Source organism: Taudactylus pleione, unplaced genomic scaffold (assembly GCF_031769625.1).
Source record: "Taudactylus pleione unplaced genomic scaffold, aTauple2 ptg000842l, whole genome shotgun sequence".
NCBI classification, from domain to species: Eukaryota; Metazoa; Chordata; class Amphibia; order Anura; family Myobatrachidae; genus Taudactylus; species Taudactylus pleione.
Genome location: NW_028285244.1, coordinates 3,434,950 through 3,579,128, shown reverse-complemented (window position 1 = coordinate 3,579,128; position 144,179 = coordinate 3,434,950). Strand labels below are relative to the sequence as shown.

General features: G+C 45.1%; 1 protein-coding gene across 3 annotated transcripts; it reads right to left on the bottom strand.

The window, feature by feature from the left end:
* Positions 1-71,591: 71,591 nt before the first annotated feature.
* Positions 71,592-143,550, bottom strand: LATS2 (large tumor suppressor kinase 2). Of its 3 annotated transcripts, none has more exons than XM_088458597.1 (8): positions 143,202-143,550; positions 130,138-130,615; positions 96,786-96,918; positions 93,110-94,632; positions 83,281-83,863; positions 80,464-80,646; positions 79,489-79,595; positions 71,592-78,970 (listed from the first exon to the last, which is right to left on the bottom strand). In XM_088458597.1, exons 2-8 carry the CDS (start codon positions 130,486-130,488, stop codon positions 78,476-78,478), a joined length of 3,375 nt encoding a protein of 1,124 aa, XP_088314723.1. In that variant the 5' UTR covers positions 130,489-130,615; positions 143,202-143,550; the 3' UTR covers positions 71,592-78,475. The 3 variants fall into 3 exon arrangements, with proteins under 3 accessions (XP_088314723.1, XP_088314724.1, XP_088314725.1); XM_088458598.1 differs by lacking the exon at positions 143,202-143,550 and adding an exon at positions 134,641-134,723; XM_088458599.1 differs by lacking the exon at positions 130,138-130,615.
* Positions 143,551-144,179: the final 629 nt, after the last annotated feature.

The following is a 144,179-nucleotide window of genomic DNA, read 5'->3' as shown; positions in this document are numbered from 1 at the left end:
TCGGAGTTGTGCGCAAACCATCGGGTTTGCATACAACTCAATCAGTTCCATTGTATGAAGCGTTGAGACTTTGCTACGAATTACAGCACTAATGAGAATTCTAATAGTGTGACCCGGAGCCCACCCACAAATATCCAAAGAATACTGGGCCTGATTCACTACCGATCGCAACTGCGATTACGCACGCAATCAGCCGACTGTTGCGTTCTGCAGTGCGCAAACTGGCCACTGTGATCGGGACTGTGATCGCAGTGACTACGCAGATCCATCGCAGACTGATTGACAGGAAGTGCCGTTTGTGGGTGGTGACGGGGGCGTGGTCGGTGAAATGCAGGCGTGCCAGTGCATTTGAACGCTGTTGCATGGGCGTGCATAAATTATTCACTGCGATGCCCTATGCAGCCTGAGGCCTCAGCGTGCAATGAAGTTAGCAATTCCTGAGTAAGGTCAGAGCTTGTGCTAGTGTGCGTGAGGCTGCGATGGTACTCAATTGTACGGATGGTTTTGCAGTCTTGCTAAGGATTACGGACGTGCGTAAGATAAAGTGGTCGTCTTTATGTTGTGCTGCAGCGGCATAGCGATTGCAGTGGATTAGTATACTATCGCAGTGAGACAGTGTGCGTAATCGCTTTTGCATTCGTAATCCGTAATTAATCAGCCCACTGTGCCTAGAGAAGCCTTTCCGAGCACAAGTTTGTTCAGCTTGCTGATAGGAAGAAAATGTAAAACCTTATCATTGTGTTTGTGCTGCATGTGATAAATTGATGAAGAACCAAAGTATTTTAATCCTGAAGTGGTGAATTTGCTTGTATCCTGTGACTACAACTTGCTTAAGCATTCTCTGCCTGTCAGGCCAAGTGGGCCTGATTCAGCATGGATCGCTATTCTGCTTATACGCACGCAACGCAGTTGCTAACATCAGCGGGGATATGTAAATGTTTGCAATCATATTGCGATCGCAGCCTAACATAAGGGCGCCCGCTTCCCCTGACATCCGCAAAATAGTAACATACATTGGACCCATACGCACAGCTTAAGGCAGGTCAGACCTCACTCAAGAATTGCTTACTTCAGCGCACGCTATGAGGCCTCAGGCTGTGTATGGTATTGCAGTGGATAATTTATGCAGCCCCTGCAACGCCGTCCCAACGCATTGGCACGCCTGCGTTCGCCCGACCACCCCTTGTCACCACCCACAAACGGCACTTCCTGTCAATCACTCTGCCATTGGTCTGCGTACACACTGCGATCTCATTCCCGATCGCAGTGGCTAGTTCTCGCACTGCGATGCATGTGCAAATCGCGAAAATCATCCGACTGCGTCAGTCTTAGCACTTGCGATCCTTTCTGAAATCGCCCAGTGTCTCTAAGCTGGAGCTCTCTGCCCACTACCAAGCACAGTATTGGTCCATAGTAAGTAGCCATTGTAGTATTAACTGACACCAACCAGTAGGTGTTGCAGCAGCATGGTCACACATAGTCAGAAAAAAGCAGTTCCAGGTGCCATTGTAGGAACAAGTTACCCGTCCCCTCGCGTCAGTAACAGGCCGTTACCGATGGTGAGAGGGAATCCCTAAAACCCAAGAGTGGCAAAGTTAGACCACTCAGGGTGCTCAAGGAAGTGTTATCTCCCCGCATTCTGTGCCGGCCAGTGGCGTAAGAACATCTGGTCACATGTATCCTTCTAAATGGCGCTCATTGCCTAACATTCATGCAGTCATAGACGGTCTGTCTTCAAAGGCAACAATTCCATTAGAAGGTCCACTAAAGGATACTGTGGATAGGAAAATGTAAAGTGGCTTGAAGAAATGTAATGTTTCTGCAGGGGCCTCATTTAAGGCCAGTAAGAATATTCAACATGAAATGGTATTTAATTTTAAAAACAAAACATTGAAGAGTATTGTGAGTTTTCTCATCCTGAAGTATAGGAGGAGATTCAGGGTTGTACGCAGATCGCATCGCTGCTGTGTCTATATACTGTACACACCCTGAAGTGCCAAAAGCCATGGGGCACCTACCATTGCCTTTACATCCTGCTAGCCATGACTTTTGGCACTTCAGTGTATGTATGTAGATATATACGTTATTATTATCCTTTATTTATATGGCGCCACAAAGGTTCCGCAGCGCCTTACACAGTACTTAAATGAGCACACAAGAAAAACTGTTAATAGTAGTCCAAAACAATGCAGGACAAGGACATGGTTTATAAACATATCTGCATAACACAAGCAGCAGGATATGAGCAACCAGGTGTTAGGTGCCGTTGTGGAGAGTTAGGAGTAAATTATACTATAAGTAGGGGGAGGAGAAGCACGTGAGGGACGAGGGCCCTGCTCGTGAGAGCTTACATTCTGCATACACTGAACTGGCAAAAGTAATGGGATAGTAGTATGTAAAGTTAATGGTAGGTAGCGTCACCGTACTGGGATGTCTTGGAAATGCCCAGACCTGCATCAGTTGTAATCTGACATCTCGTGAGTCATTGTGAACACCGGCTAGGCTGCTCATGGCAAGGCGACGTGAATTATCGGAATTCAAACGGGGCATGGGTGCCCCACATATGGGACATTCCGGTGTCGCGTGTGTACCAGGAATACCTCATAGAAGGCATTACATTACCACCCACCGTGGACAGCGCAGTGGCTGACCCCGAGTGCTTTTATCATGAGACCAGCAGCGTCTGGTCAGAATTGTTTGTGGTAACAGACAAGCGACACTGGCTCATATCACATCAGCATTTAATACCAGATGTACCAAACACATAACCAGCAGGTCCGTGCTGAGTTCTTTAGCTTCCATGGGATATGGGAGCAGAAGACCCACCAGATTGTGACTATTAACATTACGACATTGGACGCCGCACCTCACCTGGGCTTGTGACGTTGCTAATTGGACCCTGGAGTACTGGCAATATGTGACGTGGTGGAGAGGGCCATTCACCCCCAATATCCTGGGAGCTGTGGGAAGCTATCCAGACGGCAGGAGTCAACCTCTCTCTAGAGGTCTTCCGTCCACTTGTGGAATCGATGCCATGTCGAGTTTCTGCACTTCGCCGGGCTATACAAAAGATAACCAGAAAGGGTGCTAATAATGGTACAATGATCATCAATGTAATTGCCTTTTTTTTTTTTCAATATTAATTTTTATTGTTAAAGTTTTTCAAAGAAATTAGATACAAAATATAAAATAAATAAAAGCAACAATATAAAATAAGACAAAAACTTGAGTCAAATTAAGAAAAAGAGGTACAGGGGGTACATAAATTGTATACAAAGTAAACAAGACTATTTTAAACTTAATAAAATACACATAAATACATACATACGAATACAAAAACAAGAGGAGATTACATTGAGAGCGGTGGGGTCGTAAAATATAAAGAATCCAACAACAGCATCAAATGTTGGATAAAGAGGTCCCGCTTCGTGTGCTCGACAATTTTGTCACCCAGTACTCACTCCACCCAAACCATCATATATAGGGGTTAGAGGCCGAAGAAGAATACGAGGAACCCGCTACTTCAAATTCGTAATGGCTCTGAACTTTGGTTTCCACCACCTCTATACTAGGAACATAGGATGTTCGCCAGTGTTGGGCTATAAGGAGTTTAGTTGTTATGAGAACATGTCCCATAACATAACGGTCATGGTTGGAAAGATGTCCTCGATATACATGAAATATAGCTATTAAAGTGTGTGGCGTTATGTGGGTATTAAGAACTGTAGAGATCAATGAAAAAACAGGTCCAAAGCCCGAACAACGCTGGGCAGGACCAAAAGATATGGAGTAGGGAGCCAACATGACCACAATTACGCCAACATAAATTGGATGTGGAAGGCCATATTGTATGCAGCAAAGTTCGTGTTAAATATAGACGGTGGAGAAGTTTGTAAAAGTGTTCTGTATGGGAAATACACCTGGACAGATGAAAACATGTGTAATTGCCTTTTGAACAATATAAAATATACCTCCAATAATAGGTATACAATATATAATATGTTAAAACAAGTCCTTTTAATAAAAGAATTTATGAACTTGTCAGCGATAAACAAATGATGAGGTGTACTCAATTAAGTCCTTTCTTGAAGTAGGCCTGAAATCTTCACCATTGATTATTGGTTAGTGAAATAAAATTAACATAAACCTTCAGCGATATCTGACAAGTTAATAAAATCTTTTATTATAAGGACTTGTTTACCTGTTATTGGAGGCAGGTAGCACTCACCAGTCTTTATAAACCAGCAATTTTATTTACCACATTAGTGAGTCATATGTGCAAGACAAAGGGTCGATGTTTCTGCCCAGCATGGGCTTTTTTCAAGACCTTCTCGGTAGTCATTTGGGGATGCTGTTGAATGCCGACAGCTTGGATTCCGGTTGTCATAATGCTGACACCGGAATCCCGATACTTGTTAGAATACTGGCGCCGGAATCCTGAAGGTAAGTACTGGGGTTAGGCTGCAGGGAGGGTTAGGGGGTTCGGTTGCGCTTACATACCTGGGGGCTACGGCATTTTAACCGGGCCGGGATGCCGGCATCAGGATTCTGATCACTGAGATCACGAGCGTCGGCATCCTGTACCTAACCCGTCAGTTGGTATATCCATGATGGTTTAGGATTAAACCGAAACAGTAGAAACTTTTACAGTTCTGTGTGGTCATCGAAAGTACCTGAGTGCCACCTTCCTATGGAGTGCCTATGATGATTTTCTTAGATAGGCACCTTGGCTCATTGACTGAATTATTGCTATAGTGCTATATTTTGTATTGTATGTATTGTCGCAAGATCAGGTTAGGGGTGCTGTCTCCTGGGGTAAAAGGCAGCACTTCTCATGCACCAGCTAATCAATAGCACACTAGTCCAGTGCCTTGGTACAAGTATACGCAGCTAGGTATTTTTTTAAGCATAAAATTTAAATAAATCCTAGCCTGTCCAGCTCTAACAAAAGTCTCCCTCTCTAAGGGTGGGACGACCTAATATCCAACTCACAGCATTTAAATTGCGCACTTACATAAAGCCATAGCAGTGTCTCTCAACATGTCTGTCAGCCTGCTCCCCAGGTAGTGAGAGACTGCCCAGAGAAACTGACACACCTCTTTCTTTCAAAAAGTTAGTACCTAAATGTTTCTAATGCCCACTTAATGGCCAATGCTTCTTTTTCTACAGTGTACGTTCTTCTCTCATGTACGTTCAGTTTCCGACTTAAATAAGAGGCTGCTGTAGCTCTGACCTCTATCTTCAAAAAATAAACTGGTCTGGTATATAAATATAAATAAGCCTGAGCATTTATTCTAAACACAAAATTAAAACCGATAAAACATTTAAGGTGCATACACGGTCAGATTTGTCAGATGAACGATTTGAACTACGAACGATTTTTGACTGCATTAAAATGAATGGAATCGTCCAAATCTGACTGCAAACACATCAGATGTCAGATATCATTATCTGACAAGCGGGAGCGCTCATCGTTCATCTGACAAACATGTCAGATTTTCCTTCAGATATGAACGATTGAACGATTTTTAAAATCGTTATCGTTCAGATCTGAAGAAAAATCTGACCGTGTGTATGCACCATTAGGCACACTCCACAAAGGAAGATTTGGTAAATATTGTTGCAATAACTATGATGGAGTAAAGAGAAACAAAATTGCACAATAAACCACAGTTAATATCAAAAAATCATGTGTTATAAAACAATATTGCAATCTTCCATATCATCAAAACTGGGGACCTCATTCGAGACCCGCTCGCACGATGCGTATGCAAATTTGGGAAAGCAGGCGAACGCACGGCAAGGCATTAGCATGCCCACTATGTCTTGGCATGCGATCGCTTTGTGTATGCAGACACCCACCAGCCTGTCTTAAGATGCCCACTTGCGTATGGCATCTCCAGGAAGTGTATGCAACCATTGAGAACCATCAGATGCGATTGCAGCGCTACCCTAGCAAGCACAGCGAGCACTTCAGCGTAAAAAACAGCAAGGTGAAGTGTACTATGATGCTGTCTCTAAATTATGCACGCCTCTGAAATGGCGTTAAGACGCTCAGGCACACCTGCGTTCGCACCTCCACTCCCCCATTTTTAATGGTCAGCCCCTGTCACCACCCACAAACAGCTTCTCTTGTCACTCACTCTGCTGGGCAGTCTATGCGCAGCCAGCGAACCCTTCTCGATCTCTCGCACTGGGTCACGCACTGCGATGCGTACAATGCGAAAATCAGCTAGCTACGAGCGAACGCATCCTAGCGAGTGGGTCTGAATCAGGTCCTGGGTGCACATTGCTACCTTTCATGCCTGAAAAGCCATTTCTGCCTCAGGATAATGGTGTATCTTCCCCTCGACCAGGATGACATTCGACGGGGGCACCAGCCAGGGGAGGGGGCCCTGCCTGGAGGTGCCTCCCGTGGCCAGGGGGTAGTGAACCAGGCAACTCCCCGTCACTTGGAGCACAAGCTCAGGAGGTGTCTTTATTCCAGCAATAAAAACACAGAATTGCAGACCTTGGAGGGGCAGCGTTTCAGGAGGATCTGTTGTGCAAGCTGTTATGCATTCAGTAGAACTCCCCAGATGATAAATGTGCAGTGCCAGTAACATATAGGGCATCCAAGAAACAAAGGGTAATAAAATAAAACCACTTATTCCAAAATCCATATTAGATATTATTATTATCTTTTATTTATATGGCGCCACAAGGGTTCCGCAGCGCCTTACACAGTACAGAAACCGTACATAAACAGTTGAACAAAACAAGAAAACAGTGACTTACAGGATAAGTACATGGTATATAAACATTTGGAGTATAGAGTAGATAACGATATAAGTAAAGGAAGGAAAAACACATGAGGGAAGAGGGCCCTGCTCATGAGAGCTTACATTCTAAAGGGGAGGGGCAGACAGACAGACAGGGGTGGCACAGATGGGGTAGACAATGAGCATGGGACAGAGGGTTAAGATGACAGATGGGTGGATTCCTATTTTTACAGTATGTGAAGTAATTTATAATAATTTTATTTATATAGCGCTTTTCTCCAGCAGGACTTAAAGTCGCTTTACAGAAATCAGAAAACATGGTACATTGTTTAAGGATTAGGTATTGCAGAAAATAGACAACCACACGGAGATAATTAAAAACAACCAGAACCTAAAGAGCACAATAAACATAACTTCCACGGGTGATGAATAGGCCCCACAGTTAGTCACATTAATTCCTATTTAAATCTTTCCAGACTTTTGCTGGTATCACCTTTTTGGCTGGGTTGTACATTCTTCTGTTCCTGTGTTGGCAGTGGAAGCTCCTCAGGTGCTTTTGGGCTGGACTGTACATTCTTCTGTTCCTGTGTTGGCAGTGGAAGCTCCTCAGGTGCTTTCGGGCTGGGCTGTACATTCTTCTGTTTCTGTGTTGGCAGTGGAAGCTCCTCAGGTGCTTTCGGGCTGGACTGTACATTCTTCTGTTTCTGTGTTGGCAGTGGAAGCTCCTCAGGTGCTTTCGGGCTGGACTGTACATTCTTCTGTTTCTGTGTTGGCAGTGGAAGCTCCTCAGGTGCTTTCGGGCTGGGCTGTACATTCTTCTGTTCCTGTGTTGGCAGTGGAAGCTCCTCAGGTGCTTTCGGGCTGGGCTGTACATTCTTCTGTTCCTGTGTTGGCAGTGGAAGCTCCTCAGGTGCTTTCGGGCTGGGCTGTACATTCTTCTGTTCCTGTGTTGGCAGTGGAAGCTCCTCAGGTGCTTTCGGGCTGGACTGTACATTCTTCTGTTTCTGTGTTGGCAGTGGAAGCTCCTCAGGTGCTTTCGGGCTGGGCTGTACATTCTTCTGTTCCTGTGTTGGCAGTGGAAGCTCCTCAGGTGCTTTCGGGCTGGGCTGTACATTCTTCTGTTCCTGTGTTGGCAGTGGAAGTTCCTCAGGTGCTTTCGGGCTGGGCTGTATATTCTTCTGTTCCTGTGTTGGCAGTGGAAGCTCCTCAGGTGCTGTTATCCCTAGTGTCTTACTAGGGACCTGATTCAGAGCCGCTCGCAAAAAGCGAGCGCTCACTCTGAATCAGGGCGGCCGCTTTTTTTTTAAAACGGGTCTGAATCAGGCCCTAAATCTCTCGTCTCTCTGTAATACTTGTTGGATCAGTGCATTGCTGGCATAGTCTCCCTTGTTTTTCACCATATCAAGCAGTGCACGGCATTTGTCACTACACAGCTTGTTTCCTTCATCAATTGTTTCCAAATCCAGGCTATTGAGTATTCCTATGTCCAGTAAGTCATCCAACAGCCCTTTTAGGAGTGCAATGTTGCAGCAGCTGACAAATTCTGCTCGCACTGCACGAAGTTTATCAGCCATATCTGAGCTCGTACTACCATACAGGATGGTTACAGGTGTTACCATAGAGATGTTTAGTTACAGGTGAAAATGTTAATTGTACAGTGACAGTTCTGCCATTTTGCTTCATACCCTGGAGAGCTGCCTGAGGAGCTGGTAGTGTGTGCTCTGTGTAATGATGACAGAGGTGCTTCATGTTCCTTTGCCAAGTGCTAGTTCCCATTTAATGGAAAAATGTCCCATTCAAAAAAATGTCCAGTTATACAATAAGAAGTACCCCAAATACCTACAGTTACCTGCTTCTTGCCCACACTCACGCATACCCTGGCATAGTGATCCCTCCTCACCGTCCCATGTGTCCCCGGGAGCTGGAACCTCAGACAGCAGTCCCGGAGCTGAGTACACGAAACCTATGGCCAATCTGCCCTGGCTGGGATGAATTCTTGTTGTATACTATAGCCCATAATGAATACGCATACCTGCTTAGAGACACACATACGACTTTCGGACTATTCTTGTTTAGAATATGAAGGGGGGGGCAGTCTATTATTTAACCTGGGACACTCGGATCCCTAGATACACCCCTGCCTCAGGATTCCACTTGATCATATCTGTTTACCTTTGGTAAGGTAAGTCAAAGCATAGCAATGGTTGCAAAATTGGGTATATACCTGTTTTACCCTGTGATACCCAAGAAAGCTCTCACTGCTTATTTAGGAATTGTGGCCAATTTTGTAGTGCCTCAATTTTAATTTGGAGCTTTAGTTAACATCTGCTTATGGTGTATCTTCACCTCTTCCATCCTTAAGCAACACTTTTTTTAGTTGGCTGTCAGTCCTACCTCACTGATGGAGTCCAACACTGCTTGTACCCTGGGTAAGTGAGACTGTCAATCAGAACTATAGATGACTGCATCAATGTTACATATTGGAATAGAATCTCCACTGCAGAAAAAGCTGTCTTTTCTTTTGAATTGTTAGTTAATGGCACTTGCCAGTACCCTTTTGGTTACGTCTAAATAGATTAAGTACTGTGCTATTCCCAGCCTTTCAATGAGCTCATCCACTGAAGGCAGTGGGTAGGCATCAAACCTAGCCACACCATTCAATTTATGGAAATCATTGCAAAAGCGTACAGTCCCATTGGGTTTTGGAATTACATTGGGACTTGACTACTCATTATGTGACTCTTCAATTATTTCCAACTCCAATATTTTTTAATTTCTGTAGACACTGATTCCCATTGAGGTATGATATTGTATTGGGCTACGGAGCCTTTTTCTTTTAATCCTGCCAGTTGTGTATAATCTCCAACCACCCCCCCCCCACCCCAGCTCTCTGCAGCCTCACCACCAGTGTCTCTAGCCTCATTCCTATGTGTCTCTACAGCTCCAGTCCCCTTATGTCCCTCCAGCATTACCCTCCTGTGCCTCTTTAGATTCACCCCACCTCCTTGTGTCTCTCCAACTTCAGCCCCTTTCTGTCTCCAGCTCCACCCTTGTGTCTCTCCAGACCCCTCAGTGTGTCTCCAGCTCTCTTCTGTCTCTCCAGCTCCTCATTGTCACTCCAGCTCCAGGCCTTCTGTCTCTACAGCCTTCAGTGTCTCTCAAGCTCCATCCCCCTTCTGTTGCTCCTGTCCCCCAGTGTCTCCCCAGCTCCACCCTTTGTGTCTCCATGCCCTTAGTGTCTCTCCAGCTACAGCCCCCTTCTTTTTCACCAGCCCCCTACCATAGTCTTTCCAGCTCCCCATTGTCACTTTAGCCCCCTTCTGTCTCTCCAGCCTACCAGTGTCTCTACAGTTCCTGTCTCACCAGCCCCCCAGTGTCTCTCCAGCCCCTTCTGTCTTTGCAACTCCCTTTTGTCTCTTTAACTCCCCAGTGTCTTAGTCCTCTTGTGTTTCTCCAACACATTGGTTCTCCAGATCCTGACGCCTTGTCTCTCCAGCCCCTGGTGTATCTCCAGCCTCCTGTGTCTCCACCTTCCTAGTGTCTCTCAAGTCCAGCCCCCTTCTGTCTCCCATGTCTCCAGCTCCAAATCCCTTCTGTCTCTCCAGACTCCCACTGTCTTTCTAGCTTTTGCACCTTCATTTTCCTGCTCCCTAGTGTCTCTGCAACTCCTGCCCCCTTCTGTCTCTCAATCTCCCCAGGTTCATACCAGCCACTCAATGTTTGCGCAGTCAAGCGATTTTTTTTTTTATACTGCGCATGCGTATGAGTTGCACTGTGCATGTGTTAAGTTTAATTACTGACGGCGGTCACAGTGTGGACTTGGTCACAGTGTGACTGGCAGACAGGGAGCATATGTGGGAGGTAACGGGGGTGGCAACTCAAACGCAGGCATGTCCTGACTGTTTTAGGGGGTGTCTGTGACTGCTAATTCATATGCAGTGGTTTTGGCTCCGGTGGCTTACTCTCGACTGACATTCTGAGCGACCATAGGGTTTCTCAGAAAATCGATGAAGCGAACGATCGTACATCTGTGTACGCAAGCGGCCAGAATTGAGATACCGTTAGTGAGAGATTCAATACAAATCCAGGAGGCTGCTACATTCGCATATTTTTGCACAATCATTCATACGGGATCACAGATGCACATGCATTAATGTCCGGCTCAAAATCAGGCCCTTTGTATCTGGAACAAACTATGGGCCTGATTCAGACCCGGTCGCAAGCGCTGAGCACTCGCAGCTGGGTCGATGGTGGCCCAGAGCACATGCGCACGATGGAGCCAGCTCCGTCGTGCTCAAGCGCGAGACCTGGATAGCGAAGGGCAATCCGTCGCTCCGGGTCTCGCACCAATGGGGGTTGCTGTCGATGTTGAGTGACAGCACACCCCCTTTGGTGGGCGGGCCGGGGGGGCGGCAGCCCAGATGGAGGCGTTCCCATGAGAACGCCTACCGTCTGGGGGCGGCCCCACTGACATCACAAGTGATGTCAGTGGGAGAGCTTTCGGCTCTGTTTGAGCCGAAAGCTCTCTAGGGCTTGCGGCCACGAGACCCTACCACAAGTGTCTCGTCGCAAGCCCGATGGTCGCGATGGTCTTGACCATCACGACCGTCATCCTGCCGCTCGCATTAGCTGTGGGAACAAACCCGCAGCAATGCGAGCGGCCAGGAGGCCGCTCCATAAAAAAAAAAAAAGACGCCCTGATTCAGAACGAGCGCTCTGTCAGAGCGTCCGGCTCTGAATCAGGGCCTATGTTGCAATGCAAGGGGTGCCCCTTTATTTCTGTATGTTATGCCTATATGTCCTGTATTGATTGGAGGGTAGTACTAGCCACTAGATCCTCTTTGCCGTAAGGACCTTGTGAGCATCGCAACATCAACCCATCTCACAATGCTGCCGGTAGCAGATCAGCAGGTGCAGTATTGCCGGGCAGAAAGAAATTACCGCTGGCACCGATGTGTTACAGCCTTGAACTGGGTACATATTTAGGACACTGGGGCAATGGAAGAGGCACACCTTTGTGGCTGTCAGCTGGAGTAAGCTGCCTCCATTGTCTCCGCTAGTTCTGCCTTGCAATGATTTTTGTTTAGACCAACCTCCATTGAATCCGGTAGGTGGCAGGATTTAAAATGATCCAGAAACTTGCCACTCGAACATCATTTTGTATTGTCATATTCAACCAAGGAGACCGGTTACTACTCCATTCTATACTCAGTACAGTTCATTCTCCAGGCACCATAGAAAGGGGACTTCCTAATGGCAACAGATCTACAAGATGATTGGGTATGGGATGCCGGCGCTCAGGATTCAGACGCCATCCGGGCAGGGTTAGGATGCATTCGGTATGATTTACCGCTGTTCAAATCCCGGCAGCAGCAGCCCTACAGAGGAGGAAATCCCGATCGTCCTAAAGGTAAGTATAAACTAAGCTATTTCTACCCCTAACCATCCTTTAGGGTGCCTAACCTTAATCCCCCCTCTAAGTGCCTAAACCTAACCCCCCCTTCCCCGCCGCCTAAACCTAAGTCCCCCGGGGGGGTGCCTAACCGTAACCCCACCTTCCCCTAGCCTGACCCTAACCTCCTGGGGGGGTGCCTAACCCTAAGTCCCCCCCCAGGAGCCCTAACCCTCCCCTCCCCCGCGGCTGTCCGCGCCCAGCATCCTTTCGATCGCCTGTCATTTAACCCTAGCCGGGACTAAGTAGTCAGGAAGCCGGCGGTCGCTATTGCGTACGCCGGCTTCCTGAACGTATACTGGTTAGGATACCAACACCTGTTGGTAAGTATCCTAAACCTAACTCTCCCTCCCTGCTGCCTGAGCCAAACCTCTCCCCCCCCCCCCCCCCCTGTAGCCTATGCCTAACCTCCTCTAGTGCCTCACCCTAACCCTCCCCCTAGTGCATAACTCTAATCCTTCCCCTAACCGCAATACTTACCGTCAGGATGCCAGTGGTTGCTGGCCCTGGGATTCTGACTGGTGACGGTATTCTGAGCACTGGCAATCCTACCGCTGAAATTTACACTACATCCCCTGCCGATTCCCATGCCTCGTAGTCGGAAATGTTAAATAGATTCTACACGCAAAGTTATAAAGAGCACGGTACATACACCTTGGATGCAGGAACTATGCCATAAGCAATTGTCTATGAATTGTCTCCCCCCCCCCCCCCCTCCCGTTTGTGTCTTCCTCTGTACTAACTCTTTTACGTTAATATTATTTCTGTATTATTATTTCTAAAAAATTAATGTTATGATATTATATTCTGTATGTAACCATTGCATATACACCTTTGGCAAGATTTGTATGATGTATATCTCCATACATTTTGCAAAATTTTCTTGTGAAATCTAATTAAAAAAATGTAAAAAAAAAAACTACATCCCCTGCATGATGCGTATCCCCGCATTCCTGTTGTACCACAATATTATCGATTTCTCCGATGTTTTGTGTTGGTTCAATGCAAAAATAAAACATTTAGCCTGCTCTCTTCTGGGTGTTTCCCACCTTCCATGGCTCTCTGCTGGTCTTGAAAGTCCAGTTGGGGCTTCTCTTGGTGGGCCACTCTGCCCCAGCCACGAGCAGCCTCTGCTTCAGGACATGTTTCCTTTTGATTGCAGGCTTTTTTAAAAGTGATCATGTGGCCGGTAATGCTGTCCACCAAATTCTAATTCACCTCCTTATATAAAACTGTTCAGTACCTCTCCCCATTGCCAGATCCTTGTCAGGCAGCCAGTGGCGGATCCAGGGGGGGGGATCGTCCCAGTGCACATAGCCCCAATTCCCGAAAGCCCTGCCCACTTATTTACAATAATACACAGGCTCAGCGGGGCAGCGCGGCTGCTGCCTGTCATCAGCAATGAAGGCTCGCAGGCAGCACCAGCGCGATGTGCATGTGACAGACTCTCTGCAGCCAGAGACTCTGGCAGAGAGAGTCTGTCACATGCACATTGTACGGGGCCCGCTGAGCTACTGGCTAGTAGCAGTACAATAGAATAGATAAAATTAAGTCTCTTCCGCGACTGCCCCCCGTCCTCCCCCCCCCCCCCCCCGTCCTCCTTTGCGATTTCTGACATGCACAGTGAGGACGCTGAGGATCCATTGAGGCAGGCGCCATCTTGACCAGCGGAGCAGACTGGGCTATGATGGACTGGATATATGCGTGCTACCACATGCACCGCTAAACGGCTCCTGACTGACTGACTAGCCCACGTGGGAACTGTCAGAAGCCGAAGCCAATCAGCGGCCACTCTACAGTTAGCGGACACTGATTGACTGCCGATCCTGACAGTTCACACGTGGGCTGAGCAGCAGGGGTACGGGCGTTGGCCGCCTGCTGGCACTTGTAGTTCCACAAGTGCCAAAGGGCAGGTATGCTGGCACCTGTAGTTCCAATGGTCAAAAACAATAGTTTCTTACTATTTACACTATTATTACCCATGCAATTGCCGCTCCAGGGGTGCGGGGAAGAGCCCTCGGCTTCATAGAGCCTGGGCTGCTCGTGAGATGGGGACCCCTTTATTGGGGTGATAATGCTTTGGCCGGTGAGACCCGGTGATAGGGTCCCCTGGCTGTGTCATTACACCCTGGCCGGATTTGAGTCCGGTGCTGGTTTTAAAAATAGGGGGAGCCCTATGCAATTTTTTTTCCCCTATTCTTAAAACGAGGACAGGCTCAGCAGCCCAGTGCTGGCTCCTAAAATATGGGGGAACCATACACGTTTTTTCCCCCATATTTTTAGGAACCAGGACTGGGTGAGCAGCTCGGGCTGGTTATGTTTTTTTTTTGGGGGGGGGGGGGGCCCTACATCCTTTAAAAAAACAAACAAACGTACACTTTAGGTATTACACATGTAGAAACATACACAAATCACACTGATCTGTGTATACTTCTGCCAAACTCGCAGCTCAGGAGGTGGTCTATTTGAAACTTCTATTTAGCTGCGAGTTTGCTACAATTACACCTGTGATTGTAATCACGATTCTTGGTAAATTCCAGAGTTATATCTTTTTCAGTGAAAGTACTTGCGAGTTTGGCTGATGATGTATTTAATCGTATTTGCAATCTCACCCGAGTTTTTCACTGAAAAGTGAGAATTCTCTCCCAAACTCACCCGAGTTTGCGAGTTGTAAAAAATGCGTAAACTCACAATAAATATCATGAATCAGGCAAAGTCAGATGATAAATACAGCAGGAAGTCATCTAGCGCCTTTTCAACAGCTACAATTCTTGGGGCACATATAGTCACAGGACACTATGGGCCTGATTCAGACCCACTCGCGAGCGGCTGTCCGCTCGCAAGTGGGTCGATGTTATGGACTGAGCATGCGCACGACGGAGGGAGCTCCGTCGTGCGCATGCGCCAGACGCGACGAGCGAAGGAAAGTCCTTCGCTCGTTGTGTCTGATCAAAGGGGGCGTGCTGTCAATGTTGATTGACAGCACGCCCCCTTTGGTGGGCGTGCCGGGGGCGTGCCTCCCTGACGGGGGCGTTCCCACGGGAACGCCTCCCGTCAAAAGCCGGCCCACTGACATCACTAGTGATGTCAGTGGGAGTGATTTTGGCTCTGATAGAGCCAAAATCACTCCGGAGCTTGCGGTTGAAAACCTCAACCGCAGGCTCCGGCTCGCAATTTCGATGGTCGCGATGGTAACGACCATCGCGGCCATCACAATGCACGCTCGTATAACCTGTGGGTGGTGACCCACAGCTATACGAGCGTCCAGGAGGACGCTCCATGAAAATGGAGCCCGGCCCTCATTCAGAGCGTGCGCTCTGCTCAGAGCGTACGGCTCTGAATGAGGGCCTATATCAGAAGACAGACATGTCAAAATTCATATAGCTTATCACCTTCACTCTCAAATAATTTATCAGTCTCTTGGAAGCGTACTTATCCACTGTAGGCATTCTTTCTTGGGCAAGCTGGCATATATGAGATCTTCATAGGAAAGATTCCTGGACTGCACACCCTGAATATATATAATGGGAGGTGCTACCTGTTGAGACTTATGGCAGGCACAGAATCTGACAAATCACAGGTGCACAACTCCAAATCACTGATTATATATAAATACATTGTGCAATACAACATTGCAATAAATAGAGGTTTTTAGCATAATCATGGCCAAGGTTATGGGCCTACCCACCATATCCAGGTAACCTCTGTAGGGTAGGTCCCTAACATACTAGGGTTCAAATCCAGAGCGCAGGACACCCCAAAAACGGCGCAGCCGAGCCACCCCAGGGCATTGCTATAATGAGAAAAGTGAAGTGTGAAGTAAGAAAGGTAAGAGCAGCTATGGCTGCATAAAAAGGTGAAAATACAAATATAATAAAAACAAACAGTGAAGTGTTAAAATTGTGCAAAAAAGGAAGAATGTGTTATAATGCGATGCTCTGAAGCAGACCAACCAAAGCAATCCAGGGGACCCAGGCTCCAAAAATCAACCCAAAGTTGCACTACAGTATATAACTTGTAGGACTTACCTAAAATTGTGCCTATTACAAGTGTGCATATACAATTCCAGACTCCATGCTTTTAAACCAGTAAGGGAGGAGTGCTAGTCCAGTCTGAAGGCGTCTCCTTTATGAGATCTTCAACTGGACCCATTTAATCAATGAGATCGCAATCAAAGGACCTGATTCAGACCCACTCGCTAGATACGTTCGCTCACACCCAGCATATGCAAATTCAGCAAAGTCAGGCGATCGCACGGCAAGGCATTAGCACACCCACTATGTCTTGGCGTGTGATCACTCTGTGTATGCATACGCCCACCAGCCTGTTTTAAGACGCCCACTTGTGCACGTCATCTCCAGGAAGTGTATGCAACCATTGGTACATCGAGAACCATCGGATGTGATCGCAGCGCTTGTGGTTGACCCAGTGGCATAACTACGGTATTTGAATCCCAGGGCAAATTTAAAAATGGGCCCCCCCCCTTCATGTGCTGGTTGGTGCGTATGCATCTAAAAATGGGCACGGTCACTTAAAAATGGGGCGTGTCAACATGACATACACCCCTTTCTCATCACTCTGAACATTCCATTCCATATGCACCTTAATGCAGTGGCCCTTATACAGTGCCCCCAGTAGTGGTCCCCCTTATGCAGGCCGCCAGTAGTTCCCCTTATACAGTACCCCCAGTATGCAGTGTCCCCAGTAGTGGTCCCTCTTATGCAGGCCCCCAGTAGTGCCCCTTATACAGTACCCCCAGTATGTAGTGGTCCCTCTTATGCAGGCTCCCAGTAGTGCCCCTTATACAGTACCCCCAGTAGTGGTCCCCCTTATGCAGCCCCCCATTAGTTCCCCTTATACAGTGCCCCCAATAGTGGTCCCCCTTATGCAGGCCCCCAGTTGTGATCCCCCTTATGCAGTGCCCCATGTAGTGGTCCACCCTATGCAGTGCCCCCTGTAGTGGTCTCCCTTATGCAGGCCCCCAGTAGTGATCCCCTCTATCCAGTGCCCCCAGTAGTTAACCCCCTTATGCAGTGCCCCCAGTAGTGATCCCCCCTAACCAGTGTACTTAAAAACAGTGCCCCCAGTAGTGGTCCCCCCAGTGCAGTGTCCCTTGTGCCCCCAGTAGTAAGCCCCTTATATAGTGCCCCCAGTAGTAGACCCCTATGCAGTGCCCCAGTAGTGGTCATCCCTATGCAGTGCCCCCAGTAGTGGTCCCCCGATGCAGTTTCCTTAGTAGTAGTCCTCCCCAGTAGTGCTCCCAGTAAAGGTCCCCCCAGTAGTGCCCCGAGTAGAGGTACCCCCCTGTAGTGCCACCCCCAGCAGAGGTTAATCCCAGTGGGTCCCCAGTAGAGGTCCCCCCCAGTAGTAGTCCATCTCAACCCCCCTCCCAACAAATACACAAGTAAATTAAAATAAAAAATCCATGCTCCGGCCACTGCTTCCGCTACCATCCGCACGTCAGTCCTCCCGGGCTGCCGTGCTCTGCATTATGGGAGAGACATCATGACGTCTCTCCCATTATCCACTGCAGGAGCCGGAAGGCGGAGCTCATGAGTGAGCTCCTGCCCAGCTCTTGCAGTGGGCGCAGCAGCCAATGAGAGTCTGTCTGACTCTCATTGGCTGCTGATTAACACACACATTGCCCGCCTGCCACCCTCCGCCTGGTGCTATTGGGTAAGTGCTCAGGGGGAGGGAAGGGGCTCGGCTGTGCAGCACAGGACGGCGCAGGGAAGCCCAGTGCCGGACCTAAGTAAATGTGTAGTGCTGACCGCACTCACTGCGGTCGGCACTACACTGGCTAACCAGGACAGGTCGGTACCGTGGCCAGCGGCGCCCCCCCTGTGCCGCCGGTCCCACAAGGCACGAGCCCTGACGGCCCTGCCCTAGGTTGACCATAACCTGCTGTAAGCACTGCAAGCACTTTAGTGTAAAATCCAGCCAGGTGATGTGTACTATGACGCTGCCTCTTAATTATGCACACCTCTAAAAGGGCGTTGAGACACTCAGGCACGCCTGCGTTCACACTTCCACTCCCCCGTTTTTAATGGTCAGCCCCTATTACCACCCATAAACGGCCTCTCCTGTCACTCACTTTGCTGGGCAGTCTGTGCGCAGCAAGCGAATGCTTCCTGATCTCTCACAGTGCGCACAATGCAAACCATCGGCAGCTACGGGGGTGAACGCATCTTAGCAAGCAGGTATGAATCAGGTCCTAAGTTCTCTAAATCAAGTCGTCTAACTTACACAAAGGTCACAAAGAAATGTCTGGTATGGCGGCAAGATCGTATGTCAGCAAATAGTATTCTCAAAAATTAATCTAGCTCAGGGGTAGGTAATGCTTGGCACTAGTGCCAAGAGATGACAATGTTTAGAGTGGCAACCACATGGTCTGACACTCTCCTTCTAGGCACAGTACTCCCCTACTACTACACCTCTTTCCATAAAGTGTAATACCATTTTTGGTGTTCTAGACCCTCTTCAACACAAAGCACCCAAGTGTGGCTTGTATACTCAAAGAAGTCTGAGCCTCTGGTGAGTGAACCTTGCCACAGTACATCCTGCTCATAGTCAAATATTTCTGAAAAATTATGAAGCATATCTTCATCTCCAAACTACAAATTATCAACCTAACATGAGCAAACTAACTTCACAGCTGGAAGGACAAGGAACTCAAACTCAAAATTCAAATTTATGCTCCCGAATCCCCATGAATTGGGAGAATGTCCTGATTGCAGGACAGCCCTCAAAAAATTGACTAGCTCACCAAACACAGGATGGTTGAGAAGTGTGGTATTTCTGTGTCAGATGTAAGTCAGGTCAGGACTAACAATACTATTAGGCGAACCTCAGTAGTTACCCATGGGACCAATTGTTAGAGACTGCCTAAACCACTTGGTGAGGGTGCCATATCTACCTAATGTGGCACTAGAGCTACTTCTGCACAAATGCATAGCCTTAATACCTACAGTAGCAAATAGGTGCAGCTTCATAATATCAGTGAATGCAAAAGTCTCCTTCTAGGCACAGTACTCCCCTACTACTACACCTCTTTCCATAAAGTGTAATACCATTTTTGGTGTTCTAGACCCTCTTCAACACAAAGCACCCAAGTGTGGCTTGTATACTCAAAGAAGTCTGAGCCTCTGGTGAGTGAACCTTGCCACAGTACATCCTGCTCATAGTCAAATATTTCTGAAAAATTATGAAGCATATCTTCATCTCCAAACTACAAATTATCAACCTAACATGAGCAAACTAACTTCACAGCTGGAAGGACAAGGAACTCAAACTCAAAATTCAAATTTATGCTCCCGAATCCCCATGAATTGGGAGAATGTCCTGATTGCAGGACAGCCCTCAAAAAATTGACTAGCTCACCAAACACAGGATGGTTGAGAAGTGTGGTATTTCTGTGTCAGATGTAAGTCAGGTCAGGACTAACAATACTATTAGGCGAACCTCAGTAGTTACCCATGGGACCAATTGTTAGAGACTGCCTAAACCACTTGGTGAGGGTGCCATATCTACCTAATGTGGCACTAGAGCTACTTCTGCACAAATGCATAGCCTTAATACCTACAGTAGCAAATAGGTGCAGCTTCATAATATCAGTGAATGCAAAAGTCTCAACAACCTATTTGTACACAATATAATAGTGTCATAAGAGAGAATAGTCTCAGACTCGCTAATACTTGCGAGTCACATTTTCCAGATAAAATTTAACAAAGCAGCCTCACATCTGTTATCTATTGCTAGAAAAATCAAATGAGAATTTTCTTTTCCTGCACTAATCCAAATGAAAATTACAGATAAGAAATCCAAATAAATGGTGCGCAACTTGGTAAATAAAAATAGCCACAACACTAATGAATGTACTCAGGGGTCAGTACAGAAGCAGCCAATGAGAAACGGCTTCATGGTGCTGCTGATGTTATCATCATCATCATTATTACGCCAGGCGTTGGTCTCATTAAGTCGCCTCACCAGAAGGCGTGCTGCACCTAACTGTACAAAGCATACTGTACTAAATGTTTGCTTATCCACCTTTATTCTGAATCTCAGACAAAGGGTTGCAAGTCTAGGATATGCAGAAATGTAGTTACAGGCGCATTATATTACAGGTAAAGGGCAATATGCTATTGGGGAAATATTTATAGATAGAGCATACTTGTCCATTTTTACTGTATGGCCTCCAGGAGTTCCGAGGAGGTACAGGTGGGAGTAGGGGAGGTGTGGTGCACCAAATTGCATCATAACAGTCCAGTCCTCTCCGTATAATGTCATGATTCACAGCATTACGTTGTGGGGGGTGGGGCAGTGATGACGCAATTCATAGCAAATCCCATCCTCATACCTCGGGAGCATTGGCGCTCTTACCTTACTTCAGGAAGGGGGCTGTCTACCCTGCTCCTTTCTGGACTGCAGTGCCGTATCTCGCCACCTTCCAGGTCCACCAAACTTGGGCAATGAATCTGGCAGGAGCCGGGACCCGCACACAAACATGGGAAGACCATGCATGGGCACAAGCCTGGCTTCTAGAGACTACATCAGCTGCAGCCCCTAGGAGCCAAGTAAGGCTGATGGGAAGGCGGGAGAGTGATTTTCCACTGCTAATTGTGCCCCAGACTGGCAGTCCCAGGGGTAGAAAACTCCTCCCCTGGGGCTGCCTGTCCTGTGTGTGATTGGCAGATAGAGCTTCCAATGGGAAGTCACAGTGTAGCCAGTGCAGTCATGGACTGCAACTGGCTCACTGGAGGTGGCAGATTTTATTGGGGGGCTGTAATCTTGCAGCTCCCAGGTAAAATCTGCCACTGCCCGGGAGTGTTGCTCACTATTCCGAGATCCAAGATTGCTTCCTCAAATTCAGGTGTCTGACAGAAATCCTAGTGAGAATAGTCAACCATGAGTAGTAAGTGCCACTTTTACATGTAAGGCATCGTTACTCATTAACTTTCAGCCATTTTGTTTTTGCTTATAACTTCTGTCAATATAAATGTACCTTCATGTGTGTAATACACACACAACCAGGGCCGGTGCTAGACTTCTAGGAACCCTAGGCAAAACTTTTGTTCACATCACATTAACATAAAACCTTACCCTGTTCTGCATTCTATGTTCAAATAGTAATATATTAACATCACACCCTGTATTATGCTTCATTAATTCCTCAATCACAATAACCTTCACTTGTTCTAGAGATAAAAAAGTCTGTTTAACACATCATTCATAGCGATGTTCTTGACCTCTGCCTCACCACATAAACACATTGCTGTAGCATTATTACAGGAAAATATACCACAAATCTTTGATACTTTAACATAGGGGGAAATGTATCAAACCATCTAAAGAGTGGTTACTATGGGCAACTTCATTACTTGTCCACTTCTCCAATCTGTTTCAAGGTAGCATTTATCAAGCACTTTCTAAAATATGATTGGTTGCTATAAGTAACATCTCCACTTTTAAACTTCTCCAGTCTTTATACTGTTTAATACCTTTTCCCAGACAGACATACCAACCATAGAGGCAAAGCAGGCACTGGACTAGGGCACATAATTTCATTGGGGCAGTCAGAAATAGGGATGCGGTCAGGATGCCGGACGTCAGTATACTGACGCCCGTCAGCATGTCGACGCCGCCATCCCGAAGAGATCAAGATTCCAACATCGGTATCCCAACTGCTGGCATCCCGATAGTAAGTAACTATGTGGGTTAGAGTTAGGGTTAGGCCAGGAATGGGGGGTTAGGTTTAGGTGGGCTAGGGTTAGGTACCGACCGGGGAGGGTTAGGGTTAAGCTGCGGGGAGGGGGGTTAGGGTTAGGCACCACCAGGGGGGGAGGTTAGGGTTAGGCACCACCGGGGGAGGGTTAGGCTACTTACCGGGATTCTGAACATTTGGATGTCGCTGTCGATCTTATGACCGCCAGCATCCAGACCACCGGTAAATCGTATGTATTCCGGAAAATAACATCATGCTCTTTTTGGGGAGATTCAGTTAGAGGCGAGGTTCCGTCTGAACCTCTCGCTCTAATGTAACACTGGTTATCTCACAGGAATACCACATAAAGGTGCAAGCTAGGTTTTCCTCCCGTAATTACATATGATGGGCCTGATTCAGGGGAGCACGCAATCTGCAATCACAGGTGTACGCTCACAGAAGCTGTTGCGATTGGAAAGGACGGAATCAGAAATGGGGGGGGCAGAGCGATGGACGTTCCTGGGTGGTGGTCTAAATTGAATGCAAAAAAAGTCCATCTCATGGGCGTGTTATGGGAGTGCCACGAGCGTGTCAGTGAAAGTGGTTGCGTTCTCAGCCGCAGCCACAGCGGCCATGCTCAGACACATCAACTGCATCTGCCATAGGGCTGGTGTAAGTGTCAGTGGTGTGTATGATGGTGCACCGATGGTGGCGTGTAAAGAATCACCGGCGGTATTACAGCGTCCAGAGCCTCTGAAGGTGATTCCAGTCCTTGCACAGTCAGATGCAGGCTACTACACCAGGGAAAGGCTGGTACTAGCATTTGCATATTATCACAGCCGCTACTCCGGCACCAGACACAAGAGCAGACGGAGCAGCGTCCATCTCTGCGCCAGGCCCAATGTGCGCAGCCTCACAATGCCCTCACCTGAACCCCCCCTTTGTGTCTTGTACTTACTTTGTGTTAGTGGTCATTGCTTATTTGTCTGTGGAAATAACCTGCCACACTTTTATATAAACCAGCCAAGGTAATAGTAAAATAAAACAAAATAATAATAATAAAGGGAAGACAATCTCACCTTCATCATGCCCAGTATACAATGCTGCTGTAAGGTATGCGCTCTGGTCCCAGCCAGAGCCGTAAATAGACTTTTTGGTACCCTGTGCCAGAAAGAGCATTGGCCAGGGCCGGATTAAGGTCGGTGGGGGCCCCTGGGCAACAAACTTGTGGGGGCCCCTATATACCATCGTTTCTCGTCACCCTAGGATTTTTTTTCTTTCTATTCACCTTAATGCCCCTGTTGCAGTGCCCACTGTAGAAGTGCCCCTTATGCAATGTCCCCAGTAATGGTCAACCCTATGCAGTGCTCCTTATACAGTGCCCCCTGTAGTAGTCCTCCCTTTGCAGTGCCCCCTGTAGTAGTGCCCCTTATGCAGTGCCCCCAGTATTGGTCTGCCCTATGCAGTGCCCCTTATATAATGCCTACAGTAGTGGTCCCCATTATACAGTGCCCGCCATAGTTGTCCCCCCTATGCATTGCCCTCAGTAGTAGTTCCCCCCTATGCAGTGTCCTTTATATAGTGCCCCAGTAGTATTCCCCCAAAAGCATTGCCCCCAGTGGTAGTCCACCCCTATACAGTGCCCCCCGTAGTAGTCCCCCCATGCTCTGCCCCAGTAGTAGTCCCCCCTATACAGTGCCCGCAGTAGTTGCCCCCCCTATGCATTGCCCTCAGTAGTAGTCCACCCCTGTACAGTGCCCCAGTAGTAATCTCCCCTATGCAGTGTCCTTTATATAGTGCCCCAGTAGTATTTACCCAAAAGCATTGCCCCCAGTGGTAGTCCACCCCTATACAGTGCCTCCAGTGGTAGTCCACCCCTATACAGTGCCCCCAGTAGTAGTCCCCCCATGCTCTGCCCCCAGTAGTAGTCCCCCATATACAGTGCCCCTAGTAGTAGTCCCCCCTATACAGTGTCCCCAGTAGTAGTCCCCCCTATACATTGCCCCCAGTAGCACACACCCCTCCCCTATACAGTGCCCCCATGAAGTGGCCTCCCTATACTGGGACACCTGTAGCGCTCCCCCTATGCAGTGACAGTGCTGCCCCCCCCACACACACACACAAAAAAAAACTTACCTGAATCCCCGCTCCTGATGCGACTCCCGGCTCTTCTGTTGCACAGATGGGAGAGACGTCAGCGTCATGAGTGAGCTCCAGCCGACTCCCTCAGCTGACGAAGCAGCCAATGATGTGTGACTCTCATCGGCTACTGTAACAGACACACAGCTGCTGGCGGCGGCCGTGTGTATGTCACTGTGTAGTGTGGCCGTGCTTCCTGCGCGGTCTACACTACACTAGCGGAGGGGACACTAGCGGCGGGCGCAGACAGCGCTCTGCTGATAGTGGGGGCCCTTCCGTGTGTGGGTGCCCAGGGACGACCGCCCCTGTAGCCCCTTCCTTTAATCCGGACCTGGCATTGGGGCCCCCCCTATTTTTCAAATGGGGACAAGACGCACCCGAAAAAGGGGCATGGCCTCATGGGGAAGGGCCAGGGAAAAGATGGGGAGGCCAGGAGATGCTGGGGATAAAATAAGAGGAAGCTACAAGTGAGAATGATTATGAACTGAAAATTGACAGGCCCAAACAGCGCCCCCTGCCCTGCGGTGCCCTGTGCCATGGCACAGGTCGCACTACCCTAGTTACGGCCCTGGTCCCAGCACCCAGGCCACAGACAGTCACTCTGCAGCAGCCTCCTAATCTTCTCTTACTGATCAGGCTGTGGCTGCTGGGATCTAGTAACCAACCTGCTCGGTGACAGATTAACAGGTCCTATTTCCTATTTACAATGATAACAGTTGGCCCAGTCACAAGACAAGGAGAACTCTGAGTAACGCCAGAAGACAAAGAAAGACCTAAGCGAAGACCGCATGCACCAATTGTTACAGATATTTATCTTTTCATCTGTCTATGTCACTTTAATGTTATATAGGGGTGACAAGGAACTCCTCAGTCAGGTATGCTAGAAGAGACGGTTGCTGGTACATTATGCCTCTACAGAGAGCTTAGATACGTGAGAGTAGTTTTACAATAAATCAAGACCATGGCTGACAAGGGGCTTGAGGGCAATTTACCCCACCCCCACCCCTATTTTGTTTCAGCAGATGAGGCCTGGCACGGGGATAACTGCAATTAGTAAATTAGCTCTATAGCTACTGGAAATACAGCTTATGTGGCTATTTACTGGGTCTCACTGGCCTAGAAGTCACAGAGCAGATTTACCTGAAAAACCTCAAAAGTGGAATATTTATCTGTACAACAAAACAAGACTGTTAATGTAAATGGGAGGGATTCACACACATATATATATATATATATATATATATATATATATATATATATATATATTAGGGGTGAGCGGGTTCGGATTTCTGAAATCCGAGCCCCCCCGATCCGAGTCAGGCTCGACTTTTCCCGCCTGACTCGGATCTGAAATCCCGCCTTCCGGGTCTCGCGGGTTTTGGATCCTATATAAAGTACCCGCGTCGGCGCCATTTTCTCACTCGGCTGTGGACAGTGAAGAGGGAGGGTGGGAGTTAGGGCTGGCTGGGCTGTGTAGTGTAGTGTAGTGTTGTAGTGTAGTGTAGTGTTGTGCTGTGCTGCGCTGCGCTGCTGTTGTCCATAGGGGCTGTGTCCACTACTTCAAAGTCCATAGGGGCTGGCTGGACTGTGTTGTGCAGTCAGTTGTCCATAGGGGCTGTGTCCACTCCAAAGTCCTGTGCAGTGTCCCAGTCCTAAAGGGGTGCTGTAGTGTTGTCCAGGGGGTGCTCTGTCCATCAGGTGTGCTCCCCCCAAGTGTTAAAAAAATTTTTTTTTCTGTGTTTGTGAATTGTGTGCACTGTGGCTGCACGTGCATCAACAAAGGAGCAGCGCCAAGCGTGCGCTTGTGTCCCATAAGTAAAAGGCCGGCTGGCTTGTCCGTTAAAGGGTGCTGTAACCCCCAAAGGGCACTCCAAACAAGATCAAAAAATATATTTTTTTGTGTTTGTGAATTGTGTGCGCAGTAGCCGCACATGCATCAACAAAGTAGTGCCAAGCGTGCGCCTGTGTCCCATAAGTAAAAGGCCGGCTGGCTAGTCCGTTAAAGGGTGCTATAACCCCCAAAGGGCACTCCAAACAAAATAAAAAAAAATATTTTTTGGTGTTTGTGAATTGTGTGCGCAGTAGCCGCACATGCATCAACAAAGTAGTGCCAAGCGTGCGCCTGTGTCCCATAAGTAAAAGGCCGGCTGGCTTGTCCATTAAAGGGTGCTGTAACCCCCAAAGGGCACTCCAAACAAAATAAAAAAATATATTTTTTTGTGTTTGTGAATTGTGTGCGCAGTAACCGCATGTGCATCAACAAAGTAGTGCCAAGCGTGCGCCTGTGTCATAAGTAAAGGGCCGGCTGGCTTGTCCGTTAAAGGGTGCTGTAACCCCCAAAGTACACTCCAAACAAAATAAAAAATATTTTCTGAGTTTGTGTGCGCCTTAGCCGCACGTATATATCAATATAACATAAATGGAGGACCAAACTTTCTCCGATAAAAATAAAATAGGGAAAGATCAAGAACCACTTCCTCCTAGTGCTGTTGCTGCTGCTGGGAGTTGTTCATCATCCCAGAGAGGAAGTAGGAACACCACTACTTTTACTAAACAATTGACCCTCCAACAGTCCCTAGCGAGGAGGATGAAGTACGACAGCAGTCATCCTGAAGCAAAACGTATAACTGAGGCCTTGACTGCTATGTTGGTGTTAGACGTGCGTCCGGTATCCGCCATTAGTGCAGTGGGATTTAGACAATTGATGGAGGTAGTGTGTCCCCGGTTCCAAATCCCGTCTAGATTCCACCTGCATCCTCAAAGCAGCAGCGACAAGCGTGCATCTGTCTGTTAAAGGGTGGTGTAACCCTCAAAGTGCCCTCCACAAACAGTAAAAAAATTCTTCTTTTTTTTTCTCTTTGTGAAATGTGTGGGCTGTAGCCGCACCTGCATCCTTAAAGCAGCAGCGACAAGCGTGCGTCTGTCTGTTAAAGGGTGGTGTTACCCCCAAAGTGCACTCCAACAAAATAAAATAATCTTCTTTTTTTCTGTGTTTGTGTGTGAAATGTATGCGCAGTAGCCGCACCTGCATCCTCAAAGCAGCAGCGACAAGCGTGCGTCTGTCTGTTAAAGGGTGGTGTAACCCTCAAAGTGCGCTCCACAAAAAATAAAAAATTCTTCTTTTTTTTCTGTCTTTGTGAATTGTGTGGGCTGTAGCCGCACCTGCATCCTCAAAGCAGCAGCGACAAGCATGCGTCTGTCTGTTAAAGGATTACATCGGTGACAGCATCCAAGTAGGCATGTCAGACAGTCCGTACCTGTACTGGCAGGAAAAAGAGGCAATTTGGAGGTCCCTGTACAAACTGGCTCTATTTTACCTGAGTTGCCCCCCCCTCCAGTGTGTACTCCGAAAGAGTGTTTAGTGCAGCCGGGAACCTTGTCAGCGAAAAGGCGTAGGAGGTTGCTTCCACAAAATGTGGAGATGATGTTCATAAAATGAATTATCAACTCTTCCAGGGAGAACAGCCTCCAGAACTTACAGAGGGACCTGTGGTTGTGGATTCCAGTGGGGAAGAATTAATACTCTGTGAGGATGAGGATACACACAACACTGAAGAGGGTGAGGAATCGGTGGATGAGGAGGATGAGGACGACATCTTGCCTCCATAGAGCCAGTTTGTGCAGGGACAGATTAATTGCCAGCTTGTTTTGTGGGGGCCCAAACGAACCAATCATTTCAGCCACAGTCGTGTGGCAGACCCTGGCGCTGAAATGTTTGGTTTGTTAAAGTGTGCATGTCCTGTTTATACAACATAAGGGTGGGTAGGAGGGCCCAAGGACAATTCCATCTTGCACCTCTTTTTTTTCTTTGAATTATGTACTGTTTGGGGCCTAGTTTTTCAAACTGCCGAATCTGCAAACCTCACCAATAAAAAAAATCTGCCTAACAATGATACCCCCATGCTGCTGTGTGCTGGACTATTTTTAATGCTGTAGCTCCTATTAAATCATCACAATCTTAAATTGGCTTTCTTTTAACACTATTGGGGCACTGTATAAGGGGCACTGCATAAGGGGGAACCACTACTGGGGGCACTGCATAAAGGGGACCACTAGTGGGGGCACTGTATAAGGGGGACCACTACTGGGGGCACTGTATATGGGGCACTGCATAAGGGGGACCACTACTGGGGGCACTGTATAAGGGGCACTGCATAAAGGGGACCACTACTGGGGGCACTGCATAAAGGGGACCACTACTGGGGGCACTGTATAAGGGGCACTGCATAAAGGGGACCACTACTGGTGGCACTGTATATGGGACACAACTGGGTCACTGCATAGGGGTGACCACTAATGAGAGCACTGCATAAGGGGCACTACTGATGGCTCTGTATAATGGGCACTGCATAGGGGGACCACTACTGGGGGCACTGTATAAGAGGTACCGTATATGGGGCACTGCATAAGAGGCACTGTATAAGCGGCACTACTGGGGTCTTTAATAAATCATACTGGCTGTACTTATTTGCCTGCTGCATTCATGTTTTTTTAGTAATAGTATGCGTGCGTGTGCGCCCCGTCATAGGCTGAGAATATATATATATATATACACACATACATACATACATACATACATACATACATATATATATATATATAAAGAGATGTTCGGTTTTACTCGTATATATATATTTGTGGCTAAATGTTTTTTCATTGGTTCGGTAACCAAGGATTTGGAAGCTCCCCTTTCAAAATCCTGCTCTTGACACTGCAGATTGGATTTGATGTCACTAACCTAAACCGAGACCACCACCAAATTTGGTTCTCAGCCACACCCCTTCCTCCTTCCCAAAAAAATGTGACCAGCTACAGTCCAATGTGGGGTGTTACTCCCCAGTCCCTGGCAGCAAATCACAATCTCTCTGCTATATTGTGTGTCTGTGTAGATCTTTAATAAGTTTTCCAATAATATAGTAGGTGTTTGACGGCTGCAATAGAAATGAATGAATGTTATGTGATACAAGCCTGTTATATCTACCTGCACCAATTAATTTTGCCACCATTGTGTATCTTTAATCCCTCCGTGCATTTGGATTCCATTACAGCAGCTCAGCATCTGAACTGTTACTATTCGATTATTCTCTGCAGGAGTAATTCAACCAAATATTGTTTTTTGCCTGAAACATCACCCGATGGTACTACAGATCTCTCAGAACAGCCACCAGAGGGGGGCAGTATGTGGTGCTGCAAGAGGGACATTATATGCTGTGAGGGAGACATATGGGGCCAAATGTAATAGGGTATCTGTTTTGGTAAATTGCGAGTTTGGTGCTAAACTCGCAATTTTTCACAACTCTCCAATGTAATAAGGTGTCTGTTCACTAAAACTCGCATTTTTCAGAGTTACTAAAACTCTCCATTCTCATCCAGATGTTTTCACATTGAAAACAATCAACTCGCCCAATGTAATAGAGTGTCTGTTTCAGACTAGCAAAAAAAAGATTACCAAAAGTCCCCAAATAATAGACCTGCTTCAGGATAGCGAGTACATCCTGAGCAGGTCAGATTAACACAGAAACATGCACATATCCATGAGATATGTACATGTTTCTGTGTGTACTTATGTTAAATGTTTTTAAATAAAAAAATGACGTGCACCCCCTCCCCAAAAGCATAACCAGCCCCGGGCTTTATAAAGCCTGTTCTGGTTCAAAAAATACAGGGGCCAAAATGCGTAGGGGGCCCCTGTATATTAAGAACCAGCACATGGCTCTGTTGAGCTGGTCCTGGTTCTGGAAAATCGGGACAAAACGAGTAGGGGTCCCCTGAAAATTCCATAACCAGCACCGAACTCTGTCTAGCGGGGGGATAATGCCACAGCCAGGGAAACCTTTCACCGATTTCCCCGGCCAAAGTATTATCCCTGACCACTAGTCAGTCCAGGATCGGGATCCCTGGGGAGTTGAGGACCCCCCCAATAAAGGGGTCCCCCTCTCCAGGGCACCCCAGGCCTAGACTGATAGCCCGGGGCTATCCCCGGCACCCAAGGGCGGTGGGTGCCGGGTTGATAGTGTTAGTGTAAAGTGTAAAATTAAAGTTTCCATATTGTCTTTAGTTGTAGAACCACAAGTACCAGCAAGCCTACCCTGCATGCTGGTATTTGGAGAACCACAAATATCAGCATGCGGGGCATTACGGGCCCGGTGGCACTTGTAGTTCCACAACTAAAGACAATATGGAAACTTTAATTTTACACTTTACACTAACACTATCAACCCGGCACCCACCGCCCTAGGGTGCCGGGGATAGCCCCGGGCTATCAGTCTAGGCCTGGGGTGCCCTGGAGAGGGGGACCCCTTTATTGGGGGGGGTCCTCCCCAGGGATCCCCGGCCTGGACTGACTAGCGGTCAGGGATAATGCTTTGGCCGGGGAAACCGGTGAAAGGTTTTCCCTGGCTGTGGCATTATCCCCCCGCTAGACAGAGTTCGGTGCTGGTTCTGGAATTTTCAGGGGACCCCTACTCGTTTTGTCCCCTGATTTTCCAGAACCAGGACCAGCTCAACAAAGCCCGTTTTTTTTTTTTTTTAACACACACAGAAGCCATCACGGATCTCACTGATCTGTGATGGCTTCTCTAAAACTCGCGCCTTTTAATGCTACTCGCATTAAAAGGTGTCAGTTTACATAGTCCTAAACTCGCCTAAACCTGCAAATGCAGTAGCCTCGAGCTGAAAAGTTCGCAGGCCATTGAATTTGCGAGTTTCAGTACAAACTCGCACTTTTTAAAAGTGCGAGAAAGTGCGAGTTTGTACTGTTACTAAAACTGACACCCTATTACATTTGGCCCATTGTGCTGTAAGGGGGTCGGTATGTGCTGTAAGTGGGGGCAATATGTGGTGCTGCAAGGGGGACATTATGTGCTATAAGGGGGGCAGTATGTGTTGCTGCGAGGAGACATTATGTGCTGTAAGGGGGGCAGTATGTGGTGCTGCGAGGGGGACATTATGTGCTGTAAGGGGGGCAGTATGTGGTGCTGCGAGGGGGACATTATGTGCTGTACGGGGGGCAGTATGTGGTGCTGCGAGGAGACATTATGTGCTGTAAGGGGGGCAGTATGTGGTGCTGCGAGGAGACATTATGTGCTGTAAGGGGGGCAGTATGTGGTGCTGCGAGGAGACATTATACGCTGTAAGGGGGGTAGTATGTGGTGCTGCGAGAGGGACATTATGTGCTGTAAGGGGGGCAGTATGTGTTGCTGCGAGAGGGACATTATATGCTGTAAGGGGGGTAGTATGTGGTGCTGCGAGAGGGACATTATGTGCTGTGAGGGAGGTAGTATGTGGTGCTGTGAGGAGATATTGGACCTCATTCAGAGCCGCTCGCAAAAAGCGAGCGCTCGCTCTGAATGAGGGCGGCCGCTTTTCTTTTGAAAGGCGGCCTCCTGGCCACTCGCTAAGCTGTGGGTTACCACCCACAGCCTTAGCGAGTGACTAGGTGATGGTCACGATGCTCGAGACCATCGGGGCTTGCGACAAGACCCTTGCGGTAGGGTCTTGTCTACCGCAAGCCCCAGGTAGCTTCCTGCTCTAACAGAGCAGGAGGCTTCCTATTGATATCACTGGTGATGTCAGTAGGGCCGCCTACAATGGCAGGCGTTCCATAAGGAACGCCTCCATTTATCTGGCCACCCCCCCACCCCGCCTACAAAACGGGGCGAGCTGTCGATCAACATCGACAGCTGCCCCTTTTGTAGCAAGCCCCGGAGCAAGTGCATTTGTCACTCGCTCCGGGGCTTGCGCACGCATAGCGCTTGTGAGTGGGTCTGAATGAGGTCCATTATTTGCTGTAAGGGGGGCAGTTTGTGGTGCTGCAAGAGGGACATGTGCTGTGAGGGAGGTAGTATGGTGCTGCGAGGGAACATTATGTGCTGTAAGGGGGGCAGTAAGTGGTGCTGCGAGTGGGACATGTGCTGTAAGGCAGGGTTGCCTACCTTTAATATTCTCTTCCCGGGGGAAGCCCGGGTAAGAGAAGCAGCAGGGGGCCGACGGGGGTGGGGCTTGACGAATCGCGTCATTAAGCCCCGCCCCCTCGCTGTAAAATTACCGCGATTGGGCACAATTTACATAGGGGGCAGGGCCAAATGCTGTGATTCATGCAGAATCACAGCTTAAGCCCCGCCCCCTTCACGGGGATCCGCGATTGCCGGAAGTGGGCAGAATGCGGGAGAAATGCCTACCCTTCCGGGGGTGCGGGGGGTTACCCGAAAAATCGGGGGCCTCCCGCGAAAACCGGAAGGGTAGGCATGTATGCTGTAAGGTAAGGGGGGCAGTAAGTGGTGCTGCGAGTGGGACATGTGCTGTAAGGTAAGGGGGGCAGTATGTGGTGCTGCGAGGGGCAGGGGCGCCGAGCAGCACCACAGCAGTCTCCTATGCCTGTGCGGGGGAAGCGATCACACTGATCGCGCCCCCTCTGGCTTTGCGCCAGTCTGAGGGGGCTCAGAGCGCCCCCCTCCCCAGCGCGCTGCAAACTTTTTTTTTTATTTCTTTCTCGGCAAGGGGGCGTGGCCACGCCTCCCGCGATTAGGCCACGCCCCCCGCTCTTGGCGGGCCTGGCGAGGGGGACATTATGTGCTGTAAGGGGGGCAGTATGTGTTGCTGCGAGGTGGACATTATGTGCTGTAAGGGGGGGTAGTATGTATTGCTGCGAGGTGGACATTATGTGCTGTAAGGAGGGCAATATGTGCTATAAGGGGCGCAGTATGTGGTGCTGAGAGGTGGACATTATGGGGGAGATGTATTAACGGCAAAATGCGGTAAAACCCCGAAAATGCAGTTTTCGAGGGTTTTACCGAATTCCCCGTATGTATTAAGCAGCAGAATGCGCTGCATTCTGCTGCTTCGCGTCGCTAGGTAACGCCACCTTCAGGTGGCGTTACCCAATAGAAGCCTATGGGCTTCTTAGCGCGACGCTCGGGGCTGAGAGGGATCCGATCGGATCCCTCCCATGAGCCCCCGCGGCCTGCGGCCTTCTGCGCATGCGCAGAAGGACTTCTGGGTGTTCAACCCGGAAGTCCCTCTGCCCAGCAGCATCGCAAAGGACAGCTCTCATCGAGAGAGCTGTCCTTTGCGAAATCCTTGGTACATACCGTGGTAATGAACCGCGGTATGTACGCGAAGTCGGGGGGGATGTACCGCAACGGCGATGTCGCCGTCAATACATCTCCCCCTATGTGCTGTAAGGGGGGCAGTATGTGGTGCTGGGAGGGAACATTATGTGCTGTAAGGGGGCAGTATGTGTTGCTGCAAAAGAGACATTATGTGCTGTAAGGGGGCAGTATGTGGTGGTGCGAGGGGGACACTATGTGCTGTAAGGGGGCAGTATGTGGTGCTGCAAGGGTGACATGTGCTGTAAGGGGGCAATATGTGTTGCTACAAGAGGGACATTATGTGCTGTAAGGGGGCAATATGTGGTGGTGCGAGGGGGACACTATGTGCTGTAAGGGGTCAGTATGTGGTGCTGCAAGGGTGACATGTGCTGTAAGGGGGCAGTATGTGTTGCTACAAGAGGGACATTATGTGCTGTAAGGGGGCAATATGTGGTGGTGCGAGGGGGACACTATGTGCTGTAAGAGGGCAGTATGTGGTGCTGCAAGGGTGACATGTGCTGTAAGGGGGCAATATGTGTTGCTACAAGAGGGACATTATGTGCTGTAAGCGGGCAATATGTGGTGGTGCGAGGGGGACTCTATGTGCTGTAAGGGGGCAGTATGTGTTGCTGCAAAAGAGACATTATGTGCTGTAAGGGGGCAGTATGTGGTGGTGCGAGGGGGACACTATGTGCTGTAAGGGGGCAGTATGTGGTGCTGCAAGGGTGACATGTGCTGTAAGGGGGCAATATGTGTTGCTACAAGAGGGACATTATGTGCTGTAAGGGGGCAATATGTGGTGGTGCGAGGGGGACACTATGTGCTGTAAGGGGGCAGTATGTGGTGCTGCAAGGGTGACATGTGCTGTAAGGGGGCAGTATGTGTTGCTACAAGAGGGACATTATGTGCTGTAAGGGGGCAATATGTGGTGGTGCGAGGGGGACACTATGTGCTGTAAGGGGGCAGTATGTGGTGCTGCAAGGGTGACATGTGCTGTAAGGGGGCAATATGTGTTGCTACAAGAGGGACATTATGTGCTGTAAGCGGGCAATATGTGGTGGTGCGAGGGGGACTCTATGTGCTGTAAGGGGGCAGTATGTGGTGCTGCAAGGGTGACATGTGCTGTAAGGGGGCAGTATGTGTTGCTACAAGAGGGACATTATGTGCTGTAAGGGGGCAATATGTGGTGGTGCGAGGGGGACACTATGTGCTGTAAGGGGGCAGTATGTGGTGCTGCAAGGGTGACGTGCTGTAAGGGGGCAATATGTGGTGGTGCGAGGGGGACATTATGTGCTGTAAGGGGACAGTATGTGGTGCTGGGAGGGAACATTATGTGCTGTAAGGGGGCAGTATGTGTTGCTGCAAAAGAGACATTATGTGCTGTAAGGGGGGCAGTATGTGGTGCAGCGAGAGGGACATTATGTGCTGTGAGGGAGGTAGTATGTGGTGCTGTGAGGAGATATTGGACCTCATTCAGAGCCGCTCGCAAAAAGCGAGCACTTGCTCTGAATGAGGGCGGCCGCTTTTCTTTTGAAAGGCGGCCTCCTGGCTGCTCGCTAAGCTGTGGGTTACCACCCACAGCTTTAGCGAGTGACTAGGTGATGGTTGCGATGGTCGAGACTATCGCGACCATTGGGGCTTGCGACAAGACCCTTGCGGTAGGGTCTCGTCTAACGCAAGCCCCAGGTAGCTTCCTGCTCTAACAGAGCAGGAAGCTCCCTACTGACATCACTGGTGATGCCAGTAGGGCCGCCTACAAACGGCCATTTGTCCGGCCACCCCCCCACCCCAGCTACAAAACGTGGTGAGCTGTCGATCAACATTGGCAGCCGCCCCTTTTGTAGCGAGCCCCGGAGCGAGTGCATTTGCGCAGGCCCACACCATCGACCCGCTTGCGAGCGCATAGCGCTTGCGAGCGGGTCTGAATGAGGTCCATTATGTGCTGTAAGGGGGGCAGTATGTGGTGCTGCAAGAGGGACATTATGTGCTGTAAGGGGAGCAGTATGTGGTGCTGTAAGGAAGGCAGTATGTGGTGCTGCGAGGGGGACATTATGTGCTGTAAGGGGGCAGTATGTGGTGCTGGGAGGGAACATTATGTGCTGTAAGGGGGCAGTATGTGTTGCTGCAAAAGAGACATTATGTGCTGTAAGGGGGGCAGTATGTGTTGCTACAAGAGGGACATTATGTGCTGTAAGGGGGCAATATGTGGTGGTGCGAGGGGGACACTATGTGCTATAAGGGGGCAGTATGTGGTGCTGCAAGGGTGACGTGCTGTAAGGGGGCAATATGTGGTGGTGCGAGGGGGACATTATGTGCTGTAAGGGGGCAGTATGTGGTGCTGGGAGGGAACATTATGTGCTGTAAGGGGGCAGTATGTGTTGCTGCAAAAGAGACATTATGTGCTGTAAGGGGGCAGTATGTGTTGCTGCAAAAGAGACATTATGTGCTGTAAGGGGGGCAGTATGTGTTGCTACAAGAGGGACATTATGTGCTGTAAGGGGGCAATATGTGGTGGTGCAAGGGGGACACTATGTGCTGTGTAAGGAGGGCAGTATGTGGTGCTGTGAGAGGGACATTATGTGCAGTAAGAGGGGCAGTATGTGGTTCTGTAAGGAGGGCAGTATGTGGTGCTGCGAGGTGGACATTTGCTGTAAAGGGGCCAGTATGTACTTTAAGGGGGGCAGTGTGTGGTGCTGTGAGGGGGACATGTGCTGTAAGGGGGGCAGTGTGTTGCTGCGAGGGGGACATTATGTGCTGTAAAGGGGGCAGTATGTGGTGTTGCGAGGGGGACATTATGTGCTGTACGGGGGGCAGTATGTGGTGCTGAGAGGTGGACATTATGTAGTGTAAGGGGGGCAGTATGTGGTGCTGCGAGGGGGCAATTATGTGCTATAAAAGGGGCAGTATGTGGTGCTGTGAGGTGGACATTATGTAGTGTAAGGGGGGCAGTATGTGGTGCTGCGAGGGGGCAATTATGTGCTATAAAAGGGGCAGTATGTGGTGCTGTGAGGTGGACATTATGTGCTGTAAGGGGGGCAGTGTGTGGTGCTGCGAGGGGGACATGTGCTGTAAGGGGGGCAGTGTGTTGCTGCGAGGGGGACATGTGCTGGAAAGGGGGCAGTATGTGGTGCTGCGAGGGGGACATTATTTGCTATAAGGGGGGCAGTATGTGGTGCTGAGAGGTGGACATTATGTAGTGTAAGGGGGCAGTATGTGGTGCTGCTGCGAGGGGGACATGTGCTGTAAGGCGGCAGTATGTGATGCTGTGAGGGGGACATTATGTGCTGTAAGTGGGTCAGTATGTAGTGCTGCGAGGGGGACATTATGTGCTGTAAAGGGGCAGTATTTGGTTTTGCAAGGGGGACATTGGGGTAGATGTACTAACGGCGCAAATGCGGTAAAACCCCCGAAAATTCAGTTTTTTGGGGTTTTACCGCATTCTTCGTATGTACTAAGCACTGCTTCGCGTCGCTAGGTAACGCCACCCTCAGGTGGTGTTACCCAATAGAAGCCTATGGGCTTCTTAACACGATGCACCTGGCTGGGAGGGATCCGATCGGATCCCTCCCATGAGCCCCCGCGGCCCGCTTCTTCTGCGCATGCTCAGAAGGACTTCTGGGTGTTCAACCCGGAAGTCCCTCTGCCCAGCAGCATCGTAAAAGACAGCTCTTATCGAGAGAGCTGTCCTATGTGAAATCCTTTGTACATACCGTGGTAATGAAGTCAGGGGGATGTACCTCATTGCGTTAGCGATGCTTAGTACATCTCCCCTATTATGTGCTGTAAGGGGGGCAGTATGTGATTCTGCGAGGGGGACATTATGTGCTGTAAGGGGGCAGTATTTGGTTTTGCGAGAGGGACATTATCTGCTGTAAATGGGGCAGTATGTGGTGCTGCGAGGGGGACATTATGTGCTGTAAGTGGGTCAGTATGTGGTGCTGCAAGGGGGACATTATGTGCTGTAAGGGTTCAGTATTTGATTTTGCGAGAGGGACATTGGGGGAGATGTACTAATGGCTAAAATGTGGTAAAACCCCTGAAAATTCAGTTTTTGTTGGTTTTACAGCATTCCTCGTATGTACTAAGCACTGCTTCACGTCGCTAGGTAACGCCACCTTCAGGTGGCATTACCCAATAGAAGCCTATGGGCTTCTTAACGCGATGCTCCTGGCTTGGAGGGATCCGATCGGATCCCTCCCATGAGCCCCCGCGGCCTTCTGCGGACTTCTGGGTGTTCAACCCGGAAGCCCCTCTGCCCGGCAGCATCGTAAAAGACAGCTCTTATCGAGAGAGCTGTCCTATGTGAAATCCTTTGTACATACCGAGGTACTGAAGTCAGGGGGATGTACCGCATTGTGATAGCAATGCTTAGTACATCTCCCCCATTATGTGCTGTAAGGGGGGGCAGTATGTGATGCTGTGACGGGGACATTATGTGGTGTAAGTTGCCAGTCTGGCAGTATTTGGTTTTGCGAGAGGTACATTATGTGCTGTAAGGGAGCAGTATGTGGTGCTGCAAGGGGGACATTATCTGCTGTAAGTGGGGCAATATGTGCTATAAGGGGGGTAGTATGTGATTCTGCAAGGGGGACATTATGTGCTATAAGGGGGGTAGTATGTGGTTCTGCGAGGGGGACATTATGTGCTGTAAGGGGACAATATGTGGTGGTGCGAGGGGGACATTATGTGCTGTAAGGGGGGCAGTATGTGTTGCTGCGAGCGGGACATTATGTGCTGTGAGGGAGGTAGTATGTGGTGCTGCGAGGGGGACATTATGTGCTGTAAGGGGCAATATGTGGTGCTGCGAGGGGAACATGTGCTGTAAGGGAGGGCATTATGTGGTGCTGCAAGGGTGACGTGCTGTAAGGAGGGCAGTATGTGGTGCTGCTGTGAGGGGGACATTATGTGCTGTAAGTGGGTCAGTATGTGGTGCTGCGAGGGGGACATTATGTGCTGTAAGGGGGCAGTATTTGATTTTGCGAGAGGGACATTGGGGGAGATGTACTAACGGCGAAAATGCGGTAAAACCCCTGAAAATTCTGTTTTTGGGGGTTTTACCGCATTCTTCGTATGTACTAAGCACTGCTTCACGTTGCTAGGTAACGCCACCTTCAGGTGGCGTTACCCAATAGAAGCCTATGGGCTTCTTAACACGATGCTCCTGGCTGGGAGGGATCCGATCGGACTGCGCTTCTGCTCCACGGGAGGTTTCTGTCCTCCCTGAGCTCGCCTTAGGACACCTGCGTTACGGTTTGACAGGTGTACCGCCCCAGTCAAACTCCCCACCTGCCACTGTCCCGATCGGACTGCGGACTTCTGGGTGTTCAACCCGGAAGCCTCTCTGCCCGGCAGCATCGTAAAAGACAGCTCTTATCGAGAGAGCTGTCCTATGTGAAATCCTTTGTACATACTACGGTAATGAAGTCAGGGGGATGTACCGCATCGTGATAGCGATGCTTAGTACATCTCCCTCATTATGTGCTGTAAGGGGGGCAGTATGTGATGCTGTGACGGGGACATTATGTGGTGTAAGTGGCCAGTATGGCAGTATTTGGTTTTGCGAGAGGTACATTATGCGCTGTAAGGGAGAAGTATGTGATGCTGCAAGGGGGACATTATCTGCTGTAAGTGGGGCAATATGTGCTATAAGGGGGGTAGTATGTGGTTCTGCGAGAGGGACATTCTGTGCTGTAAGGGGGGCAGTATGTGGTTCTGCGAGGGGGACATTATGTACTGTAAGGGGGGCAGTATGTGATGCTGCGAGGGGGACATTGTGTGTTGGAAGTGGGGCAGTATGTGGTGCTGTGAGGGGGATATTATGTGCTGGAAGCAGGGCAATATGTGGTGCTGTGAGGGGGCATTATGTGCTGTAAGGGGGCAATATGTGCTGCAGCGATGGGGACATTATGTGCTGTAAGGGGGGAAATATGTGTTGCTGCGAGGGGGACATTATGTGCTGTAAGGGGGGCAGTATGTTTTGCTGCGAGGGGGACATTATGTGCTGTAAGGGGGGTAGTATGTAGTGCTGCAAGGGGGATATTATGTGCTGTAAGGGGGGCAATATGTGGTTCTGCGAGAGGGCATTATGTGCTGTAAGGGGGGCAGTATGCGATGCTGCAAGAAGGCATTATGTGCTGTAAGGGGGGTAGTATGTGGTGCTGTGAGAGAGACATTGGGCCTCATTCAGAGGCGGTCGGAGGATGCAAGCGGTCGCTCAGAAACTGGGCGGCCGCTTGCATCCTGAACGGCTGCCTCTGTTTCGGTCGTTAGGCTGTTGGTTTACACCCACAGCTCTAACGACCGCTCCGGTGATGGTCATGATGGTCAGAGACCATCGGGGCTTACAACGAGACCCTAGAGTAGGGTCTCACTTGTCGTAAGCCCCGGAGAGCTTCTGGCTCTGACAGAGCCGGAAGCTCTCCACTGACATCACAAGTGATGTCAGTGGGGCCTCCCCCAAATGGTAGGCGTTCCCATGGGAACGCCTCCGTTTGGGCTGCCACCCCCCGGCCCGCCTTCCAAACTGGGGGGAGCTGTCAATCAACATCAACAGCTCGCCCCCATTGGAAAGAGACCCGCTACGACCGGCGCTGTCGGTCTTAGCGGGTCTCACGCATGCGCATGAGGGAGCCGGCTCCCTCGTGCGCATGCGCACTGGCCAAACATCGAGGCGGCCGTGCGGTCATAGACCGTACGGCTGCCTCTGAATGAAGGCCATTATGTGCTGTAAGGGGGGCAGTATGCGATGCTGCAAGAAGGCATTATGTGCTGTAAGGGGGGTAGTATGTGGTGCTGTGAGAGAGACATTGGGCCTCATTCAGAGGCGGTCGGAGGATGCAAGCGGTCGCTCAGAAACTGGGCGGCCGCTTGCATCCTGAACGGCCGCCTCTGTTTCGGTTGTTAGGCTGTTGGTTTACACCCACAGCTCTAACGACCGCTCCGGTGATGGTCATGATGGTCAGAGACCATCGGGGCTTACAACGAGACCCTAGAGTAGGGTCTCACTTGTCGTAAGCCCTGGAGAGCTTCTGGCTCTGACAGAGCCGGAAGCTCTCCACTGACATCACAAGTGATGTCAGTGGGGCCTCCCCCAAACGGTAGGCGTTCCCATGGGAACGCCTCCGTTTGGGCTGCCACCCCCCGGCCCGCCTTCCAAACGGGGCGAGCTGTCAATCAACATCAACAGCTCCTCCCGTTTGGAAAGAGACCCGCTACGACCGGCGCTGTCGGTCTTAGCGGGTCTCACGCATGCGCATGAGGGAGCCGGCTCCCTCGTGCGCATGCGCACTGGCCAAACATTGAGGCGGCCGTGCGGTCGTAGACCGTACGGCCGCCTCTGAATGAAGGCTATTATGTGCTGTAAGGGGGGCAGTATGTGTTGCTGCGAGAGGGTATTATGTGCTGTAAGGGGGCAGTATGCGATGCTGCGAGAGGGCATTATGTGCTGTAAGGGGGGCAGTATGCGATGCTGCAAGAGGGACATTATGTGCTGTAAGGGGGGCAGTATGCGATGCTGCGAGGGGTACATGTGCTGCTAAGGGGACATTATGCCAGAGTCTACAGTGCTTACGCAGGTCTCCGGGATCATGTTGCCCGTTCTATGTTCCTGGAGACATCTGTACTGCACATGCGCAGTAATCAAATGATTTTACAGTAGCTACAAATAGAGCACCAATCCCGCACCAGCCATCTATTATGTCATTTATAGTTTACAGTTTTGTTTGTCCTCTCTCCAATTAGCTCTAGAAGCTGATGAAGGCATTGAGCCTTAAGAAATAATTATTTGCAACATAAATAACAGAATAAACTATAATAAGTAATGAACCACCGTGTTACTAAATACTGATCATATTGAAAGAATTACAAATTGACAACGGTTTAGTTTTACATATTTTATTGTACACATTAGTTGCACAATATTTTTATATTTCCCACCAACTTAACAAATTTAAAACAGTGAGATATTTTAATGCATACCTATTAAAAATATTACATTTTAAATTGCCAACGTGGGTCCCAGTGCACCGATTAAAACTACTTACTTTTCTTCTTTGTATATGTAATCAAATGATTTTAGTCTGCAGAACCAGCCGACACGGGACTCCGGAGAGGTAAGTATAATAATTATATGGGTGCAGGGTGTGCAGTATGGGTCCGCACACCCTACATCCATTATAGATAAACCAATAAATATAACCAATCTCATCATCATACAGTAGAAGTTCTAACAGACTTGTGCCTTGTGTCACTCTAGCCTCATGCTACCTTTGTCACTTAAGCCTTGTACTCCGTGTCACTCCAGCATCCTGCTCCCTGTATCTTCTCCAGCCCTGTGTCATTCCAGCCTCCTTCCCACTGTGTACTCCAGCTTTGATTGTCCTGAGTTACCTCCAGCATCCTGCCTCATCTCTCCAGCCTCCTGCTTCATGTCCCCTCCCGTATCCTGCCCCATGTGTCTTTCTATACATATTCCCTCTCTGTCTTTCCAGCCTCCTATTCCCTGTGTCACTCCAGCTCTGTGCTTCCTGTGTCATTCTAGCCTCTTGCTCCATGTCACTTCCAGCCACCTGTGTCTGTACAACCACATGCCCATGTCACTCAAGCCTTGTGCCCCCTGTATTTTTAGTTTCATTCCCCTGTGACCCCTTCAGCCTCCTGTGTCTTTCTGGCCTCTTTCCCAGTGTCATGCCAGCCTTGTGCACCGTGTCACTCAAGCCATCATGCCCCGTGTCACCTCCTGCCCTCTGTCCTTTCAGCCTCTTGCTCTGTGTTCCCTCCAGCCCCGTGTCTCTCCAGCCTCATTCCCTGCATCAATTCAGCCTTGTGTTCCCTGTCACTTCAGTGTCATGCTCTCTGAGTCACTCAAGCCTTGTGCCCTGTGTCACTCCAGCCTCGTGCCCCGTGTCACTCCAGCCTCGGGCCCCATGTCCACTTTGTTTCCTCCAGCATTGTGTCTTTCCAGCCTCCTTCCCCATGTGTCTCTCCAGCTTCCTTACACCTTGTCACTCCAGTGTTCTGCCTCATGTCTTTCCAGCCCCCCTTGTCATCTCAAAAGTCAGCCCTCTCCATGGCCTCCTCCAATTTACATTCTTTTTTGACTATATGACTGCTCCTCTTCGCGTTCCACTTTCTTTTAGGTATCCTCCTGCTCCTGCCAAGAGATTACACACTGCATATTCCTTTTCAGCTTTTCTTCACGGACACACGACCGGCACAGCCACAAACAGAGAGTGCATGTGATGTGCCATCATCAACGGCAAATCCCGCACTGCAGCCGCAGCTCAGTCTGGGGGAAGGAGCACTTCAATCAGGGCACAGAACCCTCCCACATTCTCGCTCAGCAGCAGCCCCTCTCCTATTGCCAGTGTGCTACAGACATAGGCTTCTCCCAGCTGAACATAGAACATGTGGGGCACTTGGGGGCAGAGCAATGGGCCTGTTAAAAAATAACTGAGTTGGGCGGACTGTGGTGCACTTTATCTCTGCCCCTGGTTTCTATTGGTTGCGAGCACGGCCGTGTGCCGGACCAGCGGAAACTGTCCCGTGGTCCCGTTAGCCCAATCCACCCCTGACTACAGCCAATCAGTTGCAAAGTACTGAACATGTCTGGAATCTTAGTGTTCTGAATTGTGGATTGACATTTAAACATCAGGTGACAGCAATGATGAAGTCCTCATTCTTCATCTGAGGAACATAGCTAGAATTAATCTGTTCATCCCTCAGAAGATCTGCCTGCTTGTATAGATGCATTTGTATCATCACAATTGCACTACTTGCTTAGCTCTCTTTTCTGCAATCTATTACCATTAAAGTTTGGAATAAATTTTTGCATTATGTGTTTTTTAATCTGCAAGCATAAAGTACTATTAGGTGAAAAGTGCTTTTTACATAATATTATTATTATTATAACACACCATAAATGGTGTGGCCATGCTCCACTTCTGCAACACAGCAGCGTGACGCACAGCTTCTGCAGGGGACCCCGGTATTCACAACATACACAAGGATTTAGCAAAAACTGTCTTTTCCGCAAATATATATTCTACTGTGTTCTTATTGTGCAAAACTATGGAATATATTGGCACATACTAATATATTGGATAACAACTACAAACTGAGATAAAAGTGATAATAACATTCTAGTACATAAGAACAAGAGAAAATACTTGCAATCTACCACTAGATGGCATTACAGAGCAACATTTGGAAACATGACAATGCAGGTAAAACCTTACTGATTTGTCAATTATATTGATATCGGTGTAAGGGGCGCACCTCATAATCATGCTGATATGAATAGAATAATATCTGTAGAAAATAAAATTAGATGAGACATACTGGAATAACCCCCCTGAAGTGGAGCATACTTCCCAACTCTCCCTCATTGTCAGGGAGAGTCCCTGAAATAGTAGCAATCTCCCTGTCTCCCTGAAGAGTCTAGCAATCTCCCTGATTGCACTTACCCAAATATAAATGCTGTTATATTAAAACAAACAAATAAAAGAAACACAGACATATGTAAATTCAAATGGGATCATTAGTGTAATTTCCCTGCATTGGATATAAGGCACAATGATCCCTATGGCTACATGCATTGTCTGAAAAGTATCAGTGTGTTTTCATCAACAAGTAGAACTTACTAACAGCTTTGGGGCTCATTAACATTTGGATGAAAGTCAATTATATGACACGCCCCTCAGATGTAGCAGGACAAGCCCACTTTAACTCAAACTCATAGGTGGTGCTTTCAAGATCTCCCTGATAAGCTTTTTCAAAAAGTATGAAGCGGAGCCTGAATAGCATACTGTGGCCCTAATTCAGAGCTGGACGCTCTGACAGAGCGCTCGCTCTGAATCAGGGCCGTCCTTCCTGATTTTAGAGCGGCCTCCTGGCCGCTCGCATAGCTGTGGGTGACCACCCACAGCTATAGCGAGCGGCCAAAAAGATGGTCGCGATGGTCAAGACCATCGGCCTTGTGGTAGGGTCTCGTCTGCCGCAAGCCCTGGAGTGCTTTCGGCTCTATCAGAGCCAAAAGCACTCCCACTGACATAACCTGTGAAGTCAGTGGGGCCGGCCCCAGATGGTAGGCGTTCCCATGGGAACGCCTCCGTCTGGCCAGCCACGCCACTGGCACGCCCACCAAAGGGGGCGTGCTGTCACTCACCATCGACAGCACGCCCCCTTTGTAGCAAGTCCCATAGCAACGGCTTGCCCGTCACTATCCGGGTCTCGCGCATGCACACGACGGAGCCGGGTCCGTTGTGCGCATGCACACTGGCCCAACATCGACCCGCTCGCGAGCGGGTCTGAATCAGGCCCTGTATCTGAAGCCTCCTCAGCCCTCTACCATGAGCAAAGAGTTATTATTTTCGTTTTACAAATGTGAAGTGAGTGAGGGGCTGGGAATTGGGTTTTGGGGATGGAGGGGGCGGTAGGCCAAAGCTTTGCCCAGGGCTCCAAGAAACCTTGCATCAGCATTGGCAGCATGGCAAGCCACCATATGCCAACCCACTTCGACCGCTGGCTACAGGTTTTAAAAAAATCAATAACATTTGCTCAGGAAGAATATTAAAAATTCCTAGCGCAGCACAAAACCATGGAAATGGTCCTCGCCATTGAGGTGTAAACCATCTCCAGTCTTGAATAGGTTAAGCAACAGAATTCTAAGACAGCTAATGGCCACTGGCCTATAATCACAGTGTGCAGGGATGAAATCTTTCTGTATCATCGCAGTGCTGCCCATAAGAGTTACACTCCTGAGTCCATCTGTAGCATATCCACCACACTGTAGTCAGTGGCATTATCTCCCCACTCCTGTGTATATCGGCCGCAATTGTAGCATAACACAAAATAGTGCTCACAGGGGAACGTTAGTATATTTGGCGCGTGCGCGCTAGAATGCCGATCGCACAGCATTCTGGGGAGCAATATAGGCCGGTGATGACAATGGTCATAAATTGCTGCAGCACAGCCGGGGGTGTACCAGCTAGAGGAAAAAATGCAGGACTAATCAAAATGCTGTTGGACAGAGGCTGAGGGCACTGTTACCTGGGAAAATGTCGGCTCCTCCTCAATGCCAGTAGCCAGGTGCTGCAGTGTGACATTCTCCTGCAGCACTTGGCTCCTGTAACAGAGAAGGAGCCGACCTTGCAGTGACTTGTCTCCGGGGCAGCCCAGAATCTCTGAGGATGCTGGGCATGCCCCTGGAGTGGTGCGAGCACAAGATTTACCAAGAGACCATGCCCTTTTTTTTATTAGGCCACACCACCTTTGAGTTAGGTCACACCACATTTTCTGGGGGGGGGGGCACAGCTCTGCCGTGCGGGGGGAGGGGATATGAGGCGCGCTCAGGGTGTCACCAGACCTGGTGACGCCTCTGGGTGGCCCGTGTCATTTCTCTGTTTATAATCATTCTCACTTGTACAGTAGCTTCCTCTTCTTTTATCCACAGCATCTTCTGGCTGCCCCTATCTCCTCCATGGCCAACTCCCCCTCCATCTGGCCACCTCCCAGAGCACCTTCAGTCAGATCCTCCTTTATGGAGCGTACACACGGTCAGATTTGTCAGACTTGTCAGATTTGTCAGATGAACGACTGAACGATTTGAACGATTTTACCAAAGTTTTGAACGATTGAACGATTGAACGATTTTTGACTGCATTAAAATGACTGGAATCGTCCAAGTCTGACTGCAAACCCATCAGATGTCAGATATCGTTATCTGACAAACGGGAACGCGCATCGCTGATCGTCCATCGTTCAGGCATGTCAGATATGTCAGATTTTCCTTCAGATATGAACGACTGAACGATTTTTAAATCGTTATCGTTCATATCTGAAGGAAAAATCTGACCGTGTGTATGCACCATTATTTAACACACATTTCAAAATACTGTCATACCAGGTACTCAGACCCATCACCTCTTACATGGCAGTCAGACACCTTACACATGGAGCTATCTGCTCCTGCAAAGAAAGCCTGTGAATCCTAACTATATGAGACACAATATACTTTTGTAAAAAAAAATTAATCAGCATTGGCACCAAAGAATCACATGGCATGAACATAGACGCTTTAAGGGCATGGGCAGCTGTGGTGAATTGGACGGTGAAGGGAGTGCAGTGTTGAGCCCCTCTGGACCTATGAGACTGTGTGCACCCATGATAGATAATATGCCACTGATCATACTGTAACCCATCCATGAATTATGAAAACCAGTGCCATGAGCTTATATGTTTTTGTTAATTTTATTATTTATTTTTTTCATTACTGATGGACTAATATTCATCAATTAATTGGACTATTGATGCAGCAGCTATATCCTTCTGATAATGTTGAGATTTAGAGCAGTATTATACAGTATGTGTGTTATAGAAGTGGATACTTTGGCAATGGAATGGGTATGAAATTATCTCGACGCTAGCAGCCGAAAGGAAAAAATCCCGACAGGGAAGGTAAGTACCCCATCCCTTCTATAACTGTTATGAGAACTTGATATGATCTCTTAAATGAGACAATCTATGATTTAGGTTTGTCACTCACTGATGTTTATGCATATGCAACACTTGAACAGTGGGTCTCATTCAGACCCGCTCGCAAGCGGGTCGATGTTTCCCAAATGCGCATGTGCACGACGGAGGCGCCTCCGTTGTGCGCATGCGCGAGACCCTAATAACGACGGGGTAGCCACCATTATGGGTCTCGCACCAAAGCGGGCATGCTGTCGATGGTGATTGACAGCACGCCCCCTTTGGTGGGCGTGCCGGGGGCGTGGCTGCCCAGACGGAGGCGTTCCCATGGGAACGCCTACCGTCTGGGTCCGGCCCCACTGACATCACTAGTGATGTCAGTGGGAGTGATTTTGGCTCTGATAGAGCCAAAATCACTCCAGTGCTTGCGGCAACGAGACCCTACCGCAAGGGTCTCGTCGCAAGCCCGATGGTCGCAATGGTCTTGACGTCTTGACCATCGCGACCATCATCATGGACGCTCGAATAAGCTGTGGGTGGTAACCCACAGCTATGCGAGAGTCCAAGAGGCCGCCTTGCAATAAAAAAAAACACGCCCTGATTCAGAGCGTCCGGCTCTGAATCAGGCCCAGTGTCTGTATCTTCAGGGTTGGCAAATGACAGATATAATATATTGCCAATGCAAAAGGTGCTTCCAGCCAATAGTAAAGAAAAGAACAAAACAAAAGTTGTAATAAGGATCTTGGGGGAGGTGTACTAAGCCTTGGATCGTGACAAAGTGGAGAGAGATAAAGGGGTCTATTCATGAAGAACTACGCGGGTGAATTGTAACTTATCACTATAGATCGCATCAGTTCGATGCAATCTCCAGCTTAGATAAGGAGCAATTCACGTATAAACACCTATCCAGCTTTGCGATCCAGTATGTAGGGGTCCAGCGATGCAGTATTCTCCTCCGGTTCTCTGCTTGCAGTACGGCTGTCCCCTTCTGCGGGTATGCGCCGGCTCACTGCAGTACTGCTGAAACGTGGGGGGCAGTGTGAGGGGGCACACCTGACATAGCAGAGGCAGCAGGGGTTACCCTACTAGTTAGTAGGTGGCAGTGGCGTAACTACCGTGGGTGCAGGGGATGCGGCTGCTATGGGGCCCGGACCAACCCGGGGCCTGGCCCTCCCCCTGCACCTATGGTTCCAGGCCTCTGTCCGCGGCCCTTCCCTCCTCACTCTCCTCCACTTACCTGCTCCGTGGTCGCGTCTTCCTAGTCAGCTCCGCCTCTGGCTGTCCCAATTGACTGATACTGGGAGAAGGCGTGGTCACCTCCTCCTAGCATCAGTCAGTGAGATGGGGCCTACCAGGAGAGAAGGTGCGCCTGCCCTGCACCAGGTGACCATGGATCAGGCAATTCGGGGAGTAAGGAGGGGGAGGGGGGGCGCCTCAGGCCAAGGGGGGGGCCACGAGACGAGAGCGGGGGCGGTAGGCTAAGAGGGGGGGAGGCCGCGAGCTGAGAGGGGAGGCCTGTACATTTTTCTGCTTGGGGCCCCCGTAGATATAGTTACACCCCTGGTAGGTGGTAACCTTACTACAGCAGCAGGGGGGGGGGGGGTAGGGGCAGGGCAGAGGGAGCAGGCACTGTGGCAGAGGAAATGACAGGTCCTGGGCTCCGGGACTTCAGGCAGAGATTGGTGAATGCTTTTACTCATCCTTAGCTTAATAGAGAAATGATTATGCCGTTCAGAAATGGCGAATCATTACCGCATCTGTGATCCTTTTCTCCTGCTTCATGATTAGCGGTATCCTTACTACAGTATGGTGATGCGATACATGAATGAAGTAGCGGCAGCATTGGAGAAACAACATGTTTCTTCATGCGTTACCCTCTCTATGGGGCATGTTCAATAGGCTGCGAGATTAGCAAAAAACCTGCACATGCGTGTTTTTTCCTGCAGGTGCGTTTTTTTTTAAAAAACGGGAGGGTTTTTTCCACGCACCTCCTGAGCAAGCGCGATTATTCCTAAAATCGATGATTTTAGGTTAAATCACAGACACTTGCTCTGACAGCCCCGCAGCGCCCCCCTGAGGACTAATTAAGCTATTGGAAGTATCCAATTAGCTTAATTAGTCCTTAATTACTTAATCCGGCAGCGCTCTTCTTCTTCATCCTGCGTCGGGTGCCAGCAGTGGTGAGTATGTCAGTGTGTGGTGTTTGTAAGTGTGCATAAGTGTGTGTGTCCGACTGTCAGTGTGCCCCCGCAGTGCTAGTATGACCCCCCGGAATGGGCGCTGGGAGAACTACATCTTCCAGTAGCCCTTGCTTCTCCCACCAGCCCCTGGGACTCCCAGCAGCCCCCTCTCCATTAAGAAGAGAGAGGGGAGGCCGCCGGGAGCCACAGAGACTACTGGAGGCCCCCAGTAAGGTAAGTGGTGTATTTTGTTTTCTTCAAAAAATACACGCAACAGGGTTTTCAGAACAAAAAACCCTGCGATCAGTATTTTGGAAATTTAATTCTGCAGGTATCGGGAGTGCGCATACCCACGGTATTTCAAAATTGGGCGCAGGAGCGCAAGGTTTTTGCCTCGCTAAACCTTGTGCCCAATTGGATATGCCCCTATGAATAGCCGAAAGCAGAGAATTGCCATTTACCGCAAAACAGGGGCATTTCTCTGCTTTATGAATAGACCCCAATGTACCAACCAATCAGCTCCTTTCACTTTACAGACTGTGGGCCTGATTCAGCACGGAACGCAAGTCTGCATACGCACGCACCCAGCAGCTGCAAAAATATGCTAATGAGCCCAATCGCAATGACACCGCAGCACAAGAACCAGACGCCCACCACTACATATGCCGCCCACTTCCCTTTACTCACATCCGCAATACCTCGCTAGACAATGATAACATCGTTAACATCGAGAACCATCGAACCCATTAGCATAATAGTGGTTGACCTGACCTCACTCTAGATTTGGGCCGCTTCCTATGTGCATCTAGATCTATGGCTGCATCTTCCGTTGCAGGGGCTTAATTATGCACGCCCCTGTAACAGCGTTGAAATGCACTGGCACGTCTGCGTTTCACTGACCACCCCCCGTCACCACCCCGAACCGGTCGCTTCCTGTCAATCTCTGTGTGCTGAGACTGTGTGCTCCCTGCAATCGCTTCTCGATCACAGCGGCCGGTTCAAGCACACACACTGCGATGCGTGCACATGCACAGAACGCAAAGATCGGCCGGGTGCGGGCAAATCCGCGCCTGCATTCCTTGATGAGTCAGGCCCTGTATTTAAAAAATGGCATGCAAGGACCTGCAGACCTGTATCTAATTTTCCAAGGCTTAGTACATCTCCCCCTTGTGTGAAAAAACCCCCAAAAAGATATGTTATGCATTTATATACCGTATGTGTTCAGATGTACTCGTACTCTTGGCAGGAGAAGAGGTTATTCAGAAAAAAATATCTTAACGCTACATATATAAAAGGCAATCATGTGACTACTGTACCAGGCCAATGAGGCTGAATTCCCCACTGGCACTTAAGTAGAAAACTTCTCCTCAACATGACTGCTTAACCCTTTCACTGCTGATCCTATGGTGACATTAAAACATCAATATTAGTCATTATTTCTGCAGTATCCAAATAAATTATACTAAATGTGTGTATTTATTTTTATAACCACCACCAAGTAATACTTATGCTGCACACACACACAACAATTTTGTAAATGAACGATTTTATTAAACGATTTTCGTTAATTTTTTCAAGGGAAAAATGAAAGAAAATCATTTAATAAAATCGTTCATTTATTAAATGTAATGAATGATTTTTTTGAACTACAAACGAGTTTTGCATATTTCCTTAATGAAAATCGTTGAGTTGGTCAGTCTGACTGAACTACAAACGTGAACGCGCATGAACGATAATCGTTCGTTTTAACTTTGAAAGTGAACGATTTTTTCAACGATGAACAATAATCGATAGTTTATCGATAATCGTTCAAAAAATCATTGTGTGTGTGTATGCACCTTTAGTGGTTCCTGCTTCGGCATTAGTCCCTTTTCCAAAACCGCAATAAGACAGATTCTATGGGGCATATTTAAAATAGTGCAGGTTTTTATATGTGGAGTTGTTGCCCATAGCAACCAATCATTAATTATCTTCTAGAAGGTGTTAGATAAATGTTAAGTAGAATCTGATTGGTTGCTATGGGCAACAGCTCCACTCCTAAAAACCTGCACTATATTAAAAATACCCCTATGAGTGTGGTACAAACAAAATGTCTATACCAAAATGATAACATGCTCTGATAGTTGACATTCATGATGTGAACATGGATGGGAAGTTGATGTGGACATTCTGGGCAGGATGCAGCAAGCCGAGAAATGCGTTAAAACCCCCAAAATGCAGGTTTGACCGCATTTCTCATACCCAAGCCCCAGAGTGCAATGTTATCTTCCTGATGGCATTACCCATAGAAGCCTATGAGCTGCTCTCCGCGGAGTGCTGATAGAGGGATCCAATCGGATCCCTCCCAGCACACTCCGCGGTTCGTGCGTCCTTCTGCACATGCGCAGTAGGATGCTGGAGGGGCTTCTGAAGCCCCTCCACCGCTAATTGCTGCTCTTAACGACAGAGCGGTCATGCATACTGGCGTTACCAACGCCGGCATGCATGCGATGATCGGCAGAATGCATCGCATCGCGAGTGCGATGTGTCATGCATCCCGCCCTATGTGTGAATGTCAGCAGTCGGACTGTCGACCAGCTGTCGTTATTATAATTGTCAACATTATGACAATGTCGACATCGTTTTATCGTCAACATTCTGAGTGTGGAAATGATGGACGCATAACGATTCCACTGCACAGAAATTTTCACAATAAAATCTGCAATTGAAAATAATGATGCATTCTTTTTTTTTTTCTTTTAAATGAAATGCATAAAATATGTAGAAATAATAGCTCATCAAGGCCTAATATTTTTTTTTTTTTTATAAATTCTCTATTTTCCAAAGCAAAAACAGAATTTTGTTACAGAATATCATTACAAAACATAGGGCCTCATTCAGACCCACTCGCGAGCGGCTGTCCGCTCGCAAGTGGGTCGATGGTGTGCGCATGCGCGAGACGCGACGAGCGAAGGACTTTCCTTCGCTCGTTGTGTCTGATCAAAGGGGGCGTGCTGTCGATGTTGATTGACAGCACGCCCCCTTTGGTGGGCGTGCCGGGGGCGTGTCTACCAGACGGAGGCGTTCCCAGAAGCCGGCCCCACTGACCTCACTAGTGAGGTCAGTGGGAGTGATTTTGGCTCTGATAGAGCTCTGCTCTGCTCGCACTGGCGATGGTCGCGATGGTCAAGACCATCGCGACCATCATCCTGCACGCTCGTATAGGCTGTGGGTGGTGACCCACAGCTAGACGAGCGTCCAGGAGGACGCTCCATATTTATGGGCCCTGATTCAGAGTGAGCGCTCTGGTCAGAGCGTCCGGCTCTGAATCAGGGCCATAGTACCGCATAGAAAGAAGCTTAATAATACAGATCCACATTTAGACATACAGAATAAACAGATATGAGAACAAAAATAATTGTGTTAAATCTAAGGTACAGCATATTCTACTATAAAATAGTCAGAAAAATATTTTATTTTTTAAGAAAATAGAAAAAAAAGGGGGGGGGTGATAAGAAATAATAGAGAGAGAAGGACAAGGGGGGGGGGATTGCAGATAGACACTGAATGTACCAATATTCAAGACAAGATAAACGAGTTATTTAAAAAATTAAGGGGGAGATGTATCATCGGCGACATCGCCGATGCGGTACATCCCCCCGACTTCGCGTACATACCGCGGTATATACCAAGAATATCGCAAAGAACAGCTCTCTCGATGAGAGCTGTTCTTTGCGATGCCGGGCAGAGGGACTTCCGGGTTTAACACCCAGAAGTCCTTCTGCGCATGCGCAGAAGGCCGCAGGCCGCGGGGGCTCATGGGAGGGATCCGTTTGGATCCCTCCCAGCCCCGAGCGCCGCGCTAAGAAGCCCATAGGCTTCTATTGGGTAACGCCACCTGAAGGTGGCGTTACCTAGCAACGCGAAGCAGCAGAATGCAGCGCATTCTCCTGCTTAATACATACGGGGAATGCGGTAAAACCCCCGAAAACTGCATTTTCGGGGGTTTTACCGCATTTTCGCCGATGATACATCTCCCCCTAAGAGTGGGGAATGAGGGCAGCATATGTGGCAGAGGATTTAAACTCAATCCAGCTGGACCAAAGAGTAATAAACTCAGAGCATTTCTCAGGGACTGAGTAGAGAACATCATCCACATTCACATAGAAATCTAGACACTGACACCATTCCCACACTGTAGGAGGAGTCCGAGAGCGCCAACGGACTGGGAGTACCGCCCTTGCAGCATTATTAATATGTCGAAGATACTTTTTATATAGAGAAATGGGTCAGATGTATGAGAGAGCAACCAGAAATCCGGGCCAGATGGAACAGTGTAGTCTAGAACCTCCGAAGCCAAGGCTATTATCCTACTCCAAAAGGGGACAATTAGTGGACAATCCCACTAGATGTGCATCATCATACCTGTTTCCCCAAGGCACCTCCAGCAGAGAGGGGACACCGTGGGATAGCATTTATGGAGAATGACCGGGCAATGGTTCCATCTTGTCATGACTTTGTATTGCGTTTCTATAATCTCCAAACTGTTGGAACACGCATTAGTGGCTTGAAACACTTTGTCCCAATTAATATGTATGTCCTTTTTAATAAAATCTCTGTCCCAGGCCATCATAAAGAGAGGGTCACCTGTAAACATGTTATGCAATAAAATCTTATATATACCTGAGATTATATGTGTGGGAGACTGCCGGTGCGAACACATAGATTCAAAGGGTGTCATATCCCTAGCAATTACTGAAGGTCCCCCAAGAGAAAAGGAAAAATGTCAGATTTGAGTGTAGGCCCAAAAACATTGGTTTGCAAGAAAGGTATTGGCACATAAATCTGAGAATGGTATAAATTGGCCACTGGACACAAGGTGACCCACTCTTGTAACCCCTGCAGCGGACCACATGGTAGAAAACCACCCTGAGGTCCCAGGAGGCAAATGGGGATTTATAAAGGATAGGAGTAAAATGAAGATATCCCAGGTTTAACACGCAATTTTTTCCACATCTCCAGTGCAGGGCCCACTATAGGGTGTGTGGAGCGAGGAATCTTAGAGCACCACGGCAAAGTGCTCAAATGAAGATTGGACGATTCCGCCTCCAGTTCCACCCACTGCTTATCCACTGTGCCCCGAGTCCAATCCAGAACTCTACCGAGTACAATGGCCTGATAATAAGTGGATATCATTGGCAATTGTTGACCTCCCCGACACTTCTACCTAAAGAGCACTTCGTGTTTGAATCTGGGCCTCCTACCACCCCAGGCAAACTTTCGGATGAGAGTATGTACTTTAGACAAAAAGCTCGGAGGGAGGGCAATCGGTGTAGTCTGCAACAGACACTAGAGGCGCGGGAGTACATTCATCTTGATAATATTTAGACGTCCCAGCCACGAAAACTTTTGCAGACTCCACCAATCCAGTTCTTTGCATATGGAACTAAGCAAAGGTGTATAGTTAAGGGCAAATAGGTCAAATGCCTAAGTATTTAAGAAGAAGCATGCCACTTAAAGGGGGAGCAGACACCTAGTGCAGACACTGTCTCAACCGAAGCGGTGACATTCGAGGCAACAGATTTACTATAATTAGTCTTAAAATTAGAGTTCCCCAAAACGCTGTAATTCCTTTATTAGATTAGGAAGAGAGGTAACCGGATTAGTTACTATCGCAAGTAGGTCATCCGCAAAGAGGGCAAGGCGATAATCTCGTTGACCCACTTTAAGGCCTGTAATACTAGGGTTCGCTCTAATAGCCCTCGCCAGGGCTTCCATGCACAGTACAAAAACCAAGGGAGAGAGAGGACAACCCTGGCGAGTACCATTCGATATATAGATTGGGGCCGACAAAGTCCCGTTCACTCGTATCTGGGCCAAAGGGACTCTGCGCTCAACCCCAATCTCTGCAACAACCCTGTCATGAAGCTCCAATCCACCTGATCGAAAGCCTTTTCAGCATCAGTGGAGAGGAGCTTCATGGGAATGTCTGAGGAGACTGCAGGATGAATTAAATCAAGTACTTTGGTGGTATTGTCTTTCACCTCTCTACCTGGAACAAACCCCACCTGATCAGAATGGATGATAGACGGAAGAAGAGGTTTAAGCCGATTAGCTATAAGCTTGGCATAGAGCTTGACATCTACATTTAAAAGAGATATCGGGCGATAACTTGCCCGTGATGAGGGATCCTTGCCCTCCTTAGGGACGACCGTAATGTGTGCTGCAAGCGATTGACCAGAAAAAGGAGTATGCTCTGATACAGCATTATAGGCCCTTAACAAAAGCAGCAAGAGAGTGTCTCGGTATGCCTTGCAGTAAGACAGCGTGACGCCATCAGGTCCGGGGCTCTTGCCAGATGGGGAGGACTTAATAGCAACAGACAATTCTTCTGTAAAAGGGGAATCAAGAGCCTCTGTCACCGCCTCGGGGAGAATAGGGAAATCTATTTCTTCTAGCTACCTCTGGATCTGCGTTACCTGAGTTGCATGATCTACATTCGTATTAACCGGGCCTAAATTATATAGGGCAGAATAAAAGGCCTGAAAGCTGCTGCTATGTCTTTATCAGTATGGCAAGGTCTGCCCGTATGATCCTTGATACGTTGGAGATAAGTCAGGGATCTCTGAGCTCTCCTAGCTCCTTCAAGGAGCAGATCATTAAGGGCATCTGTAGCCTTTTGAAGCTCTACTAATACGTCAGAGGTCATAATAGTTTTATGGGTAAGTTCGAGCCTCCGGATGTTGGATAACAAAGCATCTCTATATTCAGTTTTCCGTTTTTTAAGATAGGACCCTAACTGAATACATTTACCCCTAATAACGCATTTGTGGGTCTCCCGGATTGAAACAGGTGAAACGTCATCAGTTACATTATGCAAAATATACTCTCTCAGGGTTTCCCCAATTTGATCTTTACAATATGAATCACGGAGGAACTGCTCATTAAATTTCCAGGACTACTGGCGAGGGGGGGGGATCGCGAAGGTACAAAGTTAAGAATACTGGGGCGTGGTCAGGACCAGTAATCTGCCCTATAGTGACACCTGCGAGGAGATCTAGGAGGGAATGATCTACACAAAGATAATCAATGCGGGAATAAGAATTGTGTGGGGAGGAATAGAAAGTGTAATCCCTCTCTGCTGGGTGCAAGAGTCTCCAAGTATCTACCAATTGGAAATCGTGCAGAGTCAGTCTAAATTTCCTAGTCTCTTTAATAGAGGTGCATTGGAATCCAGAAGTGGTATCAAGAGAAGGTTCCAAGGCCCAGTTAAAATCTCCACCAACCACTCGGATGCCCTCAAACTGATCCTCTATAATTTCTAATGACTTACGTAGAAAGTCAGACTGACCTCTGTTGGGAACATATAAATTCACTAAAGAATATTTTTGATTCGCTATGGTAACCTTGACCAATAGTCCCCTGCCATCCCCAATACGAACAACCCGAGAAATCAGAGAGCACCAAATGTTTAGAGAACAAGATGGCCACACCTCTAGCCTCGGCTTCAGAGAAATCATTGAAGTACCCCAATGGAAAATAACGAGACCGTAAGGACGGAGCCACACCTTTTTTAAAATGCGTCTCCTGGAGAAAAGCTATATCTACCTTGTCCATATTAGGGATGTGCAGGCTCGGATAGGTTCGGGTTTGCACGTGGAGTTCGGATTTTTCCCTCCAAAAAAACGGAACTCAGAAAGAGGCAAAACGTCATCTTACATGGACGAACATCATCATTCCTGGACTTTTGTCCAGGAATGATGATGTTCGTCTATGTAAGATGACGTTTTGCCTCTTTCTGAGTTCCGTTTTTTTGGAGGGAAAAATCCGAACTCCACGTGCAAACTCGAACCTATCCGAGCCTGCACATCCCTAGTCCATATGCAACGAATGTAGTAGACGAGATCTTTTCTCCGGAATATTAAGACCCTTTACATTATTAGAAAAAATAGATAACTTAGCCATAATTAAAGTGTGTGGGTGGGCATCCTGAATGTTGGGTACATAATTCAATTATCTGAATGTAGACGGTGTCTATCAGCAAAGAAATATTGGGGGAAAAGGGGACACAAAAGAACCAAAAAGGAGGGAAGGAAAGAAGAAAATGAAAGAAAAACAAAAAAACACAGCATAAGACATAAGTAACAAGGGACATATTAGCATCAGGACATATCTCTATTGAAAACCTAATATGTTATTGGCATTAGAACTAAACTCCGTAAGAAAGGCCATGAAAACCCCTACGGGGTCCATGGACATTGTATACACAACGGAGTAGGGGGAAAATGGAGGGTAATAATGAACGTGACACCCAAATAGGTCCAAAAACAAATAAGACCTATCTAAAGTAATATAAAAACAATCAATAAAATATATATAATTCTTATAGACACATTAAACTAGAAAATTTGAAACAACAATGGATAGTCAGGCTAACCTCAAGAACTGCTCAGAGCCTATTGGGACCTATGAAAACATACACCAGGATCTCAAGTAAACGTAAATGGAACAATATCAAATATCCTAGAAGGTGTAAGGAAAACAGCATTAATCAGCAAATAGTCTACAGAAAGGCAACGGGCATAAAAAGGATATTACAAACAATAATAGCTTTCCTGATCATGTAGTTTCCTCACTCTCAGCCATCAGATCTCTTCCCGGTCTACGTCTGGAACCACGAGTTTGCTGTTAGATCTCCCTACGAGGTGGCAAGGGGGCACTAGTATCCAACTGAATCGGTATTCATCCCGGCAAAGGAGGAAATCCCGATCGTCAAAGGTAAGTATATACTAACCTATTTCTCCCCCTAACCCTAACCGTCCCTTAGGGGTGCCTAACCATAACCTTCCCCCCAGTGCCTATCCCTAATCCCCCCTCTAAGTGCCTAAACCTAACCCCCCGTTCCCCGCCGCCTAAACTTAAATCTCCCGGGAGGGTGCCTAACCCTAAGTCCCCCCGAGAGTGCCTAACACTAACCCCCCTTCCCCTAGCCTAATCCTAACCTCCCGGCGGGGTGCCAAACCCTAAGTCCCCCCGGGAACCCTAAACCTAAAACCGCTATCCGTGCCCGGCGTCGGTTCGATCGGGATGCCGGGCGTCGGCCTCCCGGCGTATGTCTAATGACAGGCGTCGCCATATCGACGCCTGTCTTTAGACCCTTGCCAGATTATGACAGTCGGGAAGCCGGCTGTCGGGATTAGGTCCGCCGGCTTCCCGACTGCATACCGTATCCAATAAATCCAGCCAGTTGGGTATTGAAACAGTAGGCAAACTAAGAGAAGAGCAGAACTTTGGCAATTCAGCAGATTCTCGAAGAACATGGAGTTTCCCCTCATGCATTACTTGTACACTTAACGGAAAACCCCAGCGGAATTTAATGTTCCGCTTGTGCAATTCCTCTGTGAGCGGGCGGAGAAGGCACCTCTGTTGAAGCGTGGACCATGAGAAATCCTGGAAAATCTGTACTGGGCATACATTGAAGTCAATCTCCTTTGTTTGCCTGACTTGTCATAGAATTTGTTCCTTTACCGTATAGTAGTGCAATCGGCATATAATGTCTCTGGGTCTTTCAGAGGGCATACCTTTAGAGCACAATGCCTTATGAGCTTGATCATATTGGATCCTAGCATCCGGGTCAACGTGCAAAAGTTCATTAAATATTTTAGTGAGAGAGTCCTCAATTCCCGACTGATTATTCGGGGACCCCACGGATGCACAAATTATTTCGTCGGCCCCTGTTGTCAACATCATCCAGTCTACGCTGCACCTCCAACAATATACGGGAGTGTCAAGAGAGCAAGGCGCTGCAGTCACCAAGCTGGGAATCCACAGATTCTCCATGATCTTCTAAGGAAATCACTCTCTCTGCTACGCGAGTAAGGTCCAAACGGATGGAGGAGATGTGAGTCTGGACTGGTTCCTGAATCCGTTTTTTAGTAATTGTAAATCTTGTTGAATGTTCTGCCGAGTCGGTAAGGACCGTAAATGTTGCAGGATCTCCCCAATATCGGACGGATTAGCAGGGACAGGTGGGGTTTGGTGGGGTGAACAAGACTCCAGGGTAGAGCCCCCATATGAGCCACCCGAAACCATATGTGGAGAGGTAGGTCCTGGTGGAGTACCAGATGTAGGTGTGGAAACACCAAAGAGAGTATGAATAGCAGTGTTAGATGATGGCTTAGCTGGAGTGGCAGCAGGGCATTTAGCTATGTTTCGTCTCCCCATGAGGAAACATATCTAAGCAGACGTATTGAGGAAAAGATGGATTACCAGGCATAGCAGAAGATGGGTGTCATATTTCAGGTTCCTCAGTACCATATATATTTATATCATAGCTGAAGCTGTCAGAACATGCATTTTAGTGCTTAAGGGCCACTGAGTGCAGGAGGGCCCCCAATCCTACACAGTCCTACACAGATGCTCTCCCATGGTAATTTATCAATGGAAGTCTTATTGCCTTAACACTGTAGTGAACAGACCAGAGGCTCCAGAAGCTAGTACAAGGCAGAGCAGGCTGGGCAAAAAACAGCCTGGGCAGCACTTAGATATATATAAATGCACTTTCCGGTGCAGGTGGCTGCATCCAGATAGACCTCTATTAGAGAAAGGAGATCTCAAGATGGCCGCCACCCGCGATTCGCTGCTCCTATCGCGGCCGCTTCCCAGAAGTATTAAGGGGATGTTTGGAGTCTCACCTAGGGTCCCAGCAAGGCAGAGTAGGGCTGCAGAGGGGAGGCAAGTCGCAGTGTTGTCTAGAAGCAGTTGCGACAACACTGGTCCAGGCAGCACCATCGGGACCTAAATTTAGCCCGCAGCCTCTGGAGGCGGTGTAGGCCACGATGATCCCGGAGCCGCAGATCCACCCACAGAGCTCGGGGAGGAGGGTAACTGATCCACAGGGGTCAGGTAAGCGCTGAGGACCCGTAAATGTATCAGGGGGCTCACTACCTTAAAGCCGCATCTGTATATCAGCGCGGCCACAGTGTCAAATTGAGCCATGAGAGGAGACTGATGCCGCTGAGCAGAAGCAGTCTCCTCTCTTTCACTGAGCAACGTGCCGCTGAGGCTGCACTGCAATAAAGATGTGGCCAGAGCAGTAGTGGGCAGCGAGGAGATTTATTAGATGTGGGCCGCTGGACTGTTGCCCCCCAGGACCGCCCGTGTATCAAGCAAGTTTTTGGGGATGGTCGCAGCCATGCCTCCCCGATTTGACCACGCCCCTGTGAGATGGCGAATCTATTCATGATTGGCTTAATGCAGTGATTCCCAACCTCGTTCCTCAAGGCACACCAATGCTGCATACACACGTAAAGATTTTCTGTCCAACCATCCAACTAGTTGATTGGTTGGAATGAAAATCTGGTAACGTATGGGAGTAACTAATGATCAGCAATCTGCTCCTAAATGCCAGAAAACAGTCGTCAGACAAGTTTTTTAAATGTTTGATCTAAACAATTTGTTCAAACAACAGTTTTTGTTAATTTTCCGGTGTTTGGGAGAAAGTTACTGATTGTCATTTGCTTTCATACCTTACCAGATTTTCATTCCAACCAATCAACTAGTTGGATGGTTGGACAGAAAATCTTTACGTGTGTATGCAGCTTAACAGTTCTGATTTTAGTGATATCTATGCTTACGCACAGATGGTTAAATCAAAACAACTGAGGTACTAATTAAGTCACAAGGGCTCAAGTATGGCTATGCTTAAAACCTGGGCTGTTAGTGTGCCTTGAGGACCGTGGTTGGGAAACCCTGGCTTAATGACTTTCAAAACCCTATATAACCAGAGTCCAGGGTACCTGAAGCAGCTTCTGACACCTTATTGCCCCACTCGCTTACTTAGATCTGCAGAATAAGGACTATTACAACTACTAAGGGGGCACATTGTTTGAAAGCAGGCAACTCCCCTCTTTTAAACAAGGTTGCCCCAAGTGCATACGTGCATTTTTTTTATTTTTTTTTTAAATATCTTTTTATTGTATCCAAAATTCAGTACAAATCACATACATACATACAAAAATGTTACAACAAATGTATACCTTGCATTATAAATAAATCCATATGTAATAAAGTACATACATTTTGTGAAATATTGAGTATCTGAATTTTGTCTTTTTTACTTTTTGTGGGGGAAAGGAGAGAGTCTAAAACATATCCCCCAAAACCGGATAAATAGATCATATTTATAATATTAAATACTATTAAACTCAGGGTCAACAAACTAGATATACAACAATATAAAGAAAAATAAAGGTAAAGAAACAAGAAATAATGAGAATAAAATAAAATAAAAATAGAATGAATCGTCTTACAATCATCAAAACATTTAATAATTATATATTCTGTTAGCTATTCTTCAGTGAGAGTAAGTCCTAAAAAGTGATATCATTATGTACCCATCCCAGCTATCAAGTTTTTCGTCTCATCAGAGACCAAGTGGTATTGTCAAAAACTTTCATAAAATTATCGGGTGTAGTAATGGGTAAAAAGTCTAAGTATATTGCCCATTTCAAGATAAAGGTCTTGACTCCCCTTTCAATATCAAATAGAGCAGCGCGTCTATCAAAATATATTACATTCAACAATTCAATTTTCAACATTTCTAAAGACGGGACTCTTTTTGATTGCCAATACTGTGAAATCAGTTTTTTTGCTAGGGTTATAATAGTTGTTAATAATGGCAACAATGTATTTTGAATTAGATTTGGAGTAGTTAATGGTGTAACTACTGAATTTTGAAGGCATTTGTAAAATTCCCCTGTGAAACCGTCTGGGCCTGGTGATTTGCCCGGTTTAAGACCCTTAATAACTGAAAGCACTTCAGTTTCGGTAATCGGGGTGATTATGAATATCTTTTGATCTTCCGTTAGTTTAGGAAGCATTATGGAATCCCAAAATTTTTGTTTATTTTGTGTATTTCTGGAGTCTTGAGAATATAATTTTGCGTAGAAATCCCGTAGGGTATCTAAAATGGCAGGGCCTGAAGTACATGATACGCCCGATTCATCAGTCAACTTCAGTATAGTCGAATCAGTCCTATCGCCCCGTAATAAATTTGACATAAGTTTACTATTCTTATTCCCATAAGTATGAAATTGATATCTGTTATTTTGAATTCTTTTATCTCCCATCTGTTGCATCAGGGTGTCAAATGTCAACTTACATTCCTTGAATTTGGATTTATGGAGGGGGGATGAAGAGTGACGGAGTAATTCGTATGCATTCGTCAGTTCCAGTTGTGCTGATCTTAGTCGTTCAGACTGGTGCTTTTTGTTATATGCCACAAATGAGAGGGTCCTACCTCTTATTACTGCCTTTGCCACCTGCCAATATAGAGTTGGATTCTGCTGATGTTGGAGATTTACCATCTGATATTCGTCCCATGCAGTTTGTAGAACGTTCTTGAATTTAGTGGAAGAGGTCATAAAATCCCCTAGTAGGGCCATTGAATTTACTTTAATCCATATGAGGGCATGGTCTGACAATCCTATCGTCTCTATACCAGACTCCGGTATTCTAAAGGTTAATGTGGAAGAAGAGGTGAGGAAATAGTCAATTCTAGTGAACGTAGAATGGGGGGCTGAATAAAAGGAGTATTGCTTATCTATTGGGTGATGATATCGCCAAATGTCTACTAATTGGAGACGTCTAAGGAGAGAACGAATGCCAACTTGGCGTGTTGTAATAGGATTATAAGCCGTAGTTTGACGGTCCATATAACTAGATGCAACAATATTTAAATCACCTCCCAAGATTACATTAGAGTCAAGGTAAGGACTCAACAAGTTCGCCAGGGTTATAAAGAATTGTTTATCATAGATTGTAGGGGCATAGATATTGCAAAGTGTATAAGTTAATTCAAATATCTTAACTACCAAGAGTACAAATCGACCCTCAGAATCTGATTGCTGGTGGAGAATGGTAAAAGACAGATTTCTCCTTATTAAAATTGCAACGCCTCGGGATTTAGAATTGTAAGACGCATAAATCGCTATTTTTTGTCCCAGCATTGCTAATTTCTCATGTTCTAGGGTATTTAAATGTGTTTCCTGCAAAAAGGAAATATCGGCTTTTTGTGTATTTAGATAAGAAATTATTTTGCGTCATTTGGCTGGAGAATTGATGCCCTTTACGTTCCAGAGCAAATTTTGAGATCATACATAAGAAATATTCCAGTAGTAAAGTTTTGCCTGACTTATGTCTAGTGTATTCCGTGCAATTAAAACCATAACATCATACACAATAATCACAGTGGTAACTTGTCCCTGCTCCCAATGATTCCGTGTGTATGGGGTGCTTATTAAATAACACATTTTTGCAAGACAATTCTTGGAAAGAAAGAAAATAAATAACAAAAAATTCAAAGAAAAACCTATAGAAAACATTTGAGAATCAAAATTAGAATATAGAAAGTGGCTCTTAGTGAGCTCGACAAATGTAAATATAATACTTTGAAGAACTGGAAATAAACCACCTAAAGTGATTAACATATTGGGATACTGAGAAGTATTCCCTGCATAGTAAAACCTTACATAGTGACATAATTGTCGAAGGTCATAAAAATTTTACTTCTAGGAAGCAACAGCAATCTTTCCAGAATATAATCTCCTAGACATCAACCTCCATAGATTTCAATATAACCAACTATATGACGTATTTTACCTAAAAAAGGGAAAGGGAATATTGTATATATATTTAAATGCATATAAGGAAATTGTAACCGTAATGGTTAATTAATAACCAATCAAACTGGGATATTATACTGGACACAAAATTGTAATAATGCACATCATCTATTCAATTGTAGTGTACGTGCATGTAATACCCTCCCGCACCAATAGTATTTATGCAGTGCAGGATAACATTGTCTAGCAATCACCAGACAATAACCACTGCAGGGACACATCATGTGAAAGAGGGGACCTTCCTCTTCAAAGTTATTGACGGCAGGATAGGGCTGCAATTGGAATTAAAAACTGTAATGTGATACAAGACTTTTAGATCTACCTGCATAAATTAACTTTGCCACCATTGCATATTTTTTATACATTTGTGCATTTCGATTCCATTTTTTTCTTCATAAACTCATTACCTGGCAGGTAGCACAGACCTCTGTACATTACAATGATATCATCAGCAGACCTTTAGTTCCCCCATCTCTGGCCTACCTAATGATGGTTCTTATGCACTGGTGTTATCTGCTGATCACTTACAAGGGAGGAAACTCCTCTCATTTAAATTAGGATACTCCTAAATCTGTTTGTGCCAGGATAGGGTAGCAGTGGTGTAACTAGGGGGGCTCATGCCCTGGACGCCGTCGGACCAGCAGAAGGGGGGGCGGGGCGCCGGATGCGGTCCAGGTCCATTTCAGTCAGTGTAGTGTGGACCGCACTGAGTGCGGTCTGCACTACACAGTAAAACAAACACACCGGCGCCAGGTAGTACGAGTGTGTTTGTTTTAGCAGCCAAAGAGAGTCAGACAGACTCTCATTGGCTGCTCCACCCATGGCTGGAGCCAGGCTGATGCTCACTCATTAGCTCCGCCTTCCGGCTCCCGCAGTGGGTGAAGGATGTCAGGACATCTCTCCCATAGTGCCGAGCGGGAGGACGGAGGAGCAGACAGCGGTGGGCGCCGCAGCAGGTATTCAGGTAAGTATTGTGGTATGTTTGTCTTTGTGATATATGGGCACTGCATAGGGGGGACCACTACTGGGGGCACTGTATAAGGGGCACCTCATAGAGGGGACCACTACTGGGGGCACTGCATAAGGGGGACCACCACTGGGGACAGTGGATGGGGGGACCACTACTGGAAGCACTGCATAAGGGGGACCACCACTGGGGACAGTGGATGGGGGGACCACTACTGGGGGCACTGTATAAGGGGCACCTCATAGAGGGGACCACTACTGGGGGCACTGCATAAGGGGGACCACCACTGTGGACAGTGGATGGGGGACCACTACTGGAAGCACTGCATAAGGGGGACCACCACTGGGGACAGTGGATGGGGGGACCACTACTGGGGGGACTGCATAGAGGGGACCACTACTGAGGGCATTAAGGTGCATATGGAATGGAAAGGAATGTTCCCAGAGTGACGACAAACGGTGGGGTGTCATGCAGACGAGGGGGGCCTCCATTTTTCATCTTGCCCTGGACTCCAAATACCCTAGTTGCGCCACTGTAGGGGAGATAAATGACTTTTCATTCTCTCCCCCTAATTTCATGGCTTGTAAAAATGTATGCAGTGTTACATGGAAGGGACATGTCATAATGACATCAATCATCACCCCCTCATTGGTCCAAGCAACAGCATCAATAAGGAGGGTAATTTTAGGTAAGTTTAATTTGCAGGGCCAGATTAACAATGGGGCAGATGGAGCTACAGCTCCAGGCAGGCAAACACAGGGGGGTTTGCCTGGAAACTCTCCTCCCTAGCCCACACCATGATGACCACAACAGAAACATCATATAATACTAAAGTTGCATGTTTTTTTTTTAAATCCCCTCAGTGTAACAAATTAAATAAATAGCACTACAGTACCTGTTGATCTATTAAAATGTGTCAGCCAGTAATGGATATACTTGTGCACCAACTAAGAGATCTGGAAAACATGAACTGATAGGAGTGCACTGATATAGACCATCTATATGTTAAATTATTAATACTGTATAATAATACACTACCCAGTACATAAGGAGACCAATCTGTACATCCATGTCCAGTGCAAGGTTATTTTTCTGTGCCTCCCCGATTTCCAAACTTGCTCAAATGATATGGAATGGAGCCAACGTACTGTATGAAATAAAAACATACATCCAGCTCAGACAGGACGGCCCTATATGTTCCACATATAATGGCATACTGTGATTGCTGGTCCTGTATATGTCCTGTACCTTTGTATGACATATATTATAGCTGGCTAAGTGCTGATTATGCCCTCTTCGTGGACTGGCCACACTTGCTTAAAATCAAGCATTTGGAAACTCTGAAGAAATCCTGTGTTTGCCATTGGATGACTTGCTGCCTAGCTGGCCACACAGTCGGACAGAAGTCTAAAGTATTACAATTGTTTTTCTATTTTTCTCAGAAAATGATGGAATTTTTCTATTTTATGTAGTCAGGGAGACAGTGGGGCTGATAGTGTAGGGGGACGACACGAACACATGGCACTGTCCACACCCACACGTCTCCTCCGTTTTCTCACAATAAGCCCCTAACCATTTTCAGCGCTAGGCCCATGTGGCCCTTAATCTGGCTCTGCCCGTTTGAACTCCTGAAGTGCTTAGGATGAGTCCCACTCATCATCAGAAGCAAAGATGTTAACTATCTTTCTTGTCACTGGCCCTGAGGTTTCCAAACTTTCCCAGTTTTTGGCACCCTTAGTGTATCAGCAATTTTTTTTTTTTTTTTCGGTACCCTAGGCCAAAAGTTTCCTATTGAGGCAGCAAACTTAATTAAAAAAAAAAAAAAAAAAAAAAAAAAAAAGTGCTTACCTGCTATTCTTAGGAACAGTTATGTGAGGTATCGGGAACGTTAGAGCCGGAATCCTGATCTCTTTGGTTTTGCAGATCACACAGGGAAGACACCTCTGTATCTTTATTATACAATAGCAGAACACAGTTAATGTTACTTCTATATCACACAATTCAATAATCACCAGTCAGATCACCGACCCCATAGTTTGTGTTCTAATCTCACCTGTTTGGAGGCAGCACTCCACACCCTAATACACACTGTCCAACTGTCCCACCTGAGGGCTGCAGTGTGCTGCGGGGGAGGGGAAGGCGGCAGTCGGGGGAAGCACACCCTGCAGATCATCTACACAGTGCGGGGAGTTTCTCTGGGAGTGCCACTCACATGGGGTCCCGATTTACTTACAGAAGACCAACAACCCACCCTCCTAATACCTTTCTTCACAAGGAAGTTAATTTTAATGAGTAGTTCTCCAACTGTTTATTTGGAATATTTGTACAACTGTACACAATGTACCACAAGAGCCAAAGAGAACCTCCTCCCACATGTATCTTCTGAGGGGCGACTGGAACCCCCTCATTAATCTCAAGTTTCCACAAATCATCAAGAGCATTTCTTCTCCATTTACTTTGGCCTTCTATAGTATTTATTTCATTTGCATGTCTGATATAACAGCAATTCCCTCATGAAGATCTGCAGAAATAACTTTTGCATAAAATAATTTCTGTTATTGGTGCCGCTCACCTTGGCATACATTATTATTTCTGAGGCAGGATGCCCACAGTGTGTTTATAAATGCTGTGACACAGGAGGGCGCCAAATGCTAATGGAGATCTGGTCTGAGTAGGGCAAAGGTAAAGTTTTGACAACCACATTCCTTTGACTGAGTGCTGACCAGGTAGTCTTGACTTCCTGTGTAAAAGTGTACTAGGGCTTGTAGTGTGTTAACTATCCTAGTAATTAATCCTGCAGTTATCTAAGAGCCACAGATTACGGTAACTTGTGTTTAAGTCCCAATATTAGATAAACCATTGTTCCTGGTGGACAGAGTTACCCCTGATGTCAACCAGTAATATGGTGGTGACTGACAGCTTTGAAGAGGAAAGGCCTGTCCTCATGACTAACCAGGGGACAAATGTACATGAGCAAAAAGTTAACAGCGCAAACATATTCCACAGCGCTTTACAAGAATATTTGGCCATTTACAACAGTCCCTGCCCCAGTGGAGCTTACTATCTATATTCCCTACCACATGTACATACACATACACACTAGGGTTAATTTTGTTGGGAACCAATGAACCTATCAGTATATTTTTGAATTGCGGGAGGAAAACGGATTACCCGGAAAAAGACCCACGCAAGCACCGGGAGAATATACAAACTCCACACAGTTAGGGCCATGATGGAATTCAAACTTAAGACCTCAGTGCTGTGAGTCAGTAATGGTAGCCATTACAACAACCGTGCTGTCCAAAAAATAGTCAATGCCTATTAGCCCTATCAATCTAGTACTTAGTTCATTGCAGTCTACCGTTCTCCTAGATTGGCCAATCCAGATCACATCCAGATCACTAGCATTGGTCCAGAATTTCAAGTGCTTCTTAAAGTTCTTCTTATTAATATTATATTTTATTTCTAGGATGCCACAAAGATTTATTAGAACACATGGCAGGTGTAAAAACTGCTTTTAGCTCTATATAAGAGAACATGTTGGTATACTGTCTGTTTTCCATCTATGTATCATCTATATCAGTGATGTTCAGCAGCTCTTTAAAGAACGAATATAGAGCAGTAAACATCTAAAGATCCTGCTCCATCCATGCATGACGCCTATATCTACTGAATTCCTGTGACCTACAGAGCTACCATTCTAACATGTCCTCCTACTGTCTTGTGCCAGCTCCCGGAGTCAACACTCTGCTACCCTGCAGTCCTGATCAGGAGAAAGGTTTAGGAAGAACCAGCCACAGTCACCAGCAGAGGTGCAAGAGCAGCTATACAAACTAAGGTAGGGGTTCCAGGTGCCAGTAAATGAGTCGGACGGTGACAACGACTAATTTCCTACGGCTGGTGCACAGCGTGCCCTTACAGTCGATGTCTGTTAGTTGAGAAATATCAGTAAGAGTGGTCAGTAATGGCAGGATAATAACATTAAGGGGAACTCCAAAATTAATTAGTAAATCCACCACATCCCCTCATATAGGATGGCAAAGCAACATCCAGTCACAGGCAGCCACCTATAATTTTCGCCATGTAAAAGCCATCTCTAGGTTTATAGGTTCATGTTACACATGTAGGCTCATGTTGCAAAACAGATCAACATTAGCATATTATTTTTTTTTATTTTCTCATACCTTAAATTAAAAGGTCTTAATACAAGGGTCTATATTTATTTTTTTTCAATAATGAAAAGATTAAAGTGGTTAATTTTCATCACTGGTTCAAGAACATTTCTTAAATGAACAGATTTGTAGCCTCTAGCTAGCAATTTGTTGGTTAATATTTTAGCCAAGATTAGAAACTTCTCATCAGTGTCAATGGTTCTATGTAACAGTATGAATTGCCCTTTGGGTAAATTCTTATTGTGGAATTCAGGACTGAAACTCAGCGCTAAGAAAACAGTTCTGGCTTGTAGGTAATGTAATAGGGTGAGAGTTTAGAAAAGGTGAGAGTTTAGCAGGGAACGCTCACATTGGTCTAGTTTTATCTTCAAAATGGGAAAACATCTGGATGAGATTTTAAATCGTGAGTTTTTTTGAGTCTGAAAAACATGGGAGTTTGCTCTGTTGCTTTGTACTGGGACTCTGGGCATTTAAAAAGTGTGAGAAAACTCACATTTTATAAAACTCTCACCCTATTACATTTGTCCCCAACTCAGTGGCGTCACAGGGGGGGGGTTGGGGGGAGTGCGGGCCACACCCAGGTGTCATCTGCCGAGGGGTGACACCAAGGTGCAGGCTCCCCCTCAGTGACTCTCTGACAAATATATGAAGGTGACTATAGATAGCAATTAAATCTATTCTGACTAGTACATGGCTTCTTTAACTAGGAAACTTGTGATTACAGCCCAATGGGGCCGGGCCAGGGATTGGAAGAGGCGTGTAGACGTGACCCAAGTACATATTGTCATGAATTGCTGCCAATATGGCCACCCAAATACACCTATGCATCCGTTTGGAGGGGCAGATATTGAAATGGTGTGAGTTGTGCTCTGCTGATGACTGCCCCAGGCCAGACCTGATTCTTTATGCGTCTAATGGTGCGTACACACTGGGCGATTAAAGTGGACGACTGAACGATAACGATATCGTTATCGTTCAGTCGTCCACTTTATCGTCCATTTTTAACACAAAAAAGATGAACGATGACGACGACGCGCGTTCCCGCGGGTCGTTCGTCATCATCGTTCATTGCGCTGACATGCAGGCCAACCTGACGACCTCGTCAGGTTGCTGCATGTCAGGGAATGGGTGAGAGAGCCCGGCGCTGAACGATATCGCTAATGATATCGTTCAGCGGCTGTGCTCAATGTCATGAACGACATTGAGCACAGCCTGCCGGGGACACACTAGACGATATCGCTCAGGGAGCATATCGTCTAGTGTGTATGCACCAGAGACGCTCATTAATGCAAATTAACTTCAACTGTTGCAAACGTGATTTAACAGCAAAATGAGTGCACTGACTACTTGTTTGTCAAAAGTGAAGTGTTTCCTACTCCTTTTGGGTAGAGAAAGGCTGCACATATGTCTATTTATATCTGTGCCTTGTGTCCATAGCATTGCATATGTTACATGTGACTTGGGTACTTATCTTCTCTCCATTTACTGTAATGTTTATGAATTGCGTACTGTGATCTTTAGCATATTTTGTACTCATTCAAGTCTCGCCTCCTGCCATATTCCTGGCGCATCTGCCGCTAGTACTTGGACGGGGGAGGGAGGCGTATTTGTGCCCTATGCAGTTGGCTGTATCTCACGCTTACAGCTCTCTCAGTATAGGTAGCACAATGCGACTTTTTCAGATCCAGATGCATTTTACATTTGCATTCAAACTCTGAACGAGGTCCATACGCTGCGCCTCATCACAGAGCGATTTCCAAATGCACTTCTTAAGGATATCTGCAAGCAGCTGAACAAGTGGCCATGTACCCAAAACCACGTACCTTCAATGGCCTGAATAAAGCATGCACCTCATAGCTCTTACCATGATGTGCGTGTGTGGTACATGTTTCTCTGTGAATCAGGACGGGGCCCATAAATAAGAGACAAGCGCTGCAGAATGACGCACAAATGTTGAGATTGGGTGCATAGATATTGAGCTTATATGCAATGTCAATGTTTTTGCCAATGGAGCGATGTTTTGCTACTGCGCATGCGTCTGAGTGGCCCTGCACGTGACAAGGTACATTACCATAGTCGCACGGTTTAAGTTTTTATTGACAATGTGATTGACAGGCAGGGAGTGTTTGGGGGAGGCAACTGGGAGTGTAGGCTAAAAACACAGGTGGGTCTCGACTGGTTCAGGGACATGTCTGCAATCCAGTAATCCAGCCTCTCAGTGACAGCGGCCATTCTGAGTGACTGTAGACTCTCAGGAAGACGATGTTCGATGTTGTGTAGGTGTACACAGGGCCTGATTCAGCAAGGATTGCAGTTGCTAATACGCACGCCGTATCAGCTGATTGTTCTGCGCTGCGCCTACATCTCAGTGCGTGTACCAGCCGCTGCGATTCCAACTGCGGTCGCAGTGGCGACAGAGCGATTGAAAGGAAGTGCCGTTTTTGGGCGGTAACGGGGGCGGTCGGGCGCACGCAGGCGTGCCAGTGCGTTCGCGCATCATTTCAGGGGCGTATATAAATTATCCACTGCAAAGCCATACGCAGTGTTAGACCTCATAGCGTGAGTAAGGTCAGGACTTGTGCAAATGTGCGTATGGGTCCAATGGTACTCTATGGTTTCACTATTCTGCTAAGTATGACGGATGTGCGTATGGTAAAGTGGGCGTCCTTATGTGGTGCTGAGTTTGCATTGCTATCGCAGTTGAACTGCGTGCATACGCAGTATTACGACCCGTAGTGAATCAGGCCCACAGTTGCAGACAGCTGCGATGACTTCGGTGGGCGTCACGGTACAAGTCCCTGGCGGCTGGTCCCATTAGCATATTTTCCCACATCCTCAGCTGAACAATCGCAACTGCGGCAACAATAGCGTCCAACTGTGAAACAGGCCCATAGACACATGTGACGGTCAGTGGACACACTGCGTGCATCATACTGCTCCCTGGCTGGACAGAGTGGACGCACAGGGACAATTGTACAACAAAATTAATTTACACCATTTTATTTACATTCTTTATTTAATAAACTGTGCCAGTAAAAGCTTTTTAAAGGCGGTGATATAACAATAAATAACAGTTAAATCGAGTTCCTGAGAAAGAAACTACCACAATACAGGTTGTCAGATAGGGTGTAAAAGGACAAAACAAAAAGTTGGCCATTAATATAAAAAAAAAAGCAATAATACTGAATTGTAAAAAGATCACAGCAAAGGCTCAACATACGCCAAAGCCCAACTCTCATACCACTGTAAACAGTTACACAAAATATAGGTGTTGCTTAAATATCTAAGTGGCTGCTATATATATCCAAGTACTAAAGCAATGTATATGAACTAATGAAGGAGAAAAAAACAAAAAACACTAAAATGAATAAGCCCTTTATACAACCCGCAGCATGTTCATTACTTGGCTTCCACAAACTGCCCTCCAGATTCAGGTATGTAACCAGTTGTATACGAATGAATTAAATCTAATTGGGCAATAACAATGTAGTATTTCGCTGTTAACAGTTATCTTCTATAGGCACATTTTTTTCATTACTGTGTTCTTGGCATTAGACAATTGTGGCTAAGGTGCATTAATAAATAGATCAGCAGTCTAGGCTTGTTACCTGTGCCTCTTGCAGTGTAGCGGAACTGAATGCCAGCTGACGTTGCACCTTACCTGCTGCAGAGTGTGGGAAAAGCTTGTAATCACCAGGAGTACTGAGCTGGGCTACATAAATACATTTATTGTTGTGCTTTTGGCAAAAGCTCCTATAGGGCTGTTCAAATAACATAAAGCAAAAGTGCAGTACACCAGAGCAACCAACAACCAGTAATTAAATTGCTGGTTACAATGTGATACTATTTACGTATTTCCTATTAGTCACTCAATATGCACCCCTATAGACACTAATGACACTCTAGGATGTATGCCACATCTACTTGCCTTAGAAAACACAATAGTGTATAGTTGTCTTTTAAAGAGGATTTAAACCTGCTGATGACTTTAATGGACTTCCCTTGTTGCAGATTCAGATACAGCGAGTTACTACATTGGCTAGTTTCTGGGGTACGGGTGGAGGCATCATTCAGAGGTGCTTATTTGTTGGCCTGGACACAGAGCTCTGAATAGAACAGTATCCAAGGCAAAGAGCATAGCTGATCTGCATCATATCAAAAGAGCACATTTTCTTGGACAATTTAAAAGGCCTTTGTGAAACCTAAACAACAAACAGAAGCACAAAATAAAAGTCATAGAAGGCAGACCAATAAATTCAATAACAAATCTGCCTATGAGTCTATATTGCAATTGTAATGCGTTTCTCTGCATTTAATAGACTGGTAAAGGCGTTCTCAAGTAGAGCGTAACTACAGTGTCTTTATCGTAAGCGGGCCTGCGTGTACTACTGGCCCCCACTGCCCCATCATTTTGCAGATGATAATAGTTTGCAGTAAGTTAGTAGCTCAAAAACATATTGAACCCAATTTCATAAGATTTCAGGGAAGAAAAAAAAAAAAAGGGCGACTTACTCTGCAGTGCATGTGCTGGAAATCTGTTCCGTGGCACTACAGCTCACATGCATAGTGTCCACAAATGCTCTATTCAAAATGAAAAACATGGTTTCTCTAAAGGGCAGTTCTGGACAGTAACAGTGCAATGTGTTAGAGCAGTGCCCATGAGCAGACATCACAAGGATCAGAAGGTGCCCCAGAGAGCACAGAAATACACAGTAGAAAGGCCAGTCTAGCAAGATAAGCGTGATGGGGAAGGTGGGGAGGGGGTGTCCCAGGCTGGAAATGTAGGTGCAAAACAAACTCCTATAACACCAAATCAGAACTACAGACTGCCGGTCTTTCACAATTGGTAATGATAAGCGTCTTCTTATAGAGTTGCCATAAAGATCTCTCTCTCTACTTGGTACCAAACTGCATCTCACCCGTTCTCCAATGGCCAGGGGTGCCAGGAGGGGAGAACGAGAAGGGCACAAAATACCTGGAACTCTCTTGGTGGGGTCGGGTTTGCAGGGAGATGTAACCACACACCCATGTTGGCGCTATCACACGTCTAGGTGGTGCACACTTCATGCAGAAAGATACTTGCAGGTAATAGCCACGGCCGCTTGGCCCCCTCCAACATCATTGGAACCCAATGGAACGCTCAGGCTCTGTTGTGAATACCGGTAACGCAAAAGCTATGCCGCAGCGTGGCAAAGGTGGCATTGATAATGGGCCTCCACTCTTGGTGCCCTAATGTACAACCTAGTAAATATAAGTTATGGCTGGATGAGTGCCCAGGTGCAGATAGTCCTTAGGCCCACAGTATACAAAGAATGCACGCTCACTAAGACATCTCCTGGGACATGACTCGGGGGCCCTGCTAGGAAATGGATTTTATATGTATGATTAAATATTTTTTAATTTACTAGTATAAATTACCTAAATGAAAAGGAGAGAAAATAAAATCAGCCTAAAAACAAAAAATATTTCCCCCTAGAAAATAGAACACATTTAGTTCTATATGTAGAACATATATAGATTAATTATAACAACTATGTATTTGGAAAATCACCCAGAGGGAATGTCATTTCTTCTGATAAAGCCAATACTCTATAACAGGACATTTCAATAATACATAATTACATATTCACTTATATTAATACAGTGTGAGCAAACAAATTGAGTCATTGTGTCCAAGGCCGCTATCTATGCCATTTGTCCCTGACATCCATGGACAGTTTCAATATTGGCCAGAAGCACCATACAATTCCTCATATCCTGTAAAGAAATGTAGTTATCGATGTAGTTATCAGACCGCATGCCGCTGGTTTGAACTCTGACACGGGACATAAAATAGGCGTTGAAATACCGGTTAGGGCTAGGTTTTGAAGTGGGGTGGGGGGAGTGTCAGGTTTAGGCAGCATAGCAGGGTTAGGTTTCAGGGGGGGGGGAATTAGGGTTAGGCACCCCTAGGGTGGTGGGTTAGGCACCACTGGGAAGGGGGGGGGGTTAGGTTTAGGCACGAAGGGGGGAGACTTTGGTTTAGGCACTAGCAGGGAGGGTTACGGCGCGGGGTGGGGAGGCTACAAGAAGGGAGGGTTAGGGGAGAGGGTAAGTTTACTTACCCGACCCCTGTCGGGACACCAAACATGGGGGTGCCGCTGTCGGGCATCCCGACAGTCAGCATTGCATACCAATTCCCCTGTAAACTGGATGCAGTTCTCACTGTGCTTATTGGCCAACTGGAACAATTACATTATATATTATAGGAGTTCAGAAAGTAGTCCTTACCAATCATCTCATTACTGTTATTTTTCAAACACAGACTGTAAAATGACAAGCTGATTGGTTGGTACTTTCTCTCCACCTTATCTGTCTCTAAGGTTTGATACTTCTCCCCCTAAATATGTTACCACATCCCTTTCCTACTCTAGTACTTTAGTGAGGCTCCTCCCCCCCTGGACCACCTCACTTTCCCATTGGCTGGATTTAGCAGGATCTAAGCATTTATATGTAGCCATCTCTGCTATTGGTCACCCTGAGCTCAGCTCAGACTGTCCAAGGAGCCCGCCAACACCCGGGGCTCCTAGCGACAGCCTTGCTGATGTTGTGTCAATTCTCAGCTATAAGTAAATGTCGTCAGGAGTCTGCTAAATACCGTGAACGGTGGGGTATCCAGATAAGGCTTTTCCAACATGTACTATTAATTAGAAGGAAGGGAACTTACTAAAATAAATATTAAAAATGGAAAACCTTTTGGTGGCATTTCAATAGGAAGCGATGACCACAATGTGGGGGGATAAACTGCTAGAATGCCTCCACCTCCTGGCTACTAACACTGCACATTTTCCCTTGCGCCTCATTGAGGCACACAGGAAAATAAGCAATATTGTGGTAAAGTAATTGCTGCTCATTACTGAGAATTGAATTGCCTAAGTATCAGAGTGACCAGATGGGTTACAACGTACTTTGTGTTTTTCTTCTTTTTTTGCTATTATGGCACATACAATGTTTAAAAGGTTAGAGTGAGATAATGTATATGAGATAAATAGACCAGGCATGAAATTAGGTAGGGTTCAGATATGTAAATAATTTAATTTTATCAATACAGGGAAAGTAAAGCTGCAAAAACCATTAAATGCAGATCAAAATCATTCAAATCTGCAGTGTACCTGTCATCTAGACACACTGATAACCATTATTACTTCTCACACCTAGTGACATCACTAACTGGAAGCACTCAGTGATGTCACCATTTTCCATTAAATGCAACATTCCTTGGGTTCAGCCCACAAATGCCTACACTGTGATTAGGTGACGGTACACCATAAGAAGCCACGTGGATATATACAGTAGATTACAGAAAATATTATACATCAACATTCTTTCCCAAAGCCCCACAGAGCGGCCACCATTCTCTCTCCCGAAGAGCAGTCTTCTTGTGAACAGACACGCCATTATACGCACAACTACACTTCATGCTTTCTACTCCCACATACAAAGTCTCACAGGACCGGCCCGTGAATCTGGGGACACTGCAAACTACACATAAAGAAAGGCAGACACTTTCTCACACGTTCTACTCAAACCTACCCATGCAAGTAAAGAGCAATACAAATTCAAAACTGCAGAGAAACAGTCTAAATAAATGGCACAAACAACCTTACAAAACTTAAAAAAAAAAAAAAAGCAGATAATTATTGTAACAATATTGCACAAGAGTGATATCACATATTGTGGGGTTAAAGGCCTTTCCTACGTTATACAGCATGTTTTTTCTATTTACTTATTTTGGTGCAAACAAGAGGTGTGTGTGTATGCAATATATATATATATATATATATATATATATATATATATATATATATATATACATACACGCACAATAACCCATACCAAGTTACATATATTTTTATATATAATTATAAACTTTATATATAGATTTCTATTATATTTTACAATTTACAATTTTATTTTTTTGTTTAACTTTATTACACTTTTTTTTTTAAATCATGAATTAGCAAAATGTTGTGATAGGCTTTAAAAAAAAAACGGATGGTGGTCTCAATATGTCCTCTTGTAGATCTTCCCTACAAATTATACCTCACACAAGGCACCTTTGGCTTTGCTTAACATAGTGCTATGTTCATGACGGTGCTGTAACTCAAAGCAACAGGTGTTTATTTACATTATCTATATTCTGCTGGGGAAAAAAAAACCCTTATCTTCTTAATGATCATAGGTTACTGCATAGTTGTTAATAGACAATGCTCTTAAATAAGCCACTTTGCCATAACAGCAAAAAATGATAATGGGTCATTGCAGCCTCATCCTCCAAATTCTCACTTACCAATTTGAAGTGTTGCAGAACATTTAAGAGGATCACCACAGTTCTCTCGGAGGACGCCCTCCAGCACCGAAAAGACTGCAGCTGGTCTAATGCTGGGTACACACTGGCCAATATATTGGCCAATCAATTGATCAATTGGCCAGTGTGTACCCACGATATGTCTGTGAACGTTGTCGTTCACAGACATATCGCATTGGCTGTGCTGCACAGCCGATGGACAGATATGTCTGCAGACATATCTGTCCATCGGCAAATGTGTACGGGCGGTCTGCCGTGGCAGTCGCGGGGAGGGGGACGGAACCACCTCCTGGCCAGCGGGAGCCGCATATATGATGGTCATTCAGTGTGTATGAACGACCATCATCTACAGATCACTCGATCTGCAGATATATCTGTCAGGTGTGTACCCACCTTTAGGCCAATTGCTCTCACCAACCAAATCATTATCACATCACACTTAAATGTTGCAATCAACCTCTATGCCAAAACATTAGCTGAAGCAACCCCTGGACCACACAGGTCTTTTGGCTTGTGAACAGACGTTTGTTAAGTCACGTTAAAAGACTACCAAGATGTCACTACACAAAAAAGTATCAGAAAATATAAGTGCTCTTTTTAAAAATATATAGGTTATTGTTGAGGTGGTCATAATTGTCTGTTAGAAAAGTTTTACAAGCATGATAAATCATAAAAGGTATGTATTAAATGTTAAAAAAAAAAAAACACAATAAAAAGTCTGAATAAGCTCCTTCAGTGTCCGTAAAAACATTTCCAAATAAGTATAGCAGCGGATTGAATATTTACCACACTGCAGTCCACCCCAGTGGTGGCTACGGCTTGTCAGCCACAGTACGTAAGTGAAGCTCAGCACAGCAATATTAAGAATATGTATAACACACTTCTTGAAAATTCTGGACCCCTTTCCAAAAGATTCACAGACTGATGAATGACGTCGTCACTGGAGTAAATTAAAGTTTTAAAGGACAATCATTAGAAGTGATGACATGAAGATATTCTCCAGGGCTAAAGAAGCTGAATAGGTGCGTGCTTGAAGGCCACAATAGGAAAACAGATTATAGGTGGAGAGATAAATGAGGATTTGTGCAGCACCTGAATTCTACAATCAAGTGTGACCGACTCAGATGCCAAAAAATGACCTCCTGTTACTTGGCGATAGTGATTGAAGGAGACAAGTTGGTCACCTGGATCAAGTTCGATCGTCTTTGGTTATTTTCGGACAAATTAGTAACTACACAAGCTCAAGTCAAAAAAATTTCCTGTGAGACTAATGTGTATTAAAAGGTAGAAACGGTGAGATGTCAAAATGCGCCAACGGTATCCAAAAATCAACAACTGTCCTTATAAATAAAGTCAGCTCAATAGCTCCGTGTTAGGCCGCGACGGTGAAAACAACCTGCAGCATTCCAATTTTATAAGGACACTTAATTTCAAACCTTCCCATAAATGGGCAAAGTTGGAAACTGGAGAGTAGGCATCAATGGAAGACTACATTTGACCTATCTGAGGATTATTCGGCTATAAAGTGTGCCATCTCACACGTAGACGGGTTGGCATCCTTCTGTCTCACTCGATTTTGACACTTGATTTTCTTCCTGAGACTCCTCACAAGAAGCAGCTTCCAAACGAGATGGCTTCGGGTAGCGGAACGGATAGCCATTATCATCAAAGAACCTTCGGAAAGTGAATTCATAGAATGCATGCTCTGTGTGTTTGCTACCAGATGTCATGAGCATGTCCCACGTCATGGTGCTGTCCCCACTGTCATTCCAAGGGCTTTCCTCGTCTACTGGATCGAAGTTGGAGGTGTCCATTGGGTGGCTAATTTTTGGGACATAGGGGGCTGGCTGGTGTCGAATGTCTGTTGAGAAGTCTATGGAGTTGAAGAATGGGTGAGCCTTAATTTCATCTGCTCCAGCTCTCCCGAGCCTGTTCTCTGCCGCACAACACAGATTCGTAATCAGATCAGTCGCCTCCGGGCTTAGTTTGATTTGGGAGGGAATGTGAAGGGTGTTCTCCCAATTAATTACCTTCAAGACAAATAAAAAGACTGATATTAAAAGCCAAAATGTTTTGGAGTATCATATATAATAGCAAATACTAGAATAATGGACTCACAGAAATTTAATTCTCTGCCTTAGCACAAAAGGGAGTGTACAGTATTTTTAAAATTTGTGTAGGTAAACTTGGAAATTGCCATAACATTGTATAAGTAGTTGCTCATAGGGAAAGTTTCCTAATGACAAACCGAAGGAACAGATGTAGTAAAGGAAACTAAACATGCCAATAATTCACAACCATAAAGGTCATCTGGCTGTTGTGCTGCCCTCTTTACATCTATGAAGACTTTGATGGACCTTCTTAGTCAGTGACCATCAAACATGTTTTGCCCGCATGTTCTAGGACTTCGATTTGGGAAATTAAAGCTATGATTTAAATGAAACAGGAAACCCTTCATATAAAAAAACCACAAAAACAAGCAAATTAAGCACCAGTGCAAAAGCAAGAAGAGTATATTAGTGATGGAACTCTGGATCCTAATGCTCACCTTTAGTTGTGTCTCGGTTGGATTCGATGCAAGAAACGGAGGTTGGCCGACCAACATCTCAAAGAGAATGACACCCACACTCCACCAGTCACAGAGCTGTGTATATCCTGCACAACACCAGTAGTCAGAGTTAACAATGTTAGAACATACCGCTAACACAACAATTCCACAATTGGAAATTTGTGGGCAGCTGTGTGTATATTTAGGGGTTTATTTGTTCTCATACTATATATAGGAAAGTAATGTTTCCAGCCAGATGTTGAGTTGGGAGTAAAGCAAAAAATATGGGTACCTTGACAAACCATGTTGCAATGTAAGGGGTGCAAATACATGTATTGTTTTTGTATTGCAGGGTAAATACTGGCTGCTGTTGCATGTTGCCCACATGCTGGACAGCTTTATTTTTACACTGCAGTTTAGATTTGAATGCGGGCACGCCCCTCCCAAATATAAATCTCTCTGCACAATTTTAGATCTGCCCCCACCTGCAGTGCAGCATGGTTTTACCAAGATGCACAGTTACTTGCTCTTTCTGCTTAATTCCCAACTACTCCCAACTCAGAATCAGGCCTTGTAGAACTTAAGTTGACGATATATCATACGATATATAAAGTTCCGATGTGTAATAGAAAAATATATATCGTACACATTGCATACTGTGTAGGCCCGATCGGTCGTTAACGATGGAAGTTCATTGCATCGTCCCATCTGCTGTCCTGCACGGGGGAGGTGGGACGATACAATGAATGAACCATTGTGGTCCGTTATATGCAGCGTGTAACCACAAATCGACCAGTCGTACACTGGATCGTGCAGTGTGTACAGCGTGCGTGATGTATCGTTACATCGCACAGACGCTGGGTCACTCCCAGCTTTATACTGACAAAGTGTCCTGTATTATTCATTCACCATTCTTGCCTTTGCATTAATATTTATTGTACTTAAATGAGGTTCAATATATCTAGTACAGCTCACCTTTACGCAGGAGGACCTCCGGGGCTATATAGTTAGGGGTCCCCACTAGTGAATGAGCCAAGCATCGGTGATGCTGTCTCTTAGCGCGTTGTTCCAATGTCTTCAGTCTGTCTCCACATCTGCAGTTGGACACATCATCCCAGTGCTCACTGGGCTCCATACTGTCCTGTCTGATGTGACTCCCTTAATCGGGTTTAAAAAAAAAAAAATTGTTGTGAGCTTATTGTCCTCTACTTTGTTAACAACATAAAATTGCCAAAGCATAGGTTAAACAAATGAATTTTGAGTTTAAGAACTAGATGCTTATTATAAAAAAAAAAAAAAAAAAAGTCAAATTCTATATTAAAGGAGACGATAATAATTGGCATTTCTCAATAATAAATAATCTGCAATATGAGGAAATATATAACTTGACAGCGTTTCTTCTGTTAAATAACCAATATTTACTAACATTGAAAAAGCATTAGCATGCACCTATCATCACCACCAGATTGGAGGACAAGTCACCTTGAACACTGTCATGTTCCTCAAACTATTCCTGAGCAATCCCTGCAGTGTGGTAGGACATATTATCCTGCTGACAGAGGCCCTGATTCAGAGCCGGACGCTCTGACAGAGCGCTCGCTCTGAATCAGGGCCGGACTTCTTATTTTTTAGAGCGGCCTCCTGGCCGCTCGCATAGCTGTGGGTCACCACCCACAGCTATAGCGAGCGGCCAGGAAGATGGTCGCGATGGCCAAGACCATCGCGACCATCGGGCTTGCGACGAGACCCTTGTGGTAGGGTCTCGTTGCCGCAAGCCCCAGAGAGATTTCGGCTCTGACAGAGCCAAAATCTCTCCCACTGACATCACTCGTGATGTCAGTGGGGCCGCCCCCAAACGGAGGCGTTCACATGGGAACGCCTCCGTTTGGGCAGCCACTCCCCCGGCCCGTCCACCAAAAGGGGCGTGCTGTCACTCAACATCGACAGCACGCCCCCTTTGGTACGGAACCGGCTCCGTCGTGCGCATGCGCACTGGGCCACCATCGACCCGCTTGTGAGCGCATAGCGCTCACGAGCGGGTCTGAATCAGGCCCAGAGTCCACTGCCATCAGGGTAATTCGTTGCCATGAAGGGCTGTACTTGGTCTGCAACAATGTTTAGGTAGGCTGTAAGTGTCAAAGTAACATCCACATGAATGTCAGGACACAGACTTACTAAAGCCCAAATTGACAGCAAATCGCAGGTGAAACACGACTTAACACACCAATATGACAATACACCATCAGACCAAACATCGTATCATTAACACTTACTCAAATACAGCTAACGAATTTACTAAAAATCATGTTGTCAAACACGTTCAAAATCACACCAAAATCGCAGCACGATGCACAAAATAAGCAGTGTGTTTGACTAAAGCACTGCACAGATCATACTGATCTGTGCAGGCTTTGGTGGTAAAAATTGTAATCAAAGGGTTGATAACAACGTCCAATGCAGTCAGTGGACGGGTGGAGAGTATCAAATCAACCCCTCCACCTCAAATGCTCCAGGTATCTAGTCAGCGGAGAAGCAGGGAGAGTGGGAAATCAATCTCTCCAGTCCTTGCTCTGCTGCTTAGCTGGACTCAGGAGACGTACTCGTGGGGACCCAATCATCATGTAATGCGACAGCGAAAGCTCATTTTTGCGCTTTGAGAACTGCTGATCTACACGCAGTGGGGGTGGCCCTTTAACGAGAAAGCAGCCATTCAATTTAGCAGGTGCTTGGGGCTGTCTCCACACGCAGGGGTTGTTGCAGAAATCACGCAAGTCCATTTTGTGGACATACTGTACATGCAGTCAAGCAGAGAGTACGTTCTGTGCCCAGAGCACGACCACACATGGCTAAAATGCCAGCCACGGCACTGAAGTGGTTAACCCTCGTGCCGCGGCACCATCTTTAAAGGGACAATGTAGGTAGACACGTTGCTCTTTAGACATCCTCACATAGGAATTGATATGATAATGTGTAAACTGGACAAGCCTTTTCTCTGAAATGCAAAGTAAGGATTGTTAGGAGCCTGGGTGTACGTAAGTGGTTCCAAACGCCAATGGTAGGGGTTTGGTGGTGGCAGCGCATTACCCGTTCATGGCAAAGTGGGCGGGGTCAGCAACAGCCGGTTGCTGACAGTAAGGGGGAACCCCTAATACCCCAAGATCTAGTGGGGATAAAAACTAATCTGTGATCAGGTAGCGAGATAGGTGATCTGGTCACAGCAACTATGGGTGACAACAGCTGATTTGAAGTCGCATGCAACTCATCCCCACTTGCAGCTGATTGGGCGTAACTGGCTGGCAACGGGGTGTCTGCACAAGTGTAGCGAGAATGCGTAGACGCAAATGTAGGCTATGCAGAGCTGTGCGCACGCAGGAATACGTCTGATTTGCGTTTGATTTTGGAAGCATCTCTTACACCAAAAATAGGGGTATAATAGTACGAGCGAATATTTGATTTTAGGACCACTCACCGCCAAGATGAGCAGAACAAACTTTGCTTACCAATACATACGTGAACCTGGAGGAACTGGATTGGTAACCCAGAGAAGAATATTCTTTATAAAAAAAGTATCGCATACATATTTCACATTTGAAAAATTGTTTTTTGTTCACATTTTGAGACCTTTCTGCAAGCGAAGAAGACCCAGAGAACATTTTTCTGTGAGCTTGCCAAGCTTCTGTAATTTGTTACACAGTTTAATGAGTTTCAGTTGTCAGTGTTCTCGGAAAAAGGATAATGATACGAAATAAAAGGACAAAAATAAAAATATATAAAAAATTAATCACTATTTACCTTTCTGGTAGTATTTTGAGTTATGCGTCCACCTAAACCCAGTACAAAGACCAAAGTCTGTCAACTTTATGTGGCCATCTAGGTCTATGAGAATGTTGTCAGGTTTGATATCCCGGTGGATGAATCCCATCTTGTGGACACTCTCGATGGCCAGCGTCAGCTCTGCAATATAGAACCTGGCCAGGTGTTCGGGAAACACCTCCATGCGTATGAGAAGGCTCATCATGTCTCCCCCAGGAATATAATCCATCACAAAGTACAAGTAGTCTTTGTCTTGAAAGGAGTAGTAGAGTTTCACTACCCACTCATTGTCAGCCTCGGCCAAGATGTCCCTCTCAGCCTTCACATGGGCCACCTGATTCCTGTTCAGAACGTCTTTCTTCCTCAGGGTTTTCATTGCGTATAAAGCTTTTGTGTCTACTTTGCTGGCCAGGCACACTTCACCAAACGCTCCTATACCCAAAGTCTTGATCTTCACAAACAAAGACTTGTCCATTTTGGCTCTTTTTAGCCTGTTATAGTTGGACTCCTTTTGGTAAAGGATTTTCCGCATTTGCTCCTGAACAACTTCACAGAGTCCAGCCTGCAAAACACATATGATGGCGATGTAAATCCATGAGGACCACTCACCAGATAAAACACACCAATAAACTAATTGCTTAGGAAGTAGGTATGCTATACATATATTTCTATAAAGTTACTCTGTCACAGTGCTTTATAAGAGAAACAACAGGGAAATATAGTACAGTAGGTAGGCACAAGTCCAGAGACAGAAGGTGGATGGCTGTGTTTGGCCACAGTAGTTGCAATGTATGACTGGCCCTGACCATTTGGATGCTTCATTAATGAGACGTGTCTTTAGTTTGGTGAGGAGAGAAGGGGCATGACAAAGCACTAAGGAGAGAGAGAGAGAGAGAATTCCATAATTAAGTGGCAGGGATAGCTGAGAGACAGCAGTAAAAGTTAATAGGGTGACAAGGAGATGATTGGTACACAAAAAGAATTTAAAGTAGGTATGTAGGGAGGGGCAGATAAGTGGATGCCATTGAAGTTAAGCAGCAGGACTGAAGGATATCCTATACATGATAGGGAGACAGGAGAGTAAAGAAAAACAAGTTTAAGACTCATCTGGGAGAACGCAAAATTATTCTTACTACAGAAATTTGGATAGACCGCAGTAGAGAAAGATAGGAGGCAGGAAGGCATAGTATTAACAGGTTACATTAATCCAAATGGGAAAGGTGTTAATTAGAGATCAGGGTGAATATTGGTGATATTACAGAAGATAAAGCTGCAGAGTTTAGTTAGAATATCTGTAAAGCGCTGCGGAATATGTGTGCGCTATATAAATAACTGGTAATAATAATAATAATAATATGAATACAAGTGAAGTTGGAGTCAAACATTACAATTAAGGAACATACTTTGGTGACAGGATGTAAGACAGTTCTATTGACTAAGCCCGTACAAGAGACGCAATGGTCGTTCCAATTTCTCTTTATCCCAGTATAGAGCGTACAGACTATGCAATCTTCTAAACGACGGAACGAACATTGTAGCCAATTAATCTTCTCTCTTGCACACTATGCAATCATCGTGTAGATCACTGTCAGCCCATAGGAAAGATTGGACCATTATATCTTGTGGTTTTCCAGTCGGGTGTACACACTGCACAGGTATGACCTAATCCTGACAGCCGGCTTCCCGACTGCTTAATCCCGGCGAGGGTTAAATGACAGGTGTCTAAATCTAGACGCCCGGAGACCGGCATCCCGATCGAAGGGATGCAGAGCGCAGACAGCTGTGGGGGGTGAGGGTTAGGTTAGGGGATCCCGGGGGAAACTTTGGGTTAGGCACCCCCCCCAGGGGAACTTAGCTTTAGGCGGCGGGGAAGGGGGGGTTAGGTTTAGGCACTGGGGGGGAAGGTTAGGGTTAGGCACCCCTAAGGGAGGGTTAGGGGGTAGAATAGGTTAGTGAATACTTACCTGGGGACGATCGGGATTTTCATCCTTGTCGGGCTGCCGTTGTCGGGATTTGAACCGCCGGGCATGGGTCCGGCAGTAAATCATACCGATTCCCACTGCACAATGTGTACCACCTCGTTCACGACATCTTCCCATCTCACATGCAACAAATCAGATGAGATGAACGATGCAGGTGAACGCGCGATTAAGCGCACACACTATGCGATGTGAACGGCATTGTCTTACCAATTTGCCTCAAAACGACATAGTGGCCAATATAACACGGCACGCCGCACGCTGCAGAGTGTGCCCTGCCCTTTTGGCAGCTCCCCGCTAAAACATGACCGGTGACGTCACCACCCGCGGGCCGCAGTGTCCTGCGGGTGGAAAACATTGCGGTGCAGCAATCACCACCAGTGCATAGATGCCGGGCGCATGCGTCTGGCATCTATTCACAGAGCCAGGGGGCAGCCCGGCATGTCCTTAAGTGCTGGCCACGCCCCCAAGAGTCCATCTTAAAGACACGCCCTTTTCTCGTGAATCACGTCCCCTTTTAGACAGGCGCGCAGGAGTACCCCTTTCTAGCGTGAACACTATACCCTTCTATCCCACATCCATTAGCAGCACATCAGATGGGACGAGCCCAATGACAATACACGTGAACATGTGACTGAGCGTACACAGTACGTGATGTAAATGATATGTCGTTGCAATTTGCCTGAAAAAGGCATACGGTGTAATATTTTGCCAATGTGTACCCAGCCTAATGCTAGGTACACATTAGAATAAGGTGTATCCCAGCCGACCGGACGCTTGATGGAAGGATATATCCGGAGGCCGTACACACGACATACCCTTCTATCCCATATTCACAAGCATGCCGTTGTCAGCCTGGTTGGCCCATCTGACGTGCAGCACATCAAATGAGACAACCCCACTGATGACGCACGTGAACGCGTAACTATGTGGACCACATGTTGTTCCAATTTGCCTGAAAATGACATTGTCCATATACAGGTATTGCATAATGAGAGGGGATCCTAGCCCAAGTTTAAAGAAAAAATTAGGAACTCTGTTTACAACTTTGAGTTTGACCAACCAAACTCCATCAGGAAGGACATGCACTGTTTAAAGTTTTACCCCTAGGTAGAGCGCTGCAGACCCTGTTTGGTGCCAAATAAAAGATATAGTCACATGGGAGCTAGACATACAGCGATTTTAGACTGCATTTCAAGTGAGAGATTAGAGGTATGTTTCTTATCATCATATAGATAATATTTGAGGCTAAAAGGAGCCGATAACCTCATCAAGGGTAGCATATAGTGAGGGAACAAAAGTTGCCCAAGAACCAAGCGCTGGGGGCCCACCAGCAGAGATCAACCAAGAATAAAGATATGTTCACAAAAGAAACATACATAAAAATAAAAAACAGCATTGCGCAAGGTACAAAGAAAGCCAGGACAAAAAGTACATTAGATAGCAATGTGGGTAACAGTTGGACACCACAGTAGGAGCAAGAACATTAATCAGATTAAAGGACATGGGATCAATCAAGCAAGTGATTAAAGGGCAGCAGAAACATCCAACCCCACAGTTGGAGGAAACAAGTACAAAGGGGATAACAGAAGTTTGAGAAGGAGCAAAGAGGAGGAAGTGAGAGAGGGAATCTCCATGTGGATAGTTTATACCTTCTCTACAAAGGTTTGGGGAGAATGGAAAAAGAGACAGAGGATAGTCTCAAACACAGAATAGGGGGCGATAAATTGAGCGTACACGGATGTAGCTCAAAAGGGAAAAGTGGGGGAGGTACAGGTGCCACATCTGCTGCCTGTAAACCAAACGTGGCATATAATCGCCGTTCACCGTCACAAATGTTGCCTTCATGAGGAGAGTAAGAAAGCTCATAATCTTTCATCAGTAACATTTTCCAAATAATTGTGATCAGCAACAAATTTCTGCTTAAAAAACCGAGAGGTGACCCCAGAACTTATTTTTTTCAGAAAACATTTTGAATACAGGTCGAGTCTCCCATATCCAAATATTCTGAAATACGGAATGTTCCGAAATACGGAATATTTTTAGCATGACTGAGATAATGAAACCTTTGCTTTCTGATGGTTCAAAGTACACAAACTTTGTTTAAGGCACAAAATTATAAAAAATATAGTATACAATACCCTTCAGGCTCTGTGTATATGAACATACATGAACTTTGTTTGATGCACAAAATTATTGAAAATATTGTATAAAATTACCAGCAAACTGTGTGTATAAGGTGTATATAATACATAAATGCATTCTGTGTATAGATTTGGGTCCCATTCCCAAGATTTTTCATTATGGTATGCAAATATTCCAAAATACGGAATATTCCGATGTCCAAAACACCCCTGGTCCCAAGCATTTTGGTTATGGGAGACTCAACCTGTAACATTCTACTGATGCTTCAAGAAAGAAATACAAAATCAACATAGTAAAGTGAAGCAGTCTGTTCTAAGCGTTTCTAAATCACCAAAGCACAAAGTCCGGGAAACGCCAACCAAACTCCCTACACGTCAAGAAATAAGCAATAAGAACAAAGCCCTGACTGAACGCCTACAGAAAACTTGTATTCATGACTCGAGTTACATCCAGGAGAAGTATAAAATGGTTATAGCACAAGTCTACATTTAGCAACATACAGTATGTACATCAGACTTTTTTAAATTTTGTACAGTAATTCATATAATTGCTTTCATTATGTTTAGCTCTACGCATGCACCGAGGGATCTGGGTAATGTGACATATCAGACGCCGTGTTATAGTAAATGTGACTTAGTGCTTCCATTAATATCAAATCTTGCTTTAACCACTTAATGGACGTGGACGTACGGGATGCAAACGCGGCCAACTGTGCTTCAGCTGACAAGGAGCAACCGCACTGACCCGATTTGTTTTTGAAGCGAAAACCTGTTCTACACATGTGCAGAAGTGATCTCCTCCGACTCCCCGGAACCGGCAATTTCTTACTGGTTTTGCCAGGAAAAATAGTCAGTTAAGTGGTTAAAAAGAGGGCGTCTACCTTCCAGCCTTGGATTTTAAAGTGCCTCACATTCCCCACAATAGCATGCCTCCAACAACACTCAAAGATCAATACAAGGGCTGACCAGCAGAGGTCCTCACTAAGTGTAAGTATGGACATACTGCTGGACCGAGCAATCAAGGAAAGTTTCATTGACGCTGGGTTTGCCTATTTTTAAGATTGCCCACTTAACAACCTACAACCAACTCAGTTAAATTTACTAAAGTACGGGTTTACAAAAATAAAGGTGTTTCCCATAGTAAGCAATCAAATTGGAGCTTTTTTTTTTTTTTTTTTTTAAAGACATACCATATAAATGATGGCCAGAATCTGATAGGTTGATTTGGGCAACACTTCCACCAGTTTAAACTCACACTTTAGTAAATTACCTCTCAGACTTCATATTTAAGTACAGACATTCTATTATTAAATCAAATGAATAGACCTAAAACTCTGATACCCAATATAAAATAAAGTAGTTTATTTAAACAAAGATTTGCTCTTATACTTGCCAGGTTTCCAAAAAGACACTACCCGGTGTTAAACAGGTGCTTTGCTGATTTCTTGGTTTCATTGTAACAGAAGACAAACGATATTTGGCGTCCTATTCTTACGGTTAGCGCTCAGAATAGACGACTGGAATACGTTGTACATGTCATTCCTTAAGGTGCTATATTTACTGGGTACTGAACAGAGTATTTCATGAATGTCATGCCCACAACCAATAAGTGGGGACAGAAGGAAAGGCTCTTGAATTCTGGACAGATTATTCTTTCTCCCCAGCTGTCCTGAGTATAGTCACAATTAGACAATCTGCACATATGCGATGCTGCAAAATTCCTCTAAAGATAGTAAATGAACGATTACTTCATCTAATTTAAGCTGTATTTCAGAGTGGTGCCCATAATCAGTCTACATGTCTGCCAGTGGGAATGTGACTAATCTATTTCTATTACTATGACAGTCTGTGTGTCTCTGCTGGGTCACTGCAGAAAAAATGATTCACCATTAAATTAATTTTGAAAGAAAATCGCCATCTTTCACCGGGTCAAATGTGTACAACATGAATGCAAAAAACAAGTAAGGCCGCTAGGACAGTACTGAAAAGCAGAGGCTGTGCGTTACTGAGCAGAATAATGAAATGAGAGGAGTGCTATATACTGAACTAAATATGCTGAGGCACAGAGTGACTGACATCCTGACAACCTTGCTTTTACAGATATGCATTCTGTAGATTGGTTGATTCATACACAGGGCATTGTCAGTGATGTCCACAGTTCAGAATTAGGTTCTCTCTTTGACCACCACAAGATCTGAAGCTGGCCACACATCTAAAGATTATCTGTTCAACCAGCCAACTAGTTGATTGGTTGGAATGAAAATCTGGTAAGGTATGAAAGCAAATGACAATCAGCAATTTGCTCCCAAACGCCGGAAAATGGACAAAAACTTTTGTTTGAACAAATTGTTTAGATCAAACATTTAACAAACTTGTCTGAACGACCATTTTCATCTGTTTTCTGGCATTTAGGAGCAAATTGCTGATCATCAGTTACTCCTATACGTTACCAGATTTTCATTCCAACCAATCAACTAGTTGGCTGCAAGCTGGTCTAGTGTGCGGCCAGCCTAAATGTGTGGGAGGAGCTTTATCTGTCTGTAATAGAGTGTGAGGTAACACTTTTTTTTTTTTTTTTTACAGAGCTACAGCTGAATGTCATATAAACACTGAATAATATATTAAGGGGCATATTCAATTGGGTGCGAAAAGTCCTGTACTTTTCGCATGCAGGACTTTTTCCCGTCATCGTTGGTTTTCCATGCGGAAAAGTATCGCGCGCGTCCCCGCTTATCTCCGTATTCAATTAGCCATCAGCGAAAACGGCACCCGGCGAATTCGGACCTGGCGAAAAGTACTGTCAAAAAAGGGTAAAACGCTCTGTACCCACCGAAAAGCTGCACTAACATAGGGGATCACTATAGGGGTGTTCTAGTACCCTTAATAAAGCTATCCTTGTTTTTTTTTTTCTCCAAAAGCATGTTATTAGCGTCTTTGCATAAGTGGTGAAGAATGGCATTAAGCAATATTTTTCCATCAAAATAAGTAGTCCCAGCAAATTTGGGGTACATAAAAATGGGTGCCAGCATATTTTGAAGTTGCTAAAGTGAAGTTTGAAAAAAAAGTAAAAAATCCACCTGCAGCAACCACCTGCAATCTTAAAAATACCTGGGGCATACTTGGGGACCCCCCTGGAGTCTAATTCACTAGTTTTTAAGTTTGTTCCCCAACTTTGTTTTTTTTCGCCCCCAAAATTAAAGTACTTGTTTTGGGGTGCTCTTAAGTATTTATGAAACTTTTTTTTTTTTAACATAATTTACCTTTGGGTGGCTGTCCCGAGGGTGTAGGGTGGTTCCCGCAAGTTTGCACCAGAAAACCCAAATTCTGCACTTTTTTTCGACAGCTTTCATCGGCGAATCTTTTTCGCTTATTCAAATGCATTGACTTTCCGCACGGCGAAGAGTCTTTGTAATTGAATACGAGGATACGTTTTCATCTGGCGAAATGACGTCACTGGCTTTTCGTTCCTAATTGAATACAGCCCTTAGTGTTATTCAATTTTAGGGCTTAGTGTTCCTTTAAAATTGGGTTGAGTGTAAATTGCTTACACTTTCCATAGGCAGAAACTCAACACCCCTAAATCCTCTTTCTGGAACCTCCGTACTGCACCCAGGAGAGAACCATCGCTAAGCAGGAAAGCAAAAATCATCTGCAACTGGAATATGGACGTGAATAACCCAACGGATTGAGGGAAAAAGGAGCTACCCCTATCCAATCAGATGCGTCAGGTCTTCCACACCCACTGAAGTAGTGGACTGAGGGCCTGATTCAGCTGTGGGAATACAGTAATACAGAGCAAGTAACTCTATACCTGGACAAACCATGTGCAAATGCATAAAAATAATTTTGCAGGTGGGGTAAATACTGGCTGCTTTTGCATGTAGCCTTCAAACACTGCACAGCTTTATATTTATCTGCAATTTAGATTTCAGTTTGGACACAACCCTCCCAAATCTAAATCTGTCTACACATTTTAAATCTGTCCCAGCATGGTTTTACCAAGATGCACAGTTACTGGTTCTATCTTTAGTCTATTCCCAAAGCTGAATCAGGCCCTGAATCTCTAGGATGGCTCACTCGAGGCATGCCAGCTTCCATCTGCAAGTACTACATGCGGCGATGCTACCTAACGTAAGGAGGGCCATCCCCTTTATTATTACTACTACTGCCTTTGCAGGAATGCTTTAAAAGAATTTAAAAAAAAGAGCTGTGAAACCGACATCGTGCTGACCTAATCATTTGGGAATCAGACCAGTTATACATGTAAACAATGCACTAGAGGCAGTAGCAGAAATAGAAAAAAATACACGTCGCTTCTTTTGTTACTTTACACACTTTGTTCAAGTCCGCAAGTCTCCTCATTTGTTTCTGCTAGTACAAATGCTGGGATCACTATCCCAGTGGTCAGGATGCCAGCACCAGAATCCCGATGGTAAGTATTACGGTTAAGCACCAGGCGGAGGGGTTAGGATTAGGCTGCAGGAAGGGGGAGGCATGGTAGGATTAGGCTGCAGGAAGGGGGAGGGATGTTAGGATTAGGCTGCAGGAAGGGGGAGGGATGTTAGGATTAGGCTGCAGGAAGGGGGAGGGATGTTAGGATTAGGCTGCAGGAAGGGGGAGGGATGTTAGGATTAGGCTGCAGGAAGGGGGAGGGATGTTAGGATTAGGCTGCGGGAAAGGGGGGTAAGGGTTAGCGTTAGGCTGCGGAAAAAGTCGGTAAGGGTTAGGCTACATACCTGTAGGCATCGGGATGCCGCTGTTGGTACTCTGACCACCGCCATCCCGACTGCCGGGTTCCCGTACCCAACCCCTAAAGCAGTGATTTCCAACCTCGGTCCTCAAGGCACGCTAAAGCTGGCCACACATCTAAAGATTATCTGTCCAACCAGCCAACTAGTTGATTAGTTGGAATGAAAATCTGGTAAGGAGTACAATCAGCAATTTGCTCCCAAGCGCTGGAAAATGGACAAAAACTGTTGTTTGAACAAATTGTTTAGATCAAACATTTAACAAACTTGTCTGACCGACCATTTTCATCTGTTTTCTGGCATTTAGGAGCACATTGCTGATCATCATTTACTCCCATTCCTTACCAGATTTTCATTCCAACCAATCAACAAGTTGGCTGGTTGGATGCAAGTTGGTCTAGTGTGTGGCCAGATTTACAGTCCTGGTTTTGGTGATATCCATGCTAAAGCACAGATGGTTTAATCAAAATAACTGAGGTACTAATTAAGTTGCTTGTGCTCAAGTATGGCTATCCTTAAAACCTGGACTGTTAGTGTGCCTTGAGGACCGTGGTTGGGAACCCCTGCCCTAATGTTTATAGACATATTTAAACTTCAACTTTAAACTTCATTTAACATTTGTTTTAAGTACTTGCCCTTAACAAAAAAAAAAAAAGTCTCTTTGTTTATGTGTGTTTTTTTTTGTTTATTTTATTATTCCCAAGTGGGATATTTTTGTTTTGTGTTTATTTTGATTTCAAGTGTGTGTGTGTACATGCTTAAAAGACAAGCTGGTAACATGCACAAGACTGGATTTAATTAACGCAACAATTTTGAGTCCAACACCTGCCAAGAACACAAAATGGACACGGCCCTTTATCGTTTATAAGCTGCAGGCCTTAAATCAGCGGATTTCTATGTCATAAGAGCGAAATAAGTATATTCAGCGGACAATTACCTCAGCCATCTCTTGTTCCAGCTGTAACCTTCTGTTGACTTTCTGCTGGTAGGTTTTGAGAACATTTTCCACATGCTGTTCCATGTAAAATTTAAAGGCAAATGGAGAGTAGCTCTTAATTCTAGATTCCCTCTTCTCCTCATCTCTGCTGTTTTTCCGCACTGGCACAGGTGATGTCTGAATCTGCTTTTTGTCTTTCCCAGACTTAACTGCTTTGGAATTCTTGCTCACCTTCTCATGTTTTACATCTCTATTTTCTTCCCCCTCATGACTGCTGGTCACGTTATCAACCACCCGCAGGTTCTGCTCTACTCCCTTGCATAGAGAGTTCAAATCGTGCTGCTCTGCGCTGTTCTGTAGCAAGAGATGCTTTGGATAGGGCGGTGGAGGAAATCTCAGATCCTGGTTGCCATATTCCACATTGATCCCGTAAGGACCCGGGCCACCGACCGGTAACGGATGGGGCTCGATCATCTGTGGGTTTTCTGCTACTTGACTTTGTGCCGCTACCCAACCAGGGTGGAATGGCCCTACCGCAGTCTGGGGTTCTGGTCTCATTACCCTCATACTATTGACTTGCTGGAGTATATGGGCAGATGTCACAGTTGTGATGGTATTTGGTGAGGCCATGGAAGAGTCAGGTTTGCTTTGGGGAGCCTGCCTCAATTGTACCTGCTTTGGCTGCTGGTGGTTATTAAAGGAGTTGTTACGACTGGGTGCCTGGGATTCTGGTCTGAAAGGGACATGCTGTCGCGGAGAGGCGTCCATTCCAGATCCCTGAAGGGAATCACGGCGTGACTGCGCATTCTGCCACTGACACACACTGCCCATATCATACATATCCATGTTTAAACTATTTTGTGTTGGAGTTAGAAGGTTCTGTGGTGTGTCAGGATAGTCGCTAGAAAATGGAGGCCCTCTTGGCATGACAAGCATTTGGTGAGAAGAAGGACTTGACTGTTTTTGGTGAGGGTGTGGCATATAGAGACCTGGTGGGGCTTGTGAATAAGTATGGCCCGGGCTGGAATGCGGTACGGGACCTTTATTCTGCATAGTCACATAACCTCCATCTGGCTGCATTTTGTTCTGAAATGATGGAGTCCTTTGAACGCCATACCCCATAGGATCCCCTTGGACTAAGTGATGCTGGCGCCCGTAGTGTGGACTGTTTGATGCATGAGGGGGTTGCATGGGTAGACCCTGGCTGGTGTGGTTTCCAATAGCGTAGTTCATTGCAGTAGACTCTACGCTGGTGGCATAGGCCTTTTGTTGGTGCTGGTGCCCTCCAGGTGAGTTATGCGCTGTAGGCCTCTGTCCTGGCCCATTCATTACCCCAGGCTGGGGGGCAGACAGCAGGAAATCCATATACTGACGTGGAACATCACCCAGGACAGTGGATCCTTCAACTGGAAAGCTGGGCCCATCATAGGCTGCATTGCTCATTGGATGATAAGGTGAAAAAGGCTCACTAGGTCCTTCAAAACTTGACCGATGTAGAACATTATTTGGAGCTGCGCTTTTCCCTTTAACATGAGACAAAAAGACAAAGGAAAAAAAAAATAGTAAATCATTTGTTTAAAGAGTTTGTAACACATCAAATAATTCAATATCACATACCTAATTATATCATACTGAATGTTTACTGACTATATGACTGCCTCTGGTTGATAGAGCAGACAGAGAACCATCCTATACCTTTTAAAAACAATAGTACTTTGAATCCAGAATTCCTAACATTTTGTGGGGCCTCTCCTGTCGCGTGGGCCTCCCCATATACTCTCTGTACTTGAGAAACTCTGCTTCTCACTACTCATTGCTTTATAATACACTTATTGATAGCATCCTAGACCTGAGCAGGAGAGGGATCTGGGCCCTACTCCTCCAGAGGACAATTGATCGGAGACAGTAAGGTCTGGGGTTGAATCTAGCTCAACATCGACCCTGATTAAGGAAGATGCATATAAGGTTTACTATTGTTGGCACCTCGCACCTAGTGGGTTTGAAACCTCTGCTGTATGTTGGCAGGAAGTATGGACATTGATAAAGGTCTGGTCCTTTCCAAAGATATCTTTATCCTGGGACAAAGTTAGAAGAGACCTTCTTGACATTGATTCTCTCATGCCCGGTCCAGATGGATTTATGGTCCTTCCTACTCTGTTACCGTCTCCAAGTTACTGACCCACACACAGCAAAACTAGCCATGCACAACCTTGCAGCAGCTTGGTGCCGCCACATCCTGGAAGCAGGGTGACCCTTCCAGTGTTCCTTCACTTACATCCTACATATGGTTTATTGCCCACATGGAATAAATTACTTACCACCTCCATGGCAAGGAAGACAAATTCTGCCAGATTTGGTCAACTTGGCTGAATAGATGACCCTCTTACCTATCATCCTGCTTTCACCCTTTCACAACAAATAAACTACAAATAAACTATTTTTTTTTCTTTTCCTGTTTGTTGTTTATGGTGTCCCACTGTACCATATTGTATGACTAAACATTTGAATCTATTCTATGTATAGTTACTTCCCTGTATATAAACCACATTTTTTATAATTAAAATAAAATGAGGAAATAAAAACAGTGCACAGATCAGCTTCAGCAGCGTGGACTGACCCACGCCCTGCTGCGCTCTGCATTACAGGTGGGGCAGGAGAAATGCCATGGTGGGAGGAAGGGGGGTGGTGGCTGGGGAATCAGTATGATTCAAATCCCGGCAGCCCGGCAAGCGTGAAAATCCCGATTTTAAATTAAGGTAAGTATCGTTAACCTTTCTAACCCCTCTAACACTAACCCTCCCTTAGGGGTGCCTAACCCTAACCTCCCCCCAAGTCCCTACCCCACCCTAAGTCTCCCGGGGGGTGCCTAACCCCCCCCCCCTTCCCCTAGCCTAACCGTGCCGGGAGGGGGGGTGCCTAACCCTAAATCCCCCCCGGGAGCCCCTAACCTTCCCCCCCCTGCGGCTGTCTGCGCCCGGCTTACCTTTGATCGGGATGCCGGGCTCCCTTTGTACGTAAAATGACAGGCGTCGAGATTTCGACGCCTGTCATTAAACCCTTGCCGGGATTAGACCGTCGGGATGCCGACGGTCGGCATTCAGACCGTCGGCATCCCGACTGCACACCGTGGCTGGGGCTAATGAACGAGAATGATGCCTCAAAAATTTTTTATTGACCCTTGTGGAAGGTAAGTAGTATACACATATATAAAGAAATGTGTGTGCAGGGGAGAGGTGTGTACCAATAAAGTCAAGCCTATGGACTGGTAAGTTGGGGGGGTTGAGCCATTGGTGGGGATCTATCACCTCTAGGGGGTGTGGGGGGGGGGGGGGTAATGCCACTGGGGATCTGTTGCTGTTGTGGGATCTATTGACACTGGGGGGTGGGAGGTAATTTTACAATGAGGGCCATTGGACACATGGGGGTGTGAGACACTCCCTAGACATATTTTTTGGGGTCTAAATAGATAAATATATTTTAAAAAATATGCTCAACTTAATTAAATTAAAAAAGAAAAAAAAAAAAGATTCTGAATGTTTTTGTATTTTTTTTTTTGGTTGATTAGTCACTTAAGTATTTAAAGCAGTATACACAAAACAATCCCTGTAAATAAGGGTAATACACTGTGTAGTGTATGTCTCAACATGCCATGTATTCCTCACATGTAGCTATTTACCTGGTGACGTCTGCTTGATCACTTGGACGATTTGCTCATTCCTGGGGTCCAGATACCCCATCTTACTGATGAATTCCAGTGCCGCCTCAATGCTTCTGCTCCCCGTCTGCTTCAAAGCCCTTACTGCCATTTCCTAATTGCAAGAAATAAGAACATTATGTAGGTAGATGTAGAACAAATGGTCACATTCTGATGCAAGAAAATATGGATAGTAAAGTCAAGGTGGGATATCAAAATGAACTGTTGAGGATTGGAAGATTTCTGACCATTTTGTTGGTAGGGCCTGTAAAGCAAAGGAGAGACCAGAGCGAACGGTAATTCCAGTGCAAGAGTTTAGAACAAAATGATTTTTGCTCACACGGAGGGGACAGAAGACCTCATTCAGAGCAGCTCGCAAAATGCGAGTGCTCGCTCTGAATGAGAGCGGCCGCTTCTCTTTAAAGAGCCGGCCTCCTGGCCACTCGCTAAGCTGTGGGTGGCCACCCACAGCTTTAGCGAGCGGCCAGGTTGATGGTCGCGATGGTCAAGACCATCGCGACCATCGGGGCTTGTGACGAGACCCTTGTGGTAGGGTCTCGTCTACCGCAAAGCCCCAGTGAGCTTTCGGCTCTATTAGAGCCGGAAGCTCACCACTGACATTACGAGTGGTGTCAGTGGGCCAGCCCCCAAACGGCAGGCGTTCTGTCGGGAACGCCTCCATTTGGCCAGCCACCCCCCAACCCCGCCTACAAAAAGGTGCGAGCTGTCGATCACCATCGACAGCCGCCCCTTTTGTAGTGATCCCCGAGCGAATTTCTCTCTCGCTCCGGGACTTGCGCACACACAGTGCGGCCGGTGCGCGTGCGCAGGGCCACAACATCAATCCACTTGCGCGCATAGGCACTTGCGAGCGGGTCTGAATGAGACCCAGAGTGCCATGTGGTAAATACTGGAGCCTAAATTGATTACCAAGAAATTCTGGCATAGAAACAGAATAATGATGCAAGAGCCACAGCATAAGTACACATGTTCGACACCCAAATACCAATAATAGAAGGTGCATGGTAAATTTGCCAATAAATGGTATGGGTTGCTAGAAAGTGGCTATTATTAGGCGATTGGGACTTATTTTTTGTGCCCAAATGTTTCGAAAGTATTACAATTTATGATATATTTCAATAAAGCAATACTGGTACCAAATACTATTACGAGTACATGACATGACCACAAACTAATAGAAAATGTATACAATCAACATCAGTCAAGACGTAAAACCACTACATCCCGCAGAGGATATAAACCTGTTGTACTGTCCTCCAGTAGCATCCAAGCATCCAGCAAGCTGCGAGATCAACAGTTACGCTAAGCACCAACAATGGCAGATGGATAAACAATAACCTCAGGGTAAATAAGGCTTCCTGTCACCATCTCGATTTATAGCCATTTGTGGATATAGAAGGCAGATAAATGTCAGAAGGGGAAACTGAGTATTTACTTTCCATTTAGGCCATTCACTCTCCCCTTGTCTGGTTTGCTTAGGAGTTTTATTGGCAAACTTAAAATAAAAAGAATGTGATAAAGGAGGGAATTAAAGAGACTAAATAAATGTATGAAATGACTTCAGATTTCCGTGTGAGTCAGAGTGCATTTGAATTATTTTACCAGTGCCACAAAAAGAACGGATGCGAAAATAAGAGCCATCATTACTAGTGGTCACCTGAGTGATGTCATTACAGGAAGAGTTTAACCCCAAACCCTTAATTATATCACCAGCAGCGATCCACCCAAACACACCTCCACTTCCACCTGTGGTTTTCCGGTCAGTAGTTTTTATTCTTGTCCAGGTCTATGAAAGAAAAAATGACCTAAAAGGGGTATTTTTATGGGTGTTCTGAATTGTGTACTTAGACTAACTAAACACGTAAAGAGGAAATACTCGTTCCTTAAATATACTCATAAAACACATTTTTCAAAGTTAATGCTATTTTAAAATAGTCCTGGTTAGCAAGGTCCATGGAGCCTATCCAGTTGGTGGCTCTGCTGTTTCCCATGAGAGCACTCGATATATAACAAGTGGCAAGGCCTTGTAGAAAGATTGACACTGAGCTGCTGGTACCGACAAAAAAAAAAAAGAGAAAATTAATTTTAAATATGTTTTAGGACAGTGTTAAGTGCAGGACAGCATTCTAAAAGGAGGACAGAAAGTCCCTTGAACAAAGCTTTCTGTATTTTGGTTTAGAAAGTTGAACTCTACAAATGCCTTTTTAGATACTTGTACCACACGTAATGGTGCAGTAAAGGGAACAGACAGGAACATTATTCTTTGTTCAAAAAAAAAAATACAGTCCTTACAAGGTAATGAGAACTATCAGTCCGACCGTTTAAATGTATACCTACAAAGCCTCATAATATATTTATATATAATTTCATAAAGGTCTGTGACGTTTACTAGTGTACGTATGTGTATAGATGCGTGGGTGTGTGGGTGTGTGTGTGATCTCTCTCTCCTCTATATATATTTTTTATGTCCAGTCTCTCTTCTAGTTGATCTGTCTGGTCCTCTCCTCTTCTGTTTATGTGAGGAATGGTCTGTTCAGTCTAGAGCACCCCTTCTATGTATAAAATGATCCATTTGCAGGAATGACCAACAGGAGAATTAGTAGAGCTGCCAGTTGCGGTGGCAGGCTATAAAAAATAACCCTGGTACTCACCATTTTTCATTGAAAAATGCTATTATTTATATTCAGGCTTCTAGTAATGATTTATATTTCTGCACATCTAAGGGCAACCATGGTAACCACAGTCACATGACAAGATTTTGGTGAGCACAGCAGCTTTGGAAAGCCCCTCTGAACTCTGGGCCTGATTCAGACACGTTCGCTAAGCTGCGAACGCACGCTATGGGCGATCATCGCACACTTGCGCATGCATCAAAGTACGCATGCGCGAACCAGTCACTGCGGCCGGGAATCGTGCGCTCGTAGTACACAGACTGAGCGCTACTTTGAGTGACAGATAGCGCCATTTGTGGGTGGTAACAGGGGAAGGTGCTTGTGAACGGGGGAGTGGTGCTGAGAACGCAGGCGTGTCTAGCCGTCCAAACTGAGTTTTATGGGTGTGCATAATTCGCACACGTCACTATATTTCAGTCTGCAATGATTGCAGTGCTTGCGGTGGGGTAGGGTCTACCTCAAGTGCTGCGTGCAGCTCCGATGGCTCTCGATGTCACGATTAATCACACTTCCTGCAGATGACGTGTGCTATAAAAGAAAGGTGGGCGTTTTTATACTCCGGCGAGCGATCACTGCCATCGCTCTCTAAGGCATAGAGGGCATCCATTCACCAGACAGTGTGATCGCAGCATTTGCAGACCCGGCCCCTTTTAGATACGTGAGAGCGCAGCTTTGCGTCCTGGGCTGAATGAGCTCCTCTGTCCACTATTAAACCCCCCCTCTCCTTCTCCCTAGTCCCCTTTCCCGTACATGCTGAGAGCAGTGAGAATGATGTGTGACAGAGCCATACTTTGCTCCATCCAGGGAGATTTTAAAACTGAGATTAACACATGCATACTAATAAAGGAACTTAACTTTCCCTTTAAAGTTACACAAAAAAAAAAAAAAGAGAAAAAAAGACTATCTGGAATTGCTGCTTGAAGATTCATAAATATGTAATGACGGATTGATTCGGCATGCGACATGCTTTGTTGAACCTGCTCAGCGGCATAGTGTCTCTGGAAAGTATTTGAAAAAATTGTTAACTATGTATAATCTCCTAATATAAACTGCCAAGAATGTCCTTAGGGACTATTTATGGGAGAAACTAAAACTACATGTTTGAAAAAGTAATACTAAAAGTAAAGCTGGTTGCATATTATAAATCATATCAATGGGACTCTAAATATTAGCAGTATAGGAGAGGTGTTCCAGTAAGTCAAATTAGATTGCTAAAACCATAGAAGTTTCCAGCGGAGGGGCCACAAGACATACCAACAGCGTTTTGCATACTTCTGTAAATTAATGGGTCCAGAGGAATCCACCTATCTAACAGGGTATCTCACGCAATGGATTACAGCAAAAGCTGTCTGGAAGAGAAGCCGAGCTAATTTGACTTCTAGGAATTTGGAAAAGTATTTTAGGTTCAAGGGTAAGATTATAGGCAACCTCCAGCTGTGGGGGAGAATAACAGCAGAAATTCACCTACAGCTGGAACGTAGAAAAATAAAAATACCCATCATTGCTATAATAACTGACCCATAATATTTCTACATTATATATACACAGGTGGAGTCTCCCATATCCAAAATGCTGGGGACCAGGGGTATTTTGGATAACTGAATATTCCGTATTTTGGAATATTTGCAAATCATAATGAAATATCTTGGGAATGGGAGCCCATTATACACACAGAATGTATTTATGTGTTATATACACCTTATACACACAGCCTGCAGGTAATCGGATACAATATTTTCAATAATTTTGTGGTTCAAGCAAAGTTTGTGTACAGAAATGAAATTCATTTATGTTTCATATACACCTTATACACACAGCCTGAAGGTCATTTTATACAATATTTTTAATAATTTGTGCCTTAGACAAAGTTTGTGTACATTGAGCCATCAAAAATCAAAGGTTTCATTATCTCAGTCATGCCAAAATGATTCCATATTTCGGAATATTTGGATATGGGAGACTAAACCTGTATTAATGTTGGATGTAAGACCATTTTTCATGTAGAGGTCGTATTTACAGGGTTTGCCGGCTGATTATAAATAGAAGAGACTTTTGCATTGAATATGGGTTGGCACCATTTACATAGCCCATCTACACTTCGCTATATCTGCCGGTTTCTTTAAACATTTTCCCCATCTTAGCCTAATAGAAGTTTTAATGCAAGATTATGCGATCACGGGAGCCCTGGGATAAACTTAAGCGGAGTTTTCCTATAACTGCTGGCAAATCTAACTGGTTACATGCCGGATCTAGCACCGCCAACTTCCAGAGACATGCAGGGGAGGGGGGGGGGGGGGGGGGGGCCCGAAAACAATAAAAGTCCCCCCCAGCAACTAATCTATACAGCAGAATAGTGATAGGTGTATTTATTTTCTGAGATAAGTAGGTGTCTGCACAAGATTACATGCAACTCATAATAAGGAATTTATGATGCAGTATTATATCACCACCTAATTACCATTGGGCAGAAATATTTCCTAGTGTAGGACGCATGCCACCACTGTACTGTGGCTAAAAAGACTGGTAACCTTAGATTTAGCACTACTTCACATCCCGTAGGAAGGCAAAGAAGGAAGCTGTAGATTAAAAGCATGTGTAACACGCTTAGGAGAGTAACTCATATATGTGGAACGTGCTCTTATAGAGACTGACCATTCCTGCCATATTTTAGTGAGAATGTAAACATTTCATACCTGCCTATCAAAGACAGATTTCTCAGAAAATGCTGCTGGTGAGGACGACCTAGAAATATGAGACCTGTACCCTGATATTTCCTCTTACGTTTCCAAAACATTACAGAAAAATAGCAACATAGTATATATGTGTATATGTAGATATACACAGGGAAATGTCTACACAGTTTCAGATTGTAGACTCTACAGCAGGGATGGGGAACCTAAGGCCCCCAGAATCATTTGGTCTGTCCCTCTGAGCTTTTTTTCTGCTAGCCTCATCTGATTAGCAGGGTGCCTAGAATGGCAGCCTGCAGCCAGAATCTATGCAGCAGTGCCACGTGGAGCGTCCTTAGGATGCTTCAGACAGTCACACCGCTGCCCTTACAGCTCCCCAGAGCATCCTCAGGATGCTCCGGGCATTGCTGTAATGACCGGCGAGTGTGGCCCCACCCCTGTGTGATGTCACACAGAGGGTCATGGCCTGTACCGGGCTCACAAATAATGTTATATATATATCAAAATGGCCCTCGACAGAAAAAAGGTTCCCCACCCCTGCTCTACAGTCTAAAACAGACTTATTTCAAGAGAAAAACAAATAAATAGTATAATTGTCAATATAATTAATACAATCCAATTAAAAGGCCCAAGTTTCCAATTAAAAGGTCCAATCACCTGTTAGACTGCATGGGGATAGCCTTTGATCCACTCATTCAGTGTCCAGACACTAATCAAGCAAAAGGGCTAGTCCACTCCAATGTTTTACAGAGACTAAGAATATCACACTAGTTAAAGCATTCTTGAAAAATGACGCTCATACCAAAATAAGCTTCAAAACTTGGCGGAATGGACTATACTTGCATAGTGCATGGCTGTGACCGATCAGTGCTGATCGGACGGTCAGGCATGAAAAATCTTCCAAATTGGCCGACTGATCCGATCATTGCTCAGCCGAACATGGCTGAGCAATGGAAGGATGGGAGGAAAGCAGATATCGTTGGCCATACAAATATCTACTGTTTTTTAGGCTGTTCGATTAATGGCCAGATTCAGAAATGGGCACAGTACTAGCCACAACTTCGTCTTTTTCCGCAGTCATGACTGCGTCTTTACGCTAATGTCGCGGCCAATGCTCTTCTTACTGAGATGCCCACTGGCTGCAGCGCTAATCCGTAGCTGTGCGTGCACCATCGGACCCCCCCATCAAACATTGATTCTGCACCACTCCTACGGTATTACAGAATCTCTGTCTGTGTCACTGCAAATGAGTCTTTAAAACGCAGTAGATGTTCGCAACTCGCCTGCGTCTGGCTGTAGCCACCCCCGTTACTACCCAGAAATGCCCAAAGAAATTGCATATCTCGGTGCATGTGAATCTTAAGCTGCATACACACAACGATTTTTTGAACGATTATCGTTAAAAAAATCGTTGACTTTCTGAGTCAAACGATGAACGATAATCGATCATGCGCGTTCACGTTTGTAGTTCAGTCAGACTTGTCAACTCAACGATTTTCATTAAGGGAATATGCAAAAATCATTTGTAGTTCCAAAAAATCGTTCATCACACTTTAAAAAATCTGACAGATAATCTGACAGAAAATCGTTCATAAAATCGTTGGTAACAAAATCATTGTGTGTGTATGCAGCTTCAAGAGTGGTAACCACCGGGAGGTATGTGCAAACTAGCGTGTGGCATCGACATTACGTATCAGACCCAAAATGTCTACTCTCCCCCCCCATTATATGTTTATCTAAACATATACATTTTAGGATTTTACTGTGAAGCCAGAAAGATCTCCCATCATCTACAGTGAAACAACTGGTTGTGCTAAACCTGCAGAATAGATATCGGGGGATAAAAGCCTTGTGTTACAATTGGTGGAGATTTAAGTTATTTACTCAGAGCAGGCCTCTCCTCTAGAACCTGTACAATGGACACAACATCACGGATGAGGCTCAATATAATGATCTGTCACAAGTTCGGATATATACATGTTTGTAGGATTTCATCTTATTCTTGTTCAAGCTCTCTCCAGAAATCCACCTGTTTACTTATGTTGTTTCTAAAAAAGATCACCTATTATGTCAGGAATCTCTTCTCTGTAGTCTGGCTTCACAGATTTGGCCGATTTGGCTTTCCAGCTATGTAGAGTATGTGTCAGACCAGCAATGTTTACAACTAATTCTGCAAAAGCATCCAGGCTCCAAAAATAATGTGTCTGCCCTGAATGACTTATGGGCGTCCCAAGATGGACATCCAGCTTAGCTGTGCCAACCAGAGCTCCAAAAATAAGGGAACACACAAGAGATGACATTTAGGAAAATGCGTCCAGCACAAACATTCACATCATCACTGCATGACGAGGAATATAAGCAATGATTAATTGTTGAATGATTTCATTTGGTCCTATAGGACACTTTTAAAGTGTTCCTTGTATATCTTTTCAATTGACTAATATATAAAACTTTGATTTACTATTCAAACTATTTTACTGAACAAAGTGTGCAATACATTATTAATATTTTTCTTGACAGATAAGAAGTAAAGAGTGAGAACTGCTATTAATATGTGTAGTACAGGTAGGAGCAGGATAGGTGTATGGGTATATTATGTTCGGGTATATATATGTATTAGTGTGTGTAGTACAGGTAGGAGCAGAATAGGTGTATGGGTATATTATGTTCGGGTATATATATGTATTAGTGTGTGTAGTACAGGTAGGAGTAGGGTAGGTGTATGGGTATATTATGTTTGTATGTTTGGGTATATATATGTATTAGTGTGTGTAGTACAGGTAGGAGCAGAATAGGTGTATGGGTATATTATGTTCGGGTATATATATGAATTAGTGTGTGTAGTATAGGTAGGAGCAGGATAGGTGTATGGGTATATTATGTTCGGGTATATATATGAATTAGTGTGTGTAGTACAGGTAGGAGCAGGATAGGTGTATGGGTATATTATGTTTGGGTATATATATGTATTAGTGTGTGTAGTACAGGTAGGAGCAGGATAGGTGTATGGGTATATTATGTTTGGGTATATATATGTATTAGTGTGTGTAGTACAGGTAGGAGCAGGATAGGTGTATGAGTATATTATGTTTGGGTATATATATGTATTAGTGTGTGTAGTACAGGTAGGAGTAGGATAGGTGTATGGATATATTATGTTCAGATATATATATATATGTATTAGTGTGTAGTACAGGTAGGAGCAGGATAGGTGTATGGATATATTATGTTCGGGTATATATGTATTAGTGTGTGTAGTACAGGTAGGAGCAGGACAGGTGTATGGGTATATTATGTTCGGGTATATATATGTATTAGTGTACAGGTAGGAGCAGGACAGGTGTATGGGTATATTATGTTCGGGTATATATATGTATTAGTGTGTGTAGTACAGGTAGGAGCAGGATAGGTGTATGGATATATTATGTTCGGGTATATATATGTATTAGTGTGTGTAGTACAGGTAGGAGCAGGATAGGTGTATGGGTATATTATGTTCGGGTATATATATGTATTAGTGTACAGGTAGGAGCAGGACAGGTGTATGGGTATATTATGTTCGGGTATATATATGTATTAGTGTGTGTAGTACAGGTAGGAGCAGGATAGGTGTATGGATATATTATGTTCGGGTATATATATGTATTAGTGTGTGTAGTACAGGTAGGAGCAGGACAGGTGTATGGGTATATTATGTTCGGGTATATATATGTATTAGTGTACAGGTAGGAGCAGGACAGGTGTATAGGTATATTATGTTTGGGTATATATATGTATTAGTGTGTGTAGTACAGGTAGGAGCAGGACAGGTGTATGGGTATATTATGTTTGGGTATATATATGTATTAGTGTGTGTAGTACAGGTAGGAGCAGGATAGGTGTATGGATATATTATGTTCGGGTATATATATGTATTAGTGTGTGTAGTACAGGTAGGAGCAGGACAGGTGTATGGGTATATTATGTTCGGGTATATCTATGTATTAGTGTACAGGTAGGAGCAGGACAGGTGTATGGGTATATTATGTTTGGGTATATATATGTATTAGTGTGTGTAGTACAGGTAGGAGCAGGATAGGTGTATGGATATATTATGTTCGGGTATATATATGTATTAGTGTGTGTAGTACAGGTAGGAGCAGGACAGGTGTATGGGTATATTATGTTCGGGTATATATATGTATTAGTGTGTGTAGTACAGGTAGGAGCAGGATTGGTATATTATGTTCAGGTATATATATGTATTAGTGTGTGTACTATAGGTAGGAGCAGGATAGGTGTATGGGTATATTATATTCAGGTATATATACGTATTAGTGTGTGTAGTATAGGTAGGAGCAGGATAGGTGTATGGGTATATTATATTCAGGTATATATACGTATTAGTAGGGAAGTTGTAAGGGTGTATTAGTATGGGTAGTATAGGTAGGAGTAGAATAGGAGTTGAGTATATTAGTGTTGGTAGTATAGGTAGTAGGGTAGTTGTGAGGTGTATTAGTGTGGGTAGTACAGGTGAGAGTAGGGTAGGTGTGAGATGTATTAGTGTTGGTAATATAGGTGGGATTAGGGTAGGTGTATTTGTGTGTGTAGTATAGGTAGGAGTAGGGTATGTGTGATGTGTATTAATGTGGGTAGTACAGGTAAGAGTACAGTAGGTGTATTAGTGTGGGTAGTACAAGCGAGAATAGGGGGTGTGAGGGTTTATTAGGGTTGGTAGTATACATTTAGATAAATGTAAGTAGGGTAGGTGTGAGGGTGTATTAGTGTTGGTAGTACAGGTAGAAGTAGGGTAGGCGTGAGGGTGTGGGACTTCCCGATTAATGAACAATTGAACGATAACGCTGTCGTAATCGTTCAATCGCTCATTTTTCTCGTGTAGTGGATACGCGCTAAGTCTACTGATGACAGCGCATCTTCCCTGACTTCTGAATCAAACTGACAGGCTCACAAAGTCCACATTATTTCCACCATAGATATAAAAAAAGAAAGTAAACAAGAAACAAGTTTACTTGTTCATTATACAGGCACAATGTGGTATATGGCCTCTGCACACCTAGAATTTCAGTTAACAAGTACCAAAAATGTAACTGCAGTCCCTCATAATAAGTTCTGCCTGTGACATGCTGGGACTTGCAGTTCTTCATAGTATCTGGGAAAAGACACATCATATTGCTTGAGCAGCGTTCTGCGAAGGCGCTGTACACATGTTTGTAGTACAGTCTGTTACCCCAACCGAACGGGTTTTGTTTTTCGTGAGGTGGTGGGGCCAGAGAGTTGATGACGCAGCATTGTATAGAAGGGGACGAGGATGCAATGACGCGTTTCACAGCACAGTATCCAGTATATTTTGGAGAGAATATGAAAAAATGTCAGCAAGTATGCATTGCTATATTTTCTATATGCTGTATGTAAGCCTCTGGCTTCAACTCAATCAAGGTTTCATTGCGCAACTAATTCTAGGACCTTAGATTTCACAATGTCACTAACAGACTTGTAACATTTGCTCAAAGAAATAAATTTTTTTACCTGTTACAAAGTTTAGGAATGTAACAAAAAAAAAAATCATGTCTGGTCAGAGCCATTGCATGATTTAAATGCAGACAGGAATGCAGAACACATACATACTTTTCATACTTGCACAGGAGGTAAATATATACCAAAATAAATAGCTTGCTCTAGTACCTTAATGCATAACGAGTAGGGTTTCTAACCTCATGTCTGTTAAAGTATTTGTTAATACTATGTAAATTTTTATTTTTTTCCCTCATATTGTACAGAGCACTGGAATATTTTGGCGCTATTGAAACAATGAGGCAGAGCATTACCATCGGTTACAGTGGCGTTAAGTTCATCCCAGACGCCTGGAGGCAAGTTATAATTTGGTGCCCGTCACAGCCGCTGATACTGTATTGTAGCAATTTGCATGCAGACAGGCAGATAGACGATAGCAGCAGCTGGTCTGACATGGAGCTCTCCACTAGTGTATGGTGGTTTCTCAGGTGCCAGGAAGGGGTACCATGTATTGGGCGGCCATGACGGTACACTCCGGGTACATAGTTACAGTCCTAAGTGGGGTGAATATTTTGTGGACAATGGAGGAGGTGCCCCTTCAGAGCTTGCACCCCGGCGGCAGGCGCCTCCATTGTCTCCCATAGTTCTGCCCCTCATCGGTTAACATTACTTCAGCTGTGGGACAAGTTCCCAGCTATCCTGCCAGGTCTGGCACCCAGTTTCTTCTCACGTCAAATATTTGTTGGTTATAACTTTATGGTGTTCAGAACACACAAACAGGGCTTTTAAAGTAATGGGGTTAAAAAGGCATCTGTCCTAGTAACTCCTTGTTTCTAAGAAGGAGTTCTCCTATTTCAAGTTTTTTGACCAGCAATCGTAAGATCTTGATAAAGGTCCTAAATATGGAACCAAAACACTATGGAATTGTATGTGACTTTTTGCTGAATAAAACTTTTGAAACCTTTTGTAAATCTGGTGAGTGCACCCCTCTTTTCAGAATAAATATTATAATATATATATATATATATACATATATATATATATATATATTACACACACCATACATACAGAGTGGCCAAATTAATATGTCCACCAAGAATTAACATGGCTTCAATTCTGCTAGGCATGGATTCTACAGACAGTCTGTGTGTTTTGTGGGGAATATTAGACAAATGTGATGAACCGCATCTGCCTCCACCAGCTAAATAGTCGTGACGATGCAAGAAGGATCCCTGCTGTCATGCTGCTGACCCTACCATCCTCACCCTACCATCTTCATGGTGTAATTGAAAACTTGTTACGTCAGACCACATGAGCAGTTTTCAATCATGTACTAGTGTTCACTCTAGGTCTGGCACCAGGCAGTGCGCTGGACCTAGAGAAAGGGCATTCCAATGCGCGCACGCCCAAATAGGGGGCGTGGTCATGAGAAAAGGGGTGTCTCTAAGACACGCCCCCCTTTCATCAGTCTTGGCGGGCTGCCCGCCCCCAAGCTCTCCCTTCTCGGTGAATAGATGCTGGGCACATGCCCCTGTCATATATCCACCAGCGGTGATCGCTACACCACAGTTTTCCTCACCCACGGGACACTGCGGCCCGTGAGTGGGGACGGTACCTGCAGGCTGATAAAGCGGGGCGCCGCCAAAAGGGGCAGAGCACATTCTGCCCTTTTGAAATCGGGCAGGGCGCAGCGCCCCAATAAAACAGCATAGTGGGAACGCTAATGTACAGTACAATTCCTGTGCTCCTGAGCAAATTGGAGGCTGCTTGTAGCAGATAGCAATGGCATACGGATAGGGCTTCTGCAGCCCATAAGATGAAATGTGCAGCATACTGTTCATTAAGAGGCCATCTGAATTGTTCCCCGATTCATATTATCCATAATGTGATCCACTGTTGCCAGTCTATGGGACTGAACAAGTCTGCCCATTCTCCGTTCCGCTCGAGCATCTGGTAGCCATTTACAACCACAGGCCTTAAGCTTGGACCCAGTTTTTTGTCTGCTGGTCCACTCTGTGTGCACTTTAACAATTGCCGCCCTCCAACAATTCACCAGTGTGTTATGAAACATCAAAGTATTTGTATAAGACCCCTTGAGCCACACTACAGGAGGTCTTCTGCCTATAACAGCCGCCCATTGTTCCTTTAGAGTACACTCACTGGTACTTAGGATGCCGCCAGGTCTTAAAACTGAGGAACTTACACAATACTCTGGTAATCACAGGATAATTATTGACTGGAGTAGTATAAACAAGGCAATATACAGACAACATAGGTCATATTTGCTGACAGGATAACTACAGAGCAGTGCCAGTAATATATTGCGAGTGGATGGCAAAACAGCAGGGGTAGATAATCACTGATAGCAGAGGTAACGTACAATTACAAACAACAGCAGAGTTGATAAACACTTAGGAGCAGGTTATAAAAGCTTGCAGGTGGTAATTCAATAAAAAAATGCATATGCTAAAATATACAATGGCTCACGGGTGTAGAGACAGGTTATAATCAGACTGGGGGTCTTCAGGTACACAGACCATACAAGACACACGCAGGAAAGACACCAGGAATCAGGATCCAGACTAGAGGCTTACATAGGAGCATAAGCTATTACCGGCACTGGTGCGCAGGGCTGGCTGCCTTTTAAGAAGAACCTGAACCAATAGCAGGCAGCCAGTGAGACCAGCCGAACTGATCGCAGAGCTGGCGTCCCGGCCGGGACCACAACCCCCTGTGGCTGCCCGGCATTCCCAGGTTGCCTAGAAACCAGCAGGACCATCAATCATTGCGGCCGAGGAGACGCGGCGTACCGGGTGCCTAGCGATGGTCGGAACCCGTGTTAGTAATGAGCTGCGACAGCGGCTGCCATTTTGCTAATGCTTGCACTGCTGCTGTGAGCGCAAACAATCATTCCACATTCACAGTTCATCAAATCACGCTGTTTATCCATTATTTAATGAGTGATAAACTATTAGTCTCGGCATTTCTGCTCTTACACAGAGTTAAGCTGGCCACACACTAGACCAACTTGCATCCAACCAGCCAACTAGTTGATTGGTTGGAATGAAAATCTGGTAACGTATGGGAGTAACTGATAATCAGAAATTTGCTCCTAAATGCCAGAAAACAGATGAAAATGGTTGTCAGACAAGTTTGTTAAATGTTTGATCTAAACAATTTGTCCAAACAACAGTTTTTGTCCATTTTCCGGCGTTTGGGAGCAAATTGCTGATTGTCATTTGCTTTCATCCCTTACCAGGTTTTCATTCCAACCAATCAACTAGTTGGATGGTTGGATGTAAGTTGGTCTAGTGTGTGGCCAGCTTTAGACTTCCTAAATCAGCATTATCTGCAGAATAGACACTATGCATAAAATCACCTGATGTTCTTAATAATTTGGCCACTCAGTATGTGTGTATATGTGTGTGTAAAATCATACTTGCCTACCCTCCCGATTTGGTCGGGAGCCGCCCGAAAATCGGGTGCCGTTCCCGACCTCCCGGGATGGCAGGCGAGTCTCCCGGCTGCCGCCAACCCCTCCTGTCCCACTGCCGACCCCTCCTGTCCCACCAGAAGTCTCCCGGCAGCGAAGGGGGACGGTGACACAATTCGCGTCATTTTGGCACCGCCCCCCGCTTCACACTGCCTGTAATATTGGCAGTGTGTAGCGGGGCGGGGCCAAAAAGACGCGAATCGCGTGGCTCCGCCCCCACCCGCAAAAACTTCTCATCTTGCCGGCCCCGCCCCCGTCTGCTGGCCACACACCCCCAGTAATGTTGATCTGGCTGCTCCCTCCCGGAAGGAACAGCCAGATAGTCGGCATGTATGTGTAAAATATATAATTACACACACTACTTACGAGGTCTGTCTAAAAAGTTCGGTGAATGGTCTAATATATCTGTATGCAACGCTTGCAACAAGGTCGCTCATGCACGCTGACATGCATGGACATGTCTGGACCTGCCCCCAGTCGGGGTTTGCCCGAGGCCGCCACCGCATTCATTTCAACAAAGTGTCCCGGAGCAGTGTGCGCCGAACAGCAATGGAGCTCGTCTTCCACAGATTCCTTGCCATTGCTAAAGCGTGCAAACCAATCGTACACACATTTTCTACTCACAGCATCCTGCCCGTACACTTTTACCAACATTTTGTGCGTCTCCGTCCCCGATTTACCCAATTTGAAGCAGAACTTAATGTTGTGCCGCTGCACCATTGCTGTTCGACGCACACTGCTCGGGACACTCTGTTGATATGAATGCTATGGCAGTGCGGTGGCGGCCTCGGGCAAACCCCGACTGGGGGCAGGTCCACACATGTCCATGCATGTCAGTGCGCATGAGCGACCTTTTTGCAAGAGTTGCATACAGATATACAGTATCAGACCATTCACCAAACATTTTAGACAGACCTCATGTATATGTTTGTGTGTGTATATATATATATATATATATATATATATATATATATATATATATATATATACACACACACACACACACACATATACATACATACATATATACACACACACACACACACACACACACACACACACACATTACATATAAATAAAGTATGTAGTTACTTATAGTGCAGAAATAAAAAAAAAAAAATGTAAAAAGGAAAGGGAAAGAGAAAAAAAAACACAAGACAGAAACCCCTTTCAGCACTGAAATGTTCAGAGCTGTAGCAGAAAAATGATTGAAATTCTTCATACATAACTGAGCAGAGAAGATACCGCAGGGAGGCCTAATGCTCCCTCTTCACAAAGCTGTTATATTCTATACAGGACAGATATATATGCAAACTTTATTCTCTCTACCATTCTCACTCTACTAACGTTGCTTCAGAAAACGAAATGGAATTTTGCAGTGCTACGCAACAGTAGGTGCAGGGTGCAGACGTACCTGCTCCGCTCAACCCCTCCTAGCAACTAGTGCAAACATATTCTCTTCCGTTTGCTCCACAATCCCGAACCCAACAACTGTGCGAGGTGCGTGATGTCAACACAGTGAATTGTGCTTCTTAAAGTGTTAAATGGAATCCAGTTTTTGAAAACCATGTTATCAAGTTTTCCCGGGCACCACTTAGATTGTAAGCATGGCCATCTTTACCTTCTGTTTCATATAATTCTACCTAGTTTGCTTGTACCATTATATATGTACAGTGTTATATGTTGGCATATCATAAATAAAGGATATTACTAATATTACATTCGTTCAATAACTCCTCTCTGGTCTATAGCAATCAAGGTTGTCAAGTTCTGGAAAGACTGAACATGACAGCTCTTTAAAAATGTACTGATGACTTCTTCACACACACATTGATACACTATATGTAAAGATATCCAGAGTAAATGAACGTTACGCCACGTACATGAAAAAGGTTAGGAATGGGTTCGCAGGCCTACACAAAATTCCCAAAGCATTGGTCTTATACTCCTGTATTATTGTGGCGTCACGAGAGGTCTGTGTGTTACTAACTCTTATTATAAATCAGCCACGTCTGTGATGATACCTTTGATTGGACATATATATGAGCTAGATTAGATTATCAATAGGTTTCCATTTTTTCCCACCTTTGAAGGAGAGAGGATCTTCTTGTGCACACAACACAATGATCTGCCGCTGTGCTTGTGAAAACACAAATATATTTCACTATCAATTTGGAATCTAAACATAGTTAAAACCTGAACCCACAGACACTTGTCCCGCAGATCTGGAAGACATCCAGCAGGAAGGTAACACTACAACACAAGAAAGTGAGACACACATCTGGGTTTTGACCCATAAATCCCAGGTAACACGGGGTTTAAACCTGATGCGGAGGGTCATTCAGCTTATCAGGGCAATAGACTGTGCACATGGCTAAACTTAGTATTAAATTAGTTTTTTGACCTCCCTCAGCAGTTGCTGGGCAGTGATGAGATGTCTACACCCAAATGAAAATCGCTGGTGCTATATAAATACTTTATTATTAACACACCCAGTAATTTTCCTGGCACAACTTTTTGAATCCATGTCTGCAAATTTTATATATGTAAAGTATTACCATCAGTAGATCTAAATTGAGGTGCCACAAGGGTTGCCCTTTCCTACGGCTTTAAAGAGACGTGGCAATCTGCCTTGCCCCGACCTGAGTGCTGGAAACTCAGCATATAAATATAGTGAGACACAGGAGACCAGCATTTGGGATGGTGAGTCATGGAGAAAGAGTGGAGTCTTCCTAGCTGGTCATGCCGCATATCCACTTGCCGACTGAGGAAGATTTGAACGATTACAACGTTGTAATCGTTCCTCATCCTGTAGGTGCCCACACTGAACAATATGTCGTTCAGTGCAGGCATCCTCCCTCATCCCCGACCATGGTCAATCTGTCGTTATCGGCAGACTGACCTGCATGTTCAGGCGATGATTGATGTCGGAAACGACCAGCGGGAGCATGCATCGCTGGTCGTGTCCGACATTTTCATGTCCGGTTTGTGAACGATTAATGAGCGATTGAATGATAATGATGTTGTTATCGTTCAATCGCTGTTTAATTGGCAAGTGGATACGTGGCTAAAGACTCACCCAGAGCGCCCATCAAATCACCAAAAAGGGGCATCTGTAATTTGGGATGCTCTATGTATACACTGGGGAGGAAGTATAGGAGAACGGAATCAGCTACATTAGTGGCCACTAGTAAGAACAATTTTCTATTTATACAGATGCCTCCACGTACACTTATCCACAAATCTTGGCAACAAGGCCGCACCATGATAGACTTTTTCACAAAATATCCGTCTTTTTCGCATCGCTAACGCAATATACAGTACATACAGCTGCTATGTGCGAATTAGATACTAACTTGAATAAAAGTGCAAAAGATGGAGGTCAGATACGAGTGAACCGCGCAGAAACCATGTGCTTAATTGATGACTTTATAACAATTGCTTTGCGACAAAAGCACTAATCTACTGTGCCTAGGACACTATAAGTGACTTTGCATGAGCTGGAGCCATGGATTATGGAGGCCGTACACTGTGAGAGATGTCACAGTTTATTGGCCACGATATCTGTGCTGCTCCCTAGGGAGGTAAACATTACACCCTCCCTCCCCTGTGAAGGAACAGGGGGAATGTCGGGCGGGCGGCTCATTTACCGCGAGACGCAGCCGACCGATGATCGGATCAGACGGGGCCATTGGAAAATTTTTAATGACCAATCGTCCGATCGGTCGCTGCAATTATCGTCCCGATCCACCAGTAATTATATGCCCCGCTTAACTTGTAAAAGGAAAATGAAATAATAAATTAGAAATGTGTATGTATACAATAAACACATTTGTTTCCCTATGATAATGTATAAAAATGTTACACCTTTTGGTTTCAGTTTAGTTTTTATTTCATTATATATTTTATTATGTAGATCAGTGGTCTCCAATCTTAATTGGGGCGGGAGCTACTTCAGAAAAATTAGACGTCTTGAAGAGACACATTTTATTTTTGAAAGCTAAAACCTGGCTAATAACCCAATTTTTCATAGAAAAACAATGAATGTATTAAATACAGTGATAAATACCATTGTATTAATAAATGCATTGTTGTTTTTCAATTAAAAATTTGGTTATTAGCCAGATGTCAGCAGGGAGCAGGGGGCTGTGGGGTAAGGGGGGTGACTGTTGCGGGGGTTTGTGCAGGCGGGACAGTGGATGAACAGGCCCAACACCCCCTTTCAAAGTACCCGACCCCCCCCATTCCCCCACAGAGCAGGGACAGTAATAATGTGAGAAGAATAAGATACTTACCTTACATCCTACTGTTCTGTCTGTTCCTCCGTCCAGGGTTGTTGCTAGCCTCAGTCCAGTCCACACATGACGCGGCTCCTCTTTCAGCGGCGCAGCGCGATTTTATGACGTCAATCGTGCTGGCTCACAACTAGTAAAAACTCTATTACACGGGCCGGCCGCAGCAACCTAGGTAGTAGGCGGAGTGGGAGGACGGGCCCTTGCCTGTCACTTCTATTGTGCAGCCGCCGGGGGGTTGAAGCAGGCCTCCGGGCCTGTCACAACAAGGGTATAGTAATAGCGGGACTCGAGCTACCCCGCCCTTACAGCCGCGAGCTACCGGTGGCTCGCGAGCAACGGGTTGGCGACCGCTGATGTAGAGGACTGCATTTACACAGCTCTCAGCCAGCCAGCTTGGAGTCACACGACTGCTAATGCATAGAGCTCTTTGATGCGTGTTCCCATTTTACGGTTGTAATAAAGACTTCCATTTGCTGTAATAGGACTATTGTTACCTGTACTGAGAATTACAACACTGTACTGAGAATTACCTCTTTGTTCTTTATACAGACTCAAAAAAAGAACAAAAAAGAAAAAGACAGGTCACATAACAAAATGTAGGCACACAACACAGGAATCCAGCAAATTCCGTTTTATCATTCAGGCCACTTTCACTTACTCTTAATTAGCCAATCAGCATTTGGATTCCAGCCTGATATTTGGAATCTTTTGTAAAAGACAGTAGGGGGAATTCAATTGTTTTTTTTGGGTGTCTTAACTAATAGGCGTCTATTAGTTAAGACGCCCCCAAAAAACAAGCAATTGAATTACCCCCCCCCCACCCCATTGAGTACAATTGTAATAAAATATTAAGAGGAATACATATGGCCCCTTTGTTTAATGTGCATATAAAGAACACAATGATATTTCCCCAACAAGCAATAAAAACCCCAATAAGCACAGGTATGGGGATTCCATGACAACGTCCTTATGTTTGACACTTACCTGTCCCCCTCACTTTGGCTTCATTAACAGGACGCACTGTAATGGCCCAAAATACTGTATAACATATAATTTCTGCATGAAGTGCAAAGTGAGTCTCCTGCCCTTACCCTACACACGCTAAGGGGTATATTTACTAAAGGGAGAGTTTTTAGAAGTGGAGATGTTGCCCATAGCAACTAATCAGAGTCAAGCTTTAGTAAATTTATCCCCAAGTTAATGAGCTGCTAATACAGTGATTTGCAAGAGGAGGCGCAGGTAGGTAGTTGGTGTTTCGTGCCGAGCTTCTTCTTGGAACTATTGTGAGATGAGAAACTATGATGAGATGAGAAACGGTCTAGGATTGTGAAGCCTGATAGCAGGTCCTCACCTTTAATCTATAAATAATCTAGGTCTCACACAAATGCAATATGACATACAGCTAGATGTGTACATGCAGAGCTTGAAGGGTCTGTAGTGCGGTGCATGGAAAATTTCCAGCTGCGGATTGAATCCAGCAGTGCACAGGAACTAGCAGTCACCACTCACAGAAGGTGGACAGTGAGATTGGGCGTTTGACATGCACAATTATGTGATCAAGATTCTTCCACATAGGCATGTTAGTGAGTCAGCAATAGAAGAAAGATTGCAGGACTGCTCTGGCTTCAGGTCTACTTCTGAACAGATGGAAGATAAAGGAGATGGTACTTCACATACGACCTGTAAGATGCCATATAAAGCACTTACCCCTGCATTTCCTATGAACAGGAAGCCGATAACATCTTATAAAGAAGGTTGTTCCTTTTGAGGGGGAAATTCAATTGATGTTCCGGCGGGAGCAAGTGCCAGAGGTACCCATTACATGTGGTGCCCAAATGCACCGGGTCTAGACGTGTAAAACAGCTCTAAACCTGTCTAAATTATTGGGTGCGCTGACTTTTCACACATTTCTGCTCACCGCCGTGGAGGGTGGGAGCAGAAATAATGGGCGTCTGTGGTACTTGCGCCCGATCGGAGCAACAATTGAATAGCTTTATTGACAACAACACACTTAGCTGGAGCTAATCAGAAATGTATAGAAGGGGAGTTTAAAAAGCAGCAAAACAAATTATGAGCCTGTGTGAGCCTGTGTAAGCTCAAACCCGTGACCAACCTAGTTGGACACCCCAAAATCCAAACAATAAGAGTTTTGCGCTAACGTTATATTAAGTATCATTATCTCTATTGGATATGGTAGAATGAACGATCAAGACACCAATCAATTTAGGTAGTAAATCAGTTTATAATATATATATTAAAAAAATGTAACAATAGCAGCAATAACATTAAAACAAAACTTCATATAGATTCATCTCCTATTTAACAATAGCAAACTACTTGGATATAGTTCCTGTATATTGCATGACCTAAAAAATCCTCTTCTAGACTATACGTGCTGAATAGGTTTATGCACAAGTATAAATTGTCCACATGGGGACTTCACCACATCATCCGTAAGGACAAAACAAAGGGCCTGATTCAGACCCGCTTGCAAGCGCTATGCACTCGCGAGCTGGTCGATGTTAGGCCACTGCGCATGCGCGAGACCCGGCTAGTGACGGGCGCTCAGTCGCTCCGGGTCTCACACCAAAAGGGGGCGGCTGTCGAATTTGATCGACAGCTCGCACCGTTTTGGAGGCATGGCGTGGGGGTGGGTTCCCATGCGAACGCCTGCCATTTGTGGGCGGCCCCACTGACATCACCAGTGATCAGTGGGAGAGCTTCAGGCTCTATTAGAGCCAGAAGCTCTCTTGGGCTTGCGGCCACGAGACCCTTGGTCTTGACCATCACGACCATCATCCTGGTCGCTCGTAATAGCTGTGGGTGGTCACCCACAGCTATGCTAGCGGCCAGGAGGCCGCTACAAAAGAAAAACGCCCTAATTCAGAGCGAGCGCTCTTTCAGAGCGTCCGGCTCTGAATCAGGGCCAAAGTCCACTCCCTGGTCTCCAGACCTGACGTAAAGAGCGTCAACTTGGAAAGCTGTGATGCTGCATCCGCAGCTGGACTTCCAAAGTAACAGGTAATTTTACAGGCAAAGGCATTTTGATATTAGAATAGCTCTGTGATAAAGCCTCCAATAAGGAAGCGAAACGCGTCAAAGGAGTTGGTGCTGCCACTGGATCACCATTTTGGAGTGACCGCTAACATCAAAATACCTTCTTCTCTATCAGTTATCAACTGGAGATCCGCGGACTGGAGGGACTACTCACATGCGCAAAGATTAAATCCTGAGAATACACTATGTAATAACACTACAGCGCATACTGAGGTTTTGAAACAGTGTATATATTGAATATATATAATTGTGGAATACGATAAATCCACAATCTCAACGATTGTTTAGCCTACTTATAGAGTATGATGAGCGTGTATATAAATATAAAAGGATCTAAATAAAGGAGCCTCAGATTTATTAAGAACATTATCATTGGTTTCACTGGGAGCACATATTATAAATCATCTGACAGTGGGATAAAAGCTGTCATTTGAATTATGATCTATGGAGAGAGAGTAACAACAATATTTGTGAGCATTATAAAATATAAAGTCATTTGAAAATATGAGGACAGCTCTCCACAGACTTCTTGATATAAAACTATTGAAAGAATACGCAGTGTCGAAAGTGAAAACCCCCTTAATTATACATATGATCTATTTGAAGTTGAATTGTCTTATGATACAAATACATTTGAGCTATATTGTAGAAGTCAATTGGGACTATGGGCCTGATTCAGAGCCGGACGCTCTGACCAGAGCGCTCACTCTGAATCAGGGCCCTCCTACCTAAAATTGGAGCGGCCTCCTGGCCGCTCGCATAGCTGTGGGTGCCCACCCACAGCTTATGCGAGCGGCCAAAAAGATGGTCGCGATGGTCAAGCCATCGCGACCATCGGGCTTGCGACGAGACCCTGCGGTAGGGTCTCGCTGCTGCAAGCCCAGGAGTGCTTTTGGCTCTATAGAGCCAAAAGCACTCCCACTGACATCACCATCGACAGCACGCCCCCTTTGGTGCGAGACCCATAGCGACAGCTTGGCTATCGCTATGCGGGTCTCGCGCATGCGCACAACGGAGCTCCCTCCGTCGTGCGCATGCGCACTAGGGCACCATCGACCTGCTTGCGAGCGCTCAGCGCTCGCGAGCGGGTCTGAATTAGGCCCTATATTTGTTAATTTAACATATCCCCATGATAAGCAGTGTGTAGGAGGAACACACTGATGTTCTATAAAGAATAGACACACTATCATATCAACTGATCTGTTTCCTAAGTACTCTATGAAGTGATCTCATATACTCATACTCCGATAATAATATAAGGGATTAGCTTCTTCTTTATCGATAATCAATACAGGGTATGTAAGCGAGTGGATAATAAAATTAATCACTCAGGGTGACATCGTATTCCAGTAATTTTATTGGGTATTGTACATATTGGGATTACAATAAAGAGCTTAACCTGATTTAAAGTGGAACAATCCAATGAATTTACCAGGACACATTAGAACTAAATTGTGCTGTAATAGAGTGAGTAAGCGAGAATATGTTATATATTAAGATATACACATTTTCTTTATTCACATAATTGTTTTTAATATTTCACTTAAGAGGCATAAAATGTTATTGAAATTTAATAAAGGTTGTATTTTAATATTATATTTCCTAAGTGCGCCAACAAAGACATTCTTTCCTCTCTGTTTGTATTCTACTGAAATCTGACAATGTAACTATGGACTAACTACCTGTTCCTGCGATTGCTGGAATCTACAATAACTTTTACTTGATTTTGTGCAGTGTTTCGGCTGAGCATTTTATACAACGCCATTTTGTTTTCGTATGCTAAAATTTATTTATTGTGTTAAAAGCTCCAGCGTATGTAGCCGAATGTTCCCAAAGATCGCATTTTATGTTTTAACGGTGTTTGCCGACAGTAATGATTCTCTTTGCATGCTTTGTTCTGATTAACCAATTTAATGGTAAGGAAGAGACAACGCCCCCCCTGGAAAAACCCTGGAATGCTGGTAATTTGCCTGACACATTTCCTCTCACAGTCACTAGCTGGAGAAGCTGGAGGAAATTCAGGCCGCCCCCCACCCAAGACCACACTGCACCAGTACTTCCACGCTGGAATGTGGGATCTATTTAACCAGTTTGGCGCTATATAGGATTATGCAGCCAACCCTTAAACATAAATAAAGGAAAAAAAATAAAAAATTCCTTTGGCCATTTGTTTCCTACTAGTTTTTAGAAGATAGTTGAATATCTGACTGGCTGTTATTAGCTATATGTCATACATGTCTATTCTCCCGGGAATGTCCAGGAGACTCCCGGTTTTCAGGCAGTTCTTCCAGATGCCAGGGAGTGTTCATCGCCCTAGCTACTCAATGGCACAATAACACAGCATTTATAAATACTAATGTTTATTGCGTATGGTACTGCGGGGGTTAGGTCCCGGCGCACTGATGCACCAGGTATAGTCAAGTCCTGAGTTGCAGTGTGGAATAGTAGAAGTCCGAAACTCAGTGTGAAATATTAAATATATGTCAGAAGTTAAAAATAAATGTATTTTTATATAAATGAGTGTACACTTGTAACCCTATTGGGTCCAGGAAACTTCTGTGGGTTGTCAGTTGCTAGTGGTCCTGTTGGGGAGTTCCCACGTCCCTGGTAGCCTATTGTGGCGTATTTGCTTGACGAAATGGTGGAAATAGCCAGCCCAGAGTGGCCTGAGCGACAGTTATCCCGAGTTTGAGCTCATTGTCTCCGAATCCACTCTCTGCTCACTATCAAGTAAGTAGGCAGTGGGAGCTCACTATCACCATCCAGGAAAGGCTGCAGCAGTGTACACACACACACACACACACACGTGAGCCATTCTAGGTGCCGATGCAGGAGCCTGGTGTTGGCAGTGACTTAATCTCTTATGACGCAGTAGGAGTCGTCAGTACCAGGAAGCTACTGACGGGAAAAGGGAATCCCTATACCCACGGGTGGCTGGATGGACTTACCTTGTCACCCATGGGTATAAAGTATAGTGACCCAGGTGGCAGAGTAAGCCCATCCGTTCACACAGAACATTAAAATTATATTTCTACGATAATGTCTTTTCACACTACAAATTGTGCAAATGGCTTCCTCTCAGGCTTGGCATGGATTTATTTTAATAAACAAATGTGCCACTAATGACGATTGGTGTGAATATGGCCTATAGGTGATCCTTATACCTTACAATGTGTAACGTTCTTTGAGCGGGGAGAGGTTATTGAAATTAGGAGGGTTTACATTGAAGTAAAGCTTACAGAGGAACTGGTCCACCCTTATACCATTGTGAATGAGCTTCCTGTAACATAGCAAGCATTGCTGAGACTTTCGTCACTAGCACGTGATCCACTACACGAACCCTTCCAAATGTAGCACGTTCTAAGCAATCCCATCCACGAAACACAACTACAATCTACAAAAGCCAGTATGTGGTCACTGTAACAAATAAATAAGCGTAAAATGGCTCTATTCAAGCTTTCACATGTCACGGCTGGTGCGTCGGGAGACAAGGGGTTGTTGGTGGATAGCAGGATCTGTGGTCATGGCAATCTAGCTGCTACATGGTCCTCTGACAAGAACAAAGCCGTAATATGCGAGTTATGCAAAGCTGGATGTGAGAGTAAATACACCCGTTTCCAGGCATATCATTTGCACCCAGTATAGGCATATGCAATTCTGCACTGATGGCGAGTAGTTGTAAGAGAAGGCACACAGTAAGATGTGCACAACTCTAATCAAGCAGTTGGATTACAATCAATGATAACTTATGACCAGTTTATTCAATCACAGTGCTTTTGTGAAACTACAATTCCCAGCATACCCTCCCACCGATCAGCTGGCAAAGCATGCTGGAGAGCAACAGGTTGGCCAGGCCTGCACTGGTTCATGGTATCGTCCACACTAACAGCTAATGTGTAATGAAAACACAATGACCCTTAAGCCCACGTAAGGAAAACAGCAGACGTAGCGTCCAATAAAACACTAGGGCTGAAGTAATAACACTGCATTTGCGTAAAGCATCTGCATTGAACCCCAGCAACCAAGTCAGTCAATGAAAGAAAGTGTCCAATTTGAGCACAAATCTGCACTTAGACACAAGGTTAGTAAATGAGCAATAATGAGAGAAAATTGAGAATTTTGTGCAAATTTTTGTCCACGCAAAGTAGATTCCAACTATGACCTACCTGACACTGGCCCCACATCCAGCAAGATCGCTAAAGGTGGGTACACAACTGACAGATATATCTGCAGAGGATGGTTGTTCATACACATCTGTGGTCCCGCTGACCGGGGTTCGCATTGCGGCCCCCTCCCTGCCGGCCTCTGACGCAAGTGTACGGGCGGTTGGCTGACTGCCCATACACACAGCACGATAAGCAGATTTTTTTTACCTTGATAAAGATTCATAGCGAAACACTGCGTCGGTCATGCGGCGCTGCCTACCATTCGCTTATTATGACAATGTGTTATGTATATTATTCCTGCTAAACGAACCACTTGTATTTTGAATATGGACAGATCCCTCACAATAGTGTGAGCCAGCTCCACTTCGAGTGGAGAGCTATACTGTACATGAGAGCAGAACAGCTGAAACACTTGATGAGGATGCAATTTACATGCGACACTGAATAGCTCACTGATTTACATATTCCTCCCAGGAGCACTCTGGCAAATTAAAGCTCACACGAGTATACAATAGAGGGACACTGGAGAATTTACTATATGTATTATCTGACTATACCCATTATGACATAAGGATCACCTATGGATAATAAAAATGCCACCATTTCACTAATAATTAAGTGACTTTAATAATACAAGCATTCCCAAAGAACTACCATGGGGATACTGAACATTACCCAGGTGTATAACAGACTTGACTAATAATATATGTCAAAGACACGATATGATGTCTTTATAGCAAACCTATGAGAAATGATATGGGATAATTTGTCAGATGGACAGAACTTTCTCAAGCACTTGAGGTGTACTGATTGCCAGAGTATTACACACTGAGCAAACACTAATAGCAGGGATAATTATTTTGATTTATGTGGTGTTGTTTAAAAGTGTGGGAACACTATATTCATATATAATATAATTTATACATCACGAATATTATCATCAATAACAAATAATTGTAAATGCAGTAGCGCTGCTTTCAATGTTCTTTTTAGAACAAAATCTTAAATCACAAATCTTCTATATCTTTTGACACTACCTATCTGTATTTTAACTTATTTTCACTGTCTCTTTTTTGTGTTATAATCTGAGGAGATCAGTATCTACCATTTATTAAATAAAAGTTATATTTTAAAATATTAGTTTAGTGCACCACCCAAGGACATTTCATCTTCCCCTTCTTCTGTGGTTGTAGCCTTAACATAATGTCCATGGTAGCACCCCCTTGACCACATCATTATTTAAAGGGGCTATTTACTGTCCCCAAACTCGGGAGACATATATGTCCTGTGTGACAGGAGAACCAGTATCGATAAGCAGATATAACTGCCATCAGCTGGGCTGCACAGCCGACGCGATATGTCTGAACGACGTCGTTCACAAACATACCGTCTGTACACACTGGCTGACGCATAAACCATATATATCGGCCGTTCAATTGAACGGCCGGTATGTCGGCCAGTGTGTACCCAGCATAAGAGATAACAGCATTAGGCAGAAATTGCCTCAAGCAAGGTAACAAAACATGCACAATGTCCGAGCATGATCTGATCAGTGTGTGGTCATCTGCCCAAAAGGCAAACAAGTTCACAAGTAGCCAAGCGCTTAACGGGAGGGATCTGCCCAATGTGGCCAAACTGGATACGGGTTTTTCATCTGTGACCTGCATAAAAACTAGGTTTAAATAAAATAAGCCAGACACATTAGTGATGCAAGTGTTCCTAAATCACTCACTCTTGATAATGAAATTTACAAACCACCTCAGCATAAACCAGTGATGTTCTGTACATGTCCATATGCCACCCAACAGCATCGATCCCCATACTCGTTTCTACAGATTTGCCAGCAAGTAGAACTACTACTAAGGCCTAAATATGGACAGGTAGGTGCTTCAGAAGTATTCTAAAATATAAAGAATATCTAACTACTGTGTTCACTCTAGGTCCAACACCGAGCAGGGCGCCGCGCGTGTGCCCGAAAAGAGGGCGTGGCCACTGAAAGGGGGAGTCCCCTTTTCGTCACTCTTGGGGGCGTGCCCGACACTTACGGACATGCCGGGCAGCCCCCAAGCGTTGCTGTCACTGTGAATGGTGCTGCGCACGCGCCAGGCATCCATTCACCGCTGCACTGCTGTTTCCCCCACCCACGGGAAACAGCCTAGCAGGAACGCTATAACTATATGGAAGCCTTAAAACGAATTCCTCACTACAAAAAAAAAAAAAAAAAAAGTATAAAATGTGAATATAAGCACCACGTACAAGATGCAAGGAAAGAAGAGAAAAATGGCCAGTTGACATTATGCAACAAAAAAAATTAAATCCCTGAACAGTTTCACTGCGCTTTCAGATTAATATATAAATATTGCTCATTTACCAGCAGACAAATGTAATGCAAACATATTTTAAGCCAGTTGTGCCCATCTGTATCAGCATGTAATGTATATCAAGGGGGAGGGGACTACAATATAGGTCTAGGAAATGTGGGCACCATTAGTAAAATGTAGGAGTTCCAGAAAACACAATGAATAGGACTTTCACTTGCCCCAATAGTTACCTTGGCCGTAAAAAATAGGATTATGTTAAATAATTTATTTCCTAATCACATGCTGCAGTGGAAGAGAAAAAAAAACAGGCGGATACTGCATAGAATGTCTGCCAGAGCCATTCTAACCTAACCCGTTTGCTGCTAGCCCAGACCTGAATGTTAGTGCAATACCCATCGGATGTCACCAACGAAAGACAGTGACATTCTTTGTTATCTAGCAACTTAGCCTGATCAATGACTTACCAGCTCACCGTGCACATCCGGTCACTTGCAGCTGTGCTGAATGACAACTCCATTTTAAGACCCATTAGTGTGCGCGATTAAGGACCACACAAAATAAGCACCCTCATTGGCCAGTCACACTTTCACCCAGTATTAGAATAGCCAATTTGGGCCCTCATTCAGAGCCGCTCGCTATTTGCGGTCGTTCGTTCTAAAACAAGGGGTGGCTATTCAAATGAACCGTTCGCTAATTGCGGTCTGTTCACGCCTCTAAGTCTGAACGAGCGAGCAAAACTTGCGGTTGTAATTTTGAAAAATACGCCCCCTTGCCGCTCGCACCATACGTCATGTCCGCCATTTATCAGATTAATCAAGTACATCGAACAGCGTATGAACTGCTCGCTAGTCTTGTGGCTAGTTTTTTCAACCGCTATTTTGCGAGCAGTTCTGAGTAAAAAAAAAAACAAGTGACGTGGTCAATGACGCTGCTGTATTAATTATGCACACCCATAAAATACCCGCTTTGACCTTTAAGCACGCCTGCGTTCGAATTCCACACCCCCGTTTTCAAGCACCTTCCCCTGTTACCACCCACATACGCCTCCTTCTGTCACTCAAAATAGCAGGCATTCGCTATATAGTGAACAAACGATTTTCGGCCGCACTGACTGGTTCGCGCATGCGTATTAAAATCCGTACGCATGCACAGATGGGCGAACATCGGTCACAACGAACGAGCGGCCGCTTACGAGCGGCTCTGAATCAGGGCCTTGGTTTCAATTGGTCAAAAAAATGGTCAAGTGACATTGCCAACTCAACTCCTAAACAACCTTAAAATGTCCACGCAAATTTACTATATAGCAGTGGTGTCAAACTCGGGCCCTTCAGCTTTTGTGGGACTACATATCCCAGCATGCCATGCCACACTTTTAGCATGCCCTAATAGCAAAACTGTGGCACTGCATGCTGGGATGTGTAGTTCCACTGCAGGGCCCGAGTTTGACACCACTACTCTATAGTATGTCACCGTTATGTTACAATAAGAGAGAGAGAGGCATGGTCACGTGATCACTTACTTCAGACTGAGTCGGTGTTTACTAATTAACTCCTATGTACTTAGAGGCTCTGATTGATCAAACTTCTAAAAAAAATGCAACCCATGACACGAGGATCAAAGGGACATAGGAATGCAATCCATAAAAATAAAGATAACCCAACCCTTGAATTCCAAGACCAATAAGTAATACACATGACAAAATCTACTAGGTGAAGACCTTGCATGAAAACATCCTGTCCATTCTAGATCCTACTTAATGACAGTGTCAAGACCTCAGACTTTAAATACACTGCGCTCAGGAATGCAGAGGGATTAGCCTGGCTAGGAGAAAGACCGCATTATCTTTGGAAGAGAATATCTACAATCTGGTCAATATATATTTATATACCCTCATGGAGCCATCAGACAAGTGAATGTAGCTGACCCACAGAGGCATATTCCATCAGATACGATCGCCCTGTGACACGATTTGTCAGGTCTTTCTAGTCTACGTGCTGCAGTAGGTTGCCCGTTCTTGCTCAAGTTTACATGTGGATGTGGTCTCCGCAAATGGCGGAAATAAAAATATATACAGGTAGCAGTAATGGACGCCATTCTGAAGTGAACAAATGGCTCAGTCACACAGACCTTGATGTCAGCGTTTCAGAGTTTATGCGCTTTTGTATGACGTTTTTTCACTTAAATCTGGGTACACACTGACAGATATATTGGACAATCAATTCATCTGGTGCCCGTCGGCCAGTGTGTACCAGTGATATGTCTGTGAACATCATTCACAAACATATTGCATCGGCTGTGCTGCATAGCCGATGGACAGATATATCTGTCCATCGCAAGTGTGTAAGGGCGATCAGCCAACCGCCCATACACATGCAGCGCCAACTAACGGGGAGGGGGACGGACTCCGGACTTCCGCCCAGCGGGACCCGTGGCTGCCCGGAAGATGAAGGTCATTCAGTATATATGAACGACCATCATCTACAGATATATCTGCAGATCACTTGATCTGCAGATATCTCTGCTAGATGTGTACCCACCATAAGAGTGCCGTCCATTTATGCTACATATGTCATTCATTTAGGAAACGCATCTGGATAAACTGTCCTTAAGTTAGGACAGAGTGCCGGCCATTGCATTTAGTCTACGGCACCTGGGGATTGTATACAAAGAGCCGCTGCAGCAGGGACAAGGTCTCCAGCACAGGATGTAGTCAGCATACCGGCGTGCGGGGTGACGGTCTAAATATCGGCGCCGTAAATCTCGACAGCATCGGCATCCCGGCTCCAGTATCCCATCCACCGGCATCCCGGATTCAGTATCCCAACCACCGGAAGCCCGGATCCAGTATCCCGAAGGTAGGTATCGGGGGTTAGGTTTAGGCACTAGGGAGAGGGTTAGGTTTAGGGTGCGGGGAGAAAAGGTTATGTTTAGGCACTAGGGAGGGAGGTTAGGGGTTAGGCAGCAGGGAGGGAAGGTTAAGGTGTGGGGAGGTTAGGTTGGGACACTAGCGGGGAGGTTAGGTGTAGGCATCGGGGATGCACTCGGGATGTCGCTGGTCAGAATACAGACAGCGGCATCCTGACAGACAGAATGACACCCGTAGTTAACTATACTACTACTAACCTTAACCCTCCCTCCCCGGGAACCCATACCCAACCCCTCCAGCATTCCAGAAACGCATGTCGGGGGCTTCCGGTACTTAAGTGCAGAGAGGGGGGGCCAGGTGAGCCGCAGCCTGGACCATATCCGGATGCTGCGGCTATGCATTAGTAGCCGATAGCGCTGGGGTACCACGAAAACCAGCTCCTGGTACCACCCAGCACTGAGGGGGGGGGGGGGGACAACAGCTGAGTTTTGCAGCCACCATTCAGTCCAGCGGCTGCAGCGATTCAGTATGTTAACTCATGGTGCGCTGCAACGGTGGAGAGTCCCAGCACAGAGACTCAGACTGCAGGGACGAGTGCCCCATGCTGGGGACTGGGTGTTTCGTTCCTAGTGCCCCAGCACTGCAGGGCTGTGTTAATAAAATATATACAAAAGGTTTAAATAAAGGAGTGTCTATAAAATGTATTTTAAACGGTGTCTGCAGCACTGAGCCGGGCAAGTGGGTCCAGAGCTGCATTGTGTAAAGCCTGCACAAGTATGCTTTTCAAAAATGTATTTAAGGTTAATGTATGTATTTAAAGTAAAATGGCACTTAGCTCTCCGGATCCTCTTAGACCTCCAGGGAAAGGTATGTGAGCTGCTGGTCCCCCAGCCCTCTCCCAGGTACACAGAGTGTGTTCCTCTGCAGTCTCAGGTCTGAAAGTGGCATGAGGAAGTGCAGTGGGAGCTGTCCAATGCAGCCAGCTAGTTAATTTCTTGGAGCTACAAAGAGCTCACACTTTGTGACCAGGACACTGCTGGCTGGGGATCCTTTCCTGGAACCTAGATTTCGGGTAGAGGAGTTGGCAGGCTCCCCTAGCAGAATCCTGGAAGTTTTGGAGGGATAACTCCCCCTCTCCTAGACTCCCAGGTAGGCTCAGGCACAGAGGAGTAACCACTTCCCCCTGTCAATAAGGGACAATTTTAAAGGTGTCCATGTACAGGGCATGGCCAGCAAATGCACTTAGCTTGACTGGTTGAGGGACCCAGGGCGGTCTTAACCCCTATGGGTATTGTGTCTGAACAAAATAAAAGACGGGCCTGCGTGCTCCGAAAATGTATATCCTCTGACTCACAAAGAGGTCTGTACTTCTGAAGATTAGCTACTGTATATGCTGTGGAGTAATTGTTTTTTTTTTTAAAGACTGAGCAATAGACATCTACTTGCTTCAAGACGCTTGTTTCCTGTGACTAACAGAATAGCGCAAAACGCTATTCCGTTCCCAGGCTGTTCTGGATGGAGCCTAGTGTCTCCAAGCTAAAGCCCTCTACCGGCTATCCTGCAGAGACTGGTCCATGGTGAGGGACCAGTGGAAGCTATCCGACACTATGCAGGAAGTGTTGCAGCAGCGTGCCCACACATACCCAGAAGTTCCAGATGCAGAAGGTAGGAACCTGAGTGGAAGTCAGCGGTTCCAAGTGCTGGTGAAGGAGCTTGGTGGTGGCAGCTAGGTTACACACCAACAGCGCAGTGGGTGGCGTCAGTAACAGGCGGTTATCTACGGTAAGAGGGAATCTCTAATACCCCAAGATTCACTGGGATCAAAATAATCTGTGATCGCCTTGCTAGGCGGGGTCGTCCGGTCACATCTGCCATCAACCATACCCATTAAAACGGCACACACATTTTTGGCTCACCATCCTGTACGTACCAGTGTGGCACACAAGCAGCAGGTAAAATACAGTCGCTACAATGACAGATTCTTCAGTAACAGTGTGAATAATTGCTGTAGTGTTATACATTGTTTATTCTCCTGTAGTACCCAACAGCTCACAGGATACAATTTTTCTCTGGGACAGTATGAGAACCGCAAGAGCTTACTATTAAGCGGACACTTTGATCAGACACTTCTCAACCTATTATGCAGATAATGCTGTATGGTCAACATAAGTTGGAAGAGGCTGTCACTTAGTAACAGATGAAATGTTGGAGATTGAATTACTGAAAAGTCACACCAACATACCTGATCACAGCCCACTTTCACCAGATCCTGCAGCATCTGCCGGTTCACCTCCACAGCAGCCATGTTTCCAGATTCATTGGCAAAGGGAAGGAGAGAATAGCGGATTTCCCGCAGGGCCTTCTGGTAAGGTGCGAACTTGGCGGGTTGCCGCAGCTGCTGCTGTTGTTGCTGCTGTCTTCCTGCATCTTTGACATGCAGAACCTTTGGTTCCAGTAGACCATCTCCAGAAGGTCCAACTGATAACCCCTGAAGCTGAGGTTTCGATGGCTGTTTTAATCCTTCACGGATTTCCTGCAGTCTTTGCCTGCTGTTCCCAGAATAGGTGGTTGCAGGGAAAGTTTTTGGCCTCATAGTTAATCCAGTTTATTATGCTCAGCATACAATTGTTCTAGAGTTCGGGGTAACCATAGGATTATTAGTTATTATGGGGTAACCACTCAGACATATTCCAAACAATGAGGAGATCCGCATTCTCAATCTGAAAGACAAGATATGTAATTTAATAAACTATTAGAGGCAAGGTGTGTTTTTTTTTTTTTTTTTTTAGAAGAACTTTAAACCGTCAAGAGTTAAAACAGTTATAGGAAAGCCGTATTAGAAGCATAAATATCACATGCCCCGGGTAAGCCATTTTGTGAGCTGAACTAGTAATCAGCCTGTTACCTGGATAATAGTGACATCACTGAACATGAAGTGAAGTCACTAGAACTTTGCAAAGTGTTTGGGGGCTTGCACTAAAAAGCACTAAAAGAAAAAGGCTGTTCTAATTTCAGTGTCATAATACTTGTGATTTTGGGCAAACTACTCTGGGACATGTGTTGAAGAGAAGTAATAAGTACATTGAAATACAACTGCAGTCAATTATCAGCCACATGTGACATAATCACCCAGGCGGCACATTGGTAATGATTCATTCTACCACGGGTGCCAGGAGAACTTTTTAAGACAGAGAATTTAGAACATCTGATGTAATACGAGCTAGAGGCGTTGCTGGCCAAAACTTTTAGCACTATTATGATTAAAGACAAATTTTCAAAAAGCATTAAAAAGGTCTGTCCCTGGCATCTCACATGTTAAGATTTCACCACCAAGGCCTATGCAACTTATTATAGTACCAATGCATATAGACTTTCAACTGTTCAGTGTACTCATTTATTTTACGATGCAACAGGATTTTAAACAGGGAACACAAATACAATAAAGAAAAACATTTTTTTCCCTAATATCCAAATGTGTGATTCTGCCATATAGCTCAGGTTTGTGGCATAGGGAGGGACTGTTCTTATGAAGGTAATTTAGTACAGCAATAGACAGAGGCCTCATTTACTACACACAAAATAGCTGAGAGCGCAAAACCTTCTTTGGTTGTGCTGGAGCCTTTTTTTGTGCAGGGGTAGCTGGACCTCCTCTAAAACTCATATGTTTGCAGAACAATGTGGTAGTGTCCGCAGAGCTGGCAGATATCAATGCTTCGTCCTATTTCTCCGACAAGGAGCATTTTGCACCTTCCAGTTGCACTTCGGCATGAGAACAACATTTCGAGGTGTGCCTTGTCCAATGTAAATAAAAGCTTCATATAAACAAAAGTGTCACATGTAATAAAGACAGACCAGGCTTATATCCCCTTACTACCATGATTAATTTACGACAAAAATTAGGCTAAAGTAAACAAAAACAAAAATGACTTAACTTGGTTGGAGACCTCTATATGATGCCTACAGGCTTTGTTTCTCTGCAAATCTCGATTCACTTCTAGTTTGCAGACCTGACTCACGGTAGCGGAGAGTAGGTATGCACCGCGAATTGTGCTGTGGGAACATCTAGGTACAACGCTGCAGTGTACAATTAGTACTCTGCTTAGGTCCTTTGAGGATAATTTACCAACAACGTCACTTTGAATAATTCTAATAAAATAATCCTTGTTATACATCATAGGTGACTGCATAAAAATGCCACTAAAAAATATTAGGGGTGGAGTGCGGCCTGTGGGTACAAAGGGCACTATTGGGCGCGCCGAAAGTGTACACCCGTCCGAAAAGGGGGCATGATTACTCAGAAAGGGGGGTGTCCTTAAGACACATGCCCTTTTCTTCCCGGAGATGCTGGGCAGCCCCAAAGCTCTCCCAGATGCCGTACGACTGTTTCACCGCAATTTGGCTGAGGACGGCACCCGGCCGGCTATTTCAGCAGGGCGTCACCATAAGGGCAGGGGGCGCAATGTAGCATTTTAAAATCAGACAGGGCACAGTGACTGGCAGAAACAGCCAAGCAGGAACACTACATATTGTTGTGACTTGTATTGTTATTACATGTGGGGACCAGTGAGGTTTTCAGTTAGCACTGAACAGTTGTAACATTATTGGGGAAGATGTATCAAATCTTCGAAAGAGAACAAGCAGAGAAGTTGTCAATAGCAACCAATCAGCTTATAGCTATAATTTATCTATTACAGATCATAAACAGGTTAGTAAAGCAGGTTTAAAGTTAATGCCCCCCATACACGGTGTGATTGCACCGTGCGAGGCAATAGGGGATCCGTCGTCCGACAAATCCGCCCGATATGCCGGCTCCGCCCTCTCTCACCCGCATAGCAATCCATGGCATCGCACATCGCATCCCCTGATCTCATGGTCCTGCAGACAGATCAGGGGGTGCGATGTACGACTCCGCGGGAGCACGCTCGGCCCGATATCAGGGCCATACACGGTGTGATATAGCAGGCAAATCGCACCAGTCGGGTCGCCTGCTATATCCCCCAGTGTATGGGGGCCTTTATAATGCCAACATGAGTGAAAAGCTTTACGCTACACTATATTCGCCCCTTTATCAACTGATTTAGAAATATAGTTACAACTTGTAAAGTTTAAGGAATAAAATATCCTCCATTGTAAATACCTTGTTACAGTACACTTAGTGATTGGAAATATCATTAGAATGATATGTAGTCAAAATGCCGGACATTCAGGGAGTTCAATTGTTTGCGCAGTTGTGCTAATCAATGGGCGCTCGATGGAGCAATTCAATTGTTCCAGGTGCCCATTAATCATCACGCTCATCATGTCCAAGACTACCGGTTTTAGCATCGTACAGCGCCTAACCCGTCTGGGGGCCTGCCCGCAATGCAACACTTTTCTGCTCACCACATCAGGAGGTGGCGAGCAGACGTGTCGGCGCCAACAGTACTCTCGGCCGAACGACAGAACAGAATTTATAACGCCGGGTGCCCAAGCGACAATTGAATTCCACCCTCAGAATGTTAACATGGACATTATGCCGACATTGTGAATGTTGACAGGCACAATGTCGACAGACCATTTTAGTGATAGGCTGCAGTTAGGGCTGGTATGCAACAAAAACGCTAGGTTACCATGCAGACTGTTGAATTTCCCAATATCGACAAAGTCCATGTCGACATTTTGCACCTGAACCATTGTAACGTACAGCAGTGGCTACATTTGATGACATATATACTTCTACATCACCTTGTGCAGTTTCACAAAATAATTGTTGCAGGCAATACAAAAAAAAATCAGTAGTATATAATGTAAGTGATATTAAAGCCCCTTATCATCAGATACAAGGGAGTGCGGCGATATAGATAACGATAGATGAATGAGTTACACCTCAGTCTGTACGTCCGTACGGTTACGGTACCTGAAATATATGTTCCCATAAAGAATGAGCATTCAGGAGACTTCCCAGCCAGAAAGCATTTAGTTGAAGAGTGGATACAGAATATCAGAAAGTGGTTACAAAACACTGAGCGTAAGTCTCTGACACATCTTCTTTCAATTACATGCATGCAAAGCATTTCACAGGCTCGTTAAAGGGTCAGTGAAACAGGTTTGAAGCACATCTGGGCAGGAATATGATGTATACTGGATTACATTCCAACACATGGACAATGCAGGGTACATAAAGAGACAGTGTACACGGCTTTTGTTCTATCCTCCACAGTGTCAAATACCCATCAGAATCCAGGGATTAAATGGATAATCAGCTCCGCGGTATCCAGCAGGGTCAGGAACAGTCCACATACCTGCGGTCATAGCGCGATCGCCACACTCCTATGAGATGTGTGATTAACGTCTTATTGCCATGAGTCATTGGTCTTCTTGAGCAGAAACAAACAAAAAAAACCATTCCAAAATACCTCCAACAAAGATCTTTATTAGTCCAACACAGATGCAATAAACATAGGAACCTCCTGCTGTTGTGGAACCCACAAATCCCAGCAAGGTGGGTCTGGTCATTCCACAACAACTGGTTGTCCACATGTGTCCCTAAGCCTTCTGAAATCAACCTTTACCTAGAGGGAAAAAATTAGGTTATTCGCCCCCCCCAAAGTCTTTACACTTTCACACACAAAAGTGGCCCCACGACATCACTCTGCTAAAGGGAGCCAGAAGGTTAGAGGACGTGTCCAGCGTGTTGACAAATTGGTTTTAAACACTAGATCCAAACAGTCCTCAGTGAAAGAGGGTGAACTGCTTCGTACATTACCTTGGCTGGTCTCCCAGTCACGGCTGTGCCACTTTCTAGTTAATCGCATGGTATTTTCATAGAGGAACGGTGTTTTAGAGACTTCTATGTAATAGAGAAAGAAAAAAATTCCAAGGAATAGGACGTCTTCTCACTCCTTGGGAAGTTACTTAGAGTTCCTCCTTCACCTCCTCCTCTTTCCTCTTGGCGTCAGCTCCTCAGTCACAGAGGCACATTCCAAGCTGGGGAGAATTTAAAGTCTGATCAGAGCTTCTCAGTAGAGGGGGGAAAAAAAATCCCCATGTGCCGCTCATGCAGCAGGAATGATCTGGGCCCAACCAAACACTGCAACTTAGTATGATGATGATGAGATGTTTTTTTTTTTAACTGCAAGCTGTGCAGAGAAAACTACAGGACAAAATCAACACAAGAAGTTTAAAGATTAAAAAAAACAAAAAACAGGTAGAATAATTAAAGCCATAATTTCCTAAGTTTGACTGCTTACGTACGTAAATCATTGCACAGAAAGCAGATTTGCAATGACCCTTTATAATGAACCTTGATTGCTAATGCTGCATGAACGCTGTACGGTGGCCGCAACATCCGGGGAAGAGCGTGTAGAAAACTTATATGTAAAGGGCAGGTTATATTTTAAGCATTTCTTTCTGTGGGACAAAAGCAAATCACAAATATTTGGCTGTATCCAATATTATGATAAAGAGTTTTTCCAGCCAACCAGTCAGTATTGGTAATTTGTTGGAATATGACGTACATACCAGCTTGGTAGGAGTTTAGCACAACCCATAAAGGATGTCAGAAGTTAAGCTGAAGTGGTGAACGTTGACAATAAACAGGTTTCAATTGCACCAATAGTTTATGCAAAGATCATGCAAAAAGCAGCAACTTACAGCAAAAAGCTGTGTGACAATGACAGCAGTCACTCATGTTACCAGACAGAATAGTTAGGGATTTGACTACTTCTCCTAAAATGTTGTTGTTATCCACCAGCAAAGTAAGCTGTCAGATTGTCACTGTCACTTGTAGAGGAATCATTAGACAGGCATCTGACCAGTACCATTAATCTCTGCCCTAAGGCACCTACATACTGCAAGAATAACAACCATACCTGGGATGCTTGTCTCCTGAGACTTAAAGGTCTCAGGGGCTGATTCAATTGTTTTTTATGTCACGGTAATTAGTGGGGCGCCCAATGTTGCAATTCAATTGTTTTGGGCGCCCATTAATTATTACGCTATTTACGGCCAATTAAACCAGGTTTAGCAGCCTAAAACCGCTAAACCAGTCTAAAGTGCAGGTTTGAGCACCCAAAAACCAGGTTTTATCACACAGTTCTGCTCGCCTCCTCTGGTGGGGGTGAGGAGCAGAAACACCGGCGCCGGCAGCTGTTCGAGCCCCAACGGAGCAACAACTGAATTGCTCAATTGGGTGCTCGACACTACCAGTCGCCGGCAAAAACAATTGAGCCGCCCACTAAGGATAGAACATGAAATTTCCATGTCCATATGGACAAAATCTAAGAAGTCTTCTCTTATTCCAAGTTGCTGGTTTCCATTTTCACAACAAAATACTTCACTGATACGACATGTAGTATTCATTCTAGCACCCAGCACCTGTGACACCTCATGCAGTTCCTCTTTTCTGCCTCCGGTGTCGCTCTTTGCTGTGGTGCTTCTAGCACACTCTGGTATGTAGCTCAGCAGTTTGTTGCATTAGCCGAGTGTGCTAGAAGCACCAGAGCAGAGAGCGACACCACAGGCAGGAAAGAGGAACTGCACAGGCTGGCACAGGTGCAGGGTGCTAGAATGAACACTAGACATGTTGTACATGTCCAATTGAAACATTGTAATAAACCGCATATTTAAAAACACACAGGTATTGTAAAATATGTATATTTTGCTTTAAAATACTGACTAACATTGCTATTGAAGGCTTTCACGAGACAATGAGAAGAGTAACAAAGACTGAGCTTCTCCCTAGTGACTACATGGAAATAAGAAATAACCACACAAGATACTAACAGATCAATTAAATTGTAATGGGGTGGTAACGCTGCTAACGGCCTCGCAAATCGCATCCCCCGCGGCTTAATCTCACCCCGGACTCATCGATTTTTGGGCCACGGTTTATAGCAGCACTAGTCGCAACTAATTGAAGTGACACCTGAGGGTCACTTGTGGACTGCAAAGTCACGCTGATTTATGTATGCAAGTAGCTGGAAAAAGCGCAACGTGTAAACAATAAAAACATCATATAAAAGTCCAACCTACACCACTTTATTGCCATTCTCTAACTTCATTTAAACGTTTACATTTGTATCCCGAAATACTACTAGTTAAGCCTCATGTAAATGTTAAATGAATCGTGAGTTCATTTAACATTTAAATGCATCATATCAAGCCTTCTAAAGAGGACGGGTATAAAAGTTGACTTTAGCAACCAATCAGCTACTAGCTGTCATTTTACAGGATATACTAGATAAATGATAGCAACCAATCAGCTACTAGCTGTCATTTTACAGGATATACTAGATAAATGATAGCAACCAATCAGCTACTAGCTGTCATTTTACAGGATATACTAGATAAATGATAGCAACCAATCAGCTACTAGCTGTCATTTTACAGGATATACTAGATAAATGATAGCAACCAATCAGCTACTAGCTGTCATTTTACAGGATATACTAGATAAATGATAGCAACCAATCAGCTACTAGCTGTCATTTTACAGGATATACTAGATAAATGATAGCAACCAATCAGCTACTAGCTGTCATTTTACAGGATATACTAGATAAATGATAGCAACCAATCAGCTACTAGCTGTCATTTTACAGGATATACTAGATAAATGATAGCAACCAATCAGCTACTAGCTGTCATTTTACAGGATATACTAGATAAATGATAGCAACCAATCAGCTACTAGCTGTCATTTTACAGGATATACTAGATAAATGATAGCAACCAATCAGCTACTAGCTGTCATTTTACAGGATATACTAGATAAATGATAGCAACCAATCAGCTACTAGCTGTCGTTTTACAGGATATACTAGATAAATGATAGCAACCAATCAGCTACTAGCTGTCGTTTTACAGGATATACTAGATAAATGATAGCAACCAATCAGCTACTAGCTGTCGTTTTACAGGATATACTAGATAAATGATAGCAACCAATCAGCTACTAGCTGTCGTTTTACAGGATATACTAGATAAATGATAGCAACCAATCAGCTACTAGCTGTCGTTTTACAGGATATACTAGATAAATGATAGCAACCAATCAGCTACTAGCTGTCGTTTTACAGGATATACTAGATAAATGATAGCAACCAATCAGCTACTAGCTGTCGTTTTACAGGATATACTAGATAAATGATAGCAACCAATCAGCTACTAGCTGTCGTTTTACAGGATATACTAGATAAATGATAGCAACCAATCAGCTACTAGCTGTCGTTTTACAGGATATACTAGATAAATGATAGCAACCAATCAGCTACTAGCTGTCATTTTACAGGATATACTAGATAAATGATAGCAACCAATCAGCTACTAGCTGTCATTTTACAGGATATACTAGATAAATGATAGCAACCAATCAGCTACTAGCTGTCATTTTACAGGATATACTAGATAAATGATAGCAACCAATCAGCTACTAGCTGTCATTTTACAGGATATACTAGATAAATGATAGCAACCAATCAGCTACTAGCTGTCATTTTACAGGATATACTAGATAAATGATAGCAACCAATCAGCTACTAGCTGTCATTTTACAGGATATACTAGATAAATGATAGCAACCAATCAGCTACTAGCTGTCATTTTACAGGATATACTAGATAAATGATAGCAACCAATCAGCTACTAGCTGTCATTTTACAGGATATACTAGATAAATGATAGCAACCAATCAGCTACTAGCTGTCGTTTTACAGGATATACTAGATAAATGATAGCAACCAATCAGCTACTAGCTGTCGTTTTACAGGATATACTAGATAAATGATAGCAACCAATCAGCTACTAGCTGTCGTTTTACAGGATATACTAGATAAATGATAGCAACCAATCAGCTACTAGCTGTCGTTTTACAGGATATACTAGATAAATGATAGCAACCAATCAGCTACTAGCTGTCGTTTTACAGGATATACTAGATAAATGATAGCAACCAATCAGCTACTAGCTGTCGTTTTACAGGATATACTAGATAAATGATAGCAACCAATCAGCTACTAGCTGTCGTTTTACAGGATATACTAGATAAATGATAGCAACCAATCAGCTACTAGCTATCGTTTTACAGATATACTAGATAAATAATAGCAACCAATCAGCTACTAGCTGTCATTTTACAGGATATACTAGATAAATGATAGCAACCAATCAGCTACTAGCTGTCATTTTACAGGATATACTAGATAAATGATAGCAACCAATCAGCTACTAGCTATCGTTTTACAGATATACTAGATAAATAATAGCAACCAATCAGCTACTAGCTGTCATTTTACAGGATATACTAGATAAATGATAGCAACCAATCAGCTACTAGCTGTCATTTTACAGGATATACTAGATAAATGATAGCAACCAATCAGCTACTAGCTATCGTTTTACAGATATACTAGATAAATAATAGCAACCAATCAGCTACTAGCTGTCATTTTACAGGATATACTAGATAAATGATAGCAACCAATCAGCTACTAGCTGTCATTTTACAGGATATACTAGATAAATGATAGCAACCAATCAGCTACTAGCTGTCATTTTACAGGATATACTAGATAAATGATAGCAACCAATCAGCTACTAGCTATCGTTTTACAGATATACTAGATAAATAATAGCAACCAATCAGCTACTAGCTGTCATTTTACAGGATATACTAGATAAATGATAGCAACCAATCAGCTACTAGCTGTCATTTTACAGGATATACTAGATAAATGATAGCAACCAATCAGCTACTAGCTGTCATTTTACAGGATATACTAGATAAATGATAGCAACCAATCAGCTACTAGCTGTCATTTTACAGGATATACTAGATAAATGATAGCAACCAATCAGCTACTAGCTGTCATTTTACAGGATATACTAGATAAATGATAGCAACCAATCAGCTACTAGCTATCGTTTTACAGATATACTAGATAAATAATAGCAACCAATCAGCTACTAGCTGTCATTTTACAGGATATACTAGATAAATGATAGCAACCAATCAGCTACTAGCTATCGTTTTACAGATATACTAGATAAATAATAGCAACCAATCAGCTACTAGCTGTCATTTTACAGGATATACTAGATAAATGATAGCAACCAATCAGCTACTAGCTGTCATTTTACAGGATATACTAGATAAATGATAGCAACCAATCAGCTACTAGCTGTCATTTTACAGGATATACTAGATAAATGATAGCAACCAATCAGCTACTAGCTGTCATTTTACAGGATATACTAGATAAATGATAGCAACCAATCAGCTACTAGCTATCGTTTTACAGATATACTAGATAAATAATAGCAACCAATCAGCTACTAGCTGTCATTTTACAGGATATACTAGATAAATGATAGCAACCAATCAGCTACTAGCTGTCATTTTACAGGATATACTAGATAAATGATAGCAACCAATCAGCTACTAGCTGTCATTTTACAGGATATACTAGATAAATGATAGCAACCAATCAGCTACTAGCTGTCATTTTACAGGATATACTAGATAAATGATAGCAACCAATCAGCTACTAGCTGTCATTTTACAGGATATACTAGATAAATGATAGCAACCAATCAGCTACTAGCTATCGTTTTACAGATATACTAGATAAATAATAGCAACCAATCAGCTACTAGCTGTCATTTTACAGGATATACTAGATAAATGATAGCAACCAATCAGCTACTAGCTATCGTTTTACAGGATATTCTAAATGATAGCAACAAATCAGCAACTTCTCCACTTGTCCTCTTTAGGTTTCACACATCTTCAGAATAAATTCATCCAGAGAAACAAAATCTAATTTCTGCTCTTCAGTGCCAACCCCACCAGGGGTAGATGTAGGGTTCAGGTCTCCCTTAGGCACAACAGTAACGGCCAGCGAACCACCTCCCAATTGTATTATTTGCATTGTTTGGTTACAAGCCCTTATTTGGCGATTGTCAGTTTAAAATAATAGTACAAGCCATGAGCCATTACATTTTATTTTTTAATGGTGTATACATATGTAGAATGTAAGCTCTTGCGAGCAGGGCCCTCTACCTTCTTGTGCTTCTCCTTACTTTATTTTCATCTACTTCTTAAGGTGCATAGACACACAATGATTTTTTTGAACGATTATCGTTAATGATATCAATTATCGTTCACGATATCAATTATCGTTCAAACGTTGAAAAAATCGTTCACTTTCTAAGTTAAAACGATGAACGATTATCGTTCATGCGCGTTCACGTTTGTAGTTTGAAGTTCAGTCAGACTGACCAACCCAACGATTTTCATTAAGGGAATATGCAAAAATAGTTTGTAGTTCAAAAAAAAATAAAAAATCGCTCATTACACTTTAAAAAATCTGACAGATAATCTGTCAGAGAATCATTCATAAAATCGTTGGTAACAAAATCGTTGTGTGTATGCAGCTTTAAGGTGTATACACACACAACGATTTAGTAAATGAAAGATTTTAGTAAACGATTGCCGTTCATATTTTAAGGGAAAAATTAACGAAAATCGTTTACTAAAATCGTTCATTTACTAAATGTAATGAACGATTTTTTTTAACGATTTTTGCATATTCCCTTACTGAAAATCGTTGAGTTGGTCAGTCTGACTGAACTACAAATGTGAACGCTCATGAATGATAATCGTTCGTTTTAACTCACAAAGTGAACGATTTTTTCAACGATTGAACGATATTGTTGTCGATAATTGTTCAAAAAACGTTGTGTGTGTATGCACCTTTCAGGTTCGTACACACACAACGATGTAAGTAATGAACGATTTTCGTTCAGTTTTTCCCTTGAAAAAGTGAACGAACATTGTTTTACAAAGTAGTTGATTACTTTACATAATAAACGATTTTCTGTGTTGAAGGAAAAATGTTGCAACTTCTATTGACAATCGTTCAGTTGGCCAGTCTGACTGAACTACAAACGACAATCGACAAACGTGCATGAACGATTATCGTTCATCAGTGAATGATTTTTTTAACGATTGAACGATAACAACGTCGTTATAGTTAAAACATTAAAAAAATCGTTGTGTGTGTACACGCACCTTTACTCCCCACTAGGGCACATAACACTTGCTTGCTTATTTGGGTGTTATGGTCGCTAATGTAGCAATGTATATTATACATGTCCTTGGCCCTCATTCAGAGCCGCTCGTTAGCGGCAGTACGCTCGTTCCGAGCGATGTTTGCACATCTGCGCATGCGTACGGTTTTTAGTACGCATGCGCGAACCAGTCAGTGCGGCCGAAAATCGTTGGTACGCAATATAGCGAGGGCCTGCTATTTTGAGTGACAGAATGAGGCGTATGTGGGTGGTAACAGGAGAAGGTGTTTGAAAATGGGGAGTGGAGATCCGAACGCAGGCGTGCTTAAAGGTCAAAACGGGCGTTTTATGGGTGTGCATATTTAAAACAGCAGCGTCATTGACCACGTCACTGGGTTATTTTATAGCCAGAACTGCTCGCAAATTTGTGGTAGCAAACACCAACCACAAGAATAGCGAGCAGTTCATACGCTGGTCGATGTACTCGATTAATCTAATAAATAGCGGACATGACGTAGGATGCGAGCGGCCAGGGGGCGTTTTTAACAAATAAACGAGCGTATGTTTTGCTCGCTCGTTCAGACTTAGAGGTGTGAACAGACTGCAATGTGCGTACGGATCATTTGAATAGCCACCCCTTGTTTTTAAACGAGCGACCACAAATAGCGAACGGCTCTGAATCAGGCCCCTTGTCCTGTATTGTATAGTACTGTTAGTCACTTTTTTGGTTATGTACTTTGTAAGGCGCTGCAGAACACTTGTGGCGCCATATAAATAACATATGTACTAAGGAGGACGGCTTACAGGGGCAGTTTGCGCATACATGTCCAATACGTCAACACTATACTCAAGACTGTGTACAGTAGTGTAGTGTGGGAATATTTTGTAGTTCCTTATAAGTTTAGGAATGACAGTAATAAAACAAGCATCCAAGTGCTTCCCCCCCCAGCAAGTGGCACCCCTGGGCATATGCCTCGTGGGAAATTTACCACTGAAATCGCCCGCAAGTTGTGCGTCAACTGCGCTTACCAAGGAAGGCCCTCAATCTAGGCTGCATGTACAACAGCTGTGGGCGACACTTCGTGCCCATTATTTTATCCCACTCAATCACGCTCTAATATATATTTTGGAGGTTAGTGAATGAGCCCCACAGTGTATACACACTACTGACATGACACCACCAGCAGACACTTCAATAAAGCAGATTATTACAGGGTACAGCAGAGAGGGCTGGGAACATTTCCCAAAGTAACTTACCAAGAACACTGGCGCCTTATGGTGGTCCTCAGGTCCTGGAGGCTGTCACAGTGCAGGTCCCATGCCCGGTGCGGTGCTGCACGCCCCCTCCCCCCGGCTGGCCGGGCATTAGCGCAGAGTGGGTGAATGCGCCCGGCAAGAAGCAGCATTACGGGTCATGTTGATGTTACACATGTGCAGTGTGGGGTGTGGCCGGGTGTTATCGGGGTACTTGCTCTGTGGCCGGGCTCCCGGGGGTCTCCCCCCGCTGCTCTTCCTACTCTCTCTCTCTCTCACAAGCGATGTACGAAGCGGCGCGGCCGCAGGACGGACTTGGACGCCCGCCCGCCGCATTGTTTGCATTCCATTGCGGTCACGTGCCCCGGCTTCCCTGCGTCATCCGCCTCACAGCCGGCCCCGGTATCAGGGGCGGGGCTAGAGGAGGGTTATGGGCGAGGCTGGGGCGGGTTAGGGGGCGGGAACACACTCGCACGTTCCCGCCCAGCCTGTCTCACATTCATTTTATAATTTATATCATAGTTGTCATCCGCTTGTTTTTGGGTTTATATTTTTTTATAAGGCAGTTTGTTTTTGGGTTTATTTTTTTTATAAAGTAGTATGTTTTTGGGCTTATTTTTTTATGAGGTAGTTTATTTTTGGGTTTATTTTTTTTTATAAGGCAGCTTGTTTTTGGGTTTATTTTTTTTTAGAAGGTAGTTTGTTTTTGGGCTTATTTTTTTATGAGGTAGTTTGTTTTTGGGTTTATTTTTTTTTATAAGGCAGTTTTGGTTTATTTTTTTTATACGGTAGTTTGTTTTTGGGCTTATTTTTTTTAAGAGGTAGTTTGTTTTTGGGCTTATTTTTTTTTATAAGGCAGTTTGTTTTTGGGCTTATTTTTTTATACGGTAGTTTGTTTTTGGGCTTATTTTTTTATGAGGTAGTTTGTTTTGGGGTTTATTTTTTTATAAGGTAGTTTGTTTTTGGGTTTATTTTTTTTTA

Coding starts and splice junctions, on each gene's coding strand:
- LATS2 (XM_088458597.1), bottom strand. CDS start 130,488: ATGAGGCCAAAAACTTTCCCTGCAACCACCTATTCTGGGAACAGCAGG. Junction 83,864..93,109: donor TGGAACAAGAGATGGCTGAG/GTAATTGTCCGC, acceptor TGTGTTTTGCAG/GCTGGACTCTGTGAAGTTGT. Junction 79,596..80,463: donor GGAGGTCCTCCTGCGTAAAG/GTGAGCTGTACT, acceptor GGTGTTGTGCAG/GATATACACAGCTCTGTGAC.